Source organism: Oratosquilla oratoria, chromosome 12 (assembly GCF_046742065.1).
Source record: "Oratosquilla oratoria isolate Oo_2021 chromosome 12, ASM4674206v1, whole genome shotgun sequence".
Lineage (NCBI taxonomy): Eukaryota > Metazoa > Arthropoda > Malacostraca > Stomatopoda > Squillidae > Oratosquilla > Oratosquilla oratoria.
In genome coordinates, this window is record NC_134788.1 from 6,750,193 (window position 1) to 6,894,371 (window position 144,179).

Consider the following 144,179-nt stretch of genomic DNA (forward strand, 5'->3'; position numbering starts at 1 on the left):
TCAAGGACGGAAATAGATAAAGAATCAGATGTATCTTGAAGAGCTTTAAAGTCCTTAGAGATAAGCCCCTTTTTATGAGCTCTCAGTCTTCGGAGTCTTTGCAAAACTTCCGAAGCGGACAATGTCTTATCGTGGCTAGCCATAACGACGCCAACCCAACAATTCGTTACAAATACACGAGCAAAATAGTCGTGCCAAAAAACCGTCTTATGGACTAAGCACAACGAAGATAGAAATTAAGTAAAATAATTTTGATTTGAATACTAGCTTAAACCGGATAAAGGCACACCAAAGAAACCACGACAATACAACAATAGAGGGCACCAAGAAAAGAGAACTATTCGGAAATTTCCGAATGTTCACGAGAAAAACAAGGTACCAAAGCCGGCAAAATTTCCCGAAAGTTAACAAGGTCCTCAAACGAGGAAATTAATAAAAACCTAACAAACTCGGTATAAGAACAGGAAACCGGACTTCGTAACCAGACACTATCGTAACCTTGAATAAAAAGAAACACTCTTACATAGCGGCTTACTACACAAAGGGGTAAAGAGTTAAAGTCGAAATCGACTACTAAAGTTAAATTTAAATTTTACGTAAATTCTCAAATTCCGAGATGAAAAAACTAAAGCCGAGAATTCAGATTAGTTAGAAAAAAAGATTATAGTATTATAAGACTGATCGGAATTCTCGGATTTGTTAGAGAAAAAACCTATGCCGTAATTAATTGATCAAAACAGAGAACGTTAGAGAACTTACCTGTTTGAGTTCTCTAACAAATCGTCGGAAATGAATACAAGCTTGAGGCTTCGATGGCTGTAGATCCTTGCCGAGGTTTTATTGTCCTTCTGGTGACAGGGTTAAAGCTTGTCACTGGTACCAGGGTTGAAGCTAGTCTGGCGTTCAGGGACTAAAACTTAGTCTCGTTCGGCTGGAGTTCTAATGAGCCTTCAAAACGGCTTAGAAGCTACGGGACAACTGATACTTCAAGTAAGTTCTCAAGTTCCCGATTTGTTAATCAAATTACAATGCCATTCCCGTAACAACAATTACCACAATGCAGTTCAAAATTACATTTCTCTTACCTAAATGAAAATACAAAAACAAAATTGAGAAGACATTTATTTTACCTTGATCAAAGGATTCTAATACTTAAAACTATATTTGCCCTGGCTTTTTGCTGCCTTCAGAAAATTTGTATCATCTTTGCTGTTTTTAGCGAATTCCAAACAACTATCTTTTATGTTAAAATGTATGAGAAGTTCATTCTTAATTAATTCAACAGAGCTTCAGTTCCCTTCATCTCGCCATTTAGGTGACATTAAACCAAAAACTCTCTCACAATAAGATCATGTTCCAGGAATTGATGGTACAAAAGAAACCATTTTGAAAACATTGATACATTTAAAGTCCGTAGATTTAGAAATAAAATACCACTTTCAGGTTGTTACTTTTGGGTTTATGAAGAGTTCAGAGCTTTTGCTAATGTCGAAGTTTCTTTGAATTAATACTACTTCATCAAAAAGTTCATCCATCTTTAATTTAAGCTTTCCTTCTAGCTTCAAATGTTCTACTACTTCTACAAATTTCTGAAACTTTGGGAAATGAATGGCCTAAGAAGCTTAGGTTTGATAATTTGCCGAATGTTGAATTTCATCGAAATCTATTTTGTTTTTCCAAATATCTGTTAATAACTTGAAATATTGGCACTACTATTACAACTTTTCTCACATAGATTTCACTGTTCTTCTGGATTTTATAACAAATTACGGCTCAATTTTATGAAGAGTCTCATCATCACATTGTTGTATAAATTCGACATATTTGTTTTGGTTCTTCGTGAGTTCAGTTGATAGGCGGAAGTATTGCCTTTCCAAACGTCCAACGGCACCTCCTTTCTTTCTCTATTGCTTTTCTTTTATTTTTTTCTTGGTGGTGATTCTCATATTTAGTAACATAGTTTACGATTTTCTGGTTTTTCCCATAATGAGTGCCCTTTTTTAATGGAAAATCGAGTTATACATAAAATGAGGCTAATTTTACACCCTGGTCTGCGGTCTGCCGCTCTGTGCGTCTGGTATTGTGCAGAATGCAGACTTGACAGAGTCTGCAGTCTTACAAGAAGTAAACGCTTTTGCAATCATCACATCTTGAGAGCGGGAAATTGAACTACCAGTCAAATCATCTAAATATAGGGCAAGGACAAATAGAGCTGAATAAAGGACTGTCCTTTGAAATAAAGGACGGTTGGCAACCCTAATATCAGGACAGTATTAAATTGGTGCAAAGGAAGTAAAGAAAGTGGGATCTGAAAAGGATCTGGGAGTGATCATCACAAAGGGAATCAGGGACATTTTCCCACATCACATTTTTCAACATTGTCATTTTCCCACATACAGAAGGACGCCTTCCCACGTTTTATCAATCTTATAATAATTATTAACCCATTAAACTCCGATGACAAGATTCTTGTCATTTGGTCAAATAAAAAAAAAAATAATAATAAATCATAAAACACCAAAATGTTTGATCAAACATTTTGGTGTTTTATGATTTTTTTTTATTTGACCAAATGACAAGAATCTTGTCATCGGAGTTTAATGGGTTAATGTGCGATAAGGATAATGCTATAACTTTATATTAGAGAATGATAAGCAATACGAATGGCTACAATGTGACTTATGGATATCACAATTCAAAATCAGAAATCAATATATTAAAAGAAAAACATAAATTAATGAAAAATGGAAATGCACATTATTATTGAAATTCCAAGATATCTTTGAAGTTGAATATACATATTATGGTAGGTAGAAACAACTTTGACAACCGTGTAGTTCAATGTAGTTCAGGTATTCCCAAACTTTTCAGCTTATTAACCCCCTAGTAAAGTTTAAGATTTTCTATAGACCCCCAAACTATGAATTCGCGAATTATGTCAGTTTATTATTATTATTGGTGTTGTTATTAATACTAGTAATATAATTATCATTATAGTTATCATCATCATCATCATCATCATCATCATCATCATCATCATCATCATCATCATCATCATCATCATCATCATCATCATCATCATCATCATCATTATTGTCACAAAATCCATGGACAGTGGAAGGAGGAGGTGGAGGTTGTGGGGGCGTGGGAAATACCTACCTTAGGCGAGATGAAGGGGGATGGATAGCTGCAGTGGGAAGCCGAAGTCTAGGAGATTTGCGCCACCGACCATGACCACGCACGCTCCCTTCTCGGCGCGCGTGTACATAAGTCAAAGAGGGGGGTGGGGGGACAACTCATTAAGTAGACCGTCCTAGGCTAATCAAACAGATCATCCTATTGTGAGTTTTAATGCTTAATATTATTTCTACAATCAAACACTGTAACCATGCTACTCAATACTTAGTAGGATATTTTGACATAACCTAATTTCACTTATGTATTTCTAATCCCCTGCGCGATCTATAACATCTAACTAATACTTAACCACTAAGTTGATTTCTCTTAGCGTCTTCTTCTGGATGCGGGAGTGTCTTCAAATAGGCGCGGGTCCGCGTCTGGGGTGGGAAGGCCTTTGTCCTTGAGCTCGGCGGGAGCTGACCGACCTCGTGGGTGGCACCTCCGGGCGGGAATTGAGGTCGGTGATGCTGGCGTCTCTCCGTAATTTTGCCAGTTCCTTTCCGGTCAGGATGTCCCGAAAGGGGCGATTCTGCATCCCTCTTGCTGCGTTACTGCAGACCAGTTAGTTTGGGTAATCACTGAAGGCAACACACTTCGCCGACATGTTCCTGGTCACAGGGCACTGAATGTCGTGGCACTGGTATTCACGAATTCTCCGGGCACTAGTCACTTGTAATATAATTAATCAGCCGTGTCCGATTGACGGTGATTAAACAGTTCGTATTAATAAGTGGAATTCGCAGTGACCACTCTACGAGAGAATGATGCACATTTGGACCTTCCGAGGACACGTGTGTCCCACCTCACTCTCTGTGAACCCAAGCGTAACTGCCGATGGACAGGCACTCAAGGGGTCAACCGCCTGCCCATACGCTGTATGGCTTATACCGTTGCCGATGCTTCTTCGTTTCCAATCACTAGTTTTGAAGATGAAACAGTTCTAATTGTTCTTTGAAGGTAGACACTATTCCCGAGAGTGGAAGATATGATCCTAACTAGTCTAATTAAAACTAGCCTAAACAATAAATGACAAGCGCGCAGGGGGGGGGGGTGAAACCGTTAGAACTAATTCGAACGGTAACTCTTGAATGAAATACACTAATTCTATTCATAAAGTAGCAACTTATAACTGCAAGAAGGAATAGTAAACTTGAGAGGTTGTTGAATCCCACACTTAATATTAAACATTCGTGTCTTTGCTCGCAGGCATATGTAGCCACCTGGAACTAAAGGGAGGAGGGAGGGTTTCCCTGAGTAATTAGAAGTCTCTCTCAAATTCGTTAAGGCACTGTAATTGATTGCCAAATTGGCGCAATAGTTAATGAGGATAAGGAGAAGGAAAAATATCAAGAAGTAGTTGCTAGAGGCCCATTCAACTCCGATGACAAGATTCTTGTCATTTGGTCAAATGAAAGAAAAAATCATTAAACACCAAAATGTTTGATCAAACACCAGAAAAATATGACGTCAGTCCTCGCTTCGTGAGCGAAGCGAGGACTGACGTCATATTTTTCTGGTGTTTGATCAAACATTTTGGTGTTTTATTTTTATTTATTTATTTTTTTTTTTTTACCAAATGACAAGAATCTTGTCATCGGAGTTGAATGGGTTAATGTGGATGAAGAAGAAATAGCTGGGAGTGCTGGCTTGGACAGGATAGGGAAGCCATTCTGGCTCCTGAAACCAGAAGTTGCGTTTACCAATCAGTCCTGTGACGTTGTCCTTGGAGGCGAGAGTCTGTTGAATTGGCCTTACTGACGGATTGTTTGACCTCTTCGTTTCGATTGAGGGCTTCGAGTGCCGGAGGCTCAGTGAGGACAGTTTCTTCCACATGGATGCTGTTGAGTGTAATGGTTTCAATAGGGGGGTGGAGGGTGTGGTCCTGACTCCAGGGGGGCAATTTGCCCCATACTACAGAACCAGCAGGGGTGGCAAAAAATTCGACACCCATGAAACGCATGGCGCGTTTAAAGACTAATGGCATGTGATCACTGCCTAATATAATGCTGACATTAGAAGCTTGGTCTGAAGATGCTTCATTGGCGACAGGTATACTTTGGGATTTGAGGACCTGTACTGTACGTTGGTATCCGGGCATAGAGACGTCTTTACCCACTGAGGGGTGTACTACTGCTTCGATGAGATGTTTCTCAGTGCCCAAGTGCATGTTGAATTCAACGATGTCGAACTTCTGAGGTAGTTCAGTCTTGTTAAAGGAATCAATACGAAAGAGTACGGTTCCCTTTGGTTTGAGGTCAAGTTGGTCCACGACGGAAGGGTGAACAAACGTGCGTTGAGCTCCGCAACTATGAAGATTTGGGAGATACAACTCTTGCTGTTTTCAGTAAGGCGTGCGGTAAAGATGGGCAGAGCGACAGTGCTCTGTACTGCTCGTGGGATGAGGGCCGGGTCGGCGTTCTCAGTTGCGTTGTCAAGAGTTGGCGAAGGTTGTGACTCGTCTTCTGAGGGGACCGAAACAGTGGTTCCAGGATCAAATGGTATTATCTGAGGGCCTCGAGCGTCACTATTAATTTGTGTAGTCCCGAAGATGATCGGTACTGGTTCCGGTTCTCGTGGTAAAGTGTCATCTGGTGCAGTGGAAGTTTGGGCCGAAGGTTGTTAGGTGGGAGCCAAGTGCATTGAAGAGGAGATGCTGGTGGCTTCCGGGGCGTGGCCTACTTGAGGCGTGACACAGGGGCGGTCGTGGTGAGAGCTGGTAGACGTTGATGAAGTAGAAGTAGAGGTACTCTGAGAACTTGGAGTGTCAGTGGCAACTTGCGTATTCTCAACGATGATGTGTACTGGTTCCGATTCTTGAGGTAAAGTGGGATCTGGTGCAGTGGAAGTTTGGATTGAAGGTTGTAAGGTGGGAGCCGAGTGCATTGAAGAGGAGATGTTGGTGGCTTCCGGGGCGTGGCCTACTTGGGGCGTGACACAGTAGCTGTCGTAGTGAGAGCTGGTAGGCGTTGATGAAGTAGAAGTAGATGTACTCTGAGAACTTTGAGCGTCAGTGGCAACTTGCGTATTCTCAACGATGATGTGTACTGGTTCCAGTTCTTGAGGTAAAGTGATATCTGGTGCAGTGGAAGTTTGGGCCGAGGTGGGAGCCGAGTGCATTGAAGAGGAGTAGAGGGAATTGATGGCCGAAAAGGGCTGAAAGGAGACGAAAACTGTGGATCCTTCGTCGGCTAGGCCCTTGTGCGAAAGTATTTGGTAACGGTGGTTTGAGAGCAGACGTGAGAAAAATGAGAAGGAAAATTAGGCCGTGTGTCACAACCCAAAGTTGTGACAATCATCATCATTATCATCATCATCATCATCATCATCATCATCATCATCATCATCATCATCATCATCATCATCATCATCATCATCATCATCATCATCATCATCATCATCATCATCATCATCATCATCATCATCATCATCATCATCATCATCATCATTATTATTACTATTATTATTATTTTATTATTGTTATTATTATCATAATTTTAGTTATCAATAGTGTTATCATCATCATTTTGATCCGATATAAAAGGGATAAATGGCAACATTCAACAAGGCGACGGCGTTCCAATAATGATAGAGACACTTTCACATATACATAAACATAAGTGTTTTAAAATAAATATTTATAATTTACCAATAGCTTTAAGAGTGATATTATATATTCTTTATTATATTACTATAAGTAATATTCAAGCCAATAATATTACACAAGCTCGTCATCTTGATGTTCATTCACGATGTGGTTGTGTGTATGTGAGATTCTCCCTACATACACAGAATGGGGAGGATTTTCGACTCAGAGTGAACTGACATGGTTTTTCTTTAAGTTTAGATATTGGTTGGTTGATTATTTTCACTTTTTCAGTACGGGAAGAGAACAGGGTCATTTCATGCTAACCATTTAATTTTAAAGACTGCCTTTCGACCCCATAGTAATTTACTGACCCCTTTCGACCCCCTAGCAATCTACTGAACCCTTTTTTGACCCCTTGGATGGTTTCATGAACCCCTGGAGGTCGATATCGACCCCCTAACAATCTACTGACCCCCTTTCGAACCCTTGGCTATTTGTCGACCCCTTGGATGGTCTCATCGATCCCTGGGGGTCGATATCGACCACTTTGGGAACCCCTGGTTTAGATAAACACCTAAGCAAGATGCTGCAATGACTGCCATTTATTTTATAATATTTATTCATTTGTTTGTTATTATTTGTCTGTTTATTATTTCCTTGATAATCATGTATTATTATTTATCTATCAATTTATTATTATTTACTATTTACCTGTTTCTTTATTATTTAACTTTACCTACTTATTTACTTATTTTATTTATCATTATTTATATTATTATAATCTTTATTTATTTATATATTCATTTATCATTATTATAATATTTTCGCATCCGACCTAGTTATGGACCAAAAGGTCTCCTGCCGACATGCTCCTCCTTTGTAATCGTTTGTAATATCAATCTATGTATAAAAGATTATATAAATATTTCGGTAATTTATGATAATTTATATACATAAAATTTCCATGTGGGAAACTGTCCTTATATCATACAACACAGCGACTTCAGTTCACATGTATGATTTCATGAGGCCGAAATGAGTCATATTTGAGTGTTGTTGTGTTCTACAAGTCCCAGAGGCTGAATCGCAACGTGGGCTGCGTTAGATTGAAGAAACATCCTCTCACATTCACATTATCGTCGAATACACTTTTTATCGCATCATATCCTGCCCACTCATAATCCACCATGATGTTCTCGGCTTCTAGAAAGTATCTTAGCTCCTGACACTTGTCAACGAGGATCTGTAGTATCTATGTAAGACAGGCGCGGATCCAGGGGGGGGGGCTGAAGCCCCCCCCCAAATTTGTTCCTCCATGAATCATTGAAAAGATGTCGTTTAATCTATTTTAGTACTTTCTGATGTTTTGCCAGGTCCGGGGGGTTAAATATCCTTGTTTGCAGGGCGATTGGTGCAAGAGAAGGTGGTATCATCAGTTTCTGGGGTCTTCGCCATCATGATGGACGAGACGACCGACGTTTCAGGGAAAGAACAGGCCACCATTTGCGTCCGTCACTTCAGCGGAGGTCAGCTAAGGGAGGACTTCCTTGGCTTTGTTCACGCCAAGGATCTGACTGGGGAAGGCCTGGCTCGCCTCCTGCTTAGCACAGTAAAGAGTGTCGGCCTCAACATGGGCAACTGCCGTGGCCTCTGTTTTGATGGTGCCAGTGCCATGATGGGAAAGTTTCGCGGGTGTGCAGCTGTGGTAGTGCGAGAATACCCGCTCGCAAAGACGATTCATTGTTTCAGTCATCGTCTCAACCTCGTCTTGACCAAGGCCTGTGACACCAAGGAGGTAAAGCTCGCTCTCCAGACTCCCAGCGAGGTGTATAACTACATCTATTCCTCAAACATGCGCTCGATGAGGTTTACTGAGCTCGTAAAAGACCACACGTCCACGAAGCGGAAGAAGCTGGTCAGCCTCTGCGCTACTAGATGGGTTGAGCGACACGACTCAGTCATTGTGTTTATGGAATTCCTGCCAGTTATTGCCGTCTTTCTGGAGAACGAGAGCAACTCGGACGCGACGGCGGGAATACTACTAATAGCAATCCGAGAGCCGCGGTTTCTGATTGGTCTCGCCGTCGCTGAGTCTGTGCTAGCTCACACTGTGGAGCTGAGCCGAGCCCTGCAGTCCCCTATGGTCGATCTAGTCTCAGCGTACGCTACGATTGGTGATGTGGTGACGCATCTAAACAAGACCCGGGAAGGTGCACTGACCAGCTTCCAGGACATCTTCAAGAAGGCAGAGGGGCTCCTCCAGGAGATCGGTTCATCACACGGCACCATTCCTGTACCTCGAGTTTGCAAGCGCCAAACGCAGCGAGCGAATTTACCCTTCCAGACAGCTGAGGAGTATTACCGAAGATCTGTATATGTCCCATTCCTCGACCATGTATTGACTGGGCTGCAGACCCGGTTCGGGAATGATACTATTCCTGTTGGCTTCAAGATCAAAAATCTGCTCAGCAGCGCTGACGGAGATGTTGCTGCTGTACTGGAAGCGGCAAAGGTTTATGAGGCTGACATCGAGACCTTGAGCCTTGTGAAGGCGGAAGCAGAGCGCTGGTATTCAACAACAATGAAGTTCGAATCCATTGGAGATGCCCTGGCCCACGCCCAGACCCGAATGTATCCGAACCTGGCCAAGCTCCTCCGAGTTTTGATCACGCTCCCAGTCTCGAACGCAGAGGCCGAGCGTTCATTTTCAACCCTGAAGCGACTGAAGACCTACCTAAGGAATACTATGGGTCAAGATCGCCTCAACGGCCTGGCGCTACTCGGCGTTCACAATGAAATCAATATTGAAATAGACAGTGTAATCAATATATTTGCCCCCCAAAAAACAAGAGGTTGATATTCGTGTGAGATCCCATGAACAATGCTGTGTGTTATTAATGTAATTTAGATACTTTTATTAACAGGTTTAGAAGTTCATACACGTTTTTGTTTGTATTTCTGTTTTTAAAGCTACTTTTATTTTTTATTACTTCCATGAGTCCATGTGCACTTACACTACACACGGATCCTGCAATAATTTCTCTCTATGCGAGAGTACACGCGTGCCAGTGCCTTATCACTGACTAGCACAAGCGTGTAACGATATAAAATTAATATACATTCTATTATATATGTCTAAAATACAGAAAAATCTGAAAAACATTATTAAGTTAAGTATATCTCAGACTTCTGATACATCAGACTACTCAGAGGAAGGAATTCAGGTTAGCCCCCCCCCCCCCAATTTTTTTTTATCCTGGATCCACCACTGATGTAAGAATATACATTGCTTTACCCTTGCTCTCCAACAAACAGTAACCGATGGATATAGACGTATCACTGAACGGCACTCTTTTGACGTAAATCTACTCGAACAGGTCTGGAGCCATGCTGAAAAAAGGATTACAAAGGAGGAGCATGCCGACAGACCTTTTGGTCCATAACTAGGTCGGATGAGGAATATATATATATATATATATATATGTATATATATACATATATATATATATATATATATATATATATACATTTATGTATATGTATATATATGGATATACATACATATATATATATATATATATATACATATATATATATATATATATATATATATATAACAAACAGGTAAATAGTAAATAATAATAAATTGACAGATAACTAATGATAAATGAAAATCAAGCAAATAACAATAAACAATCAGACAAATAATAACAAACAAACAAACATCTTGAAGCTGCTAGTTTCTCCAGAACTGTATTATCATTCTCTGAACAAAATTTTGGTCATCATACAACAATAATCTCTCTGTGCCTTCCTTTGCTGATGTTGCTGCTGCCTACTTTCCATCTATGACAAGCTCATCTAATGTTGCTGGATCTTTTGACATGTTTCGTTTTCTTTCTCGTCTGAATGCTTTCTTACAAACTTCTTCGTCCGGGACGCGTGTTTTGACATTTTCGTCACGTTAGATACAACCCTGGAGATTGTCTGCACATGGTTAGACTCCTATCTCAGCCAGTCACTTCATTTATGCAATGGCCTTGTCTACTTTCACTGCTGAATCATCTGATTACAAGGATTACAAAGGCGGAGCATGCCGACAGGAGACCTTTTGGTCCATAACTAGGTCGGATGCAAAAAAAATATAACAATGATAAACAAATGAAAATAATGATAATATAAGTAACAATAAATAAAATAAATGAATTGGTAAAGTTAAATAATAGATAAATAGGTAGATAGTAAATAATAAATGAACAGATGAATAATAATGAATAATAATCAAGCAAATAGTAATAAACATGCAAATAGCAACAAACAAATAAACAAATAATATAAAATAAATGGCAGGCATTACAGCATCTTGCTTAGGTGTTTATCTAAACGAATCTTAAAGCTTCGAACTGAACTACATTGCACTCCCTCTGCAGGAAGTTTATTCCATTCATTAACTATACGGTTGGCGAAGTTGTTTCTACCCACGTCCAAATTAAATCTATTTCCTGACAGTTTGAGACCATTATTCCTTGTCTGATTCTCATTCAGTGAGAAAATTTTGTCATTTTTGATGTTGTCAATTCCCTTTAAAATCTTACAGAGCTGTATCAAGTCATCTCTGAGTCTGCGCATTTTTAGGGAAAATAGATTCATATGTCGATTTTCGTATGATTTATTTTTGATATGTGAAACCGGTTTCGTTGCTCGCCGTTGAACTTTTTCCAATCTGCCAATGTCTTTAATGAGATTCGGCGACCAAACGGAAACAGCATATTCCAAATGTGGATGAACTAATTAAAATTATTTATATAGCTTGTTAATGATACAACCCTAGAGATTATCTGCACATGGTTACAGACTCCTATCTCAGCCAATCTCTTCATATCTGCTTTAGCCTTGTCTATTTTCACTACTGAATCATCTGATCACAAGGATTATAAGGCAGAGCATGCCGACAGGAGACCTTTTGGTCCATAATTAGGTCGGATGCAATATATATATATATATATATATATATATATATATATATATATATATATATATATACATATATATATACACATATATATATAATATAGTGATAGATAAACAAATAAAAATAATAATATAAATAACAATATATAAAATAAATAAATAGGTAGATAGTAAATGATAATAAATGGACAGATAGATAATAGTAAACAATAATAAAATAAACAATAATAAACAGAAAAATGATAAACAAATGAATAATATAAGATAAATGACAGGCATTACAGCATCTTAGGTGTTTATCTAAACGGATCTTAAAGCTTTGAACCGAACTACATTGCACTGCCTCTGGGTAGATCTCAGTCACCACACACTCTCGACATTTCTCTATACGGTTCTTTACATAAATTGATATAGGCCTACTATGTATTTTACTAAGTATTTTCAAGTTCAGAGATATCTTGGAATTTCAGTAATAATGGCCATTTCCATTTTCATTAACTGATATATATATATACTTTTTTATATATTGATTTCTGATTTTGAGCTGTGATATCCATAAGTCATATAAGTCTAATATAAAGTTATAACATTATCCATATCGCACATTAATAATTATTATGAAATTAATAAAATGTGGGAAGTTGCCCTGCATGTGGGAAAATGACAATGTTGGAAAATGAATGTGTGAAAATGTGATGTGGGAAACTGTCCGTATACTTCACAAAGGATATGTCCCCTGACAAACATATAAAGAAATTTATCGGCGAAACCTATAACTTGCGGATATCAATAAAATCGGCTTTTACTTGGACGAAGAAATGGTAAAGAAAATACTAGTCACACTGATAAGACCGAAATTGGAGTACGCTGCGACACTATGGACACCCAGCACAAAAAAAAAAAAAAAAAAAAAAGTTGGGTGTGTGTATGTGCGTGTAAGGTCACAGCATTACCCATATATCGGTCATATATGAGCTCTGAGATCTCTTTCGGGAGGGAAATGACTGTCGATCACGAGTCCAACCCGTAATCCAAGACCATGGTGGATCACACGCACACACACACACACACACACACACACACACACACACACACACACACACACACACACACACACACACACACACACACACACACACACACACACAATAATGTCATTTAATCATAGTTAGACCCATCCTTGACTATGCGGTACAGCTTTGGTCTCCGTCCTACAGAATGGACATCAATTCACTAGAATCAGTACAGAGAAGAATGACCAAAATGATACAAGGCCTCGGAAATTTGCCTTACGAAGAGAGGCTTAGGCACCTAAACTTACACTCTCTGGAAAGACGCAGAGTGCGGGGTGATCTAATAGAAGTGTTCAAGTGGATCAAAGGCTATAACAAGGGTGATGCAAACAAGGTCATCATAATAAAACAACAGGGCAGGACTCGCAGTAATGGGTATAAACTGGACAAATTTAGATTTAAGAAGGAAATAGGCAAGAATTGGTTTACAAATAGGGTGGTCGATGAATGGAATAAACTTAGTAACCATGTAGTAAGCGCTGAAACTATCAGTTGTTTTAAAAAACGATTAGACAACTTTATGAATGGGGATGACAGGTGGTGATGGATACGGAGCTGCCTAGTGTAGGCCTTATGGTCTTTTGCAGTCTCCTTTATTTCTTATGTTCTTATGTTCTTATGTTCTCACTGCCGTAGGGTGGTGTCTGGCTGTCTCGACAGAGACTGCAGCAAATCCGAGGTGAATACACACACACACACACACACACACACACACACACACACACACACACACACACACACACACACACACATGTGAACGTGTACACATATAAGTACACACGATGATATCTCCCATTCCCGTAAAATAAAACTATATAAATACACACACACACAAAAAAATCTTAAGAATTCGGTGGCGCAATTGGCTGAGAGTCTGACATACAATGGTAAGATATTGGCGGTACCTGGTTCGCATCCTATTCAGGATGATTTTTTTTTTCAGTCTCGCTGTGTTTCGAGTCGTTACTCCAACTCTCGTGGGCGGGGAGTTGGAGATATGTGTGCGTGTAAGTTCATAGATCGGACATACGAGCTCTGAGCTCTCTTTCGGGAGGGAAATAGCTGTCGATCACGAGTCCAATACGTGATCCAAAAGACCAAGATGAATCACACACACATGTGAACATGTACACATATAAGCACACACGACGATATATCCCCTTTTCATAAAACACACACACACACACACACACACACACACACACACACACACACACACACACACACACACACACACACACACACACACACACACACACACACACACACACACACACTATAATTTAATAAGAACAATCAAAGTTGCATTTACATACCTGGATGAAGAAATGGTGAAGGAAATTCTAATCACCCTGATAAGACCAAGATTGGAATATGCAGCAACGATATGATCACCAAGTGCAAAAAATGCATAAAAAAAACTTGAAAGAATACAAAGAGCAATTACAAAATTGGCACCAACACTCTCAAAACTATCATATGAAGAGAGACTAGCAAAACTTGAACTACAGACACTAAAGCAAAGAAGAGAGAGAGGAGATTTGATAGCTATTTACAGAATCATGAAAGGCATAGAAATTACTGATAGAGAGAATCTGATAAAATGGGATGATAGAAATACAAGAGGACATGGAAAGAAAATAAAAAAAAAGACAGCTATAGAAGAGACCTGAAAAAGAACAGGTTTCCTCACAGAGTAATAGACAGTTGGAACAAGTTAGATGAGAAAGTGGTGTGTGCAAAAACAATACATGAATTTAAAAATAGTTTAGATAAAAATGAGATACGAAAACGGGACACACGAGCATAGCTCCCCTTCCCGTAAAATACAACTAGGTAAATACACACACACACTGATAATAGCAATGAGCTAGAGAGAGAGAGATAACAGGGGGGGGGGATATAATAATTCCAGTCTTCCTTAGCGTTTCACAGTTTTCTTCGGTGTTTCACAGAGAGAAAACGGAAACATCCAAATGACGTCAGAAGCTGCGCAGAACTGCTCAAGCGGTCAAACCTGGTATATTTAGATTTTGGTAGAAATGATCCCATCCCGATAAGTGACATCGAGTGTAGTGAGAATTTTGAAGACTTTGTAAGTGTTATCAAAGATTTAGTTAATCTTAGCATTGAAAAAAATACTTTTCCATTCTCTGAGAAAAGAGCGATTGTGCCGATAGTGAAGGGTAGTCTTGATAGCCAATCCTTAAATTCCTACCGGCCCGTCTCAAATCTGACATTCCTGTCAAAAATGATTGAAAATGTTATCCTCGAGCAACTGAACACTCACCTTGAATTAGTACATGCTCTTCCTGAGAGTCAATCCGCCTACCGTGAACTACATTCTACGGAAACAGCGCTGTGTTCGGTAGTAAATGATATGCAAATGTTAATGGATGAAGGAAAATGTGGTGTATTGATTCTACTTGATCTTAGTGCTGCTTTTGATACAGTGGTGCATTCTATATTATTGCAAGACTGTAGGAACATAGGTATAGAGGGGAGGACACTGAGGTACTTCGAAAGTTTCCTTGAGAACAGAACATATCAAGTACAAGTTGGTGAATCGCTTTCAAGCCCAAAGGAACTAGTGAGAGGGGTTCCGCAGGGAAGTGTCCTCGGTCCAATTTTGTTTTGCATATATACTAGAGGGCTCTCTGATCTACTGAATAGACACGGGGTCAGTTTTAAATTATTTGCGGATGATACACAATTCTATATGGCAGTTAACAATGTGCATAGCATAGAGACAGTGCTGAATGACTTAATGTATGACAGAAACTGGATGAAACTCAAACAACTAAAACTTGATGAAAACAAGACAGAGTGCCTGATAGTTGGGAAAGAAATTGATTTGGTAAGGCTAAACATTCCAAGGTTGCACATAAATGGTGTCTCGATGACTGTGGGAGACAATTTAAGAATCTGGGAGTGATCATAGACAGAAATGTAAATCTCGCGAGTCAGGTGCATCATGTGGTTAGAGTGGCTAGTTATCACATGAGAAACATAACCTTTGTAAGGAAATATCTGGATAAAGAAACTGTCAAAATGCTTGTTCATAACTACGTGATAAGTAGGCTTGATTATTGCAACTCGCTGTATTATGGACTGCCTAACCACTTATTGAGGAAATTACAATTAGTTATGAACAGAGCTGCGAGGATGATAGTGGGTTTAAAGAGGCGTGAGAGAATAACTCCCGTACTGATAAGCTTACACTTGTTGCCTATTAAGGCGAGGATAATTTATAAAATATGCACGCTAGTATATCAAGTGATTGAATTTGGAAAACCAGTCTACCTCAAAGGATTGCTTAGTGACTTCAGTACAGCTTCCAACTTGACGTTAAGGCATAATGTTCAATTGAACAGGCCAAATGAGCCAAGATTCAACACCGAAATGGGTTGTAAAGCCTTTGTGAATAATGCTCCAAGGTTATATGATAAATTACCCGAACGCGTAAGGATATCCGAGAACTACATAACTTTCAAGAAGCAACTCAAGGCATATTTGTTCACTGAGCGCTATGACACGTTTTCAGCTGAGCAGAGCGTCATGCAAGACGGAGCTCACAGCTCAGCATCGAATCGTTACATCAAGTATCAAGTAATGAGAGAGGGACATGACTGCTCAGGTTACCGAAGGGAGTGGATGATTTTAACTAAGATTTCTTAGTTTGGGACGAAATCGTAGAACTTACTGGGGGAAAGTGAGTCAGTTCTCTATTCAGATGTGTATATGCCTTGGGAATGACAGCTGCTGGAACCATAAACAAAGTTTAAACCGAACATGCCAAATTAAAGATAATTATAAGAGCATAGCTTCTTTCATGTGTATAATGCTTATGCAATTTGGGTAAATACACATGCATAAAAAGAACAGATCCCATGGAAACTGGAGCTGCCAACCTTTATTATTTTTTCAGCACCACTGGAGAAGTCCTAATGATATTTGCAGTGAAAATATTGTTGGTTGATTAGTATACCCACAATCATGTTCGCAGAGTACTTGCGAGCTTGATTGAATGAATTACTTTATTATTCATTTTGCTGTTCTTTGAATTAAAATAAGGTGACCATATGTTGTATGGGATTTCTTTTACTCTGCACGATGTTGAAATTACTGTATTCGTGATTGTAGTCCTTTATGATATGCTCTTCATGCAGATACTGTATTCATCATTCATGTTACACTCGTAGTTATGGTTTTGCGACATTCGTATATATCTTCACTAACGGCGATATTCACGAAAACAAACGAATTGCACACTCATCAGAATTTTAATGTCGAAACTAAGTATTACACATTTATCATAGCTGTTCAGGTGTGGTTGATAGTTCTAGCCTACATGTATGGGTCTTTACGCAAAAGGGGGTGTTTGTCATGTAATTCACGAATGTCAAATTGGAGAGCCAATAGGAATTGTTGATGGAACGTCATTCTGACCAACCATGAACTCCTCTTCTCCTGCCGTTATACATATGACCAACAATTGAGTATTAGCTATACCTGTGTGGTGTGATGCTAACTGAATTATAATGGTTAATGCCACATTGCTGAAAGGATGGCATCTTAAATAAAGATATGTCGTGGTAAGATAAGGTGTCTCTGAATTGGATCAGCTGTGTTGGTGTAATTTTGAGCTCCATAACTTCTTGAAAAAAGAGAAAGTTGTGTCGTCTGCTTGTTTGTTTAGATATTCGTCATAGTATTATACTAATTCATATTTACGTTTAATAATGTGTCATTAAATAAAATTAAATTGTCATGTGCTATACGTGATATTGTACTTCACAACAAAACAATGACTCAATAGGTTTAGAAGTACAAGTATTCCAGGGCGAAGTTCTGAGTTCTCCAACGTAATACGCTCATGCATTTGTGTGTTTCAGGTGTGATGAGTATTGTTAGTATTGTATACATTATGAAGAAAACTAAAGTGCGCTAATGTCTATGTGAATGATCGCGTCAGATAAAGGTTCAAAGGAAAGGATGTACAAGAAAATTCTTGCAAGAGAGACCTGAGGTGGGTAGTGGGTACCTCAAGGCCATTAATGTTTGTCTTCAAGAAATACAACCGTCAACATGAAAACTAAATCGGAGAACGTAGGAAGAAGTCAAACGCTGTGCTAAATAACAGGACAGTGACATATAAATTTTACCCATGGACTTTGAGCCCAGGACAAGTCCCAAAAAATCCAGCAGTTTTATATAACCTAGAGTGAGGGAGTGTCACAATATTGTTATAATTCTTAGAAACTTACAAGTGATAGTTATTTGATTATTGAAAAATTAATAGTAGAAACATTCTCGGTGGCAGACAACATAGTATCTAAAAAATATGTCCATATATTGTTCACCCAGATGTGGTGTCTGGAATATGTCATGTAAACATTGAGAAGTGGAAAACAGATTGAGGGGGGGGATCAGAATCGGGGAGTAACATAGTGGTTATATGTATCCCTCCTGCCCCCAGATTATATCCTGTAATAGAACTTTCACTTCCCGCATGCATCCGTCATACTTCCCAACCACCTGCTACCCAGAGACAGATGCTGTCACTTGTTTTTCTATATGATTATATTATTTTTAAAGGGGGAAAGGCTTCTTCACCCCTTCTAGTCTTGATGAGGCAATTTCTAACCTAGTCAGGTAAAGTGGTAAATTTTTAGAAGTGCACACCTATGTGATATAGCAATAGAAAAATATTAATTTTGTAAATTGTAATACATCAATGTAATATATGTTATTCTTGGCAGGAATTAATAATAGAAAAGGTTGTTAAAAGCTATAAACAAACAAATGTGGCCACTTTGGTTGCTTGAGATGCCATCTTTGTTTTGGTAGAGGCGGAGGCTGAAGAAATTAAAGTATGGTAAATTTCTCTGTTCTAACGTAACCTATCTAACCTGTATTTAGTAATGCTGTACCTGCAATTCTAGAGGTCATTAGGGTTGTCGTCTCCTACCTCCAAATCTGTCAAAACAAAGATGGCGTCTAAAGGAGTTGAAGTGACTTCGTTGTTTTCTGTATAGGTTTTAGCACTGTTTTCTGATAATGATTTCTGCCAAGAAAAATATTAATTACATTGATGCATTATGATTTACAAAATTGATATTTAATTTTCTAATGCCATACTGCATAGGTGTGCACTTCTAAAAAATAAATGTCGGTAAACCTAATCTAGTCAGGGAATCTTTCCCTTTGATTCTTTAAAATACACAATGTTTTAGCATTTGACATACCCTGTCCTAGCATTTCGTTATTATTCAATAGTAGTAATGCTTCTCATGTAAAAACTGGGTGAAATGCAAGAATGATGGTGCTTTAAACATATGGTAATTCTATAATTGGTTTGTTATTTTTTCTGTGCATTATGTATAAAGCTAGTTAGGCATCTTGAGTAGTATTATCCCTATTTTTATTTAAATCGGGATGGCTCGGAATAAGGTTTGATTGAATAATTTCAGAACTGGAGAGAGCAGTATTTAAATTTTAATGGTGGTCATGCAGAATCAGTATCTCTATTGAAAGAAATGGTAAAATTTTGGAAATTTTAGTCAACAATTGTTAGAATGTAGCCTAATCTACTAGTATTATGTAACATAGTGTGAAATAATGTTTTGTAGTGTGATATATCTTAACCCATTAAACTCCGATGACAAGATTCTTGTCTCATTTGGTCAAATAAAACAAAAAATCATAAAACACCAAAATGTTTGATCAAACACCAGAAAAATATGACGTCAGTCCTCGCTTCGCTCGCGAGCGAAGCGAGGACTGACGTCATGTTTTTCTGGTGTTTGATCAAACATTTTGGTGTTTTATGATTTTTTGTTTTATTTGTACAAATGACAAGAATCTTGTCATCAGAGTTTAATGGGTTAATGTAAGGGAGGAGAATACTAATCACAACAGCACTTGATATTACTCTGTGAATGACAGAAACAAAAGCAAAGTGTTTCTTAACCACAAAGTGTCCCTGCAACTTCTTATGCTGTACATGACATTCAGAACAGCCTGCCTTGTTTTCATACTCTTGCACATCTCGTCACCTTACTTTTACCCATGTTCACTTTCTCCTCTAGCATACCTTTCCAAACTCTCACTAACTGCCTTAGGTCCAGGGAAAAAAATACTTTTTTTTTTCCAGAGCTATTTTTATTTCTTTTTAAATATCACCAGAGCCATTTTTTTTAATTACCAGAGACATTTTTGATACTTCCAGAGCCATGTTTTTGCAGGTTCGATTTCCTTCAAACTATTGGAAGGCTAACTCATTAGTCATTACTCATGTGCATGAAAAATTACTTTTTTTTTTTAACAAATCAGTCTTTAATTTTGGGGGGAGGGGGATGGGTGAAACTGATCGGCAGACACAGCGCCTTTGTTTCCACTGGCAGTGGTTGGGGGTGGAAATGCACGACAAGCCTTGCAATACACCATTAGAGTACCATCACTGCCCTGATCCACTTCAAGCCAATCTAGGTTCCACGAGCGTATAGTAGATTCATGCTTTACTGGTTTTCGTTTTCCTTGGCCCTTGCCCGTAGAGTTTGAATTAGGCTTTGCTGGTCCAGAAGTGGTTTCTGCCGTCAAAACACTCTCCCTCAATTCTGAAAAGACTAAATCTTAGGGCAAACCATCTTCACTCATCTTCACTTGCTTCACTAGAAATTGCTCCATGATGTACGATCATCGAAAGTTTGGCATGGACGTGACGTACAAACGTATACCTAGCTACTGTAAACCTACTTTCAATTACTAACCAAACATTTGATTCTATTTTGTTCTCATAAATACGCGAACGAGGTTATAAATGGGATTTCCCAGTTTCCCTCCTAGGCCTTGAGTGAGTTTGCATATGTACAGTGTGAAAATCCATGTGAACAAGTTGTATAGACATGGTAAAGGAAACATGGACTGGAGGTGAAGCTTTTATTCCTGACGTTTCGTCTAACGACTTTCTCAAAGGAATGAGCATACTAGATACATACAGAGTTTATAAACACGCCTTACGGCTCAAGGGGGTGTGCGAGCGTATAACGCTGTGTTCTGATTGGCCCGCTGAGACAGCCAATCACAAAGCGCTATATTTGCTGAGGATTTGGCCCAGGTGAAGCTCCCAGCCTTATTGATGATATTCTGTATGTATTTAGTATGCTCATTCCTTTGAGAAAGTCGTTAGACAAAACGTCAGGAATAAAAGCTTCACCTCCAGTCCATGTTTCCTTTACCGTGTCTATACAATATGTACAGTGTATGTATGCATGTGGTGATGTGGTATTGGATATGGTGCATTGTACATTTAGTCAGCACATTGATTGGGCAGCTAGCTGCATGCAACCAATGAACTTCCCTGCATACAGGTACCATGCAATTCGCAACTAGTGACATTATGTAGCACGATAGTCGTGTAGAGTCTAGTCAACATGTACTATAGTATACGCGCGCATGTAGCTGATATGAAGCTAGGCGAGGTAAGCCATTGAACTCTAGCAGCTATAACGCCTAAGCATACATACGTACATCAACAAATTAATGTTGATTGATGTGTTGCGTTTATGATATCGATTTATAATGCAATGATTGATCACGGGTAAGTTGTGTTTGCTCTGATCCTTTCATCAATGGTTATGGGATTCAGGGATTGCCAAATGATGGATAATGCATGAAAAACATTGAATCTTGCCGCGGGAGCGATTTTTTTGTGGGGGATCGCTCCCGCTATTGGATTTGCGAGAGCGGCATTGGAACTTTCCTGAGCGAAATCGCTTGTCGCTCCTGTGTATTTTTTTCGCTGCTTAGGCCCTTCTCTTACCTAACCATAAGTGCAGTGCCATCAGCAAACAACAACTGGGTCACCTCCCACTTTCCTCCACTCTCACTAACCATCAGTAATCCTCTACCCATAATTTCTCACATTTACTTTCTATATCACCCCATCCATGTATGCATTGAACAATCATGGTGACATTACACAAGTCTGGCGCAGGCCCGCCTTCACCTCAAAACGCTCACTGTCATCATTTCCAACCCGAACTCAAATTCTGCACTCGCATAAAAACTGGTCAAGGTAAACACCCCAGAAATCTGGTTTCTATTGGGTTTCTATCAGTGCAGAGGCAGACAAGAAACCTCCAAGAAATCTCGCAATCCTTATTGATTGGCACAGAACCCATAGAATTAACAAATATTAAGTATAATTTACTGTGGTGGAATTTTGTTGAATTATTCTGACCAGAAAATATTTTTGAGATGTTTGAAATTATGCAAGTGCATTTTGGGTTCCTCACCTGTTTTGTATACTGGTAAGACTCATTCGAGTGGTGGCAGCAGTTCTATCCCCCACATTATTTAATCTATACATGCATGACTTACCCACGCCAGACACCTCAGAAATACAAATCTCTTCCTACGCAGACGACATAACAATCACATGCACACATCGTAACACAGACAAAGCTGCAGAAATAATCCAGCCTTACCTTGACACACTCAACACATGGTTCATCACAAACAGACTCAAAATAGCTCCAACCAAATCTACAGCAACACTTCTCACCAACTGGACAAAAGAACACAAATACATACCTCATCTCTACATCAACAACACACTAATACCACACACAAACACACCGAAAATTCTTGGTGTAACATACGATACATCCATGTCTTTCAAACAACACCTCACAAACATAAAAAACAAATGCACACCTAGACTTAATGCACTTAAGTCAATCACAGGAACAACATTTGGACAAAACAAAGAAACTAATATAACAATATACAAACAATGCATACGCTCAGTGATGAATTATGCGAGTCCTGCATGGGCTCCTAATCTCAGTGAGACACACCACAACACCCTTCAAATCATACAAAACAAAGCCCTAAAAACAATTACAGGCTGCACAAATACATCACCTACAGACCATTTACACCATGAAACAAAAGTCCTCAAAGTCAAGGACCACCTCGACATGAGAGGCACACAAACACTTGCTGCAGCCACCACAAACACATCACACCCGCTACACTACATAGCGGAACACCCACACACACCAAGAAACATTAAAACTACACCCAAAGACCTTTATTACGCACAGATACTCTCTTCTCTTCCTCCACAACCACCAAATACCAGCCTCCGGAAACATATTCATAATCATATCACTCACCGCTCCATTAACACACTGAAAGACAACACACTGCTGCATGCCAGACCCCCTGATATCCACCCTTCTGAATCCTCTCTCCCACGAAAGGACAGAGTCCACTTGGCCAGACTGCGATGCGGTCACCACCCAGCACTTCTAAGCTACCAGAAGAGGCTGGACGACCGTGTTGTGAACAGCTGCCCAGGATGTAACACTTCACCCCATACCATACAACACATAATGGAAGACTGCATTATACACAATCATGCACGCAAACAACACAACATACACTCTATAAAGGATTTGTGGGAAAACCCAGTTTCGGCTGTGGCCTTCCTTGGGGAGACGGGACTGCTCGGACAGACAGTCTAGGGAACGACAACAACAACAACAACTTATGTGTACCATATTGATGCACTTATAGGCACATTTAGACCTACTTTTGGGCATATGAACTGAATAATTTCAAATATGTGGAAGCAGCTAAATAAAAATAGCACCTGGAAAGAACCAATAGACCTAGGCTACATAAACATGGTAAATATATGACAATATATACGATGTTTGTATATCCATAGTATTACCTCATTATTAATATGATAATCAAATGTGATCACATAGGACTAGATGGAGGAGATAAGCTATTCAACTTAATAACCGGGCCAATTACTGTTAGGCTGAGGCTATAGACACCGTCACTGGTTCTTTAACGGACAGAGGTCTTCTTGGAGACTTGAGTTTGATAAAATGTTAAATGTCTCCATTTGTATACTATGGGGTTGAGCCATCTATCTTATATGATGTATTATGTCGAATGCATGAGTCTTACTTTAGCAGTCGAGGAACCCAAAATGCACTTGTATAACTTTAAACCTCTCAAAAATATTTTCTGGTCAAATATTTCAACAAGATTCCACCACAGTAAATAAGATATATTATTTGTTTATTCTATGGGTTTCTGTGCCAGTTGATAAGGATTAAGAGGTTTCTTGGAGATATCTTGTCTGCCACCGATAGAAGGAGTCTGACTTTACCTGAATTTAGTTTGTAATACTTCATAAAGTCAATAATCAAATCAAATCAAATCAGCTATCCTGAGTCCACTGCTGAACAAAGGCCTCCTTCATAGCATTCCATGAATCACACGACCATGCCAACCTCCACCACGCCACCCATGCAAACTTCTCAATTTCGTCTCTCCATCTCCTATCTGGTCTCCCTCTTCCACGCTTCCTATCTCGAGGCGTCCACTCAGTAACACATTTGCTCCATCGCTCATCAGTCGTTTGCACTAACTTACCTGCCCAATTCCACTTCCTCTCTTTCACCACCTACACAGTATCTTTCACTCTAGTCTGCTCTCTCACCCAACTTGCTCTCTTTTGGTCTCTCAGCGTTATTCCCATAATTGATCTCTCCATTCTCCTCTGTACAGTCCTTAGCTTTGTTTCCATTGCCCTCGTCAGTTTCCAAGTCTCACACCCGTAGATAGTTAACCCATTCAACTCCGATGACAAGATGTCTTGTCATTTGGTCAAATAAAACAAAAAATCATAAAACACCAAAATGTTTGATCAAACACCAGAAAAATATGACGTCAATCCTCGCTTCGCTCGCAGCGAAGCGAGGATTGACGTCATATTTTTCTGGTGTTTGATCAAACATTTTGGTGTTTTATGATTTTTTGTTTTATTTGACCAAATGACAAGACATCTTGTCATCGGAGTTGAATGGGTTAAGTAAATTACGCAAAAATGAGCATATTCCCCATCCTTATGTACACATTAAACAGCCTTACTAGCCAATCTACTGTAATATCTCCTCCCATTGTCATACTCCACATGATACTCATCCAATCCAGGTGTCTTACCAGCTTTCATCACTTTCAGTGCTTTTTATATTATATTTTTCTATAATTCTGTAATTTTCTTTTCCCATGACAGTCATCACTACCAAAATTAGTCTCGCCCTAACCTTTTCCACATTCAGATGTTTTCTGAAACATTCTACCCATCTTCCCTTCACTGCCTTCACTTCCATTAACACATGTCCATTTGCACCCTTTACACTTTCCTCTTTACCTGACTCACCCTTCCTCATTCTCTTCACTTCCTTCCATGACATGATTTTATTCTTTTTAAAATTCTGTTTCAAGTTATCACTCTATTTTAGTCTGCTTTTCTCTTTGCCTCCCTCACCTTACATTTTGTTTCTCCTCCTTCCTCTTGTACATACATACATATACCAAAGGCTTTTTTCCCCCTTACATGGGAGGTAGCCAAAAGACAAGGCATAGAAACCACTCCCACCCATTCCATCCCCTACATAGTCCATTCCCCCTATACCCTCTTCCCTCCCTCTTATCTTGGCACCTGCCCTGGGTGAGAAGCAGTGTTGCTAGACACAGCATATCCACAGCAAGGCCGCTTCATTAATTCGGCGACCCCCCCTCTCCTTCCTCTCATGCAGAAAAGGAGAAGACAGGGAGAAATCCCTTCAGGCTGCATCAATTTATTTCTCATACATACTCCCTCACCCCCCATCCCCCACCCACTCCTCTTGCACCTCTCATATACTTCTCTAGCTATACCTTGTAACCAATCCTCATATGCTCACTTCTTTTCTTCTACCACCATCTGCACCTCTTTGTTCCACTATTCACTGCTCTTCCTTCTATTCTCTCCCATCCTCCTCATCCCACATACCATCTTGCACTCTTATCACTTCCTCCTTGAAACGTATTCTTTTACACCTACTTCCACTTCATCCCTTACGACCTCCTACATTTTTCTCAGCGTCTGGTACTCTTTCTCCTTGTGCTTCTCATTCAACTTGTTAAATCTCAGAATAAGAAAAAAGGGAAATGATTTTGATGTCTGTCTTATAGGACTACCACTTGCATGTCTTTACCATTGATCTCAAAGAAGTATAACTTGGAAACGTTTGATGTAAGAGGAAGCTCATGGGCCTTATGGGATCTCAGAGTGAATATTTAAAGAATGCAGAGGACAAACAGCAGACAAGATGCATGACCTAATGGTACATTCACAAGAAGAAAGGTAGTTTACAGAATTGGAAAAGGTCTAATGTGAAGAAACAACTGTCATATTTTTATGGAAGCATGAAACCACCCAATATTGTAAGTACTAATTAAATGTAATCATTATATTGTTTACAAGTGTGTTGAAAGGTAATGATTTTTTTTATTTTATTAAATAGGTTACTAATGTAAGTTCATGATCTGTGTTTCACACTTCAGTAAGTTGCCTGTAGTAGAGTTATCAAGTTTGGAAAATACCACCTGAAGGGCAGAGTTGAAAAGAAAAACTTCTTTTAGAACAGTAAAGAAGAGTAACTCGTTGGAAAATGGTTTTGATTGCCTTTGGTCACAAACCATAATTTAAGGCAAAGTTTGAGCAATGGAGGTAAAAAGACAGGATCCCTTGAGCATAGCTCTTCACCTGTATCTCACAACTAGGTAAATACAAAGCAGGATTTATTGACACACTTCACCATGCACCTTATAACACATGAAATTTTGTCATTGTGGAAATGCCAGTTACCTTGCACTAGCTTTGATTTTTTTATTTCTTGTGTGTTGTGCCATTTTCATTTGTTGCAGTGATGTTTAACTCGTGCTTAAATAATGTAGATGTAGTAGCACATGAGTAAAATGAAACTTAAACCCACTCTTGGAGAAAAGCTGAGGCACAGAGTAAACTGTATATTTTGACCACTGACTGTGATCCTCTTCAGCAGATACAAATATAGAGTAGGAAACAAGAAGATATATACAGAGGAAGATTACAACAAAAGGGAACTAGGGCATGTGACTTGAGGTTTCCCTAGATCCCTTTTGTTGTAATTTCCCTCTGTATATATCTTCTTGTTACGTACTCTATGTATGTATCTGCTAAAGAGGACCACAGACACTGGTTGAAATATACAGTTTACTCTGAATCTTGGCTTATTTTTCTCCGAGAGTGGTTTAAGTTTTATTTAACTCATACCTTGTTCACCTGTGTCGCACATTGTCCTATAAACCACTTAACTACTTCTGTATGATGATGCCTACATAGGCATCATGAGGCACGAGTGGGTACACAAGGATGCTGGTGTTGGCGTATTGATTATATATATTTTTTTGTAGTTGTACACGAGTTACCACCGGATTCTGTGAACTGGTTTGATCATGTTTTTTGTGTTTACTATTACTCAGAGTAAAAGAGAACGAGTAATACAGCAGTAACTTTATATTTTATAATATGAGTAGTGTTATGAATAGTGCATATGGCAGCTGATGCTGCATGCAAGAATTTGACTTGTACCAAAGTGGTTAGCCACAGCTTCCTCTGCAGTTTGTGCTTGAGTGTATCACATGTACTACCACTGTCTATGGATATCAGACATTTTATTTTAATTTTTGAATTGGAAGCGTTCTGGATATTACTTTTTTTTTTTTTTATGGGAGAGAGTGGGAGATTGTCAGATAATTTTTTGATATAGGGAAATTGAGAATGGAAGAAAATTAGAAAAGAAAGAAAATAGATGGAGGTAGAGAAGTGCTGAGAGTAAACAAATTGAATTAGAAGCATAAAGCAAGGTTTACACGCTACGATAAATTGTAGCAATTTATTGTAATGAAAAGGTTGTTACAATTTGTCATTACGTGTAAACAGGAGATCGTAGCGATTTATCGCTACGATCTCCTGTTTACACGTAATGACAAATTGTAACAACCTTTTCATTACAATAAATCGCTACAATTTATCGTAGCTTGTAAACCTTGCTCAAGGAGAAAGAATATCAGAAACTGAGAGAAGTGTGGGAGGTGGTGAGGGGTAAAAGAGTAGAAGAAGAATGGTTATGTTTCAAGGAGGCAGTGACAAAGTGTGCAAGGATGGGATGTGGGATAAGGAAGATTTGAGGAAACAGAAGAAGAGGCAGTGGTGGAGAAGTTAGCATATGAAGACTGGTTGCAAGGTAGATGTAGGGAAATATATGAGAGATACAAGAAGAAGAGAGAAGTAAAGTGAGTAGGCCCATAGCCAGAACTTATGACTTGGGGGGGAGGGGGGTGAACGTAATAAAAAATGACTAATCTTGCACTTACAGAAACACTAACACAGTAGTGTTGTGACATCACTGCTGAACCATCAGGCATTAACTATGATCATCAGTCAGGACCAACAATGCATTGGACATCATGTGCTGGTGGTGCCAATTTGGAAGATGATAAATTAAGGACATATATATGCAGCAAAGAATATTCTGGAACCCCATTAATTTGCTCCAAACTGTAAACAAACTTGCAGTTTTATTCTGACAGTCAGTGTATACGAAAACAGTTTTATTCTGACAGTCAATGTATACAAAAAATGACTGAAAAGTACAAATGTATGAGCTTGAGAGTTTGGAGGAGCTACTGACATATTAAGGGGCTAAGTCCCCCATAGCCCCCCATGGCTATGGTCCCATAGGTGAGGGAGGCTTAGGGGAGAGTGGATGTAAAATGGGTTATGAGTTTGACAGATAATTAAAAAAGAAAAAGAAAAAGAAATAATATAATAATAATGAAAAAATGTTTTGGAAGAAAGTAAAGAGAGTGAACGGGTGCAAGTCAGATAGAGAATGGAAAGGTAAAGGGTGTAGAAGGACAAATGTTAATGAAATTTAAGGTTGCATGACAAAGATAGGTAGAGTAGTTGTTGTCATTCCCTAAACTGGCCAAGCAGTCCCATCTCCATGAAGAGCGTTACGGCTGGATGGGGTTTTCCCACAAATTTCTTACAGAGCATATGTTGTGTTGTTGGCCTGTGTGATTATGTACAATGCAGTCTTCCATAATGTGTTGTATAGTATGGGATGAAGTGTTACATCCTGGGCAGTTGTCTGCAATGTGGTCATCCAGCCTCTTTTGGTAGCTTCAAAGGGCTGGATGATGGGTGCATCACAGTCTGGCTAGGTGGATTCTGTCCTTTCAGGGAAGAGAGGATTCAGGGGGATGGATATCAGGCCATCTAGCATGCAGCAATGTATTGTCTTTCAGTTTGTTGATGGAGCAGTGAGTGATATAATTTTGGATATGCTTCTGAAGGCTTGTGTCTGGTGATTGTAAAGAAAAAGAGTATTTGTGTGTGATATAGGTATTTGGGTATTGTTTTGATGATTCTTGGCATATGTGGTGTTCTCCTATATATTGTAGTGGGTGTGCTGTGTTTGTGGAGATGGCAGCAAGTGTTTGTGTACCTCCCATGTCAAGGGTGATCCTTGACTTTGAGGACTTTTGTTTCATGGTGTAAATGAAAGAGTTGGGGGCCAACCAGCCTCAAATACCCCTGCCACTGGCTTTCATACAGGTGGCACTGATCCCAGAATAGAGAAGTTTAGAGAATTGTTGAATTGGCAAAGGTGAGGGAGGGTTTGATTGTGGCAATGGGAAGTGCTAAGAAAATGAATGTGATGGGAGAAGAAAGTGACAGGGCTATAGAAGTTGAGGTACAAAATGCATTGAAAGTGACAAAAGTCGGTTAAGTGCCTGGATTGGACGGGTGTCATGTGGAACGTTTGAGGGAGGAACTGTTATAATAGATTGGCTGGTGAGGTTGTTAAATGTGTGCATACAGTACTCAGCAAAAGTTTGGGCTGAGGGACCCATGGTGGAAAAAAAAAATTGTCCGAAAAAGAGTATTGTTGGGGAGGTTCGAATTTTGCCATAAATTTGCCACAGCGTCCCTCTGCTTCGTGCTTCTGGCAATAAACTGATGCTCAGTGCTTGCTTGGGTGCAGTAGTTAAAGGTTGAAGGAGTGTTTTCTCATAACTTTGTCATTATTTCTCCCCCCCCCTTTTTTTTTCATTTTGTGATGCAGTTGTTGTGTTTGTAGCCTTACTATGGGCATGGTGAAGTAATTGTCATCAGTAAATATTGCCAGGTTATTGCTCCAGAAGAGGTAGGGAAGCAAGCTAAGGCAATTGTTCTGCATGCAGGTGAGAATCAGTTAGTTTATTTACAAGGTGGTGGTTGGATTGACTAACACTACATAGAGACACTTCACCAAATACACAAATGTTACTTTCCATAATTTTATGTACCGAAATATGAGGATTATTTATTATTATTATTTTTATAATTATTATTATTATTATTATTATTATTATTATTATTACTATTATTATTATTATTATTTTTTTAGATACCTCTTAACAATGTCGAATGCCTAGATGTTTTATGAGACCTACCATATTGGTTTTTCTGGGTTGGTACAGTATCGCACCTTCCTTTCCACCACCTTGCTTCATAGTGTCTCACAACAAAGCTACTAACATTAGATTGATTAGTAGTTTCCTTAGTTTGCTTCCTTGCCTTTCTTAAGCAAGGTTTACACGCTACGATAAATTGTAGCGATTTATTGTAATGAAAAGGTTGTTACAATTTGTCGTTACGTGTAAACAGGAGATCGTAGCGATTTATCGCTATGATCTCCTGTTTACACGTAATGACATTGTAACAACCTTTTCATTACAATAAATCGCTACAATTTATCGTAGCATGTAAACCTTGCTTAAGAGCAATAATGTGAGCAGTAGTTTCTGAAGATAACTGCCTCACCTTGCCCATAGTAAGGCTACAAACATGAATAAAGCATGAAAAACCTAGGGAAAAATGGTGGAGTCTGGAGTAAGCACTTGCATACACTACTTCAGCCAACAAAGTACTGTCAGTTGCTGGTGGGAAGAAGCAGAGCGGTGCTGTGATGTCATATAGCTCAGTCAAACTTACTGCAAAATTCAAAACATCCAAACATTGTCATTCTTTTTTGTTCCACCTCGGGCCCGTGGCTCAAATGTTTGAATACTTAAGGGACAAATATGATGAAAGTGATATGACAGTGATATGGTTTAATATCACAAACTCCCCCCCAGTCAGGAAGCTAGGGCAGTGCCCCTTACAGGGAACTTTATAGTGTGGAATTTAATGGTTCAACTTTACCAGTGGTTTAACTTTGCCAGTGGCAGGGTTCAAACTACCATCTCCTCTACCTTTGCCACGAGTAATGACACCATAACCCACTCGGCCAGCGTGGTAATTTGAGAGATTAGTCTATTGAGTGTGGTTGGTAATGAATATGGGTTGGTGTTAATTGAGATTCGGCGACCCCCCCCTATCCATTCCCTCATGCAGGAAAGGAGAAGACGGGGAGAAATCCCTTCAGGCTGCGTCAATTTTTTTCTCATACATACTTCCTCACCCCCCATCCCCCTCATGCATCACAGCCTTATCTATACACAACCCTTCTCCATTCACCCCTATCTTCTGTCCTCTCCCGTCCTTCCACTACAGACATTCCTCTCTTTTGTAAAGCCCCTTTCACCCCACCCATCCATCTCATCCTAGGAGGCCCCCTCATATTCACTCCTTCCACCTCCGCCTTCCACACTTCTTTTACTAATCTTTCTTCACTCATTCTTTCCATGTGTCCAGGAGGTGCCAAGATAGGAGGGAGGGAGGAGGGTGGAGGGGAGTGGAATATATGGGAAATGAAATGGGTGGGAGTGATTTCTATGCCTTTTTCTTTTTGGCTACTCCCTGTGTAAGGGGGAAAAAGCCTTTGGTATATGTTATGTATGTATGTTAATTGAAAGGGTTAGGAGAGGAACATAGGGAATAATTGGGGAAAAAGTGTAAATATAGGAAGGATAAGGCAACTATGGCAGAAGTTTTGGGCAAAATATAGGGATGTTTAGGCTTTTATAAATCTGGAGAAGGCTTATGACAGGGTCAATGGGAAAACATTGTGGAAGGTGTTGCAGATATATGGGATAGGGGGATGTTTGTTAAGGGCAATTATATTTTTTACCTGACTGATAGAGCTTGTGTTAGGATAGGAGATGAGAGTAAGTGATATGAGGTGAAGGTGGGGTTGTGTGAGATGTGTTATGTCATCCTGGTTGTTCAACTTGTACATGTATGGGATGGTAAGGAGGTAAATGTGAGGGTGATAGGCAGGGGATTGGAGATGGTTAGTGAGAGTGGAAGGAAATGGGAGGTGAAGGATTGTTGTTTGTTGATGGCACTATGCTTATGGCAGGATCAGAGGAGGGTTAAGGCAGTTGGTGTTGGAGATTGGGATGATATCTGAGAAAAGAATGATGAAAGTAAGTGTGGGTAAAAGTAAGGTGATGTGTGGTACTAAGGAAGAGGGTGGCAGTGAGTTAGAGAGAGGCTGGAAGAAATGAAGAGTTTTAAGGACCATGTAGCATGGAATGGAGGAAAGTGAAGGTGAGGAACCTATGCCAGGAAGATAGCTGCAGCTGAAGGTGTCAGCTTTGCCCTATGGGCTTTTAGGACAGTTGAGGCAGGTGACAGTCACTGCTTGGAGTTGGAGAGGAGTGCAGGATTCGAACCAATAACTAAGTGAATACAAGACCAATACACTTCCAGTTATGTTACCAGTACACTAGTGGAAGAATGGAAGTAAACTGTAGAGTGAGGTCTTGGGAAGAAGTAGATAACCTGATAATGGACATGAAGGGGTGATTGTGCCTACCAACACTGTATTGGGCAGAGACTTGGAATTCAAGGAATGCCAAAAGGAGGAATTTAAATGTGTTAAGAGATGAAGAGCTTAAGAAGTGTGTTTGGGGATATGAAGATAGTGAAAGATAAGGAGGTGAGGCAGGGAGCAGGGGTGGAAAGGGAGCTGGCATGTACGGTTCATGGAAAAACACTGGAATGGTTTGGGTATATAGAAAGTATGAATGAAGAGAAACTAGCCAAAAGAGTGTGGAAGGTAGAGGTGGATGGAGTGAAGTTGAGGGAAAGACCAAAAATCACATGGATGGATAGTAGGAGAGAGGCCAAACGCAGAGTAAGGGATCCAATATATTTGACGTTTTGCCCAGCAGGGCTTCTTCAGAAATAACACAGTTGAGAAACATTTTACTCCTTATATAGCCCGAGCTTGCGGGGAGAAACAAACATAAAAATGGTGTACACACAATTTGCATTGCGCAAATTGTGTGTACACCATTTTTATGTTTGTTTCTCCCCGCAAGCTCGGGCTATATAAGGAGTAAAATGTTTCTCAACTGTGTTATTTCTGAAGAAGCCCTGCTGGGCGAAACGTCAAATATATTGGATCCCATACTCTGCGTTTGGCCTCTCTCCTACAGTGCTGTTGCAGTCGTTGCTGCTTTTACTCATGAATGGATAGGGTGAAAAAAAAGGGCCTTGGGTAAAAGGGGAATGTTTGTTGAGTTAAGAAAGGGAAAGGCAAGGGGTGAGTGCTAGTGCAGAGTGGTTGGTTGTAAATGAATGATAAGTTGACATGGCCTGAAGGAATTACTGGTGAGTGGACAAGGAGGGAGGGTCACTATGTAATGGAAGTGGTGGGGTTAAACCAGTTTCAGCTGTCAAGCTCTACTGTGAAGATGTGTTTTGCTGCATTGCTTTTGACCTGGACAGTGAGTTAGGGAGAGGAATTACCCTTCATTCTCAGGGAGCTAAGATTAAAAGGAAACTAGTGGGTGCAGGATGGGTGAAGGGTGCATGCATTATAGTCAAACCAGCGTAAGGAGTCCTTTGGGGGCGTGGCTTCATTGAATGCAGCAGTGACAAATCTAATCTATTAACTAATGCATTTTGAGTTTTAGAATATAAATATAATTGTATCGATTACTTAAATGTATACAATATACTTTATTTAAATAATATACTAATAATATATTTAAAACATCCTTTTACGTCAGTTCAAAAATAAGCTAGATAAGAATTTGGCAACAGTGCCAGCGCACTGTTGCCACATTCTTATCTAGCTTATTTTTGAACTGACGTAAAAGGATGTTTTAAATGTATTATTAGTATATTATTTAAATAAAGTATATTGTATACATTTAAGTAATCGATACAATTATATTTATATTCTAAAACTCAAAATGCATTAGTTAATAGATTAGATTTGTCACTGCTGCATTCAATTAAGCCACGCCCCCAAAGGACTCCTTATGCTGGTTTGACTATGGCTGGCTACCTCCCTTATAAGGGGGAAGAGGCCTTTTGGTATACAGTCTCATCTAAATGAGTCGTCACTAATTACTCATGTGATGAAAATAATATCACCCTATGTTGAGGGTTGTATTAAGTTTGGTAGGTGTGAGTACTATATGTTAGCAGATGGGGTATCTGTCCTTCTCCCTTATTACATGATATGAACATTCAGTTGGAATTTAGCTGCAGCTGTGAGTACTTACTGTATCAGCCTAGTGAAGATGTGATTTACCATGTATTCGGCCTCATTTTATGTATTTTTCTTATGAAATGGGTAAAAACAAGTTTGCTGAAAAAAACAGCTCGTCATAGAAAAGCATAAATCAAAAATTGGAATGAATAATTACTGATGTTGATGTTTGAATGAAGTGTTTAGCTTTGAATGAAGAAATACAATGGTGGCAATAACAAAGTCTTACTTGAACAAGCAGTTCATGGTTATGTAATCAGAAAAAATAACCTATGACACCTATGTTATTAATAGAATTAGATATTTTCTAGGCTACATGGCTGAGCAGGTTAGGGCATCGTTACTTATGGTGAAGGTCAAGGGGATGGCAGTTCAAACCCTGCCACTGGTGAAGTTGAACCAAGGGCATGGTTCGTGAAATTCCACACTACAAAGTCCTCTGTGTGGGGTGCCGTCCTAGCCTTCCGATAGGGGGGTGGGGGGAGTTTGTGACATTAAACTATATCATCACATGGCCATGAACTGCCTGTTCATGCAGATCCTTGTTACCACCATCTTTGTATTTCTTCACCTACTGCTGAACACTTCATTCACAAACACCAAGAACATCAGCAATTTCCTTTGCACCAACATTTGTTTTATGCAGTGCTATGAGTTGAGCTGTTTTCTTGGATGACGGAAGCTTGTTTTCACCCACTTCAAAAAAGAAAAAATATGTAATATGAAGTCAAGTACACGGTAAATCACACATTTACTTCAGAGCACTGGTATGGCTAAGCATTCACTACATACTACATACACATACATATACATATACCAAAGGCTTTTTCCCCCTTACACGGGGGGTAGCCAAAAAGAAAAACGCATAGAAACCACTCCCACCCATTCCATTTCCTATATATTCCACTCCCCTCCACCCTCCTCCCTCCCTCTTATCTTGGCACCTCCTGGATGACAGGTCATCTCTGGGTCACTGCCCTAGGCCACTACATACTACATTGGATAAATTTTAGCCGAGTGTTATATCACACACTGAGGGGGAAGGGGGTAGATGCCACATCTGCCAACATATAGTAGTCACCTGTACAAATTTAGCACCACCCTCAACAAGGGGTGATATTATTTGTCACGTGAGTAGTTGGTGACTACTTGCTTGGCTGAGACTGTGTGTATGTATGTATGGAAAAAGAGGATTGAAGAGGGATGAATCAGTAGAGAGGAAAAGGTAAAGGGCACAAAAGGACAGATGTTAATGGAAGTAAAGGTGGCAACGTGAAGATGGGTAAATGATTTCAGGGAGTTGTTTAATGTGGAGGTGGTTAGGGATTGACGGGATAAATAGTGATGTTAGTAAGTTTGCGGATGACACTAAAATAGGATGCCTAATTAGGTCAGGAGACGACACAGAGATTCTGCAGGATGATCTTAACAAATTGTTCACATGGTCAGTGAAATGGCAAATGAACTTAAATATCTCTAAGTGTAGCGTGTTAAATATATGGCTACACAACCCTGAAAATAGATACAGCTTAGATAACACACTTTTAGAGAAAACTGAGTGCGAGAGAGATTTGGGAGTTTTAGTGAGTCCGGACCTTAAAACCAGGAAACAGTGCATTAGCACCAGAAATAAAGCTAACAGAGCATTAGGTTTCATTGCTAGGATGGTAATGAATAGAAGTGCAGAGGTAATTATTAAATTCTATCTAGCGATAGTTAGACCCATCCTTGACTATGCGGTACAGTTTTGGTCTCCGTCCTACAGAATGGACATCAATTCACTAGAATCGGTACAGAGAAGAATGACCAAAATGATACATGGACTCAGAAATTTACCTTATGAAAAGAGGCTTAGGCACCTTAACTTACACTCTCAGGAAAGACGTAGAGTGCGGGGTGATCTAATAAAGGTGTTCAAGTGGATCAAAGGCTTTAACAAAGGTGATGTAAACAAGGTCATCATATCAAAACAACAGGGCAGGACTCACAGTAATGGTTATAAACTAGACAAATTTAGGTTTGAAAAGGAAATAGGCAAGAATTGGTTTACTAATAGGGTGGTCGACGAGTGGAATAAACTTAGTAACCATGTAGTAAGCGCTGAAACTATCAGTTGTTTTAAGAAACAATTAGACAACTTTATGGATGGGGATGACAGGTGGTGATGGATACGAAGCTGCCTAGTGTAGGCCTTATGGTCTCTTGCAGTCTCCTTTATTCTTATGTTTTTATGTTCTTATGAGAGTGGGGTTGGAAAGAGCTGGCAAATAGAATTGATAAAAAAAATTCATGGATGGTTTGGATATATGGAAAACTCAAGTGAAAAAAGATGATCAAAAATAGTGTGGAAGGCATAGGTGGATGGAGTGAATTTGAATGGAAGACTGAGAATGGGATGGGTGGATAAAGTCAAGGTGGGGCTTGGGTATGAGGGAAATGTGTGTTGAGCAGGCAAGGGAGAGGATGAGAATGGAGAGTTGGTGTGCATGGATGATAAATTGATGCAGCCCAAAGGAATTTCTTCTTTTCCATTATGTATTTTTGAGTGGATGAAAGGTTAGGGTCACCATGTAATGATATTGTTTGGATTAAACCACCTTTGGCTGTTGGGCCCTGTTGTAGAGTCTTGCTGCATTGCTTTTGACCTATACAGTGGGTAAGGGACAGGGATGGCCCTTTATCCACCAGGAGCTGATACAAAAGGGAAAGCAAATGGGTGTGGGGTGGGGAATGGGTGGGTGCATGGCTTGGCTGGCCACCCTTCTTATTAGGGAAAGTGCCTAATGTTATATATATATATGTTTATACTTCCCACCACCTTTGCTATGACCCCAAGGGCTGAAACTGCAAGGAAACATGGCAAAGCAGGTAATCCTGGCAAAAACAAAGACACACTGGTAAAATGTTTTGTATACATACCCACAAGACCTACAACAGTAAACTCGATATGCTTTTCCACACAGACTGCACAAAATTTTGTATACATATTGACAAGCAAGCCAGTATTGTTTGGTGAGAGAATGAGAGGTTGCTGATAATTAATTAGAAGTAGAGAGAAAAAAAATTTGAATACATACTTTCCTCTCTTTTTTTTTTAGCATATAAATATTTTCATATAGGCCAAACTGTGTATTCCATGGAGCCATTCCTGCAGAAAACATAATCATGTTGCCAAATGTGCAAAGTAAATGTTCATCTAATTGTATGTGCCTTGTTATATTATACAATACTTTAGAGACTTGTGGTTATTGGGTCCCCTTGCATCTTCTTCAACCATCATATCTAGTATTGAAATTGGTTATGGCTTTAACTTGGGTTATATCATCATTTAGGTTAGGGTAATGTGGGGGGAGGGCAAGTTGTACTATTAGTGGAAAAATATTTCTTAAAATTCAGTTTTTGAGGTGAGACACAGCACAATGGGTGCAAAATCAACTACAACTATTTAGCCAAGTGCATTCATCTCAAGGTTTCCCAATTAGGGCACATTTTTTGAGAATTTGAAAATAGGGTAGTGAGGGAGTATGTATGAGAAATAAATCGATGCAGCCTGTCTTCCCCTTTTCTGCATGAAGGGACGGAGAGGGGGGGTTGCCGATTTAATGAAGCGGCCTTGCTGTGGATGTGCTGTCTTGCTACACTGCTTCTGACCCAGGGCAGTGGATGAGATGCAGAGATGACCCGTCATCCAGGAGATGTCAAGATAAGAGGGTGGAGTATGTAGGGGATGGAATGGGTGGGAGTGGTTTCTATGCCTTTGTTTTTTGGCTACCTCCTCTGTAAAGGTAAGCCTTGGTATATGTATGTGTGAAAATAGTTTTTATTTTGTATGGGTACTGGGTGTGGTGCAATATGTATAATTTAATTGACACCTCATACTGCATCTAAAATGTAATTTAATTGAATATTTAAATAGTAAAAAAAATATGGGGGCAACCCATACATCTGATCATTCTGGTACACCAAATTTTGACAAACACTTCTCTTCCATTGTTAATAGGTCCTGTTTGGTAGTTTTTTCCAAAACGGCCCTGTTGCATCACAATTAAAGACCTGTTGTGGGCTTAAGCACTCCTTATCCACAAATTTCTTAAATTTAGGTACAAACTTCTCAACAGTAACTTTGTCTGCACTTGCGGCCTCACTGTGCCTCACAATAGAATGAATTCTAGTTCTCATCTTGGAATTCCCAAACCACCCCTTGCTAATTTTAAAATCTTCACTGGAGTCAGAGGTAGTGTCATAAATAAGGTCTTTACGAAGCTGCCTAGCCTTCACACAAATTATGCCCTCTGACATACAATCACTATGCATCTGCCTTTCGTTTATCCATAACATCAACAATTTTTCCATTTCTTCCACTGCCACAGGTCACTGAACCCATTCAACTCCGATGACAAGATTCTTGTCATTTGGTCAAATAAAACAAAAAATCATTAAACACCAAAATGTTTGATCAAACACCAGAAAAATATGACGTCAGTCCTTGCTTCGCTTGAAGCGAAGCGAGGACTGACGTCATATTTTTCTGGTGTTTGATCAAACAATTTGGTGTTTAATGATTTTTTGTTTTATTTGACCAAATGACAAGAATCTTGTCATCGGAGTTGAATGGGTTAAGTTGCTTTTTCACACCCATCACCACATGAGCTCCCTTAACCTCTTCCATACGGTGCCGCCTACGAAGGCGGCATGAGGAGCAAATGGATACGCGAGGCTGCCATATCGGCGTCTTGATTATATTTATTGTAGTTGTCCCTGCGTAACTGACATACTCTCTAAACTGGCTTCATCACATTTTCTATGGTTATCAAAATTCACGGGTGAAAGAAAGAATGATCGATATAAGCGGTGACTATTTTTTATGATGTGAGTATTATGACGCAACATCGTACGTCTGGCAGCTAATGCTGACCACGATATTTTGGCCCAGAGTGAAGTGGTTAAGGGAGCCAAAACAGAGCCTTGTGGGATGCCATTTTTTACATCTTCCCATTTCAAATTTTTGTCTCTAAGTACCACTCTCATTTCTCTCCCAGTTAAGAAGCCCTTCATCCATTCCAACAGTTGCCTTGAATTCCTCCTATTTTTTCAATTTTGCTTATCAATTTTTTGTGTGGTACCTTGTCAAAAGCTTTCTGCAAATCCAGGAAGGCACAGTCTGCCCATCCATTCTTTCTTGTATTCAATTAGTCTTGAGATGAAGTGTTTAAGAATAGAGTAAAAAATTAGGTGAGATGGAGAGCAGGCAGGTTGGGTTGATTAACCCATTCAACTCCGATGACAAGATTCTTGTCATTTGGTCAAATAAAACAAAAAATCATAAAACAACAAAATGTTTGATCAAACACCAGAAAAATATGACGTCAGTCCTCGCTTTGCTCGCGAGCGAAGCAAGGACTGATTTCATATTTTTCTGGTGTTTGATCAAACATTTTGGTGTTTTATGATTTTTTGTTTTATTTGACCAAATGACAAGAATCTTGTCATCGGAGTTGAATGGGTTGATTGAATAATAATAGAATGAATTGAGTATATGGAATGAACGATTAGAAAAAAAAATGTGGAAGATAGGTAGATGGGGTGAAGTTGAGGGAAATATTGTTGGAATGAGAAATGCTAGAAAAATGACTTTGATGGGAAAAGAAAATGATAGTACTATAGGAAAAGAGTAGATTCGAAGAAGCAGCAGAAAGGAAGGACAGGAAAAATAAAAATAGAGATGATAAATTTCCATAGCACAAGCCGTTTCAGCCAAAAGCATGAACAAATATACACCATGGTACCAATTATGTGGGTCAATTGAAACTTAACCCATTCAACTCCGATGACAAGATGTCTTGTCATTTGGTCAAATAAAACAAAAAATCATAATAAAACAACAAAATGTTTGATGATCAAACAGCACCAGAAAAATATGACGTCGTCAGTCCTCCTCTTCGAGGAGGACTGATGACGTCATATTTTTCTGGTGCTGTTTGATCATCAAACATTTTGTTGTTTTATTATGATTTTTTGTTTTATTTGACCAAATGACAAGACATCTTGTCATCGGAGTTGAATGGGTTAAGTATGTCAGTGTTATATCCAGTGATGTGTCAATGCTTTATCTTGCAAATGATAGTAATTGTTTCTTATTTATTTTTTGGCAGATGCCTAACAGTTTTATTCGGGGTAGTAAAATCCCCTTTTTTGATGGTCAAAACCTAATTCAGTTAGCGAAAAGATGATGGTAATAATTTTTGTTGTACATATCCTCTGGCTGTTGCGAGGTGATCTTGGTAAGTTAAAGGGAACCACTTTTTATTTGGCCTTGAAATGGTGGAGACTTGTACTGCCTTCCACCATTTATTCATCTTAGATTTTTTTTTTTTTTTTCCAAAAGCTTTAATAAAGTCACCTAGTGGCAACCATAGTATATATAAGTTATGGATAGGAGTGAAAAGGTTAATCAAAATAAGTTTCACCCTCTTATTGTTCAGGGATTTTCTTTTGGCCAAATAGTATTGGAAGCTAGAACATGTATCTATATACCAAAAAGCTTCTTCCCCTCACAAGGAAGGTAGCCAGCAGCCAAGGCATGATGGATCAACCTTCCACTCCACATCCTCCCAACACTTGTTGTAGTTGTTGTTGTTCTTCTTCTTATTCTACTTCTTCTTCCTGTTCATGTAATGGAGATGGGAGAAGAATTTTGCCACTGTGTTTCCCATGCAAGTCAGTAAAGGGGACCAATTGGGATGGGGTGATGGGACTAGGGATCCTACCCTGTAACATTATCCTATGAAAAATGAAGGAAGCAAGAAGTCATGCATATTTTGAATAAACTATTGAGAGTTGGGATTTTTTTTTTTTTTCTCATTTATTTTTTTACTGCTGCCATATGATGAGATGACACCTACGTAGGAGTCATGGGGTACGAGTGGGTATACAAGGATGCTGGTTTACAAAGGCAGAGCATGCAGACAGGAGACCTTTTGGTTCATATCTAGGTCGGATGCGAAAAAAATAATAATGATAAATTGATAAATAAAAAACTATAATGTAAATAATAAAATACACAAATAAATGCCTAGGTATAGTTAAATAATAAACGAACAGGTAAATAGTAAATAATAATAAATTGACAGATAACTAATAATAAATGAGAATCAAGCAAATAATAGTTGTAGCTGAGTGACCCCCGAATTCTGTGAATTGCCTTGATTATGTTTTCTGTGTTTATTATTATGCAGTGAAAGAGAATGAGTGATACAGCAGTGAGTTTATATTTCATAACGTGAGTATCATGATGCATCTGATGCTGCACGCGAGAATTTGACTCGTATTAAAGAGGTTAATATTTTCTCTCTTGCCATATGGGTTTATTCAAACCCCCATCGTGTTAAAAACCAATATTTTTTTTATGATATATGAATCCTAATTTTGTTGAATACTGTTATCCTCTAGTTTCATGAATCTTATCTTTTTTTATTTCAGATATGTGGAGTAGGAACTGAGACTTGCCAGGAAGAAAGAATGTGATCACTACTCATCATATCTTTACTAGAATTTTCTTTGAATCTCACAGTCAATCTCAAAATATTTCTTTTTATTCATACTGGTAGTTCTCATTACTTTGTCATGTACCATAAAACCTCAGGTAGTTTTAATATCATTAGATTTGAACTTTATGTAGTTTTATTCGTAGCATATCATTCAAAGCAGAGTCACATTGAGAATTGCAGTGATAGCAAAGGTGCAGCAATTTGTCTCAACCAGGGGTCATATAGATGAAAAACACTTGAACTTATCTTCTCGGCCTTGTATAGTGTTTTTAAAGAACTAATGCAGAACTGAGTTTGTCTTCCAATTTTATGGGTTTCCAGTTTTGTTTTTCTACAAGTCATCTTTCTCTGAGGCTTCAGGGATAAATTTACCATTAAGTTTTATGACAATAAGTTTGGGGTTGTAATCTCAATCACATATTGATATTCATAGATTGAAAGTTAATGTAAACCATAATAAAAAAAAATAAAACAAAACAAGGTAATAATAGTTTGCTTCTGGCATAACATTTTTTATTAATTTTTTATACAAGATCCAGGTGTTGTGCCAGATTTTATGCATAATAAAAGAATGAATATTTTGTTGTTGCACATTTAAAATGTAGAATTTTATATCTCAAAATAGTGATTGGTAATTTTTTAGAATTTATTTCAAATGTAGATATCTGATTGGAAAAAAAAATTGAAGAGATTGTTTTATATATTCAAAGCCATTTAGAATACTTACGATGCTCATTTTAATTGTAGGTAAAATTTAGTTGCAATGAAATGGCAGTGATGTATAGGTCTCAACTTTAGGGTAAACATGAAAGTACAGGATAAAGAATTTGAACTTACAAGCAAGTTTAAAGCTGTCACATTTAAAAAGTATTACTTTTGTCACTGCATACCCAGCAGTTACTCTCTTGGTGCATTTAGTTCACTTTATTCATATCATCACACATCCTTTCTTCATCTCTTCTGCCAAAACATATTTGATAATCCACATGAGCTCATCAAAGTGGAATGAAAACTTGGGCAAAGCCAAAAATGCCCTAGATCATGCATACTCCAAGTCCAAGAGCAGCAGTAGTGCTGCCTTGTGTGACAGCAGTTGCAGCAGCAGTCAGGATGAAGCTTCTTCAGAGATTTGCATTCCTGCTTGCCATGCCCTGCATAACTGTAGGCAGAAGCCATTTGAAAGTATATCTAATGTAACATACAGTGAGTGTGTACAGGGTGAGTTGAAGTATTTATAAAACGTTTATACCAACACTTGGGGTAACTTTGACTGGTGGTGTAAAGTTTACCCCATCAATAATTTTTAAAAGAAAACACTTAGATGCCAAAAATGTTGTGCTCAACTTTACACCACCAGTCAAAATTACACTGCATGATGGTATTTGGGTAAACATGAAATAGTTATGAGAAACTCTTTTATGATAGTTTTGCATAGCATAGGAATTTGTTATATATATGCTCAATGTACCATATTTGCTGGCCTATGGGATGCATCCAGATTTTAACATGGAATATTTAGAGAGGGAGAAAAAAATGCACATATCACAAAATATATATATATATATATATAACCTTGTTTTTATGTAACATTTGTATTAACCATGAAGAAGCATGTATTAGCACAAATTATACTACTGATATGTATGTATGTATGCGCAAGTAACCACTAGGAAAAGTAAACTAACGAAGCAGAGCGCTTTCGTATAATTACATCTTCAGTGCAGATACAAAGAAGGAATTATATGTATACATATATGTATATATATGTATATGTAGATATATATGTATATATATGTATATGTATATATATGTATATATATATATATATATATATGAGAGACTGGGTGGAGGAAGAATAAGCGAAGATGGGCTGGAACTTTTTATTGCTTATACGTTTCGACTGACTCGGTCTTCTTCAGAAAGTTGTCTACAAACAGTTGGACCACATATTTATACATCCGAGTATACAGTCTCTCATCTGTCTAAACCATTCAACATATATATATATATATATATATATATATATATATATATATATATATATATATATATATATATATATATATATATATATATATATGTATGTATATATTTCTAATAGAAATAAGATAAGGTTGTTACTTTTTTTTTTTTTTCATAATTCATGGTGGTGCTCAAAGTACTGTTCTGCTGCCTTCTGCCATGCTTATTTGCATACTCAATGACACTAAGCTTGAATGCAATCTTACAACAGCGTCTACATTGGTTCTGAGCCATGAGTTTTTACATTAGAATCTATGTAAGATCACGCAGTTCCATTAAGTTTTTGGCTCAGTTTCATAACTGTGACATCGCAATGATTGACTTCAGAGGAAGCTAGATTGTTTTAGCTTATTTTCTGGAGGTTCCTGGCATCTATTGTTGTTGGCTTATTTTTATGAGTAAAGTGAAAGTTTTATATGTTTTACACTTAAATTTGGTTAACTGTTGAGTGTTGAACAGAAGATATGTGTATTTATCATGGAACAAATCACTTGTAACAGTGAAATCTTTCAAAGAATCATCTTGTGGGGATTGATCTGAGGACTAACATATTTTACCTAGTTGTATCTTACGGGAAGGGGAACTATGCTTGTGTTGTCCCATCTCTGTATCTTGCAGTATCTAAATTGTTCTTAAATTTGTGTATGGTTTTTGCACACACTCTAATTTCATCCAGTTTGTTCCATACATCAGCCACTCTGTGGGGAAAGCTGTTCTTTATCAAGTCTCTTCTGTAATTGTCCTTTTTGTGTTTCTTTCCATGCCCTCTTGTATTTCTCGTATCCTAATTTAGTAAGTCTTGTCTATCAAGGACCTCCATGCCTCTCATGATTCCATAGATGCTCAACAATTCTCCTCTTTCTCTTCTTTGTTCCAGAGTCAGTAACTCTAGTTTTGACAGTCTCTCTTCGTATGACAGTTCTGAAAGTGTTGGAACCATCTTTGTAGTTGCTCTTTGGGTTCTTTCAATTTTCCTTATGTTCTTTTTGGTACTGGGTGACCATAGTGTTGCTGTGTTCTCCAGTCTTGGTCTTATCAGTGTCACTAGTATTTTCTTCATCATTTCTTCATTCAAGTAAGTAAAAGCCACTTTTATTGACCTCAGCAAGTTGTAGGTTTCTCAAACAATTTTGTTTATCTGTTTATCAGGGGATATGTCCTTTGTGATGATTACTCCCAGGTCTTTTTCAAATCCCACTTTCTTTATATCCTTTCTTCACAGAGCATCCCAGTACAAAAACATTGTGATCATGGGAGATTTTAATTATAGAAACATTGACTGGGAAACTTTAATAGGAGATCAGGAAATGAACAAATTCCTAGATGTGGTGCAGGATAATTTCCTAAAACAAGTGATTACTGATCCTACGAGGGGAGAAAATACTTTGGACTTTTAGCTAATAATGAGCACCTAATGAATTTAATAAACTGTTTTAGGTGAAAAGAATTTGCTTATTTTGTTTGAAAAAGTGGGAGGTGAGCCAGCTGTTGTTTGCGGACGACACTGCGCTTGTGGCAGGAACGGAGGAGGGATTGAGGAAGTTGGTGACAGAGTTTGGGAGAGTATGTGATAGAAGAAAGCTAAAGATAAATGTGGGTAAAAGTAAGGTGATATGTACAAGGGGTTAAAGTGGCAGTAGACTGGAAGTGTGCATTAAGGGAGAGCAACTGGAGGAAGTGGATAGTTTTAGATACTTGGGGGCAAATGTGGCAAGAAAAGGTGGAGGTAGAATGTAGATTGAGAGAAGGGAGTCAATGCCTTGGTGGATTAAAGAGTGTAATGAGGAATAGACATTTGGGAATGGATGCTAAGAGGAGACTGTATGAAGGAGTGATTGTGCCAAGAGCACTGTATGGGGCAGAAACATGGAACATAAGAGAGGAAGAGAGAAGGAGTTTGAATGTGTTTGAGATGAGGTGTCTGAGAAGTATGATGGGGGTTACTAGGCTAGATAGAGTGAGAAATGAGGAGGTGAGGAGGAGAACAGGGGTGGAAAGGGAGTTGGGAGATAGGGTTGATGAAAGAGTATTAGGATGGTTTGGACACATGGAAAGAATGAATGCAGAAAGACTAGTAAAAGAGGTATGGAAGGCAGATGTGGAGGGAGTGAACATGAGGGAGCATCCTAGGATGAGGTGGATGGATGGGGTGAAGGGGGCTTTGGGGAAGACGGGAATGTCTGTTGAGGAAGGACAGGAGAGGACAGAAGACAGGGGTGAATGGAGAATGGTTGTATATGGATGATGTTGCGATGCATGAGATGGAATGGGCGGGGGGATGGGGAGTGAGGTAGTATGTGTGAGCAAAATTTGACGCAGCCCAAAGGGATTTCTCTCCGTCTTCTCCTTTTATGCAATGAGGGGACGGAAAGGGGGGGTTGCCGATTTAATGAAGTGGCCTTGCTGTGGATGTGCTGTGTGTTGCGACACTGCCTCTGACCCAGGGCAGTGGACAGGGTGCAGGGACGAGCCGTCATCCAGGAGGTGATAAGATAAGATGGAGGTTGGAGAGGTGTGGAGTGTATTTAGGGATGGAATGGGTGGGAATGATTTTATGCCTTTTCGTTTTTGGCTACCTCCTTGAAAGGGGGAAAAAGCCTTGGTATATGTATGTATGTATGTTTGAAAATGTATATAGATATATATAGTATGAGTCTTCTCTCAGAATATTGGGTTAATGTTCATAAGGTAGTAAAGAATTTAAAGTTTCAGCTAGAGTGTGTGATTTATTTATTTATTTATTTATTTTTTTTTTATATCAATATAGATAGAAAATATTGAACCAAATTTGCACATAGAAGGCCATATCCAGTGGATGGTTGATTTAAGTATGATTTATGAATGACATGGTGATTAAGGTATGATTGGGAGAGGTAACATGTAATTTACATTTTTTGTTTAATTACATTGATGTTTGTGTATATTGAAGATGACATCATAAAATTTTGAAGCAGTCACATTCATAAGATATATTGGGACCAATGACAGGTACCTGCTTGTGGTGGTTGTAGACAATAGACAGCATAGTTCCCCATTTATAAAACTTGCTTACCCTTGTACCTTTAAAAGGAGGTGCAGACAATCTATCTCAGGAATGCGCCCAAAGATATCTCTTTACAAGTCTTGACTGTATTTCTTGCACCCTTTTACATGTGGATAAGTGACAATTGGCAATTGCTCTTCTCCATCTATTTCAGCCATTGACATGAAAATAGTTCTTTACAACTCTGACAACAATCCAAAGCTTCTTCAGGCCCGTACATACTGGGCCTCGCGCAGCACCAACACATTACCTAACATGTTGTTTTTCAGGCTTTTGCAACATGCCACGCAACTCATGATGGTTCTAATTTCATGTAGCGGGGCAGTGTCCATCTTGACATAGAGGGAGAAGGTACATCACATGCTAAGCTCTCCAGGATGATACCTATTTCCGATGCTTATCTGATCCTACTCCACCAGAGCACTCTGTAAAACTGACAATTTTTCTTACCTGATACATAATATCTGCACATTAACAAAGCTTATTAAATGTTTTTAGATTTATTACAGCAGCATTCTTGCCTTTGGAACATGAAGTGCAAGGAGTGCAGTGGAAGGACTTAAGAATATAAACAAATTAGAATAAGTAAACTGAAATAAGAAGTGCAAGTTTGGAAGTAATTAAAGTAGAAATGTCTCACATTATGAACTGTGAACTGGACAATGGGGACACTAAAGGGGATAGATTGCATTGAAAGAAGAGATTTCCTGATTAAAGATAGGAGGGCTTTAAGAGGTCATGGAAGTAAATTAAGAAAGACCACATGTCAAAAGGATGTGAAGAAATACAGTTTTCCATATAGATGTATAAATATGTGGAATAGCTTAGAAGGTGATATAGCCCAAGCTCAAACAATACATAAGTTCAAATCTAAATATGATAATTGGAAATCAAAGATATAGATTAAGTTGGAACTGTACATGAATTTGAGTCTAGGTATGTTAGAAAATTAGAGAATAGAAGACAGGACCCAATGAGCATTGCTCCTTTCCTGTATGCTACTATTAGGTAAATACAAATCTTTCCCTTGACAATGTTCAGAGGTGACTGAAGTCCTGCAGCATTTCAGGTAGTCATACACAGTGGGGACACTTGACACTGTGTTGAACACTGCCAACTGCCTCATGGAGCGAGTGCTGCATGAGGATCAGTGTGTACTAGGCTTTCCTAGAGATATCCATGCAAGGGATCAAGGATAACTGGCAGCCACTGGGGCTTCAGGTTTTTCCATTTAAACTTGAGGCAACAAATGTTATCATTATTAGAAAAAAAAAAAAAAAAAAAGATTATTGTCCTTGCTCCTGGGAGGAGGCAGGATGGGTGGGCATTTTTAATATTGTTGAAATATGTGGATGAAACATGCAAACTCATCAACTAGAACTTTGACAAATGATTGCCTGCATGACTCCTGTAGCAAATTGTCAAACTTTCCATCAGAATTCTGTGTAGAATTTAAAAAGAGACCTGGCGTTGGCAATGCTCAGTCCATACCAGGACTTTTAGTGGGTAGAATTGCCATCGTGTACTAAGCTAGTTACAATTAAAGCCTCAAAAATGCCATAAACAAAACAATCCAGCACTTTCACAGACTCAGCCAATTGTGCTGTGCTGAATGGTACCGAGGTGCATTTGGCCACATTCAGAAGGCTCAAAGCTCAAGAGGCCCGAAATTTGAAATTGAAATAAAGGCTTGTGTTGTTTGGCATTTTTGAGAAAAAAAAAAAAAAATTGGGCTGTTTTCTCAGATTGGGCAGGGACAATAACCAATATTTTTTTTTTTTTTTTTTTTTTTTTTTTTTTTTTTTTTTTTTTTTTTTTTTTTTTTTTTTTTTTTTTTTTAGTATTATTATGCTCATGAAATGTTTAACTGTAGTATGTCATCTTTTTTTTTTTTCTTCTTGTCAGCCACGATGTTAGTGTCAAACCATGGAGACACTTTACTTTGTCATGGAGGAGCAACAGCAGCAAATGGCAGTGGTGGCAATAACAATGGCATGGACGGCATCTACCTACGGTTTGGTCGTGTTTGCAGACTGAGGTTTTGGAAAGTGATTCTCATCGCTCTGGTAGTGTTGGTAATGGCACAACTAAGTTTCAACTTCCTCTTCTACAAGAATTATGATTCTATCGTCTATATCAACATGACTTCACCTGAACCACTCATATCATTGGATTCAAAGGTTAATAGAACCTGGCTGTATATTATGTATTAGTTGAGAAGGGTAATACAGACATTCCTCAACTTACGAATGAGTCATGTTCCAAATGGCCAATTGTAACTCAAAATATTAGTAAATCATGATTCAGCATGAATTTAAAAGTACTCAAATCTACATGCATAAGTACGATATAAAGACAATACATGTTTTCTTATCCCAAAACACAATAAATGATACATAAAACAAAAATTAATTGTACTATAGGAAGGGGGCAAAAGTAGCCACATGGGGGTAAAACTGACATTTGTCAATGTTACATACCTAATTATGTTTGTCAACAGAATAATGGGAGGAATTATACAAATCCATGGTACCTGAATAGAATCATGAGTGACAGTGATGTCGATCAAATAATTACGACTGTTGTCCCTGGATCCTGGATTCAAACCAGGCTAATCTACTGAGGAACTAAGTCGACTGCAAACTGCCGTCCATACTTATTTTTACCGAGAACCAGGCCAACTTGTAGCTAGTGGTTAAGCTGGTATGTTTCCTTGATGGCAGGGCAATGGCATTGTGATTTCATGAGCCCGGTTCGAATCCGGAGACATACATACATACATATACCAAGGCTTTTCCCCCTTACAAGGGAGGTAGCCAAAAAGGAAAAGGCATAAAATCATTCCCACCCATTCCATCCCTGAATACACTCCACACCCCTCCACCCTCCCTCTTATCTTAGCACCTCCCTACTTCAAATAATTCTGACTGTTGTCTCCGGATTCAAAAGTAAATGAATCTGGAGACGACAGTCAGAATTATTTGAAGCCCATGGTAGTTGGTGGTTTTATTTTCCTGTCCATCTAAATTAGGTATGTAACAAAGCCAATAGCCAGTTTTACCCCAATGTGGCTACTTTTGCCCCTTCCTATGGTAATACTAATGCTGTAATATTTCTTAGCATTGAAACTGGTAAAGTAGGCTTGAGGCTTCATTCGTATGTCTGAAAGTTCGTAAGTAGAGGAGCATTTGTATCATATTTACAGGCCTAAAAGACAAACTTGCCAAGTCATTGTTTTTAAAGGTTATTAAAAAGCTTCTATATTTAATCATACACTTAATGAACATTATTTTAGAATGGTTTTGCAGGGAACAATGGAAATGGTAACTTGTAATTGAAATTTCTTTTAGAATTTCCTTTGCCTTTTTGGATACATTCCTCAGATGGATTAAAGTTATTGCAACTGTTACAGTATATGATACAAGAAATGTGTGAACATATGCTTTATGTACTTGCTGGGAATGAAGGTAAATGTTTTTAATTAACATTTTCAATAAATCCACTAGTTATCCCTTGATGGCGATACCTAATCTGTTAGTATTAACCTAATTGTATTTACCTAGTTGTATCTTATAGGAAGGGAAGCTATGCTTGTGGTGTCCTGTCCCTGTATCTTGCAGTGTGTAAATTGCTCTTAAATTCGTTTATGTTTTTTTTTGCACACTTGTTTTGTCTAGTATGTCTGAAGGATGTGAAGAAACACATTTTCCATATAGGTACATAAATACTTGGAATAGCTCAGAAGGTTATATAGCCAAAGCTGGAAATATACCAGAACTCAAATCTAGATATGATAATTGGAAAATATGGATATAAATCAAGTTGGAACTGCACATGAAATTAGAGCTAGGTGTGATAAATTCGAGTGTAGGAGGCAGGAATGATTGTTGCTCCTTTCATGTATACTACTATTATGTAAAATACAATTAAGTTAGATATACCCAGATAACTAAACAAGCTCTTCAAGAAAGACTACCAAACTCAGTACATACATATATACCAATGGCTTTTTTCTCCTTACAATGGAGGTAGCCAAAAACAAGGGCATAAAATCCACTCCCACCCATTCCCACATACTCCACTCCCATTCACATCCCTCCCTCCCTCTTATCTTGGCTCTTCATGGCTGATGAGTCATCCCTGCATTTTGCCCACTGCCCTGGGTTAGAAGCAGTGTAGCAAGACACAACATATCTACAGCAAGGCCGATTCATTTAATTGGCGACCCCTGCTCTTCTCTGTCCCCTCATTCAGAAAAAGAGAAGACACAATTCTGTTCAGGCTGTGTCAAAATATTCACACATAATCCCCCACCATCATATTCAGAGAAGTGGTACAGGACAGTATTAAGAGTGGGGAAATAGCATAACGGAGGGACAGTGGTAGTATAATAAAGTACCATAATTTCTCTATGAATAGAGATTTCCTCTAACAAAGATAACATTATGTGTGTCTCTGGTCTGTAGGGGCTCCCTATATAGACCCTAAAGTATCAGCTGCATGCTACTGAGCAGCTTTTAACCCCACAATACCATGCAACCAATACCCCAAACTCAGTACTTCAACAATAACCCCCAGATATGAACCCCACACCTGACAAGGACCACCATCCAGCTTTAAGAAAGTACCAACACAGAATAGGCCTGACCACAGTATCAAACTGTCCCAGATGCAACCACCACACTGAAGACACAAACACCTTATACTGTAGTGCCCCACGTTGACAAACCCTAGACAACAACATGGACTTTGGGAAACTTTAGAAATTTTTTCAAGATGTGAGTTGGGAAAGATTCTGCAGTGAAGAGACCACAAGTGGAAGAGAAATAGACAATTTTGATGGAAATTTATAATGAAGGAGTGGGGAAATACGTACCAAGACAGAAACAGGAAAAGGTATATATCAAGTGCTGGTTTAACAGAAGGTGCAGTGAGGCAAAATATAAAAGAGATAAAACTTGGAAAATATGTAAAAAGATATAAATCATGGAAAGTGGCAAATATATATCAAAGGAATGAATATGTAAAAGTGCACAGAGAGGAAAAAAGAAACTATGAAAAAGACATAATAAAAGAATGTAAAGACCAACCTAAGCTATTCTATAGATATGTGAATGGTAAACTCAAAAACAAACAGGACATGGTGAAACAATGCCATGGAAATATAGAATACACAGGAGATTTAGAAATGGCTGAAGTCATGAACAATCACTTGAAGCCATTTTTCACTAGATAAAATGTACAGCATTGGGATGAAGAGCATGAAGTGGGATCCCCCCCTCCATGAGGGAAATAACAAAAACACCAAAAGAAATAATGGATCATGTAACGAACCATAATGTCAGGAAATCACATAGCCCAGACAGAATTGCAAATTAGATACTAAAAGAATGTAAAGAACTAATAGACAAAATATATAATAAATTGCTCACTCAAAGAAGGAAAAATACCAGAGGACTGGAAAAAGGCCAATATTGTACCAATATATAAACAAGGAAACAAGGAAGACCCAACAAATGACAGACCAGTTTACCTTACCAGCACTGTTGCCAAAATTTGTGAAAAAGTTATTAAAAACAGATGGATAAAACATCTGGAAGAAAACCATATACTAAACCTGAGATAATTTGGATTTAAACAGGGAAGATCATGTGCCACAAATTTGATATGTTTCTACTCAAGACTAATAGATATAATACAAGAAAGGGATAGATGGGCTGATTGTGCTTTCCTACACCTACAAAAAGCCTTCAAAGTACCACATAAAAATAATTGAGAAAACTGGAAACCATAGGAGGGATACAAGGTAAACTACTGAACTGGATGGAGAATTTCTTGCATGGAAGGAAAATGAGTGTAGTGCTCAGAGAAAAGAGTTCTACTTGTGAAGAGGTGATTAGTGGAGTTCCACAGGGATCAGTATTGGCTCCAGTAATGTTTGCTATTTATGTGAATGACATGGATGAAGATGTGGAATGTTACATGAGCTTCTTTGCAGTTGGTGCAAAATTGCTCAGGAAAGTGAATACTAAAACGGATTGTTAATCGCTGCAGAGATCTGAGCAAGGTTTGGAAATGGAGTCAGAAGTGGGAAGTGGACTTCAACATCAAGAAATATAGCATAATGGAATTTGTAAAAAGTAAAAAAAGAATATCAGGACAATATAAAATTGGTACAAAGGGAGTAACGAAAGTGGGATCTGAAAAAGAACTGGGAGTGATCATCATAAATGACATGTCTCCTGATAAACAGATAAACAGAATTGTTGGAGAATCCTACAACTTGCTAAGATCAATAGAGGTGGCTTTTACCTACTTAGACAAAGAAATGTTGAAGAAAATACTAGTCACACTGATAAGGCCAAGACTGAGTATGCTGTGACACTGTGGTCACCCAGTACCAAAAAGAATATAAAGAAAATTGAAGGAATCCAGAGAGCAACTACAAAGATAGCCCCAACACTTTCAAAACTGTCATACGAGGAGAGATTGTCAAAACTGAAATTACGGACTCTGGAACAAAGAAGAGAAAGAAGGGACTTGCTATAATGATCTATAAAATCATGAAAGGCATGGAAGTCCTTGATAGAGAAGACTTACTAAATTGGGATAAGAGAATTACAAGGGGACATGAAAAGAAACTCAAAATGGACAGTTATAGAAGAGACCTTGAAAAAAAAAGCTTTCCACACACAATGATGGATCTCTGGAACGAACTAGACAAAACAAAAGTGTGTGTAAAAACCATACACAAATTTAAGAGCAAACTAGACACTGCAAGATACAAAGATGGGACACCATGAGTGTAGCTTCCCTTCCCATAAGATACAACTAGTTAAATACAAGTAGGTAAATACAATATTTCTTTCCTAAATGATTTATGGTCCCATTGGCTGTTGCCAGTTTCCTGGGGGCAGTGGGTCTTCTGCAAGAGAGACCAGGGCAGTGGAATGAGCAATTGATTGGAAACCAAATAGTGGGAGTGTAATTGAATGTGGTTCTTAGGAATTATTTATAGATAGTAATTAGGGCTATGTCCAAAGTCCATGCTTGCAATTTCTTTGGTAGGTTTATTTTCATGTCAATTTGTATTGTCTGATCTTTCACATGTGCGTAAGTTCATACAGTACTACCTCTCATTAACGGACGTTAATTAGCTGTATTTGCGGTGTTGTCGCTGTGTTTTTGGTGCTGTTGTTTAGTGCGTGCAATCACCATGCCAACCAAAAACCACTCCAAATCAACGGATTATTCACATCAACAGACACCGTTACCCCCCTTTTAGTCCGTTAATGAGAGGTAGTACTGTATTAGTATTTAAAATGAGGTATACAATTTTAGAGTTCTTTTCCAGTAGGAGAATTTGGCCATTTGATTTTACTGTATGTTTTTTTTTTTTATTTAGTTTATGATTGTATAGCATGAATAATTTTACTGATGATATCTGTTGTTAGGCTTTACTTGTTATTTCTGAGACATTATTTTAGTTTGTCTAAGTAAGCTTGGGTATTGTTAGCTGCTATTTTGTAGTTGCTATCCTGGACTATTTTTGTTAAGTCATCTGTGTAGGTGAGTGCTTTGATGTTATGTTTTGGATCTGGTGATTCATTCATAGCTTATTGTACCAAATGGGTAGCCAGTCGAGTGTTCTATGGTTGATATTGACTAGGTCGATGTTCACTAGATCAGGTGAAAATGGACATAGTCAGTTTCTTGTACAGCTTCTCCTTATTCACAGGATTCGGTTTGAGTCCTCGTCCAGGTTGTCACCAGTTCTGGTAACTCTGGATCTTGCTCAATTTGGTGTGGACTACTTGCGTCTTGGCAGTAGTGCCCCCATCTGTGAGCTCTTCATTGGGTTCTTGCATTAGTGATGGGAGATCCTTTGTCAAGAGGTTGAACAGCATAGGCAAGAGTGTTGTTCTTTCAGGGACTCCCCTGTGGATTTTTTTTGTCCCAGAATTTTGGTTATATTGGGTTAGCCTGCACTATTTATATGCTATAAAGAGGAAGCTCGCTGGCTGAGCGGGTTAGGGTGTCATTACTTGCAGCGAAGGCTGAAGGGATGACGGTTTGAATCCTGCCACTGGCGAAGTTGAACCAAGGGCATGGTTCATTAACCCATTAAACTCCGATGACAAGATTCTTGTCATTTTGTCATATAAAAAAAAAAAATCATAAAACACCAAAATGTTTGATCAAACACCAGAAAAAATATGACGTCAGTCCTCGCTTCGCGCGAAGCGAGGACTGACGTCATATTTTGGTTATATTGGTTACCCTGCACTATTTATATGCTATAAAGAGGAAGCTCGCTGGCTGAGTGGGTTAGGGTGTCGTTACTTGCAGCAAAGGCTGAAGGGATGACGGTTTGAATCCTGCCACTGGCGAAGTTGAACCAAGGGCATGGTTCATTAAATTCCATGCTACACAGCCTTCTATGAGGGGCACTGTCCTAGCCCTCTGATGGGAGGAATTTGTGATGTTAAACCATATCATATCATAAAGTTAATTAGCCATTTCTTGTTATTGTGAATATCTGACTTTATGATGGTTTATGTCTGGGAACTTTATGCCCTGTTTATGTCTGTAGGTGCCATAGCCATTCTGTTGGAGTATTTTTGTTTCATCCCTACAACACTTTGTTCGGGAAGTTGGGAGTTGGCTAGCTTATTTTTCTTTCTGGTACCAAAAATTTTCATTAGCATGAATATGGTGGATATTAGTGAGATTGATCTGTAGGATGCAGGGTTTTCAGGCGATTTGGCTTTGATATGTGAAATGTGTGGCCTCTGTTCCTGATGGAATTTTAATATACAACCAGGAGGGTTTTGAAGATACCAATTGGGATATAAATTAGGTTTTAATTGGTCTGTAGTGCTTTAGATACATGCAAAATATTATTTGGTCATTAAGCACAGGCCCTTTTCTTCTTCTTCTTCTCTCTCTTTTTTTTTCCAGGGAAAAATTTGGATTTCCATCAACATCCAAGTTGATGGTGATCTTTGGCTTGTTATAGTGACGGAGTACTATCCTCTAGAGCAGCATTTCTCAACCTTTTCCAACCATAGCACCCCCTATTGTCATGTCTAAACAGTCCAACACCCCTATCTTGTTATTAGAAAGATAAAAGAAAGTGAAGTGTACCGCTTGATGATTTATTTTCTTGATTCCTTAGAACTGAAACAAATTGACTGTATTGTTTGTAGAAGAAATAAGAACACCATAGAAAAATAAAATAGCATGAAAAAAGTCAAATATGCACAACTAGGTAATCAGTGATACATATGTCAATGTGATTTTTGTGTGCATCACTTCCCAGCACCCACTATAATTGATTGATATTCAGCACCCCAGGTTAGGAAATGCTGCTCTAGAGGTTGCACTTCCTGATGGATTTTATGGAGGGTTTTGAAGATGAGTAACAGGAAGACCATTCTCTCTAACATTCATATTACAGGACCACCACTGACAAGTATCTGTTGGTAAACTCCTAATTTACTGATACTTCTATTGTATTTTGCATCTGGCTTGTAAACTAAGAAATTTAGATTTTGCATTGGTAGATATTTGGAAAATTTATTTTCTGGTTTCTGTCCCAGGTTGGTTGGATGCATTCAAAAATTTTATGGCCAGAGCATCATAAACCCAAGGCCCCAATCACACCTCTATATCCGCCTCGCAAAAGTAAGAGTCCTCAAGGAGATGGAAACCTTTCCAATTCGACCTGGAGTAGAAGTACAAACAATTCGTTGAATTCAACCTCAGTGTCTCGGAGACCTTATGCAAATAGTAACACTTCCAGGGAGAACGGTACGTCAGCCAGCAGATTGGCAAATGTGAAAGAAAAAAGTGATGTTAATGTGACAGAAAGTAATGACACAGTAGACACTGATGCCAGGACTAGAAATGTGACTAAAGCATTGCATCACACTCAACGGAACAATAGCACCAAGAACTATGTGGTTTATAATGAACATAAGAATTTAAGTAGAAATGATATCTCAGGAGGACCTACCAGCAACAGTACAGATAAGGTGCTCCATAGTAGAGAGAAGCCATTGTGTCCGCCTGTTCCTCCCAAGCTAGGTGAGTGGTGATTTATATGAATAATTATTAAAGTAGTGCAATTTGTCATACTTTTTCTTTTTGTTAGGGTGTAATAATTATGGCCCTATACTGTTCTGTTCAACTAGTCGGCTGTATTATCAAAATTTTTATACACATGTCTTGCATGATTGACAGAATGGTTGAGGTACTTTGAGAAATATAATGTGTAAGGGTGTATTTCAGAAGATTGTGTACATCAGACTAGCTCTGCTGTATAGAATTTTTATTGTTATTATTTTGTTTTCTATCTTTTCATAATCTCAACATCAAATTATGATCATTGCTTCAAGTTTCAGTGACTGTCAGTAGTCCTCAAGCCCTCTTATAAATCTCTTTAGATGTCTGTTTTGTTAATGTAGGTGAGGAGACTGGTTCTAAGCATTCTATATGTGAAAAGATGGAGGAAATACAATTGGAGCTCTTAAGCGGCCCATACACAATTAATTATATTGCGCAATTTCATTGTCAATACTCTGAATTGACAATTAAATTGACCGTGTATGGGAGATATATCGCCCATACACGGTCAATTTAATTGTCAATTCAGAGTATTGACAATGAAATTGCGCAATATAATTGATCATGTATGGGCCGCTTTAGAGATATTAGGCCTGACCGGAGGCTGAGTGTCAGCCCCCAGCACCTTTAGGTGCAATTGAGGGTGTTGGGTTTTGAAGATGGGCAGCAGGGAGATGAATCTGATGTTGATCTTGCAAGACCAATACTCACAGGTACCTGTCATTAGTCCCAGCATTAGTAATTGGTATAAGATACAATTTAGAGGACTTAGTTAAAAGTAATAGATAATGTTTTTTTTTTAGCCATATTTGAGACAATATATGCATACATATGCGTAAGTAACCACTAGGAAAAGTAAACTAACGATGCAGAGTGCTTTCATATAATTACATCTGCTGCTACAAAGAAGGAATAATAAAATGAAGAAACAAGGTACAGTACTGAAGATGTAATTATATGAAAGCGCTCTGCTTCGTTAGTCTACTTTTCCTAGTGGTTACTTACATATTTGTGAACACACGTGCCTAGTGTTTTTTATTGAATGCATACATATGTGCATTAAAAAGGAACTTTCCTCTTATAAGGAGGATGGCTGAATCAGCACATAGCTGCTTCACACCCATTGGAAAAACCATTTGTTCACCCTATCATCTTAACTCATCAGGGAAGGAAGTCCCTACTTATCTTCCCCCACAGTGGCAATGTAGCTAGACACAGTACCTCCACAGCAAGGCCCAGTAGCTGAAGCCAGTTTTCCTTCACTGCTTCATTACATAGCAACCCCTGTCTCATCCAATCAAGAAATAAGTAGAACAGACAAGAAGAAATCCCTTCAAGTTGCATCATTTCCACATCCATTTACAACCTGTCTCTACTTGCACATATTTTTTGTCCTCTCCATTCCCTACTTTATACTTACCTCTCACCTTTGAAACTTAGATTTAACCTCCAACTCACCTCCATCCCCACTCCTTGTACTTCTCATCACCTAACTTTTGCCCACATGTATTTTCAGCTTCTACTCCATTGTACAAACCACTTCAGTCTGTCCTCTGACTCGGCTACAAGTATAGTCTCATCCACAAACAACTGGCTTGCCTCCCTCATCCTTCCACTGTCATTCATTAGCTCCAAAGCCCTGCCTAACGCCCTTGCATTTACTTTTTGCATCATCCCATGTTGAACAAACATGGTGACATTACACAATCCTGGCACAGCCCAACCTTTACCCCAAACCACATGGGGCTGTACAGGTAAACGTCGTTTTACGATGGCCGCGACTTACGATTGTTCGACTTTACGATGACGACGACGACGACGACGATATGATAATTTAACCCCTTCCATACGGTGCCGCACTCGTAGGCGTCATGAGGAGCAAGTGGATTCGCGATGCTGCCATATCGGCGTCTTGATTATATTTATTGTAGTCGCCCCTGTGTTTTTACATTCTCTCAAATGTGCCCTAAATCCCATTCTCTGTGGTTTTCAAAATTCGCGGGTGAAAGAGAGAACGATCGATATAAGCGGTGACTATATTTTATGATGCGAGTATTATTACGTCACGTCGTACGGCTGGCATTGGCTGCTGCCCGCGAGATTTAAGTTCCGTACTGAAAATACATATTATAGTGTTTGAATATGGTAAAAAGGATAAAAATAATTAAATAAACTACTGTACATGTTTAATAGGCTATATTCAGTATCTCTGGTGGTTAATATACAGGTAGGCTAGGTACAGTGACCACGGAACAGAGTGGGGATCGACTTACGATTAGATCGTCTTACGATGGCTCTATCGAAACCTAATGCCATCGTAAGTCGACGTTTACCTGTACTTTTAGATGGAAATGAGGGGGTTTATGGGTTTTGAAAATGGGCAGCAGGAGAGGGATTCTCCCTGCAAACAGGTACATCCTCATTGGTCCCTGGACATGTGGCAAGTGGTTGAATATGCGAGATGGAAAGAGAACTAGATGTTGATTGCAAATGAAACTGCTCTTGTTGCCTATTCAGAAAAGAGACTGAAGGTGTTGGTAAATGAGTTTGGGAACATATGTAAGTGTAGAGACATTGGGACAAATTACAGGAAAGGTGGAGGGGGAAACACGGGTCTTTATCTGAATATCAAGTTTATTCCCGACTGGTTTCGCTTACAATAGCTTCTTCAGAAGCTATTGTAAGCGAAACCGGTCAGAAATAAGCTCGATATTCAGATAAAGACCCGTGTTTTCCCCTCCACCTTTCCCATAATAAGATATGTAAGACAAGAAAGTTACAAGTTAATTTGGAAGATGATGAGAAAAATGTCATGAGAAATGTATACTTTGGGATGAATACAAAGAGAAGGTTGTGTGAAATAAATGTACCTTCAACATTGCATGGAGCAAAGACTTCTGATATAAGGGAGGCGGGGAGGAATAGACTGAATGTGTTTGAGATGAAATGTCTGAGAAATATGATAAGTGTTATAAAAGTGGGTGGAGTGAGAAATGTGGAGGTGAGGCAGAGAACGTGGGTGGGAAGGGCAACATTAGATAGAAGAAAGAAAGAAAGCTGAGGTGGTTTGGACTTTTGGGAAGAATGAATTAAGATAAGCTATCAAAGAGAGATTGGAAATTGTAGGTGGATGAAGTGAGTTAAAAAGACTGAAAATGGGGTGGATAAAATGAGTTGAGAAGACCAAAAATGAGGTGGATGAATGGGATGAAAGGGGCTTTGGATGCACATGGAATGCTTGTTGAACAAGGAAAATAATAATTGTTGTCTTGAATTTCATTGACTGGAAGCCCATGGCCTGACAATGGCTGACAACAGTTCTTATGCCTATCTATAGATCTCTTAGGGAAGAAACTTTGGATTGCTGTCTGGATTGTATGAATGCAAGACTGTTTCTATGTCATTTGGTTATAGTTGTAGGAATAGGGAAGAATGATTGGTTGTCAGTTCTCTATGTGAAACGTGTGTCTTTGTCTTTGGTTCTTACAGAAGGGGTAATAAAAGGGATATTGTCCTGCATAATATTTCACTATTGAGGTTCTCTCAATAAAGATCAATGAAGCTTTTAAATTAGTCATATGTGAAGTAGAATTTAACAGGAAGATGTAATTGTCTGTAATGCAATATCTTGTGTGTTTGTCCATGTATAGGTATCGACTGAACGACACTGTCATTAACTGCACAGTGCTTGCATTGTTGGTGTCCGTGATGCCGGATGTGTACTGTCCTATCTGCATCCCATTAAAAGGTGTTGGAAATGCAGTCAACTAATCGTGTGTGTGGTCTTAACCCATCAAACTCCGATGACAAGATTCTTGTCATCGGAGTTTAGTTCGTTAAGGAATGATGTAGCCTGAATGGATGGTGTCATCTGCTTCATTAATGAAGAAGTGAATGTAAATGAGCATTAACTGTCAAGCCCTGCTGGTGAAGGTGTGCTTTGGTTCATAAATTTAGACCAAAACAGTGTGATGGGAGGTGCAGGGTGTCCCATTATCTCTGATGTTCTGAGATGGGATGGCTGTCAAGTAGGATTTACTTGAGCATGATGTGGGTATGCTTTGACATGGTCATCCCACTTATGATAGGGAAAGGACCTTTGGTATATGAGCAACCTTGAGAGTTTGTGGCAGTTCAACATTAATGATCCACTGCAGGACCAATATATCCCCTTGAGGAACAGTACAGCCTCTGTACCTTATCATAGTTGCTTATTCTGGCATGGTGTGGTTGTGTGTATGGTGAGTAATGAATATGAAGTTTTGGTATGTTGGAATGGATGTAGTTTTGAATGAAATCTGAAATCAGTGTATCAGCTCAACCATACTGATTAAGTGCTAGTGTATATATGCGACTCTGATCTACTGCATTAGCTCCAATCAATCTTTCTCTAACCTTGCTTCAGTTACTTCTTCCTTTACACTGGGGACCCAGCACTCCTCATAGCAGCTCAACAACACTGCCACCTGGTGTCCATTCACTGAACCACACAAAAATCCAATATGGCTGCCTGCAGCAAAATGACAACAAATGAACACTCTAACATACTTCACCTCTGATGTCTGCCATTGTGGAGAGGGGTTAGAAAGCACTTTGCACTTACTGCAGATTGAACCTGAACCTTCCTTGTTCAGAGGCAGGAATGCTACCCACTGCTCCATGTTTGTTACAAAATGTTAGATACTTCAAGAACCAAATGTTCAATTGTTAAGAAGCAAGTACCCTGAGATAATCAGCTTCCCATATGACATGAAAATTTTCACACTAGTTGTGAGGATTAGTTGCTGTAATCAAGCAACTTGTTATCCTTGTCAGAATAGGTGATATTTTTAACCCTGTTTGCTGGAATACTCTTTTAAATGGCCTTGTTTAACATGAGATCACTAAGCTTCTTGTTTATGAGCTGGGTGGGGATGTCATGTAAGGGTATGAGGAGTATAGTACTTGGGTTGAATTTGGCATAGGACCAAGCCTGCTTTACCCTTCGAGTTGGACCTCAGTGTAGTTGTCAGTTGCATAGTCAGACTTGATTGTAAAGTTGCATCAATTGTAGTTAAGAGGAAAAAGAAGTGTTTATGCATCCCTAGATGTTCTGCCTGGTTCCTGATGTTTGGTAATCTGGTCATTCATTACAGAGCCAGAAACAAGCCCTGGATCCTATGCACTGCTTTGTATCACAGTGAAGGAATCCTTATATAATATGAGCATAAAATCTTGGAAATTTGCTGTTTCCCCATCTCCCAGTAGAATTTCACTTTTTTTTTTTTTTTCTCTCTCTTTTTTTTCTTCTGGTGAAGTAGTAGAAGTTCTCAGACAACCACTTCTGGGTTTTCTTGGAGGTGTGACACAGAGCTGAGTCCTGCTGCCACATGTATGGTCTTCCCGCAGCCATCCTCTCCACCCAGCGCTTGACAACAATGGACAGCAACTCGATATAGCCATCTGAAATGAGTCCGAGTCCCTCTTCAAAAATGTGGGGCGGCATGACACGGCTTTTGCTGGAAACACACCCAAAGATCATCACAGTTTGAGGGAACTTTATCTTCATGAAGCACGGGACCTCGTATGGACTGTAGGCTAGCCACCTGTTGTTCTGCACGTTGTGCAACTGGTCATGGCAGAAGTTCTCGTCCGAGAAGAACCAGAGCATCCCTGGCTCAACTGGGTGTTTGACCTTGTTGAGGAGTTTCTTGGGTTTCGTAAGGCAGTTCTCTTGGGCCTTGGCGGTGAGTAGTTGGCCCTTGCGCCTCTTGTATGAGGAGTAGCGAAGATTCTCATTCAGCACTTTTTATAGTTGCCACTCCGACGCTCATCTCTCACGCCAAGGTCCACATTGGCTTGCCTGGGTCTTACCACACCTTTTTCTTTTTCTTTTTTGCAGCTTTTCAATAAATTTCATTGTGTGGACAGAGAACACCTATGATCCTTCCTGCTAGTCACTGCTTCCACATCTCCATTGCAATTCTCCAGCTCACATCTTACATCCTTCACAGTATTCAAGGAACGCTAAGCTGCAGCTAAGATTTCCGAATTTTTTAATCCTGCGCAAATCATCATGATGCAGGTCACTCTCTTCCAATATTCCAGTGCTTTCCAGTTGTCCATGCTCTCTAGCTCTCACACCCACCAATAGTACACAGAATCAGCTATCCATTGCACTTTACTGCTATTAAATCCTTCAAATGGTTCTGAAATGACAGAAGATAAAAAATGATCAAATTTATCCTGAACACCCTGTATGTGTATATGTATATATATATATATATATATATATATATATATATATATATATGTGTGTGTATATATATATATATATATATATATATATATATATACATACATATATATACATACACACATATACTGTATATACCAAAGGCTTTTTTCTCCTTACAAGGAAGGTAACCAAAAAACAAAGTCATAAAATCCACTCCCACCTATTTGATCCCCACATACTCCACTCCTGTCCACCCCCTTCCCTCCCTCTTATCTTGACTTCTCCTGAATGATGGGTCATTCCTGAATCTCGCCCACTGCTCTGGATCAGAAGCTGTGCTGCAAGACACATGAAGACCACTTCATTAAATTGGTGACCCCCCTCTCTCTGTCCCCTCATGCAGAAATGGAAAAGGCAGGGAGAAATCCCTTAGGGCTGCATAAATTTATTTTTCACACGTATTCCGTCACCCCTCATCCCCCACCCACTCCCCATCATGCATCACAGCATCATCCATACGCAACCATTCTCCATTCACCCCTATCTTCTGTCCTCTACCGTCCTTCCTTAACAGACATTCCCCTCTTTCCCAATGCCCCTTTTACCCCATCCATCCATCACATACTTGGTCACTCCCTCATGTTCACTCCTTCCACCTCTGCCTTCCACACCTCTTTTACTAATCTTTCTAAACTCATTCTTTCCATGTATCCAAACCATCCCAATATTCTTTCATCAACCCTATCTCCCAACTCCCTTTCCACCCATATATATATATATATATATATATATATATATATATATATATATGTATTTACCTAGTTGTATTTACCTAGTTGTATTTTGCGGGAAGGGGAGCTATGCTCGTGTTGTCCCGCCTTTGTATCTTGCAGTGTCTAGTTTGTTTTTAAACTCATGAATGGTTTTTGCGCATACTATTTCATTGTCCAGTTTGTTCCAAGTGTCCAAAACTCTATGAGGAAAACTGTTTTTCTTCAGTTCTCTTCTATAGCTATGTTTTTTTATTTTCTTTCCATGTCCTCTTGTGTTTCTTTTGTCCCAGTTAAGTAAGTTCTCACTATCGAGTACCTCTGTGCCTTTCATGATTCTGTAGATGGTCAATAGGTCACCTCTCTCTCTTCTTTGCTCCAGTGTCGGTAACTCCAGTTTAGCCAATCTCTCTTCGTATGATAGGTTTGCAAGTGCAGGTGCCATTTTTGTAGCTGCTCTTTGGATTCTTTCTATTTTCTTTATATTCTTTTTGGTACTGGGGGACCACAATGTCGCTGCATACTCTAATCTAGGCCTTATCAATGTAACCAATATTTTTTTCATCATGTCTTCGTCCAAGTATGTAAACGCCACTTTTATTGATCTTAGCAAGTTGTAAGTCTCCCCGACAATTTTGTTAATCTGTATATCATAGGACAAGTCGTTCGTGATAATTACTCCCAAATCTTTTTCGGATCCTACTTTCTTTACTTCTTTGGTTCCAATTGTATATTTTCCTGATATTCTGTTTTTGCTTTTTCCAAACTCCATTATGCTACACTTAGTATTAAAGTCCACTTCCCATTTCTGACTCCAGTTCCATACCCTATTTAGGTCTTCTTGCAGTGCTTCACAGTCCTCATCAGTTTCTATTTTCCTTAGCAGTTTGGCGTCATCGGCAAAGAAGCTCATGTAGCAGTTCACGTCCTCATCCATGTCATTCATATAGATAGCAAACATTATTGGTGCCAGCACAGATCCTTGCGGTACTCCACTGATCACCTCTTTCCAGTCTGAATATTTTTCTCTGAGCACTACTCTCATCTTTCTACCAGTCAGAAAGTCCTCTATCCATTTTAGTAGGTTTCCCTGTATTCCTCCTATGTGTTCCAGTTTTTTTAGTAGTTTTCTGTGTGGTACTTTGTCAAAGGCTTTTTGCAAGTCTAGGAATGCACAATCAGCCCATCCATTTCTTTCTTGCACTATGTCTATTAGTCTTGAGTAAAAGCATATTAAGTTTGTGGAGCATGATCTTCCTTGTCTGAATCCGAATTGTCTTGGGTTTAATATGTCATTGTCTTCCAGATGTTTTACCCATCTATTCTTGATTATTTTCTCACAAATTTTGGCAATGGTGCTTGTTAGTGATACTGGCCTATAGTTGGTGGGTTCTTCTTTGTTTCCTCCTTTGTGTATTGGTACAATGTTAGCGTTTTTCCAGTCCTCGGGTATCTTTCCTTCTTTGAGTGAGCTGTTTATTAAGATGTGTATTTTGTCTGTTAGTTCTTCTTTGCACTCCTTTAGAATCCAATTTGCAATACCATCCGGGCCATGTGATTTTCTGACATCCAGCCTTGATAAATGTTCTGATATTTCCTTTAGTGATGCTGTAAACTCATTCATGAGGGGAGATTTCTTGTTTTTGTCTATGTCACAATTTGGTATTTTCTCTCTGGTGAAAACAGATTTAAAGTGATTGTTCATGACTTCGGCCATCTCTAAATCTTCTGTGTATTCTATGTTTCCTTGGCATAGTTTCACCAATTCCTGTTTGTTTTTAAGTTTACCATTCACATACCGATAGAATAGTTTGGGTTGCTCTTTGCATTTGTCTATAATATCCTTCTCATGGTTCCTTTTCTCCTCTCTTCTCACATTAACATACTCATTTCTATAGTTAACATAAATTTGCCATTTGCTTTGTTTTTTGTCTTTTCTCCACTTTTTCCAAGCTTTGTCCCTTCTGTCTTTTGCCTCACTGCATCTTTTGTTGAACCAACATTTAATGTACTCTCTCTCTCGCTTTTGTCTTGGTACATGCCTGTTTACCCCTTCATTGTAGTTTTCCATCAATATATTCCATTTCTCTTCCACTGCTGTTTCTTCCCTGTAAAATATTTCCCAGTTTGCATTCCGGAAGAATGTCTTTAGTTTTGTAAAGTCTGTTTTGTTGTACCTCAGTCTTCCTTTCCTATGCTTTTCGTTCCTCTCTATGTCTATTTCTTCCTTTAGTATAGTTTCGATGAGTACATGGTCACTCTTTCCAATTGGTGTCTCATACTGGACTTTATGCACTATTTCAGGCTCTGTTGTAAATATTAGATCTAGTTTCGATGGCTCTTCATTATTTCTGTACCTTGTGTTTTTCATGGACCCATTGGGTCATTGTGTACTCCATGGTCATATCTAGCAGTACATTGCCCCACGAGTCATCTCCTCCTTGCACTGTCATGCTGTCCCAACAAATTTCTTTGCAATTGAAGTCCCCCATAACTACCAGATTACCCTTACCCATTAGTATCTCATTGAGTGATTTTCTTGTGTCATCTAGCATTTTTTTATGTTCAATTTCTTTCCAAGCGCTTGTTTTTGGAGGCACATAAGTCACCACAAACTTTCTACTTTTCATATTCTTGCCTTCGACTTTTATCATGATCAATTCAGCATTACCTTTGCCCTCTGCAATTTTTGTCACCTTTAGGTCTTTCTTGGCCAAGAACATGATTCCCCCTCCCTGCTTCTTGTCCCTGTTTTTTATCCAGTAGTTGTATAAACCTTGTCCGATAACAGTGGATGGTATTTCACCTCTTAGTTTAGTCTCTACAATTCCCATTATGTCTGGATTTGCTTCTAACAGATAATCATTGAGTTCGTTCAGTCCCGAAATTAGTCCGTCAATGTTGGTATAGGCCACTTTTAATTTTCTTCCTTCTCCCTGGTTTCTTCTTCCCTTGTTTTGTTCGTTTTGAAGCGCCATTGTCTTAATCTCAAGTCTATTACTCTCCACTGGAATTCTTTGCAATCTGTGTGTGTGTGTGTGTGTGTGTGTGTGTGTGTGTGTGTGTATTTACCTAGTTGTATTTACCTAGTTGTATTTTACGGGAAGGGGAGCTATGCTCGTGGGGTCCCGTCTTCATATCTCATTTTATCTAAACTATTTTTAAATTCATGTATTGTTTTTGCACACACCACTTTCTCATCTAACTTGTTCCAACTGTCTATTGCTCTGTGAGGAAAGCTGTTCTTTTTAAAATCTCTTCTATAGCTGTCTTTTTTTATTTTCTTTCCGTGTCCTCTTGTATTTCTGTCATCCCATTTTATCAGATTCTCTCTATCAGTAATTTCTATGCCTTTCATGATTCTGTAAATAGCTATCAAATCTCCTCTCTCTCTTCTTTGCTCTAGTGTCTGTAGTTTAAGTTTTTGTAGTCTCTCTTCATATGATAGTTTTGAGAGTGTTGGTGCCAGTTTTGTAATTGCTCTTTGTATTCTTTCAAGTTTTTTTATACATTTTTTTGTACTTGGTGACCATATCGTTGCTGCATATTCCAATCTTGGTCTTATCAGGGTGATTAGGATTTTCCTCACCATTTCTTCATCCAGGTATGTAAATGCCACTTTGATTGTTCTTATTAAATTATAAGTTTCTCCAAAAATCTTATTTATATGTTTCTCAGGTGACATATTATTCATAACAATGACTCCCAGGTCCTTCTCATTTTCTACTTTTTTTATTCCTTCTTTTCCCAAATTGTATGATCCTGTTATTCTGCTTTTGCTTTTTCCAAATTCCATTATACTACACTTTTTTGTATTGAACTCCATCTCCCACTTCCTACTCCATTCTTGTACTTTATTTAGATCTCTCTGTAGTGATTCACAATCTTCTTCAGTTTTCACTCTTTTCAGTAATTTTGCATCATCTGCAAAGAAGCTCATATAGCTTTCAATTCCTTCATCCATATCATTAATATATATAGCAAACATTATTGGGGCCAGAACTGTTCCCTGCGGGACACCGCTTATTACTTCATTCCATTTTGAGTGCTGATCTCTTATCACTACTCTCATTTTTCTTTCTTGCAAAAAGTCTTCCATCCAATTTAGCAATTTACCTTGTATTCCTCCTTCATATTCTAATTTCTTAAGCAACTTCTTATGTGGTACTTTGTCAAAAGCTTTTTTTAGGTCTAGAAATGCACAATCAGCCCATCCATCTCTTTCTTGTATTATATCTATTAGCCTTGAATAGAAACATATTAAATTGGTGACGCATGATCGTCCTTGTCTGAATCCAAATTGCCTTGGATTTAGTACGTTGTTTTTTTCCAAGTATTTTACCCATCTACTTTTGATAATTCTTTCACATATTTTTGCTATTGTACTTGTTAGAGAGACTGGTCTATAGTTGGTAGGTTCTTCTTTATTTCCTCCTTTATATATAGGTACTATATTTGCTTTTTTCCAATCTTCTGGAACTTTTCCTTCTTTTAAGGAACTGCTTATTATGCTATGTATTTTGTCTGCCAGTTCATTCCTGCATTCTTTCAGAATCCAGTTTGCTATTTCATCTGGCCCATGCGATTTTCTGACATCAAAATTACCCAAGTGTGTCAATATTTCATTCTTTGTTACTTCTATTTCTTCCATAGGGGGGACTTTTTCCTTCCACTCAATCTCTTCAGGTTGTATATTTTCCCTTGTAAACACTGATTTAAAATGTTTGTTCATAATTTCTGCCATTTCCATTTCCTCAGTGTATTCAACTCCTCCTTGTCTTAATTTCTCTAAGTCTTGTTTGTTTTTCAGTTTATTGTTTACAAATCTGTAGAATAGTTTTGGTTGATCTTTACACTTTTCTATAACATCTTTTTCATATTTTCTTTTTTCCTCTCTGCACTTTTGTACATATTCATTTCTATAACCAGTATATATTTTCCATTTTTCAGGTCTGTCTTTTTTCCATCTGTTCCAGGCTTTGTCTCTTTTGTCCTTTAACTCCCTACAACTTTTGTTGTACCAGCATTTTACATATTCTTTTTCTTGTTTTTGTCTTGGGACATACTTTTCCACTCCTTTTTTGTAAATTTTTGTCAAAATATTCCATTTCTCTTCCACTGTTGTCTCTTCTTTGTATATTTCTTCCCAGTTTTCTTGTTGGAAGAATTCTCTTATTTTATCAAAGTTTGTTTTTTCATACATCATTCTTCCTTTTCTATATTGTTCATTTCTTTTCATATATTTTTCTTCATTAAGTTCCAGTTCAATCAATATGTGGTCACTTTTACCTATTGGTGTTTTATATTCAATCTTGTCCACTATTCTAGGTTCAGATGTAATTATTAAGTCTAGCCTCGATGGTTCTTCTTCATTTCTATACCTAGTGTTCTCTTGTATCCATTGTGTCATTGAATGGTCAGTAATCATCTCAAGTAGAGCATTTCCCCATGAGTCATCACCACTCTTTACTGTCATTTCTTCCCAGCAGATTTCTTTGCAATTAAAGTCGCCCATCATAACTATTCTTCCTCCGTCTTCCATTATTTTAGTTAATGCTATCTTTGTGTCCTCTAACATACTTTTATGTTCATTCTCCTCCCATGAGGCTGTTTTCGGAGGCACATAATTGATCACAAATTTTCTGCTCTTCTTATCTCGGTCTTCCACTTCTATCATAATCATCTCTACTGTATTCTTTCCATATATGACACCTTTCACGTTTATATCCTTCTTAGTCAGGAACATAACTCCACCCCCTTGTTTTTTCTCTCTGTTTCTAATCCAATAATTGTATGTATCATGTCCTACACTGTTGGGTGGTAGTGGGCCTTTTAATTTTGTTTCTACAATTCCCATTATGTCCGGTTCTTTTTCTTTCAAATAATCATTCAGTTCATTCAATCCTGTTATCAATCCATCTATATTTGTGTAAGACACTCTTAGTTTTCTGCCACTTCCATTGTATTCTCTGTTTCCCTTATGTTTTTCTTTAGTATGTCGAACTGCTTTATTTTCATGTTCACTACTCTCCAATAGAATCTCTCTTTCTCTGACTCCGTTCTTTCCTCGTTTTTTGCCTTAGCTTCAATTCTTTTCTGCTTTTCTGCCTCTCTTTCCTCCTTATTCATTTCTCTTTTTATCCATACCTTTTTATATTGATCATTTGTTGCTAGTTTCCCTGTCTTGGATAGAATTTTCTCTGCTGTTGTTTGTGACCTGAATTTAATCTTAATTGGTCTGGTCTTATCTGTACTATATTTTCCGAGTCTGAATTTTTCCTCAATTTCCTTTATAATTTCTGGTTCATCTTCCTGGACTAATTTTAATAAACTGCTTACTCTTTCATTTTCCTCCTTGATTCTTGCAGTTCTATCTGGGTTATGCTTCTCTTCCATTCCTAATATAATTATACATTTCTTTTTGTCAGCTAATTCTCTTACTATATTCTCCTTCTGTCTCATCACTTTAATAACTGAGTCTTCATTATGTTCTTTCAATTGCTGTTTGACTATGTCAGTGAATGAAACCTTATTCCCTTCTTGAGTTATTCTCCAATTTTTAGCTTCTGTAGCTAGTTTCTCTCTGTTTTCATTACTATTCTTCTTCAATTTCTCATTCTCCTCTTTTACATTTCCTAACTGTCTTTTTAGGTCCTCTATTTCTTCAGTTAAGTTTCTGTTAGCCTTCTCTAGTTGTTCCAACCTTTCAATTCTTTGAAAAATGGAGTCTACGTTACCTAACTTACGCTCCAAGTCCTCGATCACCTTATCAACTCTCTCCTCTAGTCTTATCAGTCGGGGGGGGGGGGGGGGTTGTGTCCCCCCCACCCTCTTTAAATCCCTGGAACATATTCTCGTCACTTTCTTCTGTATTGCTCCTCTCTATACTTCTAATCTTTACATTTTTATTAGACATTTGATCCTCGCTAAGTCTTTTGTTTACCTTCCGCTTGTCTGGCTGGTCAAAGTCTACTCCCTCCTCATTTCCTTCCATTTCCCTCAGTAATCCCTCCCCTTTTCCTCTTTCCCTACGTTCCCACTACTCCACGAGCAATTTCCCCCCCACCCTGCAAAAACACTAGGCACTTCTCTTTGCGTTGGGATCCACAGACTTCACTTTTCTTCAGAACGTCTTCTAAGCCGTCCATTCGTTGAAGTGTGTGTGTGTGTGTGTGTGTGTGTGTGACTGAGTTTCCAAATGGATTGTTTATGACTTGAAGGGAGGATAAACACAAGTCTTCCAAGTTCCAAGGTTGTTATTCAAAGAAAAACATTACACAAAAATATAAAATACAAGCTTTAGGTTGATTTGTACAACCATCTTCAGGTAAGTAAAAATAGACATACAGATCACTATTTGAATATAGATATATGAAGATACTAGGAGAGGTAGGTTGAAGCTGGATGTCATGTCCTGGGGAGTGAGTGCTTCATCCCACCTTTCCTACTATTTTCATATACTGTATCAATATTTAGATACTGGTCTTTATGTTCATTTTTACTAACCTGTAGATTGTTGGATAAGTCAACCAAAAGCTTGTATTTTATATTTTTGTTTAGTGTTCTAAAAGATAAATGTTCTAAAAGCTAAAGATAAATGTGGGTAAAAGTAAGGTGATGAGATGTACAAGGGGTGAAAGTGGCAGTAGACTGGAAGTGAACATTAAGGGAGAGCGACTGGAGGAAGTGGATAGTTTTAGATACTTGGGTGCAAGTGTAGCAGGAAAAGGTGGAGTGAAGGTGGAGGTAGAATGTAGATTGAGAGAAGCGAGTAAATGCCTTGGTGGTTTAACCCCTTCCATACGGTGCCGCACACGTAGGCGTCATGGGGAGCGAGTGTATTCGCGAGGCTGCCATATCGGCGTCTTGATTATATTTATTGTAGTCGCCCCTCCATAATGACATTCTTTCTAATTCTTTTGTAATTGCATTTTCTATGGTTATCAAAATTCACGGGTGAAGAGAGAACGATCGATATAAGCGGTGACTATATTTTATGATGCGAGTATTATTACGACACGTCGTACGGCTGGCATTGGCTGCTGCCACCGAGATCTAAGTTCATGACGCGTACGTGTGCGGCACCGTATGGAAGGGGTTAAAGAGTGTAATGAGGAATAGACATTTGGGAATGGATGCTAAGAGGAGACTGTATGAAGGAGTGATTGTGCCAACAGCACTGTATGGGGCAGAAACGTGGAACATAAGAGAAGAAGAGAGAAGGAGTTTGAATGTGTTTGAGATGAGGTGTCTGAGAAGTATGGTGGGGGTTACTAGGCTGGATAGAGTGAGAAATGAGGAGGTGAGGAGGAGAACAGGGGTGAAAAAGGATTTGGGAGATAGGGTTTATGAAAGAATATTAGGATGGTTTGGACACATGGAAAGAATGAGTGAAGAAAGACTAGTAAAAGAGGTATGGAAGGCAGATGTGGAGGGAGTGAACATGAGGGGACGTCCTAGGATGAGGTGGATGGATGGGGTGAAGGGGGCTTTGGGGAAGAGGGGAATGTCTGTTGAGGAAGGAAGGGAGAGGACGGAAGACAGAGGTGAATGGAGAATGGTTGTATATGGATGATGTTGTGACTGCATGAGGAGGAATGGGCGGGGGGTTGGGGGTGGGGTAGTATGTGTGAGTAAATTTTGACGCAGCCCGAAGGGATTTCTCCCCGTCCTCGCCTTATATGCAAAGGGGGACGGAGAGGGGGGGTCGCCGATTAAATGAAGCGGCCTTGCTGTGGATGTGCTGTGTCTTGCGACACTGCTTCTGACCCAGGGCGGTGGGCAGGGTGCAGGGATGACCCGTCATCCAGGAGGTGCTCAGATGAGAGGAAGGGTGGGAGGGGTGTGGAGTGTATTTAGGGATGAAATGGGTGGGAGTGTTTTTATGCCTTTCCCTTTTTGGCTACCTCCCTTGGAAGGGGGAAAAAGCTTTGGTATATGTATGTATGTTTAGTGTTCTATCAAATAACACCTTGGAACTAGGGAGCCTTGTGTTTAACCTCCCTTCAAGTTATATACAATCCATTTGGAAAATTGCGAAAATCACTAAGATAGTGGATACAGAATTAGTTCTGGTCTTCAATCAAACGTGTCTACATGAGAATTTACTGCCCATTTATACCTATACCTATATATATATATATATATATATATATATATATATATATATATACATGTAATATGTGTATATATGTATGTATGCATGTATAACCCTGTGATAGGGGAGAAAGAACACTGGCAATGACTTTTCCCACTTGAACCATAAAAGGCAACAAAAATGGGACATGGATAGTACTAGGCATCCTACTCTCTGTAATCCCAAAGGGGACATTACTGAGAAGAGGAAGGGCATAGAGGGTCTGGGAGGAGTTTTCCAACCAGAACCCTAAAGTTTGGTTCTTTTAATGTGTGTGGATGTGGTACAGCTGAGAGTAAAATGAAAGAGATAGGCAATGTGTTTATGAGAAGAAAGATGGATGTGTTTGCGTTAAATGAAACCAAGTTGAAAGGTAGGGGCAATTTAGAGTTCAGTAGTGTAGTTGGGAGGGTGTCAAGAGTGAAGAGAAGACGAGGGAGAGAAAGGGTGGCTAAATTAGTAAGTGAAGAGATAGGTAAACATGTGGTGGAGTGGAAGGAGTTTTCTTCAAGGTTAATGTGGATGAAGGTGAAACTGGGAAGGGAAATATGGGTCTTTGTAAATGCATATGGGCCTGGTAGTGAGAAGAGTGCAGAGGAAAGGAAAGCTTTTTGGATAGATTTAAATGAGTGCATAGAGGGTTTAGGGAGAAATGTCAATGTAGTGGTATTGGAAGACCTTAATGCTAGGGTAGGAAATGAACCAATTGACGGAGTGGTTGGGAAGTTTGGAGATCCAAGAAAAAAATCATAGTGGAGATTTGATGGTGGAGATGTGTCTAGAGAGTTGATGATAGCAAATACAATGTTTAGGAAGACAGTCAAACATAAGTATGCATGAGAGAGGGTGGTAGATGGAAGAGTGGTAGATAGGGCTTTAATGGACTATATAGTGGTAACCAGGAGAAGAGTAGGAAGAGTTTTGGACGTACATGTTCTGAGGGGAGAGAGTGGGGGAATATCAGATGGTTTTTTGGTGGAAGGTAAGATGAAAGTGAAGGATAGATGGAGAAAGAGGAAAAGGACAGAAGATAGGGAGGTGCTTAGAGTAAACTGCTTAACCCTTTCCATATGATGACGTCTACATAGGCATCATGAAGCTTGAGTGGGGTATGAGGATGCTGGTGTTGGTGTCTTGATTATAAAAGTTTTGTAGTTGTAGAGAGTGACCCCCAAATTCTGTGAACTGGCTTGATCTTGTTTTCTGTGTTTATTATTACTCACTGAAAGAGAATGAGTAATACAGTAGTGACTTTATGTTTTATAATGTGAGTAGTGTGATGCATCAATTATCGTACCTCAGGCATCCAATGCTGCGTGCAAGAACTTGACTTGTATTGAAGAGGTTAAGTGAGAAAGAAAAGGAGAAAGAGTACAAGAAGAAGCTGAGAGAGGAGTGAAGGATAGAGTAGAACTAGGAGTGGAGGAGGAATGGGGATATTTTAAGGAGGGAGTTACAAGGGGTGCAAAGTTGGTGTGTGGAAGGAGGATGGGAGGAAATAGAAGGAAGGGTAGCGAGTGGTGGGATGAGGAAGCAATGAAGGTTGTAGAAAAGAAGCAAGCATTCACAGATTGGTTACAAAATAGGATGTGAGAACCATATGAGAGGTATAAACAAAAGAGAAGAGAAGTAAAGCATAAGATAAAGGAGGCAAAGAGGAGAGTGGATGTGAAATGAGGTAAGAGTATGACAGAAAATTTTGAAAGTAATAAAAAGGTGTTTTGGAAGGAAATTAAGAGAGGAAGAGGAGGCAAATCAAGTAGAGAAGAAAAGATAAAAGGTGGGAGATAGAAAGATGATAATGGAAGCAACAGCAGTAAGAGGAAGATGGGCAGAGTATTTTAGGGAGTTGCTAAATGTGAAGGAGAATAGGGAGGGAAATGTAGTTGCAGTGGGAAGCACTAAGAAAATGACAGTGATGAATAAGGAAAAAGGAGGAGAAATAAGCAAAGATGAGGTGAAAGCAGTTATCAAAATGATAAGAGCAGGTAAGGCACCTGGGTTGGATGGGTGTCATGCATACATACATACATACATACATATACCAAGGCTTTTTCCCCCTTCCAAGGGAGGTAGCCAAAAAGGGAAAGGCATAAAAACACTCCCACCCATTTCATCCCTAAATACACTCCACACCCCTCCCACCCTCCCTCTCATCTGAGCACCTCCTGGATGACGGGTCATCCCTGCACCCTGCCCACAGCCCTGGGTCAGAAGCAGTGTCACAAGACACAGCACATCCCCAGCAAGGCCGCTTCATTTAATCGGCGACCCCCCCTCTCCGTCCCCCCTTGCATGCATGGGTGTCATGCAGTGTCTAAAAAAGGGAACAGTGATGGTGGACTGGCTGGTGAGGTTGTTAAATGTTTGTCTAAAAGAGGGTAGAGTGCTGGAGGAGTGCCTGTATAGTTACACTTTACAAGGGAGTGTAGTAATTTCAGAGGAAATAATTTGTTGAGTGTAGTTGGGACTTATGGGAGAGGGAGGAACAGAGGGAGTAATTGGTGATGGGTTTAGAACAGGTAGGGGTTGCATAGATTAGATTTTTGTGGTAAAGCAGATATGTGAGAAAGCTTTAGGAAAAGGTAAGGATGTTTGCATGAGGGGACAGAGGGGGGGTTGCCGATTTAATGAAGCAGCCATGCTCTGGATGTGCTGTGTCTTGTGGCATTGCTTCTGACCCAGGGCACTGGACAAGATGCAGGGATGACCCATCATCCAGGAGGTGCCTAGATAAGAGGGAGGGAAGAGGGTAGAGGGAGTGGAGTATGTTTATTTATTTATATTAACCTAAGTTACTTAATTGTAGTAAACTGGAAAGTAGCAATTCTCATTGGATCCCATTGCCTGCTCTTCCAAATTATCATACCTAGCCTTAGATTCATGTACATTTCCAACATAATCCATTACCTTTAGTCTTTCCTTTGTGTACCAACCCAATTCTCCTGCACCAAAACAGACACTATTGAGAGTTTTACATTGTCTTTTGAAAGTAGTCTTAACTCCCTAAATATCTCTGACAACAGCCTAGATGTGCAGATAGACAGCATAGTCATGGGTTATTGATTTCAACTGGAATAACCCTTTTAAGAAGTTTTCATATTGGTGTATCATTGGTGCTTGGCTGTGTGCATGTTGATTCAGCAATGCTGTCTTTAGGCACTCAAAGAAGCAAGGGTATACATGACACAGATATTTTTGTAGTGTTCTTACACAAAATACTGCATCATATTCACACTACACCATCTGGATGCCACAAGCTTTGTAAACAGTGATTTTCACAAAGTAATACAAATATTTTTCCATCTCAGCCCAAGTGTGCCAGTATAAAGGTTAATTATGGTGATTTGTTACTACAAAGTAAAACTAAATAATCTTTACATGACAAGTTAGATACATTATTTTAGGTTATGTACAGTATATACTGTATGAAAAATGAAAGCTTAACTGAAAGTAGCACTAAGAACATACCAATCCACCTTTACCCAGCTACTAAAACTGTGATAATAGTGAACATATCATAAAACTGAAAATTAAGTTCCAATATAGGTCTAATAAGAGAAAAAAGTTTTTCATATATTGTTTAGTCAGTATTGTTTCTCTGAATTCAGAAAAAAAAATTCTGCAGGTTAAAGAAATAGAAATTTAAACTGTTTGTGTCTGCCGGTACAAGAATGTAGTTTTATGTAACTTGAATTACATAATTATCAGTGATGTTGATAACCTCATCATTGCATCAGCCCCTATCCAACACCCTGTCTTCCTCATTAATGTATCTTCTGTCTTATTTTGTTTTTATTTTCCTTTTTGTAATAATTATTCCCTATGTAATTTCTTTGTTATTCACTCATCACTTCTGGTTTTATTTTCCTAAGCTTGTCTGATAAATTTAATGAAAATTAAAAAAAAACAATATCTCATATCATTTGTTTTGCACATGCTTTAAAAAAAGGCCATTTAGTATTATTGTAAGAGAATCTACCCCTATCATTTAGCTCCCCATGCATGTTCTGTGTGTGAATAACATTATTGTTGCTGGGCAGTTATTGTAAGCTTTCTTCTGTCTTTCTCTCTTGAGTTCTGTATGTTATTACATACATATACCAAAGGCTTTTTTCCCCCGTACACAGGAGGTAGCCAAAAGACAAAGGCATAGAATCCACTCCCACCCATTCCATCCCCTACATACTCCACTCCCCTCTTCCCTCCCTCTTATCTTGGCACCTCCTAGATGATGGGTTATCCCTGCATCTTGTCCACTTCCCTGGGTCAGAAGCAGTGTTGCAAGACACAGCAAAGCCACTTCATTGATTCAATGACTCCCCCTCTCCATCCCCTCATGCACAGAAGGAGAGACGGGGAGAAATCCCTTAGGGCTGCATCAATTTATTTCTCATACATACTCACTAGCCCCCCATCCCCCACCCACTCCCCCTCATGCATATATGTTATTACTATATTATTATTCTCTGTCCTTTTTCTCCTTTTCTTCCCAATTGTGTATTTTCCTCAGTTCTTTCATTTTCATAATTCCTAAATTTTATATTGAATATAATGGTCTCTGAAGGTAATGGTAAGTCATTCTTATCTAACTCTTCATCTAAGTAGGTCATCCAAAGGAATCTTTGTGAATGATGAGACACCTTCATGGTTTACTAATTTGAATCTTTAATCTGGTTTTGCATTTCCAAGTTACTCTAAAAGATTAAACTTTTTCACACGGGAAGTGGAAATAGTTCCAACTAACAGAGTAAGAATTATTACTGTACTAACAATTTGGAGAGTCGAGGCTGAATCTATTGAAGAAATTATTGGTCTCACTGGGTTCTTTGGATTGTGTCTTGGTTAAACTGTACATACAAGGTAAAGGAGGGCCAATTGTACCTGTCTGTGGATCACCATTCACTGATTTGACTATCGTTAGATTTATACAGTACTACCTCTCATTAACGGATGTTAATTAGCTGCGTTTGCAGTGTTTTCGGTGTTTTTGGTGCTGTTGTTTAGTGCTGTGCAATCATTATGCCACCCAAAAACCACTCCAAATCAACGGATTATTCACATCAACGGACACCGTTACCCCCCCTTTTAGTCCGTTAATGAGAGGTAGTACTGTATATTCACAGGTTTGTTCTTATACATGTACTGTTGCTTTAGGAACACTTGCATTCATAGCAAGCTTATGCTGTCTGACTTCATCTTAAAGATAGACTGCACCTTCGTCCCTCACCCCGTCCCTCTTCACAAACGCATTTTATACATATGTCTATTTTTCTTTTCATTCTTTATGAAGTGGGAGCACTGAAGATTGTACGCCAGGTTCCTACATTAGAGGAACAGGAGAAGTCTCATCCAGAATTAGAATTAGGCGGCAGATTCCGGCCTCATCATTGCCGTGCTCGTCATCGTGTAGCTGTCATCGTACCATTTAGGGATCGTGCATCCCACTTGGCACTTTTCACATATCATCTGCATCCTATGCTTGAACGCCAACAGATTGATTATGCCATCTACATCATTGAACAAGCAGGTAAATTTGATTTTGTCTAAGGAAGGTGATTGTTTTTTTAACCTAAGTAATACTGTCTCCACACTTAAGTAAGGACAAGCTATTTCAGCATTCCTTTTTAGATGAGAAATAGGTTATGTATCTTTGCAAGTACCTATGAGTGAAAAATGATGTGTATATATAGTTTAGAGTTTGTGTAGGGTACAGAGCACCTTTTTTTGATGTCCTCTTTAAAATACTTATGATGCCTTACTCTTAAAATTTATAATAGAATAGCATGTCATTATAACTCATGTCCCCATATCCAGAGATCATAACTTTGTGATTTTTTTCTTTCTTTTCTTTTCTTTTCTTTTCTCAACAGAATACAATTGCCTGATGAGAGTGAAAGTAAAATAAAGTTATCATTATTATTTTGATTAGTGAAAAGGTTGACATAGAGGTCTTTATAGATTTGTACATATTTCAGGAGACAGGTGCCTCAAGTTATTGTTAGAAATTAGGTAGTAGAGTTTACCCAGTTGTATTATAAGGGAAGGGAGCTATGCTCGTTGTGACCCATCTTTGTATCTTCAGCATCAAGTTTGTTCTTAAATTCTTGCATGGTTTTTGCATTTACTATTGTTTTGTTCAATTTGTTCCAGATGTCCACCACCACTGTGTGGGAAACTTTTTTTTTTCAGATATCTTCTATAACTATCCTTTTTGAGTTTCTTTTCATGTCCTCTTGTTTTTCTTTTATCCTACTTTAATAAATCTTCTCTGTCTTCATATGTACTGAACAATACACAATTTAAACATTAATAGTCACTGCAAAAAAGACTCGGACCTACCTGGTAAAATGGTATGGAACCGAGGTACGTATGTTATTTGCGATAAGTAGGCTATACAGTCGGTTGCTGTCACTGGCGACATCTGTCATCTTTCTCAGCAAGTCTGTGGACCACATGGCGGACTGCTTGGCCACTCAGTGTTGTTTGAGAGGCTGAGGGGGGATGCTGTAGAGGTTTGCTACTGACCATTGTGTCCAGGATTTTGGAGCTACAGCTTTTCTGGCCTATGATTTGCCTCCAGTGCTTTAAACATGGTTCACAAATATTTATCCCAAGAGGAGAAAGCTAGGATTTTGGCCTGGAGACAGGAAAAAGTGCCAATTAAAGAGATCGTCAAGCGTTCTGGCTGGGCCAAGTCTACAATGATGGCGTTGCTGGCGGTAGCTCGCAGCAGCTCGCGGCCTCCCACCCGACGTTTGTCCTGAGCACAAACCCATCCCTGGATGCCCTCGAAAGACTTCAAAGGCAACTGACAACCTTCAAAAAAGGGAAGTAAGGAAAAATCCAAGGGTTACTGCTGCACAACTAAAGGAAAGTCACCCGAAACTTCTAGAAAATGTCTCAGTAAGGACAGTAATGCACCGCCTGCAGAAGGACCTGAAGCTCCCTAGCCGTACCGCTGCCCGCAAGCCTTTACTCACCGACCGCATGCGGAAGGCTAGGCTGGCATTTGCAAAGCAGTATGCTAAGTGGACGAAAGAAGAGTGGTCTAAGGTCATGTGGTCTGATGAAAGCACATTTCAACTCATCCCAAGCCAGCACGTGAAGGTCAGACGCCCGTCAACAGCAAGCCGGTATGATGCGGCCTACACATCCCCTACTGTGAAGCACTGTGAATCTGTCATGGTTTGGGCATGTTTTAGTGGTGCATTCGGTCGAGGAGGGCTGTATTTCCTGCCAAAGAATATGATGATGAATAGTGACCGGTATATTAGTGTGTTAAATGACCATCTCCTTCAGTGTTACAATATTCATGCCAGCAACATTTTCATGCATCAGTGCTCCGTGTCACAAAGCAAGGAAGGTGACCAACTGGCTCTCTGAAAAGAATATTCAAGTCTTGCAGTGGCCAGGAAATAGTCCTGATCTCAATCTGATTGAGAACTGTTGGCATGTAATTGAAAAACTAACTTGCAGAAAACAAACAGTCATCCTTGCCTAAGCTCATTGATACAATTAAGAAAGTGTGGTGCGTAAAAGCAGCAATGACTGCAACAGCACTGTAGGAGAGAGGCCAAATGCAGAGTATGGGATCCAATATATTTTACTTTTCGCCCAGCAGGGCTTCTTCAGATATAACAGTTGAGAAACATTTTACTCCTTATATAGCCCGAGCTCGCGGGGAGAAGCAAACATAAAAAGGGTGTACACACAATTTGCGCAAATTGCTTGTTACTTGGTTATTAAAATTGTTAAACATAGATTCAATGCAGGCCATAATTCTGACTGGAATAATTCCAAGATTTTAAAATATGAAAACCATACAATTAAACGTAGATGTTTTGAATCTGCGTTTATATCCCTCACTGATAATATAAATCAAAACAGTGGAATTTTTGTAATAGATAAACATACATACATACATATACCAAGGCTTTTTCCCCCTTTCAAGGGAGGTAGCCAAAAAGGGAAAGGCATAAAATCACTCCCACCCATTTCATCCCTTAATACACTCCACACCCCTCCCACCCTCCCTCTCATCTGAGCACCTCCTGGATGACGGGTCATCCCTGCACCTTGCCCACCGCCCTGGGTCAGAAGCAGTGTCGCAAGACACAGCACATCCACAAGGCCGCTTCATTTAATCGGCGACCCCCCCTCTCCGTCCCCCCTTGCATATAAGGGGAGGACGGGGAGAAATCCCTTCGGGCTGCGTCAAAATTTGCTCACACATACTACCTCCCCCCCCCCCCGCCCATTCCTCCATATGCAATCACAACGTCATCCATATACAACCATTCTCCACCCGTCTGGGTTATTGGCTGCTTGTTATTGTGGCAAAGTAGCATGCAGTCGATACTTTAGGGTCTATATGGGGCGCCCCTACGGACCAGAGCCACACATCATTTTGTCTATGATAGAAGAAAACTCTGTTCATAGAGAAATGATGACACTTTTATACTACGACTGTCCCTCCGTTATGCTGTCCCCCAACCCCTTGTTGCTGTCCTGTACCATTTCTCTGAGTATTCTCTTTCTGTGATGGGGGAATTCCCTGTGGTGGGGGAAAAGAACACTGCCACCAAGAATTCCCACTTGGATCGTAAGAGGCGAGAAGAAAGGGACGGGGATTGGGATTAGGCATCCTTCTCCCTGTAGCCCCATGGGGCATATCTCCTAAAAATAAAAATAAATAAACCATTGGCAATTTTAATAACCAAGTAACAAGCAATTTGTGCAAATTGTGTGTACACCCTTTTTATGTTTGTTTCTCCCCGCGAGCTCGGGCTATATAAGGAGTTAAATGTTTCTCAACTGTGTTATTATTTATGAAGAAGCCCTGTTGGGCGAAATGTCAAATATATTGGATCCCATACTCTGCATTTGGCCTCTCTCCTAAAGTGTGGTGCACTGAAATGGGAGAGGATTACTTTCGCAAATTGAGTGACATACATACATACACATACATATACCAAGGCTTTTCCCTCCTTACAAGGGAGGTAGCCAAAAAGGCATAAAATCATTCCCACCCATTCCATCCCTGAATACACTCCTCACCCCTCCATCCTCCCTCTCATCTTAGTGACAGCATGCCAAAATGACTACAAGACGTTATCAAGAACAAGGGGAACATGACTAAATATTAAAAGAAAGTGTCTATATACATTATGCCCATTTTTATTGTTATCTATGCACGTGACTGCTAATTTTGTTTATAGTCGGGGTAGGTCCAAATCTTTTTTGCGGTGACTGTAGCTTACATATACCAAAGGCTTTTTCCCCCCTTACACAGGAGATAGCTAGACCAATGCAAAATGGCTGTCTGTGTTGTGGACGCTATCATGTCATAGCCATGATAGCGTGAATGAATGCGGTGGCATGGACTTGAAAACTGTCGAAGTTTTCGCAATTTTCTTGTTATAACTAGGCCTGTGCACTGTCGCCGTCGGCAGGCTAGCTACGAAACGTGTCAAAATAGTACGTCATTGCCTGAGGCATTTTTGCACTGAAGCCACACATAAGGCGCACCACCCAATTTTGGCCAATTTTAAGGATTTTGTCTGCGCCTTATGGTCCGAAAAATACGCGATGGTGATCCTAGGGGAGGGCCTGGGAGGGCCATGGCCATGGCCCTCCCACTTTCATAGTCCTAGAATCGTCACTGCATCCACCCCTTTTAAGTTACTAGAAGAGGCTGGATGACCACATTACAGATAAATGTCCAGGATGCAACACTTCACCCCATACTATACAACACATAGAAAACTGCATTGTACACAATCATGCACGCCAACAGCACAATATACACTATAAAGGATTTTTAGGAAAAACCCCATTCCAGCCGTAGCATTCCTCAGGGAGAAGGAACTGCTCAGCCAGCCTAAGGAATGACAACAACAACAACAATGGCCCTTCTAAGTTACTAGAAGAGGCTGGATGACCACATCACAGATAAATGTCCAGGATGTAACACTTCACCCCATACTATACAACATGTTATAGAAAACTGCATTGTATACAGTCATGCACGCCAACAGCACAATATATGCTATAAGGGATTCTTGGGAAAACCACATTCCAACCATAGCATTCCTCAGAGAGACGGGGCTGCTCAGCCAGTCTAAGGAATGACAACAACAACAACAGCCCTTCTAAGTTACTAGAAGAGGCTGGATGACCACATCACAGATAAATGTCCAGGATGTAACACTTCACCCCATATTATACAACATGTTATAGAAAACTGCATTGTACACAGTCATGCACGCCAACAACACAATATACGCTATAAGGGATTTTTGGGAAAACCACGTTCCAGCCGTAGCATTCCACAGGGAGACGGGACTACTCAGACAGTCTAGGGAATGACAACAACAACAACAACCAAACAGTCTTTGATAAAAATTCCTAGGACTTGTATTTTTTTTTTTCTCCTTGTTCTGTCTTTCCCACTGTATTAATTTTTACCTGCTATCATTACTCTCCCCTATAAGGGAAAAAGCCTTTGGTATGTGTATGTGTGTGTCATTACTCTTATCCCACCTTCTCCCTCTGATCTGTTCCCTCCTAAAGGTACTCCTGCAGTAACATTAAATGAGTTGAATCAGTGTATTGAGAATTATATTAAAGAATTAATACTAAGAGACATCAATGTGTATAAAAAAAATTCTCTCATTTCTCTCTCTCTTTTTTTTTTTTTTTTCTCTCCTATTAAAGGGAGTGGAAGGTTCAACCGTGCCATGCTCCTGAATGTGGGAGCATTGGAGGCTCTCAAACAATACCAGTATGACTGTTTCATCTTTCATGATGTTGACTTGTTGCCAGAGGATGATCGCAACTTGTACACATGTCCTGAACAGCCTCGTCACATGTCCATAGCTATTGATGTTATGGGCTATAAGTATGTTCTTTTTGGTATTTTAGGTATTGTAGTTTGCTTGCTTTATTAGCAAATAGTAGTTTTAAGCTTGCATGTATTTGTATGTTGGTTATTATTTTGTAAAAATTGTAGTTTGCTTACCATAATATATATCTGTAAGAGGAACACATCAAAAGGATTGGAACAATTCTATGCAAAAGTATTTGACCCTCTCACACCCAACACTTGCAGCTCCATTGTCCATCTTGCAGGATCACCACAACTGGGTACCCTTCATTGGTCCCTACAGTAGTTTATTCATAAAAAATCATATTAACCCATAAATGGCAGGGATTCATTGTAGATTTTTTTCTGGTGACCATCAGGTGAATTTACTTTGTTTAGGAAAATCTGCTATCAAAGGATTGTTGTCTACGTTCAGATAGTGGGGGGTCCTTACATATTTTGTATGGCTGCTGCCAAGCAGTTTTACATACATTAATAGCCAGCAGCTTGGAGTAAAAAATCCATCCTTGAATCATAGGCCCTGATACTTTCAGATTTGTCAGAATCAACTCCCAGCACCCCTATAATATATCTATACAAAAAAGCATACACTCAGATCTCAAAACAACTATGACAAGACAGACTTAAGAATTCCATTTTAAATCAAACACCCCTAGACATAACCTAAAAGAGAAAGCACTTCCATGTTACCCAAGAGCTATATTTGCTCATATTCTATTGGATCACTATTAACCCATTCAACTCCGATGACAAGATGTCTTGTCATTTGGTCAAATAAAACAAAAAATCATAAAACACCAAAATGTTTGATCAAACACCAGAAAAATATGACGTCAATCCTCGCTTCGCTCGCAGCGAAGCGAGGACTGACGTCATATTTTTCTGGTGTTTGATCAAACATTTTGGTGTTTTATGATTTTTTGTTTTATTTGACCAAATGACAAGACATCTTGTCATCGGAGTTGAATGGGTTAATGTATGTAAAACTGCTTGGCAGCAGCCATACAAAATATGTAAGGACCCCCCACTATCTGAACGTAGACAACAATCCTTTGATAGCAGATTTTCCTAAACAAAGTAAATTCACCTGATGGTCACCAGAAAAAAATCTACAATGAATCCCTGCCATTTATGGGTTAATATGATTTTTTTATGAATAAACTACTGTAGGGACCAATGAAGGGTACCCAGTTGTGGTGATCCTGCAAGATGGACAATGGAGCTGCCCATTTTCAAAACTCATCTGCCCCCTTAACCCATTAAACTCTGATGACAAGATTCTTGTCATCGGAGTTTAATGGGTTAAGGAATCTTCACACCATATAAGAACTATTATTTACATTGTTATACAACAGGTATCACCATTTATTTTTGCACAGGTTGCCATACAATGATATATTCGGTGGAGTGAGTGCCATGACCACAGAACAGCTACAGACCGTCAACGGTTTCAGCAACAAGTTCTGGGGTTGGGGTGGAGAGGATGATGACATGTCAAACCGCATCAAGTTCCATGGCTTCTTCATCTCCCGTTACCCTGCAAACATAGCTAGATATGTTATGTTGTCACACAAGAAGAATGAACCTAATCCCAAAAGGTATATATAGATATTAACTATTGGGTTATGTCAAAATATTTTTTTTTCGTAATGTATTTTGATTACTTAAAGAGTTCTTCCCCTTTACAAGGGAGGTAGCCAGCCAAGGCCATCCAAAACTCATCTTACTCCCATCCATCATATATTTGTTTCCCTTCCAACTCAGCTCCTTGTAGATGAAGGGTCATCCCTGTCTCCCACTCACTACTTGGGTCAGAAGTAATGGAGCAAAACACAGCACATCCACAACAGGGCTCCATGGCATCATGTACATAGCAACTCTTTCTCCTTGTCCTTTCACGCAAAAATGGAAAAGATAGGAGAAATCCCTTTGGATTGTGTCAATTTATAGTCCGTTCACAACAGTTGTCCATTCTCACCTATCTCTTGCCCTCTCCCTTCCCTGCTCAACAGATGTTCCCCCTTTACTCAAAGCCACTCTAACTCCATCCACCTCTGCCTTCCATACTCTTTTTGCTAGTTTTCCTCATTCTTTCCATGTCTCTAAATCAACTTGGAATTCTTTCATCAGCCATGTCTGCCAACTCTCTTTTCACCCTTGCTCTCTTCATCACCTACAAAGGATTACAAAGGCAAAGCATGCCGACAGGAGACCTTTTGATCCATATCTAGGTCGGATGCAAAAAAAAAAAAAAAAATCATATTAATAATAAATTAAAACTATAACAATGTAAATAACAATTAAAATACATAAATAAATGCATTGGTATAGTTGAATAACAAACAAACAGGTAAATAGTAATTGATAATAAATTGACATATAACTAATAATAAATAAAAATCAGACAGACAAATGATAACAAAACAAAAACAAATAATATAACATAAATTATAATAATTACAGCATCTTACTTAGGTATTTATCTAAATGATTCTTAAAGCTTCGAACTGAACTACATTGCACTACCTGTGCAGGAAGTTTATTCCATTCATTAACTACACGGTTGGCAAAGTTGTTTCTACCTACTTCCAAATTGAATCTATTTCCGGACAGTTTGAGACCATTGTTTCTTGTCTGATTCTCATTCAATGTGAAAATTTGGTCACTTTTGATGTTGTCAATTCCCTTTAAAATCTTAAAGACCTGTATCAAGTCACCTCTGAGTCTACGCTTTTTTAGGGAAAACAGATTCATGTGCTTAAGTCGATTTTTGTATGATTTATTTTTGATATTTGGAATCAGTTTTGTGGCTCGCCGTTGTACTTTTTCCAGTCTGTCAATGTCTTTAATGAGATTCGGTGACCATACGGAAACAGCATATTCCAAATGTGGACGAACTAACGATTTATATAGCTTGTTAATGAGTGATGGACTTTTGAAATCAAAAGATCGCGCAATCAATCCCAGAATCTTATTTGCTTTCTCAGAGGCTGAAATACACTGCTTGGATGATTTGAGGTCGTTACTGATAATTACGCCGAGATCTTTTTCACTATCCACTTTTGTTAACGAATTTCTTTCTTTATCCATCCTTATAATCCCCACCATACTTCTGAAACATTTAATTTCAAATGCATTTAGGTTTCTCATTTCTACTTTCCTTAACCCATTAAACTCCGATGACAAGATTCTTGTCATTTGGTCAAATAAAACAAAAAATCATAAAACACCAAAATGTTTGATCAAACACCAGAAAAATATGACGTCAGCGAGGGCTGACGTCATATTTTTCTGGTGTTTGATCAAACATTTTGGTGTTTTATGATTTTTTGTTTTATTTGACCAAATGACAAGAATCTTGTCATCGGAGTTTAATGGGTTAAATTCCAAGTCTCTGCACCACACTGTGTTATGGGCACAAATCACCCCTTCATATAGTCTTCTCTTTGCATCCATTCCCAAATACCATTTTCTCATAACATTTTTCATTCTCCCAAAAGAGTTACATGCTTCCTTCTCTCTACAGTTCACCTCCACTCTAACTTCTCCATTCCCTGCTACATGTGACCCAAATTACTTAAAACCTCTCACACTATCACAATGCTTGTCAAATGTTGTATTTATCTAATTGCAGTACACAGGAAAGGAGCAATGCTTGTTGGGTCCCATCTCCTATTCTCTAATTTTCTAACATACCTAGACTCAAATTCATGTACAGTTCCAACTTAATCCATATGCATCAATACAGAAAACTATTTCTGCACATCCTTTTGACATGTGGTCTTAATGTGATTTTGAAAACCTGCAGGACAACTTTGCTTACAGTAATCTAGACTTCACTAAGGAGAATTCAACAATGTGTCTAATATTTGTATAGGTTTAACTTCTTAAAGTTTGTCATCCAGCTTCTCAACATATGATAGAAAGGTAATATGACATTTAGAGATTCGAAAAATAATAGATTGTAAACGAAGTCTTTTCTACTGTGCTGTGTCTTGCAACACTGCTTCTGACCCAAGGCAGTGGACAGGATGCAGGGATGACCTGTCATCCAGGAGGTGCCAAGATAGGAGGGTGGAGGGGAGTGGAATATATGGGCTTTGAATTGTGTGCCACCTCTAGCCACTCTCCTTTAAAACTTACTTCCAACTCACTGCAACATGCATTTGGTGGAATTACTCTTGGCACAATCATGCCAATTTTAAACTGCTAGAAAATTATTGTTATCATTTCCCCCCCCCCTTTTTTCTGGTTGCTTGAGAGTTCATGTGGTTTGAATATTAGTTAATTGATACTGTATTTTGTGTATATGTATATCTGTGTATATATATATTTATATATGTACATATATATATATATATATATATATATATATATATATATATATTTGCACATATATATATATTTGCACATATGGTCGGGGGTTGCCGAATTTATGAAGCGGCCTTGCTGTGGATGTGCTGTGTCTTGCAACACTGCTTCTGACCCAAGGCAGTGGACAGGATGCAGGGATGACCTGTCATCCAGGAGGTGCCAAGATAGGAGGGTGGAGGGGAGTGGAATATATGGGAAATGAAATGGGTGGGAGTGATATCTATGCCTTTTTCTTTTTGGCTACCCCCCATGTAAGGGGGAAAAAGCCTTTGGTATATGTATGTATATATATATATATACACACACACACACACACACACACACACACACACACACACACTTTCAACGAACGGACGGCTTGACGAACGCTCTGAAGAAAAGTGCAGATTGTGGATACCAACGCAAAGAGAAGTGCCTTTTTGTGTTTGCAGGGGGGGGGAAATTGCTCGTGAGGCAGTAGGTAAGTAGGAAAAGAGGAGAAGGGGAGGGATTGCTGGGGAAATGGAAGGAAATGAGGATGTGGAGGACTTGGCCCAGGCAGACGGGCGTAAGGTCAACATGAAACGACCACCGGATGACGAAATGGCAAATAAAAATGTAAAGATTAGAAGTATAGAGAGGAGAAATACAGTAGAAAGTGACGAGAATATGTTCCAGGGATTTAAAGAGGGTGGGGGGGACACAACCCCCCCCCGACTGATAAGACTAGAGGAGAGAGTTGATAAGGTGATCGAGGACTTGGAACGTAAGTTAGGTAAGGTAGACTCCATCTTCCAGAGAATTGAAAGATTGGAACAACTAGAGAAGGCTAACAGAAACTTAACTGAAGAAGTAGAGGACCTAAAAAGACAGTTAGGAAATGTAAAGGAGGAGAATGAGAAATTGAAGAAGAATAGTAATGAAAACAGTGAGAAAATAGCTACAGAAGCTAAAAATTGGAGAATAACTCAAGAAGGGAATAAGGTTTCATTCACTGACATAGTCAAACAGCAATTGAAAGAACATAATGAAGACTCAGTTATTAAAGTGATGAGACAGAAGGAGAATATAGTAAGAGAATTAGCTGACAAAAAGAAATGTATAATTATATTAGGAATGGAAGAGAAACATAACCCAGATAGAACCGCAAGAATCAAGGAGGAAAATGAAAGGGTAAGCAGTTTATTAAAATTAGTCCAGGAAGATGAACCAGAAATTATAAAGGAAATTGAGGAAAAATTCAGACTCGGAAAATATAGTACAGATAAGACCAGACCAATTAAGATTAAATTCAGGTCACAAACAACGGCAGAGAAAATTCTATCCAAGACAGGGAAACTAGCAACAAATGATCAATATAAAAAGGTATGGATAAAAAGAGAAATGAATAAGGAGGAAAGAGAGGCAGAAAAGCAGAAAAGAATTGAAGCTAAGGCAAAAAACGAGGAAAGAACGGAGTCAGAGAAAGAGAGATTCTATTGGAGAGTAGTGAACATGAAAATAAAGCAGTTCGACATACTAAAGAAAAACATAAGGGAAACAGAGAACACAATGGAAGTGGCAGAAAACTAAGAGTGTCTTACACAAATATAGATGGATTGATAACAGGATTGAATGAACTGAATGATTATTTGAAAGAAAAAGAACCGGACATAATGGGAATTGTAGAAACAAAATTAAAAGGCCCACTACCACCCAACAGTGTAGGACATGATACATACAATTATTGGATTAGAAACAGAGAGAAAAAACAAGGGGGTGGAGTTATGTTCCTGACAAAAAAGGATATAAACGTGAAAGGTGTCATATATGGAAAGAATACAGTAGAGATGATTATGATAGAAGTGGAAGACCGAGATAAGAAGAGCAGAAAATTTGTGATCAATTATGTGCCTCCGAAAACAGCCTCATGGGAGGAGAGTGAACATAAAAGTATGTTAGAGGACACAAAGATAGCATTAACTAAAATAATGGAAGACGGAGGAAGAATAGTTATGATGGGCGACTTTAATTGCAAAGAAATCTGCTGGGAAGAAATGACAGTAAAGAGTGGTGATGACTCATGGGGAAATGCTCTACTTGAGATGATTACTGACCATTCAATGACACAATGGATACAAGAGAACACTAGGTATAGAAATGAAGAAGAACCATCGAGGCTAGACTTAATAATTACATCTGAACCTAGAATAGTGGACAAGATTGAATATAAAACACCAATAGGTAAAAGTGACCACATATTGATTGAACTGGAACTTAATGAAGAAAAATATATGAAAAGAAATGAACAATATAGAAAAGGAAGAATGATGTATGAAAAAACAAACTTTGATAAAATAAGAGAATTCTTCCAACAAGAAAACTGGGAAGAAATATACAAAGAAGAAACATCAGTGGAAGAGAAATGGAATATTTTGACAAAAATTTACAAAGAAGGAGTGGAAAAGTATGTCCCAAGACAAAAACAAGAAAAAGAATATGTAAAATGCTGGTACAAACAAAAGTTGTAGGGAGTTAAAAGACAAAAGAGACAAAGCCTGGACCGGATGGAAAAAAGACAGAAGACCTGAAAAATGGAAAATATATACTGGTTATAGAAATGAATATGTACAAAAGTGCAGAGAGGAAAAAAGAAAATATGAAAAAGATGTTATAGAAAAGTGTAAAGATCAACCAAAACTATTCTACAGATTTGTAAACAATAAACTGAAAAACAAACAAGACTTGGAGAAATTAAGACAAGGAGGAGTTGAATACACTGAGGAAATGGAAATGGCAGAAATTATGAACAAGCATTTTAAATCAGTGTTTACAAGGGAAAATATACAACCTGAAGAGATTGAGTGGAAGGAAAAAGTCCCCCCTATGGAAGAAATAGAAGTAACGAAGAATGAAATATTGACACACTTGGGTAATTTTGATGTCAGAAAATCGCATGGGCCAGATGAAATAGCAAACTGGATTCTGAAAGAATGTAGGAATGAACTGGCAGACAAAATACATAGCATAATAAGCAGTTCCTTAAAAGAAGGAAAAGTTCCAGAAGATTGGAAAAAAGCAAATATAGTACCTATATATAAAGGAGGAAATAAAGAAGAACCTACCAACTATAGACCAGTCTCTCTAACAAGTACAATAGCAAAAATATGTGAAAGAATTATCAAAAGTAGATGGGTAAAATACTTGGAAAAAAACAACGTACTAAATCCAAGGCAATTTGGATTCAGACAAGGACGATCATGCGTCACCAATTTAATATGTTTCTATTCAAGGCTAATAGATATAATACAAGAAAGAGATGGATGGGCTGATTGTGCATTTCTAGACCTAAAAAAAGCTTTTGACAAAGTACCACATAAGAAGTTGCTTAAGAAATTAGAATATGAAGGAGGAATACAAGGTAAATTGCTAAATTGGATGGAAGACTTTTTGCAAGAAAGAAAAATGCGAGTAGTGATAAGAGATCAGCACTCAAAATGGAATGAAGTAATAAGCAGTGTCCCGCAGGGAACAGTTCTGGCCCCAATAATGTTTGCTATATATATTAATGATATGGATGAAGGAATTGAAAGCTATATGAGCTTCTTTGCAGATGATGCAAAATTACTGAAAAGAGTGAAAACTGAAGAAGATTGTGAATCACTACAGAGAGATCTAAATAAAGTACAAGAATGGAGTAGGAAGTGGGAGATGGAGTTCAATACAAAAAAGTGTAGTATAATGGAATTTGGAAAAAGCAAAAACAGAATAACAGGATCATATAATTTGGGAGAAGAAGGAATAAAAAGAGTAGAAAATGAGAGGGACCTGGGAGTCATTGTTATGAATAATATGTCACCTGAGAAACATATAAATAAGATTTTTGGAGAAACTTATAATTTAATAAGAACAATCAAAGTGGCATTTACATACCTGGATGAAGAAATGGTGAGGAAAATCCTAGTCACCCTGATAAGACCAAGATTGGAATATGCAGCAACGATATGGTCACCAAGTACAAAAAAATGTATAAAAAAACTTGAAAGAATACAAAGAGCAATTACTAAACTGGCACCAACACTCTCAAAACTATCATATGAAGAGAGACTACAAAAACTTAAACTACAGACACTAGAGCAAAGAAGAGAGAGAGGAGATTTGATAGCTATTTACAGAATCATGAAAGGCATAGAAATTACTGATAGAGAGAATCTGATAAAATGGGATGACAGAAATACAAGAGGACACGGAAAGAAAATAAAAAAAGACAACTATAGAAGAGATTTGAAAAAGAACAGCTTTCCTCACAGAGCAATAGACAGTTGGAACAAGTTAGATGAGAAAGTGGTGTGTGCAAAAACAATACATGAATTTAAAAATAGTTTAGATAAAATGAGATATGAAGACGGGACCTCACGAGCATAGCTCCCCTTCCCGTAAAATACAACTAGGTAAATACAACTAGGTAAATACACACACACACACACACAGGGACAAGAAACAGGGAGGGGGAATCATGTTCTTGGCCAAGAAAGACCTAAAGGTGACAAAAATTGCAGAGGGCAAAGGTAATGCTGAAGTGATCATGATAAAAGTCGAAGGCAAGAATATGAAAAGTAGAAAGTTTGTGGTGACTTATGTGCCTCCAAAAACAAGCGCTTGGAAAGAAATTGAACATACAAAAATGCTAGATGACACAAGAAAATCACTCAATGAGATACTAATGGGTAAGGGTAATCTGGTAGTTATGGGGGACTTCAATTGCAAAGAAATTTGTTGGGACAGCATGACAGTGCAAGGAGGAGATGACTCGTGGGGCAATGTACTGCTAGATATGACCATGGAGTACACAATGACCCAATGGGTCCGTGAAAACACAAGGTACAGAAATAATGAAGAGCCATCGAAACTAGATCTAATATTTACAACAGAGCCTGAAATAGTGCATAAAGTCCAGTATGAGACACCAATTGGAAAGAGTGACCATGTACTCATCGAAACTATACTAAAGGAAGAAATAGACATAGAGAGGAACGAAAAGCATAGGAAAGGAAGACTGAGGTACAACAAAACAGACTTTACAAAACTAAAGACATTCTTCCGGAATGCAAACTGGGAAATATTTTACAGGGAAGAAACAGCAGTGGAAGAGAAATGGAATATATTGATGGAAAACTACAATGAAGGGGTAAACAGGCATGTACCAAGACAAAAGCGAGAGAGAGAGTACATTAAATGTTGGTTCAACAAAAGATGCAGTGAGGCAAAAGACAGAAGGGACAAAGCTTGGAAAAAGTGGAGAAAAGACAAAAAACAAAGCAAATGGCAAATTTATGTTAACTATAGAAATGAGTATGTTAATGTGAGAAGAGAGGAGAAAAGGAACCATGAGAAGGATATTATAGACAAATGCAAAGAGCAACCCAAACTATTCTATCGGTATGTGAATGGTAAACTTAAAAACAAACAGGAATTGGTGAAACTATGCCAAGGAAACATAGAATACACAGAAGATTTAGAGGTGGCCGAAGTCATGAACAATCACTTTAAATCTGTTTTCACCAGAGAGAAAATACCAAATTGTGACATAGACAAAAACAAGAAATCTCCCCTCATGAATGAGTTTACAGCATCACTAAAGGAAATATCAGAACATTTATCAAGGCTGGATGTCAGAAAATCACATGGCCCGGACGGTATTGCAAATTGGATTCTAAAGGAGTGCAAAGAAGAACTAACAGACAAAATACACATCTTAATAAACAGCTCACTCAAAGAAGGAAAGATACCCGAGGACTGGAAAAACGCTAACATTGTACCAATACACAAAGGAGGAAACAAAGAAGAACCCACCAACTATAGGCCAGTATCACTAACAAGCACCATTGCCAAAATTTGTGAGAAAATAATCAAGAATAGATGGGTAAAACATCTGGAAGACAATGACATATTAAACCCAAGACAATTCGGATTCAGACAAGGAAGATCATGCTCCACAAACTTAATATGCTTTTACTCAAGACTAATAGACATAGTGCAAGAAAGAAATGGATGGGCTGATTGTGCATTCCTAGACTTGCAAAAAGCCTTTGACAAAGTACCACACAGAAAACTACTAAAAAAAACTGGAACACATAGGAGGAATACAGGGAAACCTACTAAAATGGATAGAGGACTTTCTGACTGGTAGAAAGATGAGAGTAGTGCTCAGAGAAAAATATTCAGACTGGAAAGAGGTGATCAGTGGAGTACCGCAAGGATCTGTGCTGGCACCAATAATGTTTGCTATCTATATGAATGACATGGATGAGGACGTGAACTGCTACATGAGCTTCTTTGCCGATGACGCCAAACTGCTAAGGAAAATAGAAACTGATGAGGACTGTGAAGCACTGCAAAAAGACCTAAATAGGGTATGGAACTGGAGTCAGAAATGGGAAGTGGACTTTAATACTAAGAAGTGTAGCATAATGGAGTTTGGAAAAAGCAAAAACAGAATATCAGGAAAATATACAATTGGAACCAAAGAAGTAAAGAAAGTAGGATCCGAAAAAGATTTGGGAGTAATTATCACGAACGACTTGTCCTATGATATACAGATTAACAAAATTGTCGGGGAGACTTACAACTTGCTAAGATCAATAAAAGTGGCGTTTACATACTTGGACGAAGACATGATGAAAAAAATATTGGTTACATTGATAAGGCCTAGATTAGAGTATGCAGCGACATTGTGGTCCCCCAGTACCAAAAAGAATATAAAGAAAATAGAAAGAATCCAAAGAGCAGCTACAAAAATGGCACCTGCACTTGCAAACCTATCATACGAAGAGAGATTGGCTAAACTGGAGTTACCGACACTGGAGCAAAGAAGAGAGAGAGGTGACCTATTGACCATCTACAGAATCATGAAAGGCACAGAGGTACTCGATAGTGAGAACTTACTTAACTGGGACAAAAGAAACACAAGAGGACATGGAAAGAAAATAAAAAAACATAGCTATAGAAGAGAACTGAAGAAAAACAGTTTTCCTCATAGAGTTTTGGACACTTGGAACAAACTGGACAATGAAATAGTATGCGCAAAAACCATTCATGAGTTTAAAAACAAACTAGACACTGCAAGATACAAAGGCGGGACAACACGAGCATAGCTCCCCTTCCCGCAAAATACAACTAGGTAAATACAACTAGGTAAATACACACACACACACACACACACACACACACACACACACACACACACACACACACACAGACACACACAGACACACACAGACACACACACACACACACAAAAAGAGTGATCAAAAACAGATGGGTTAAATACCTGGAAGAAAAATGTATACTGAACCCAAATCAATTTGATTTAGACAAGGGAGATCCTGTACAACAAATCTGATTTGCTTTTACTCAAGATTAGCAGACATGATACAAGAAAGAGATGGATGGGCAGACTGTGCTTTTCTGGACCTGCAAAAGGCATTTGATAAGGTACCTCATAGGAAACTAATAAATAAGATAGAGTCAAAAGGTGGCATCAGAGAAACATTATTGGAATGGATGAAAGACTTCCTGATTGGGAGGAAAATGAGAGTTGTAATTAGAGAAAATTTCTCCAACTGGGAAGAAGTAAAAAGCGGTGTCCCGCAAGGATCTACTGGCCCCGATCATGTTCGCTGTATACATTAATGACATGAATGAAGGCGTGGAGTGCTATATAAATTTTTTTGCAGATGATGCAAAATTACTTAAGAAGGTAAAAACGGAAGAGGACTGCAACTCATTGCAACAAGATCTGGACACAATATGGAATTGGACTCAAAAGTGGGAAGTAAAATTAGATATTAAGAAATTCAGTATAATGGAATTTGGAAAGAGTAGAAACAGGATATCAAAAGATTACAGAATTGAGGAAGAAAAAAAAAACTATGAAAAAGATCTTGGAGTGATGATTGGAAAGGACATGAAACCAGATAAGCATATAAATAAGATGTTTGGAGAAACCTACAACTTATTGAGAGCAATCAAAGTGGCATTTACTTATATGGACGAAGAAATGATAAGGAAAATACTAACTACACTAATAAGACCAAAACTTGAGTACGCAGCATCACTTTGGACACCCAGTACCAAAAAGAATATTAAGAAACTAGAAAGATTACAAAGAGCGACAACCAAACTAGAACCGACACTCGCCGAACTAACATATGAGCAAAGACTATCCAAATTGAACCTACCAACACTGGAACAAAGAGAAAGAGGAGATTTGCTAACTATCTACAGAATAATGAAAGGAATGGAAGTTTTAGACAGGAACGACCTATTAGTGTGGGAAAACGGTAAAACAAGAGGACACGGAAAAAAATTGAAAAAGGATAGTTATAGAAAAAACTTGAAAAGGAACAGTTTCCCACACAGAGCAATAAATACATGGAACAAATTAGACAACAAAACAGTATGTGCTAACACTATACAAGATTTTAAGATAAAACTTGATGCAGAGAGATACAAAGACGGGTCACCACAAGCCTAGCTCCCTTCCCGTATATTACAACTAGGTAAATACACACACTCACACACACACACACAGAAGGGTCAGTGCTGGCTCCAATCATGTTTGCCATATACCGGTACATAAATGACATGGACAAAGGAGTTGAATGTTATATGAATTTCTTCGCAGATGACACAAAAATATTAAAGTATCAACAGAAGAGGACTGTGACTCATTACAATCAGATCTGGACAAAATCTGGAAATGGACTCAAAAGTGGGAAGTGAACTTCAATATAAAAAAGTGTAGCATAATGGAGTTTGGAAAAAGCAGAAACAGAATTTCACAAAATTACAAAATTTGTGAAAAAGAAATAAAAAAAGTGCACTCGGAATGGGACCTTGGAGTGATAATCAGCAAAGACATGACACTGGATAGACATATAAACAAAATAGTCGGTGAAACCTACAACCTACTAAGGTAAATGAAAGTGGCATTTGAATACTTGGATGAAGAAGTGATAAAAAATATATTAGTCACTTTGATTAGACCAAAACTGGAATATGCAGCAACACTATGGACACCCAGTACTAAAAAGAATATAAGGAAACTAGAAAGAATACAGAGAACAACAACAAAGTTGGCACCAGCTCTTTCCAAATAAACATATGAACAAAGATTATTGAAATTAGAACTACCAACACTAGAGCAAAGAAGAGAAAGAGGTAATCTGCTGACTATATTTAGAATCATGAAAGGAATGGAAATCCTTGACAGAAAAGATTTACTAAAAAATGACAATGGATAAACAAGAGGTCATGAAAAGAAACTCAAAAAGGACATCTGCAGAAGAGATCAGAAAAAGAATAGCTTCCCACACAGAGTGCTGGATATATGGAATAACTTAGATAAAGAAATACTATTCAAGATTTAAAAAAAAAAATTGATGCTGAAAGATACAGACGGGTCACCATGAGCATAGCTCTCTTCCCATATGATACACCTAGGTAAATACATGGACCATTGACTGGAAAGGACATCTCGAACGAGCTCTGGAGAATAGTGCTTTTTCGCTAAGTTGGAGGGAAACGACCACCTATTTGGTATTTGTGTGGGAAGGGGAGAGCTTGAGAGTGCCCGAAATGAGTTAATAAAGTGAATTTAAGGAGTGACAAAGAAGCAAAAATGGAGGATAGTCAAAACAGAAATATAGCGAAGCAACCAAAAGAAGACTAGATATGAACAAGGTTGAATTGCCGTTAGGTGTGGAAGGCAGAGGTAGAAGGAGTGAACGTGAGGGGGCGACCAAGGACGAGATGGATGGATGGGGTAAAAGGGGCATTGGGAAAGAGGGGAATGCCTGTTTAGGAAGGAAGGGAGAAGACAGAAGATTGGGGTGAATGGAGAATGGTTGTGTATGATGCTGTGATGTATGAAAGGGAGTGGGTGGGGGATGGAGGATGAGGGAATATGTGTGAAAAAATAATTTGGCACAGCCCAAAGGGATTTCTACCCCTCTTCTCCTTTTCTGAATGAGGGGACAGAGAGAGGAGGGTCGCCGATTTAATGAAGCAGTCATGCTATAGGTGTGCTGTGTCTTGCAACACTGCTTCTGACTCAGGGTAGGGTAGTGGGCGAGATGCAAAGATGACCTGTCATCCAGAAGGACCCAAGATTAGAGGGATGGAGTGGGGTGAATGGGAGTGGAGTATGTGGGGATGAAATGGCTGGGAGTGGATGCCCTTGGTTTTTGGCTACCTCCCTTGTTAGGTGGAAAGAGCCTTTTGTATGTGTATGTATATATGTATTTGCCTAATTGTAGTATACAGGAAAGGAACAATGCTTTTTGGGTTACATGTCGTATTCTATAATTATCTAACATACCTAAACTCAAATTCATGTACAGTTCCATCTTAATCTTTATCCTTGATTTCCAATTATCATATTTCAATTTTAACATGTATTGTTTGAGCAATACTTGAGTGTGTGTGTGTACATTTATTAATTTTTTGTATGTTGCAAGAGTAACATACAGTAATATTGAAGTTGGGGAGAAATCTCTTCAGGTTGCATCAAAATATTATTCAAACTCAAGTACACAGCAGCACTCTGGACACCCAGTACCAAAAAGAACATTAAAAAACTAGAAAGGTTAAAAGAGCAACAACCAAACTAGCACCAACTCTTTCCAAACTAACGTATGAGCAAAGACTGTCCAAATTAGAACTACCAACTTTGGAACAGAGAATAGAAAGAGGTGACCTGCTGACTGACTACAGAATAATGAAAGGAATGGAAGTTTTAGGTAGGGATGACTTATTAACATGGGACAATAGTAAAAGGAGAGGACATGAAAAGAAGCTAAAAAATGATAGTTATAGAAGAAATTTAAAAAAGAACAGCTTCCCACACAGAGCGATAGATACATGGAATAAATTAGACAATGAAACAGTGTGTTCAAACACTATACAAGATTTTAAGAAAAAACTTGATGCTGAGAGATACAAAGACGGGTCACCACGAGCATAGCTCCCTTCCCGTATGATACAACTACGTAAATACACAACCACTCCCTAACCCCCACTATCCCCCTTCCATGTATCAATGGGTGGGAGTCGAATTATGGCTTTTGACTTTGGCTACCTCCCTTGTAAGGGGGGAAAAGCCCTTAGTATATGTACATATGTATGTATTGTTTGGCAATGTGCTAAACCTTGGTTCGATCCTGGGGGCGACAGTTGGAAAAATGTTTTGAGTGACATGCATCGTTACTTGGAATTCACTTGAGGTGTGCATGTATGTTTCAACAGAGAGTGTTATAGAGGTGGCCAATGAAACACTGAATAAATTAATAATTGTACAGCACTACATAGACAATACATGCTCTCACTTTGGAGACAAGACCAAGACTGACACCAAGCTTACTTAGTGTGGGAAAACATAAACAAATCATCTTGGTTCTCCTACAAAAAGGTGCAAATAAATATACTATGACAATAATAAAATCAATATACAATAATACATACATACATATACCAAAGGCCTTTTCCCCCTTGCAAGGGAGGTAGCCAAAAAGAAAAAGGCATAAAAACCATTCCCACCCATTCCATCCCTAATACATGTATTAGGGATATACAATAATAAATGTACAATACTACAAGTACGTATGTATAATATTCAAGGAATGTTTAATGCTACCATTACAAGAGTAGACCTTTTGTTATGCAAACAATGTCTGTTCTTAGTTATATTCTATGTTTTATGATGAGTGATTATTACATATTTCTAATCATGCTGTTATTTATTTTTCAGATATGCATATTTGTATGAAGGGAAGAAGAGGTTCAAATCTGATGGCCTGAATAGTGTCAAATATCATGTTCTAGATATTCAATTTCGTCGTCTATATACGTGGGTCTACGTTGACCTTCTGCCATCTTAGGACCTGGCTTACTCTTCACATCGTTGCCATCATTGTAATATTGTCAGCCAATATCAAACGTATGGAATCTCATATGAATATCTCACACATTGATCACATATCTACATATATTGAGATGTATCTACATGCATGTTAAATTTACCCGCATACTTGGTGTCTCGTTTTGATCACATCCTTTCATATAGTATTTTTATATGGTGTACAGTCTGAAGCACAGATATATTATGATTGTGCCATCACAAATTTTTTTTTAATTTGGTGTCAAGCCTGTAGTAGCAATGTGATGTACCTTTATGCAGTTTTGATGTGCCATTCTGTCTATGATGATGGGTGGGTTCTTATGCAAGGCTAGTCTATGGTAGCCTTTTAGACATTACCCTTTGCTGCCCAAGTGTTCCTCTAGGCTGAAAAAAATCATCTGGCAAGAAACAAGCATTGTATATATGTTTGATGTGTAAAGGTGTTCACAGTGGCAACACGGAGTATTGCGTATAGTGACTCAGCCTTCAGAAAGGCTAAGATATCCCCTCCCCAACTTTCCATAGAAACCTGTGGGGAGGTAGTTCTTCCCTTGACTGGGCCCAAGAACATGACATGTTTTTCATGGGTCTTTACTATAGGACTTGCTTCCTTTCTGGCCGTTGTAGTATTCCTTGAAAGGGTACATTTGTACAACAGATTAATCCATAAAAGCCGAAGACCTGATTACGAGTTTGTTCAGGTTCACATTAGATGATTTTTATTTGCATACAGCAAGCCTCTCACCTTCCAGTGGGTGTTATTATCATTAACAAATTATTGTGCTACTTCTACTTTCATGATTCCCTTCAAGATTATGCCTAATGATTTTGCTTTGACTTGTGCTAGGCAGTTGAATTCAGTTTAAACATTTTATCCCTCAGTGAGTTAAAAGCCGTTTCAACATGCCATATCCCAGTTTTCTATTTTGTAATTTTCTTCTGGGTAGTCCAATAATTTGATTTGGTTTAGAGAAGCTTCATATCCTCAAATTATTATCTCGCTAAAGCCAAAGATCCACTTTAAAGGGCCCTACACACGCTCAGACTTTTACTCAGACTTGTCTGCACAACCCATGTATGCGCAGACAAGTCTGAGTAAAAGTCTGAGCGTGTGTAGGGCCCTTAATGCTCTTGTTTTAGATCATGGCAGATGATTTAATTCAGCTTGGAGGGTTCTCATTTTTATGAAAGTAGCAGTTGCTGACAAGACTAACGAGTTAAACACCATATGAGGACAGAGCCTTTATTTGCTTTTAAACTCATGAATGGTTTTTGCGCACACTATTTCCTTGTCCAGTTTGTTCCAAGTGTCCACCACTCTATGTGGAAAACTGTTTTTCTTCAGATCTCTTCTGTAGCTATGTTTTTTATTTTCTTTCCATGTCCTCTTGTGCTTCTGTCCCAGTTTAACAAGTCCTCTCTATCAAGTATTTCTGTGCCTTTCATGATTCTGTAGATGGTCAGTAGGTCACCTCTCTTCTTTGCTCCAGAGTCAGTAAATCTAGTTTAGCCAATCTCTCCTCATATTATATGATGTTTTGCTTGTTGCAGCTTTTTCAAGTACTCAAAAAGTCAAACAAATAAAGGCTCCGTCCTCATATTGTGTTTAACTCGTCAGGGTTCTTAAAAAGGTAAAGTAAGTTTTGATAAATTTCAAGCCCTTATCTTCCCATTTTGAGTAAGATTTTAAGTAAGATTTTAATTATAGAATTTTTTAGCTAGAAATTTTATTCCAGTATATACATGTGTTCACATGATTTTATTTTCAGAAAATCATATGGATATGTCAACTGAATATGATACTTATGAAAAGGAAATTAGAATGACTAGGTAGAAATATGATCTGAATAGAAAATAGAATGACTGCATAAAAGAGGTGTGAAATATAAACAATTGTTCATGTGAGAAATTCGCTAGTGACAGCGACATTAATCTGATCATTTTTATGACAGTCACATGCAGGATTCGAACCCACTGCTTTTGGCCACCCGTAAGATTACCTTCACAAAGCCTTTACCCACTTGACTATAGCCTCTGTGGTCGAATGGGTAAAGGCACTGTGAAGGTACAGTAATCTTATGGGTGGCCGAAAGCAATGGGTTCGAATCCTGCATATGATTTTCATAAAAATTATCAAATTGTTCATGTGTTGTGAAACGCTGTGAGGGGCTTCCAGGTTTATGTAAAAGTAATAGATATACTACTTTAACACTGACAGAAGACGATAGGGAGACTTAGTATATGAATCGCACATATTATCAAAATTAATTAACATTAGATTCCCTGGCACTATTCCCACACCATCTTTATGAAGGTAATACAGTCAAAACACGTAGTGCTTTGTGAAGATCTTTTATAATTGATTACAAAAGAAATTCGTATACTGCGGAGGGGGATGACTGGCACTTCTCTGTCGTAGTCGTTTATCAAGGTTCTGTTTTGGGCACCAGAATCAAAGGACCTTGGTTCTGATTTTTATTTTTTGTTTATTTATTTTTTTATCTATTTATTTATTTCTTTATTTTATTATCATTTTATTTTTATATATTTATTTTATTTATTTTTTATTATTATTTTTTTTTTCCTCCTTATTTACCTAATTGTGATATACAAGAAAGGAGCTATACTCATGGGATCTTGTCTCTTATTTCTCAATCTGTCACACATAGCTTTAATTGAAAGTACCAGTCATTGTGTATGGCAACTACTTTTCTACAGCATATATACCACCTATGTGGAAAAAAAATATTTAGAATAAGGTCAACACTAGATATGTTTTAATGAAACAAAAAGGCCATTGAAAATTTCTCTCCCTCTCCCTCTCTTTCTCTCCCCTCTCTTTCTCTCCCCTCTCTTTCTCTCCCCTTTCTCTCCCCCCTCTCTCTTCACCTCTCTCCCCCTCTCTCTCCCTCTCCCCCCTCTCTTTCTCTCCCCCTCTCTCTCTCCCCCCCTCTCTTTCTCTCCCCTCTCTTTCTCCTCTCTCCCCTCTCTCTCTCCCTCTCTCACCCCTCTCTCTCCCCCCTCTCTCTCTCTCCCTTCTCTCTCTTTCCTCTCTCTCTCCCCTCTCTCTCCTCTCTCTCCTCTCTTTCTTCCCTCTCTCTCTCCCCCCTCTATCTCCCCTCTCTCTCTCTCATTCTCTCTCTCTAATTGGGATTAAAAGCAATACCTTTATAGGTTCATCGTCTCTTTACACACCTCCACTGCAGCATGATCAGTTGGTACAGGTCAATATATTCCTTTATCGGAAATGGTTAGAACTTATTTAGTTTTCAGATTTTTTTATATGTTGGAATGATTGTTTACATGCTTAGTGGAACAACTTGAGGATGGGACTATTAAGCATGATGTATTCATTCCAATGTTGAAGAGTTCAGGCTATTGATCGATGTTCTCTCAAGTTCTGCTAAGTGGAAAACCCACACCCTGACAATGGCTGGGAATGATCCTCAGAACCTGAGAAGAAATGTTGGACTGCTGTCTATGTTGTATCACTGGGATTGTTTCTAGGGGTGTACCAATTAATTCGCATTGGCAAGAATTGGGATTTTTTTAGAATTGGCATTGCCAAGAATTGCCGATGCTGATTCTTCCAAAAATGCCTATTCTCACTGATGCCAATTCAGCAAAAAAGTGCCAAATTTTGACAATGCTGATTTATCTGCACCACCCTAATTGTTTCTATGTCGCTGGCTGAGAGTGGTAGAAAGAGGAGAGCACTTGCTGGTTGTCAGTTCCCTATGTGTTAAAAAGTGTAATGAATACAGTTGAAGTTAATAGGGGGAGGTCTTGGGTCTTGTCTGGAGACGGAGTGTCAGCCTCTCAGGACTGCACTTCCCATTAGAGGTGAGGGGGGTTGATATGTTTTGAAAATTTGGCAACTTTTGCTATTCATTTTCCAGAACCAACACAGGCAGGTACCTGTCATTGGTATCTCATGGTGTCAACTTATGATCAAAGACCTGGGTGTTAGTATATATGATGTAATTCATGAGAAAATATTTTATAATAGTTTTCTTCTCATGTTTTGCCAAAAAGAAGAGAACTGGGAGAATTACACCAGATCCTTAGATAAAAATCAAACAAATCTGATGTACAATGAAAATAATATGTAAATATTTGTACCTATTGTAATTGACTTCAAATTCGAGAACGTTAGAGAACTTACCTGGTTGAGTTCTCTAACTATCGTCGGAACTGAAAGTGTATTTTTGAGGCTTTGATCTAACTGTAGAATTCCCTTGCCGAGGTTTATTTGTTGTGTCTGGTACCAGAGCTGAAGCTTGTCTGATGTTCAGTTAACTAAACGTAGTCTCGTTCGGCTGGGATTCTTACGAGCTCGTAAAACAGCTTCGAAACCACGGGACAACTAATACTTTAAGTAAGTTCTCAAAGTTCCCGATTTGTTAATCAAAATTACAACATAGGCTTAATAAATAATAAAGAGGGAGGGGAGGTTAATGATATATTAATTAAAATTATGATAGTGTGGTACAAAGTTACAGGAAAGGTTCCCGATTCGAAAATTAAACAAGCTTTCGGGAAATTGCCGTAGCTCAAGGTAAACGATGCAATTCCTGTAACAACAATCACCACATACCAAAAGCCCTTTTTCCCCCTTTATAAGGGAGGTGGTCAGCCAAGGTGTGCACCCTCCCTGCACCTATCCCACACCCGTCCAACACTTGTTTGTTATTACTTTTGTCTTAGCTCTTTATGGTTGAAGGGCCATCCTTGTTCCTTACCCACTGGCTTCATCAAAATAATATTAACAAATAGATTATTTTTAATTAATCTTCCACCCTTACATGAAAACGGAACAGCACGACAAAATACCATCACCATAGCAGCAATCCAATATCATAAACAAGTAATAGTCCAAAGCAGATTTCATATCTATAGTACTTGAAAAAAAGATGCATAAAGTAAAGCTGCTTCACCCTTCACCAGCAAAAGACTCTGAAAAGCTAACAAAAGGGTAAAAAATATCAGAGGTTGAAAGACCAAACAAAATATTGAACTACCACCACCTGAAACACCCGGGCCCAGTAATAGTGAAAGCTCTGGTATATATATTCAGCCTTCCCAGGTCACACAGTAACATCTCAACAATCTGGAAAAGATTGTATATAATCCCCATCCTGAAATCAAACAAATTGCCAAGTAACCCAGTATTGTATCAAATATGACGTCAGTTCTCGCTTCGCGAAGCGAGGACTGACGTCAAATTTTTCTGGTGTTTGATCAAACATTTTGGTGTTTTATGATTTTTTGTTTTATTTGACCAAATGACAAGAATCTTGTCATCGGAGTTTAATGGGTTAAATCAGTACACATGGAAGACCTCACTGTGAAGGTAAATAAAAAACTCGTTGCAATAAGCAGTTGTAGGCACAATATTTGAACAGCAGGAAACAGCTCTAGTAGGTGTATAGAAATACCTAATAAAAACAACCTTTAACTGCATCCACAGCATGGTTTAAATCAAGAAAATAAACACAGCTTACAATGTAAGATAAAGCTCTAAGAATTCCAGACTTCATTAAAACAGTGCTAATGGGACATCAACACTCAAAAATCAAAATCTTCCCAATAGAGCAGCACAAGAGAATGATTGGTACTCAGTTATATGCAGTTGCAGCTCATTGGTGGTATGAAATGGGGAGACTGCAAACATACAATGTAGTGTCAATGTGCACAACATTCCAGGAAGGTACAGCTATTGTATCACTAGAAAACACAGTGTGAAGAATGTTGTTCATGTTCATTTATGTTTGTAGTCAACATGAGCAACCACTGTGTGTCAGAGCCCTTACAACCACCTACATTGCACATACATCACACAAATTGAGCTCACCATATGGAAAAAGGAGTATTCTCTTCAAATAAAATAAACATTTACAACCTATCCCCAACATCCTACAATATGTCCATATAAAGGCACATACCCAAGTCACTTAACAAGCATTCATTATTAGAACAAGTTTCACAAGCCACCAAACTATCCCAGAAATCAACTCCCAAGACAGGCAACATACAAGCATATCTCTGTTCACTCTAGAACAGTACCAGCGTAGAATCAGCCTAGTAACAGATGCCAAATGCCCAGGATGCATCCACCACACAGAAAACATAGAACTCCTAGAGATAGCTGAAATTATGAACGAACATTTCAAGTCTGTATTCACAAATGAAAATGCACACAACTGAGATGAAGAAAAGGGAGAAAGATCACCCCCAATGAAAGAAATAATTGTGGCACAGAAATAAATAAGGGACCAAATAATAAACCTTGATGTCAGAAAATCACATGGCCCAGATGGAATTGCAAACTGGATACTAAAAGAATGTATAGATGAACTAATGGACAAAATATATAAGATAATAGATTGCTCACTCAAAGAAGGAAAGGTACCACAAGACTGGAAAAATGCCAATATAGGGTCAGTATATAAAAGGAGAGGTAAGGAAGACCCAACGAATTATAGACCAGTCTCCCTTACAAGCACAATAGCTAAAATATGTGAAAAAGTTATCAAAAATAGATGGACTAAACATTGGGAAGAAAACAATATACTTAATCCAAAACAATTTGGTTCTAGACAAGGAAGATCATGTGCCACAAACTTGATTTGTTTTTATTCAAGGTTGATATAATGCAAGAAAGGGATGGATAGGCAGATTGTGGATTTACAAAAGGCATTTGATAAAGTACCACACAAAAAACTATTAAGACAACTCAAAACAACAGGAGGTGTACATGGAAAATTATTTAAATAGATGGAAGATTTCTTGCATGAGAGAAAAATGACCTGGGGAGAAATTATAAGTGGAGTCCTACAAGGTTCAGTATTACCTCCAATAATATTTGCTATATATATATATAAATGACATGGATGAAGGTATAGAATGTTATATGAACTTCTTTGCAGATGGCACAAAACTAAGAAAGTAGGTACAGAGGAAGACTGAATCACTACAGAAAGACCTGGATAAAGTCTGGGAATGGAATCAAATGTGGGAAGTGAACTTCAACATCAAGAAATGAAGTATAATGGAGTTTGGAAAAAGTAAAAATAGAATATCAGGGCAATATATGATTGGTACAAAGGAAGGTAAAAAAGTTAGCTCGGAAAGGGATGTAGGAGTAATAAGCAAAGGCATGTCACCAGACAAGCATACAGTTCTGTCAACAGAATCACCCATGTATATATATATATATGAAAGAAGCCCTGATAACTTGTGAGAAATGACGTACTTCAGTACAACACAGATAAGCTCAAATTTTCTCCTTAGAAGCATCTATGGCAGGGTTCAAGGATTATTGCTGGCTGTTTGTGGTGCTGTGGATTTTTAATTAAATTTGGAGCAACAATTATTACTCTATACAGAATTAGAAGCATGTGATAATATTGGGCATACAGAAAGAATTGGCGCACCATATTTTAGGTACACATAACCTGTGGAACCAATGATGGTTACCAGCAAGTGGTGGTTATGCAAAAGAATATGATTGATTCAGTTTAATTTTGCAAACTCCCCCTGTCAGGAGGCTAGGATGGTGCCCCTTACAGAAGACTTTGCAGTGTGGAATTTAATTGATCATGCCCTTGGTCCAACTTGCTGGTGGCAGCAGGGTTCAAACTGTCATCACCTTGACCTCTGCTGCAAGGAGCACTGCTCCAACCCATTTTGCCAGCAAGCATCCAAAATGAATATCAAAATAAATAATCTCCCTGCCAGTCATCTTAAAAACCCATTAGCATCCTGACCTCTATTGGAAGGTGCATTAAACCCAAGACCTCAATCAACTTAAACTGTATTTTCCCAATGTCTTGACACAAGAAACCTGGCAACTGGTGACAGCTCCCCTCCTGCTATAATAAGCCAGCGGTATAGAAATAGTTCCATACATTCTCTCGTCTCATAGAAGGCAGACAGATTCTTCTCTGGAAGAAAATCAAGAAACTAGCAGTGCGGGAACAAATATCTAGTGTAATGAAAATGGGGCTTCTAGATGTGTGGAATGTGAAATTTGAAATAAAAGTAAAAATTTAAATTGGAACTGGAAACGTAGGTGGTAGTTGAGAGTTGAAATTTAGATATAGGTGGTGACTTAAGGAAACATTGAACTAGAGCTGAAATTTATAACAAGAATATTAAGTGAAATTTAAGATGTAGACCAAGAACAAGGAGAACAAATATGAACAAGTTGTAGGGAATACTTGTGGATGACATGAATGTAGGCAAGGATAACCATGATTATTGTCAAATAATAACCCAGAGATTATTGATAACAGACAGTTTAGGAAAGTACATAAAAAATGAAGGCCAGAAATGTGAATTTTGGCAACTTAAAAAGTGCAAATGATGAGTTAAAGATTGAGAACTTTAAATCAGGTAATAAATTGAAAAAAAAAATACATGGTTAGAGTAACTGAAGAAAATTTAAAAAGGAATTACTCGAGAACAAAGGTGAGAAAAGGTATATAAAGAGGAAAAAGTTACATTGAATAGAGATTTTGGAGCAATAAAAGAACAAGGAAATGTAAGAAGTAACAATGGTATTAAAGAGTAAACTCTCACAGGATATTTAGGTAATAAAAATGTTCCATTGTTGCAGAATGGAATGAAGAACACATTCCAGCCAGAATGAGAAAACAAAATTAAAAGCAAAGCTTGTGCAAGTAATTTTGGGTGCTGATGTTAATATACATGAAACTAAAGAGGTATCTCAGAATGACCGACCAGTATCCTTGACCAGTGTAGTAGTCAAAACATGTTAAAAAATGATAGATGCCTTGGGAAGTAACCAGTTAATTTTTCAGGAAAGACGGGTCCTTTGTGACAAATCTAATTAGCCTCTATTTGAGAGAAGCTGATGTGGTCCACAAAAGATGTGTGCCCTGTGTGTATTTGATCAGGAGAAGGTGTTTGATTACCACAATAAGACTAATGTAGAAATTGGATTAAGGATTTCCTGGAAGCCTCATGAGAACAGTAGCGAAGGATGATATACCAGATTGGAAAGAAGCAACTAGTGTTTTGGTAACTACAGACAAATTCTGGAGAATAAAGATTTCGACTAAAATATGAAAATTCCTGTGGAAATGTGACAACTGCCAACAACTACCATCAACTCCAATGATATTGTTTTTAGTTAATGTTGGCATAAATAGATTATTTGTGTCATAGTTTATTGTTTCCATAACAAGACACCATGAACTGCCTTGCAGCTTGAGTTATTGGTCAAATCACAGCATCCAGGGCACATCGGAAATCTTAATTAATATTTCTGTATTGACATGGCCACATGCTTTCAAACTTGCAGATATGATAAAAGTTGTATATATTAAAAAAAAAAAAAAAAAAAACATGATGGGAGATAACTGTAGTAACAGAACTGCCTCATAGCTCAGATTTTTTTTGGTAAGATTAAAATGTACTCACAAAAGACAATGTATTTAGTCCTAGTCATACTCCTACTACTCAACATTCAAGATAGCTTCATCCTCAGACTTCCATTAGTTCATTATCTACAACAAACAAAAACAAACATGGTGTCTCAAAGCTCTTGTTGAGCCAGGGCCCCAACATGGCTAAGTGCCGCCCTGAGGCGAGTTGAAAAGTGCCCCCCCCCCCCACACACACACATACCACCACTGCCACCACCTTCTACATCTGATGGTCACTAGCACGATTCACATGTAGGCCTAACATTCATCCACAAAACAATGTTTATACACACATCATTCATACACACAACTCGTGATAAATAAATGATGCATTAAAGGTACATTAGGGGGAATTTGCTTTACCTTCTTTTCACCAAAAGCACTGCCCCCCCCCCAAAAAGAGAAAGAAAAAAAAAAGTGCCGCCCCAGGATACAATAAAACATAGCATAAATGATATATTTATGCCAATATTAACTAAAAACAATGAATATCATCAAAGTTGACACAAGTTGGTGGTAATTAACCCATTCAACTCCGATGACAAGATGTCTTGTCATTTGGTCAAATAAAACAAAAAATCATAATAAAACAACAAAATGTTTGATGATCAAACAGCACCAGAAAAATATGACGACATCAGTCCTCCTCGAGGAGGACTGATGACGTCATATTTTTCTGGTGCTGTTTGATCATCAAACATTTTGTTGTTTTATTATGATTTTTTGTTTTATTTGACCAAATGACAAGACATCTTGTCATCGGAGTTTAATGGGTTAATGGGCCAGTAGTCCCCTCTTTAGTCAATAGTTTCAGAGTCCCTCTGTGTGTATATATATATATAAATTGAAAATTGTATATGCCCCAAATTAGAATATGTAGTAGTGGTGTTTTCTCCACACAAAAAAGAAAGAAATATAAAAGAATACGAAGGGCAGCAATCAGACTACCTGACAAAACAGGAAGGATTAGAGGAACTTGGATTGCCCATGCTTGAAGAAAGAAGTGACATCGTTGATATCTTTAGAACTGTGAAGAATACGGAAAAAATTAACATAAAGGATGTATTAATATGGGATGAAAGAATATAAAGATGTAACAGAAATTTAAGATATCACATTGGTTGAAAGGTATTAAGTATACATTTTTCTGTATAGATAAGCTAACATGTGGAATAGAGAAGAAATAATCCAGGAGGACAACATCCAAGTTTGATAAATGGAGACACAAAAATGGGACCCTTCAATCAATTGATACATTGCCCCCAGATCTCTCTTACAGGATACCAACAGCTCTCAGCCAGCAGCTACCAGATTGGCCCATAAGTCACTTAAAGAAGAAATATTGTGCTCTTGTCTGGGTAAGCCTAGCGTGGGGCATTGTAGGCTGTGTTCAATGTCTTCTGTATAGTTATTGCATCTTTGGCAGTTCATTTCTGTGGCCAGGCCTAATACTGTCTAATTAGTGCTGGGAGGTGACCTGAACACAGTTATGCTAGTGTAGGAAGAGTTTAAAGGAGTAGGGAGTTTGGTAATTAGTTTCGAGGTGCTTATTTTGTGATTTAAGTGTGAATGTGTTTTTCTATGTGTCTTGTGTATTTACCTAATTGTAGTTTACAGGAAAGAAGCAATGCTCATTGGGTCCTGTCTCCTGTTCTCTACTTTTTCAATATATCTAGACTCAAATTCATGTATGGTTCCAGCTTAATCTATATCTTTGATTTTCAAATATATTTATTGTGTGCTGCAAGCGCTAGGTTGTTGTTGACGTTTGGGTAGTGTGTATATATTTATATATACATCAAATAATTTTCAACGGTTGTCCTGGGGTGCAAACTAAGGTATCACTCAATGCCAAACTAAAAGTCTTACCAACTGAGCCGTGGGAGCTACACAAGATCTCCAATTTAGAGTTGAACTAACTCTCAAAGATTCTAGTCCTTGATAGAGAGGACTTACTAAAGTGGGATAAGAGAAATACAAAGGGACATGAAAAGAAACTCAAAAAGGATATTTATAGAAGAGACATGAAAAAAAACCCACAGTTTTCCACACAGAGTGGTGGATATCTGGAACAAACTGGATAAAACAGTAGTGTGTGCAAAATCCATACATGAATTTAAGAGCAAACTAGACACTGCGAGATACAAAGATGGACACCATGAGCATAGCTCCCCTTCCCATAAGATACAACTAGGTAAATACACCCACACACACAAACTGGACAAAATAATAGTGAATGCAAAAACCATACACAAATTTAAGAATAATTTAGATACTGCGAGATATAGAGACACCTCAAGCATAGCTCCCTTTTCCGTAAAATACAACTAGATAAACTAGGTAAATATGCACACACACACTCAGCCTGGCAGATAAATCATATAAGGAAAGACTAAAAGTACTGGGTCTACCAACTTTGAAAGGTTGAAGAGAAAGAGGTGACATAATTACAGTGTTCAGGTCACTAAAGGGGATAGGTTACATTGATATAAGAGATCTGATTAAAGATGGGAGGGCTTTAAAAGGTCATGAAGTAAATTAAAGAATATGTTGAAAGAATGTGAAGAAATACTGTTTTCCATATGTATAGATATATGGAATAGCTTAGAAGGTGATATAGCCCAAGCTCAAACAATACATGAGTTCAAATCTAAATATGATAATAATTGGAAATCAAAGGTATACCGTAGATTAAGTTGGAACCGTACATGATTTTGAGTCTACGTATGTTAGAAAATAGGAGACAGGATCTAACAAACATTTCTCCTTTTCTGTATACTACAATTAGGTAAATAATATTAGGTAAATGCACATATATATATATGTATTTCCATTTGGTTGTGCTTTTGTAATGAAATAGGTGGCTAGGATTGAGGGCTCTTGATTAGAACCGTATACCTATCATTTTCATGTGGTGTTCTTTGGGGAGGATTTCAGTTTCTGTGTGTAGATGTTCTGTTGGGTGGTTTTGGTGCCTCTGTTATTGTTTTCAATCCTTTATTTTGTACATTTTGTAGTGTGTAATTTTTTTTCCAAATGTTGGAAGCCATCCTATGGAGGTGTAAGTGTGGATCTCAAGAATTGTTTATAGGCTGATTTTAGGAGACCAAACCATGTGTTTGCTACTGATCATAGAATGTATGTTTTCTTGTTGATTTTCTTTTCAGGTCCATTATGGCAGAAGGACCTGTATTAGAGGTGAGGTCCAACCATGGATGGATTTGGCCTTTCAAATTTACTGTTGAATGTTTCTTTGATTCATGGTTATCTGAAGTGAACAAAGTTACTGATGATTTTTGAAGGGAAGTCTCTACTCCAATTTTTCTAAGCAGCTGTTATTTTGTCCAGTTATGTTTGGAAATTCTAAGCAGTTCTTTTGCTGTGCAGTAAGATCGTTTTCATAGGTGAGCACTTAGGTGTTATGCTCTATATCTGGTGTGGGGAGATTGTCTCATCTCACATGCTGCCACTGTTTCTTCACTCCTGGGGTAGTATATTCAATCTAATCTCTTTATCAGATTTTTACATGTAGACTTGGCAGATATTTGATGATCAGGATGCCATTGAGTCATAATTGCCTGGCCAGGAGTTCACTCTCTCAACATACATGTTCAACTGCCCTCCCGACTGACAGTTTACCAATGTTCTTTCATCAACATATGAACATCAGATATACACGGTGTATTTAAGTGGCATTACAGTGATTAACAACCAAAAATGTGGACTAACTTTTGTACTCTATTAATATTTTTTTAGTATGTATTCTTTATGTAATGAATTATCCATCGCTCCACATTAATTTACATATATTCTGTATTTTGTTTAAAACCCATTAAACTCTGATGACAAGATTCTTGTCATTTGGTCAAATAAAACAAAAAATCATAAAACACCAAAATGTTTGATCAAACACCAGAAAAATATGACGTCAGTCCTCGCCTCGCGAACTGATGTCATATTTTTCTGGTGTTTGATCAAACATTTTGGTGTTTTATGATTTTTTGTTTTATTTGACCAAATGACAACAATCTTGTCATCGGAGTTTAATGGGTTAAGCAGTCACCATATTATCTAGTTACTAAGATTGGCAGAATAATGCAGGTGAGAGTATTGCTCCATGTGGGCATCCATTGCACAGTCCTTTGGTTATTTTGGGTTACCTTACACTGCCAGCTAAGAAGTTCGCTAACCACCTCTTGTCATAGTTGTTAGTGTCTAATTCTATGATTTTTTTTTTAGTATGTGTGTTGAAGGAGCTTTATCAAATGCTTTATTCATATTTGTTGCCATCATAATTTTTTTTTTTTTTTCTTTCTTTCTTTCTTGTGGTGATTTTTTTGTTAACTCCCTCCCCATGTGTTGAATAAGGTTTAAGAGAAGTGTGCTGATGGAGTGGCATGCCTTGAATCTGTGTTGTTATGAGGTGATTAGATTATTATTTTTTTCTGCCGCATCAGTCCATCAGCTTGGATATTAATGAGATTGGTCAGTGAGATGCTGAATTTTCTGGTGATTTGTTTGGTTTTAATGCAGAGATTATACATGTTCTTTTTTAGATTGCAGGAACTTTGTTTTAGAACTTGAAGTGGTTGAAAGTATCAGTCAAGGGTTTTATTGAATTCAGCCGGAGGTGTTTTAGATGTATGTTTGAGGTCTTACATGGGCCTTCTTACAGTAAGGTAAATGCACTGAAACAACATAGACAACAGTCCTACATTTCTTTGCAGAAATCTGTGAGAGGGGCCAGTGGCCACTGCTACCCGCTATGGGGCTGCAGGTTTCCCATTGATGTAACTCAGAAACAATTATTATTAGAAATGAATGATGTGTCAAATGTATATATTGCATACTCATGAAAATGTAGTTGATTTCATTGAAGTTTAATTTTCTATAAAGGGCTATACTTTTAGTCTGTACTGGCATATATAGTAACTACATGGAACTTTTTTTTTTCTTTAACATTTAATAAATTGCAGTTACACAATACTTTTGGATGTTGTTTCCTGCACTGGAAAAATTATTGATATGTCATTTAGTTTCTTAAGATTTTCTGAAAGATTGTGATAGTGTCAAAAAACATTAGAGCTATCCTCAAGAACTCAGATTTCTTTCTCTTTGACCAAGAGTTGATAAGCTTGAGGTGCTCTTATGTTCTCAAATAGATAAATACTGATTTATAGTTATAGTCAATTTATATATATATGTGCAGTATGTATTGTAATCACCTATATGCTGTATGAAAAGAAATAATGCTCATCATTTTACTTCATGGGTCCGTGAACTGCCTGTAGTATTACAAAAGTACTAGTTGTCATAAATAACCCTCAAGAACTCAAATTTCTATCCCTGACCAAGAGTTGACAAGCTTGAGGTAGTTTTATGTTCTCACATGGATAAATACTTGAGTTATAGTTGTCAAATTCATTGTATACATGCAGTGTGTATTGTATTCACCTGTATGAAAAGAGGTGATACCAATATTTTTACCTTGAGTCACTGAACTGCCTATAATGTTTAAGTAAATTATTATGATTACTTCACAGAGGAATAGGAGAGGATCAGAGGGAGTAATTGGTGAGGAACAGTGTGGGTTTAGGATAGGTAGGGCTTGCGTGGATCAGATTTTTGTGGTAAGGCAGATATGTGAGAAAGCTTTAGGAAAAGGTAATTATTTTTTTTGGGCCTTTATGGATTTGGAAAAGGCTTATGATAGGGTAGAGAGGAAGGCATTGTGGGAAGTATTGCAGATATATGGGATAGGAGGAAAGCTTTTAAGAGCATAGTAGAGCCTGTGTTAGAATCAGAAATGGAGAGAGTGAGTGGTTTGAGGTAAAGGTGGGACTTTGCCAGGGACGTGTTATGTTACCTTGGCTGTTCAATTTATACATGGATAGGGTGGTGCGAGAGGGGAATGCAAGGGTAATGGGTTGGGGATTGGAGATGGTTAAAGCAGGATCAGAGGTGGGAATGAGGAAGTTACAGTAGTAACAGAGTTTGGAAGGTGTATAAAAAGAGGAAGTTGAAGATAAACGTGGTTAAAAGTAAGGTGATGAGATGTATGAGGGGAGAAAGTGGCAGCATACTGGAAGTGAGTATTAAGGGAGAGAGACTGGAGGAAGTGGATAGTTTTAGATACTTGGGTGCAAATGTGGCAGGAAAGTTAGTGGTGTGAGGTAGAATGTTGATTGAGAGACACAAGTAAATGCCTTGGTGGATTAAAAAGTGTCATGAGAAATAGACATTTGGGAATGGATGCTAAGAGGAAATTGTATGAAGGAGTGATTGTGCCAACAGCAACGTATGGGGCAGAAACATGGAACATAAGAGGGAGAGAGGAGGAGTTTGAATGTGTTTGAGATGAGGTGCCTGAGAATTATGATAGGGGTTACTAGGCTGGATAGAGTGAGAAACAAGGAAGTGAGGAGGAGAATGGGGGTGGAAAGGGAGTTGGGAGATAGGGTTGATGAAAGAGTATTGGGATGGTTTGGACACATGGAAAGAATGAGTGAAGAAAGACTAGTAAAAGAGGTATGGAAGGCAGATGTGGAAGGAGTGAACATGAGGGGGCAACCAAGGATGAGATGGATGGATGGGGTAAAAGGGGCATTGGGAAAAAGGGTAATGTCTGTTGAGGAAGGATATGAGAAGACAGATGATAGGGGTGAATGGAGATGCTGTGTAGATGATGCTATGATGCATGAAAGGGAGTGGGTGGGGAATGGGGGTGAGGGAGTATGTGTGAAAAATAAATTGATGCAGCCGGAAGGGATTTCTCCCTGTCTTCTCCATTTCTACATGAGGGGATGGAGAGGGGGGGTGTCACTGATTAAATGAAGCGGCCTTGCTGTGGATGTGCTGTGTCTTGTGACACTGCTTCTAACCCAGGGCAGTGGGCAAGATGCAGGGATGACCTGTCATCCAGGAGCCAAGATAAGGAGGAGGGAAGGGGATGGATGGGAGTGGAGTATATGGGGATGGAATGGGTGGGAGTGGATTTATGCCTTTGTTTTTTTTTGGCTACCTCCCATGTAAAGGGGAAAAGGCCTTTGGTATGTGTATGTATGTATGTTATTATTGTATATAGGAACATTGTATAAGATATTAACTAGTGCCTGAAAAACATCCCTCTGATTTATTATAGATTTCCACCTTTCAGCAGTTTCAGAATCTTCAGATCATGGTATTTTTTTCAGCATTATTAATAAAGAGGTAGTTCTGGTCAAAGTGCATAGTGGAAGGCTGTTATATCAGTGTACATATGAATTATTGTAGATGAAACTACAGCTAATTATTTTAAGATGTTGACATAGTATGTTTCAATATTTTAATAGTTTAATGAGTTTGTTACTGGCAAGAAGATTTATATTTGTCTTTAGAATTTCTAAGATGTAAGGGAAAATAAAGGATAATTGACCAGCCAGCACAACTATGGTGTTGAGTTTGTTGAAATTGTGGCACAGTAGACCCAGTATGAATATGGTATCTGATGACAAACGGACAAAATTTAATCATATTATACCAAATGACCAGGAAAAAAATGTCTTGTTTGACATGACAGGAAAGCTACTGGGAGTTAGAATTTTTAGATATTTTTATATAAAAATTGTACAAAAGGGATTACTGAAGCTTCTTGTGCTGTGTAAGATATATTGAGTGAGTAATAGCATTCCCTTATACTATAAAATGCTTTATAGTGAAAGAGAATATGAAAGAGTTTATTATCTGTTTTCAGTGTGTAAATAGCAAACTCATTGTTTATACAAATTGTGATTATCCCCAGGAATATGTTATTCAATACAGCAGGATTGGTCATATCCTGAACCCATGCAACAGCCTAAAACCATAACCAAAATCATCATGTGTTGATGCCTTGAGGTGAAGAATCTCTTGAAAATGTATGAACATATGTATTTGTTTAATCTACTCTTGCTTCAATATAAAATTTATTTGAATAATTACCTCTTTTTTTTCCATGCAACTTTTTATACCAAGGTTATTTATTACCTTATGGGAAAACTCCAGTTCACCATTTATATGTAATGAAAACATCTAATTGGTCATGTTGGGATAGTGTGGGGTGGGGGTGGGAGGTAGAAGTATCAGATCTTTGTCTCTGGAAGAAGGCTTACTACTGCCTCATTACTTCCTCATGGTTCCTCGTAGGATAAAACTCCAATGCAGAAAATGTGAAGTAACAGTCAAGAGTGCTGGTATATTTAGTCCTGTCAAAATATTCCTCCAACTATGTAACAATAACCTCATTCTTCCTGTTACAGAAATCCTCTGGCAATGGGGCACGATGATGGGAGGCAAATGTTGTTGATCAAGGGAAGTCATAACCCACATGGTTGGTGGTGCAGGTTCAGTGGTCACCCTGTATTATGCTATACTTGAACTAGGAAGACCACACAATTGGCAGTAACCTAGTGTTACTAAGCAGCCTTCTTAACCCATTCAACTCCGATGACAAGATGTCTTGTCATTTGGTCAAATAAAACAAAAAATCATAAAACACCAAAATGTTTGATCAAACACCAGAAAAATATGACGTCAATCCTCGCTTCGCTGCGAGCGAAGCGAGGATTGACGTCATATTTTTCTGGTGTTTGATCAAACATTTTGGTGTTTTATGATTTTTTGTTTTATTTGACCAAATGACAAGACATCTTGTCATCGGAGTTGAATGGGTTAAAGCTCTGCTCTGTTTACCCTGACTTTACTTGAAAAGTTACCCTAAAAATAGCACTTCTCATTTTCATCTGGTTGGGGAACAAATGATAAAGATATAACAAAAACAAGGAAAGAGAAGAAGCCCTTCCAAGTACAATAAAGTCTTTCTGCTGCACCACTACCCAACTGTGAAACTTCCCCATTTACAGAACAATGACTACCCCCTCCCCCCTTGTGGCTTAGGAAAATGGAGAAAGAAAAGAAGCAGTAAAACAAAGAAAGCTAGAAATGACTGTACAAGAATCCACAGGGAAGAGGAAAGGAATTTTGAAACAGATGCTGCAGATAATTGCAAAGATGAACCAAAACTTTTACAGGTTTATCAATGGTAAACTGAGACATGAAAAAACAAAACAAGCTAATAGTGGTTGGTGAGGTTTTTGAAGAGAATTCAGCATAGTGCGAAATAATGCATGGAAATTTCCAATCTGTCTTTACAAAGGGGAACAGTATTTTAGGGGAAAGTAAGGTGAGCAAAAATTTAGGTTTAGAAACTATGAGTGTAGAAATGAGAGAACTACTTGATCTTTTGGGATCATTGGGTGTGAGAAAAGCTTCAGCACTAAACCGGCTCTCAAACTGGATATTTAAAAAACATAGAGATCAAGTAGCAGGCAAGATTCTATTGTATGTTTACTTAAAGAAGGAATAGTGCCACAGGATTGAAAAAAAAAAAAATAATAATAATGTATTAATTCACAAAGATGGAAGTAGGGAAGCATTACCAAACTGCACACCAGTATAATTGACCAGAACATGAAGCAAGGTATGATAGCTTGGAAAGCAAGAGACAGGATTTTATGAACATTGTTCCTTCCTGGTATACTACAGTTAGGTAAATGCACCCAGAATTATTTTACTGTGGCAACTCTTTGATGATTGGTAACCTGCCCACCCGCAATAAGGGGAGCAATTGCAGCCACCAACTCAATGGAATGGCCATTGAGCTACAGCCACTGACCACTACCCTAATCCTAGTAAGTGGTATTGTACTCCTGGACTTGTCCCAATTAAATGGTTTCCATCTTAATTCATACTGAGATGAAGGAGAGCCAGACTTGGATTACTCAAGGTTCTTGGTCCTAAAAACTATTGCACATTTCCTTTAAAATAGGCTTCATCTCTTGGCATGCCCCCAAACAAACGGATCCCTAATAGTGGAACTTGAATCAAGAACCCAGTTTGACAGAACCCTGTCCCTCTCAACCCTTGCTGGTACTCCAGTGTGAAAGGAACCACATGCAACATTTAACAACATGTGGGTGGTTAATATCCTCTGACTATAGGATAACACAGAAAAGGAACTCTCAGAACAAGTAGCAATATTATTCTACCATGTAAGAAAAACACTAATGATGAAAAGATCCTAACCCACACACTAATATTGACTTTTGCTTAATCCTAACTCTGAACTAATGTCACTGTTTCAATTACCAATGTTGCCATCTAGTAGACGTGTGTGCACTGTTCAATGAAGGGGTAAACAGGTATGTACCAAGACAAAAGCGAGAGAGAGAGTACATCAAATGTTGGTTCAACAAAAGATGCAGTGATGCAAAAGACAGAAGGGACAAAGCTTGGAAAAGGTGGAGAAAAGATAAAAAACCTAGTAAATGGCAAATTTATATAAACTATAGAAATATGTTAATGTGAGAAGAGAGGAGAAAAGGAATCATGAAAAGGATATTATAGATAAATGCAAAGATCAACCCAAACTACTCTATTGATATGTGAATGGTAAACTTAAAAACAAACAGGAAATGGTGAAACTACGCCAAGGAAATATAGAATACACAGAAGAATTAGAAATGGCCGAAGTCATGAACAATCACTTTAAATCCGTCTTCACCAGAGTGAAAATACAAAATTGGGATGAAGATAATAACAAGCAATCTCCCCACATGAGTGAGTTACAAAAAGAAATATCAGAACACCTAAAAAAAACTTGACGTCAGAAAATCACATGGCCCGGATGGTATTGCAAATTTGATTCTAAAGGAATGCAAAGAAGAACTAACAGACAAAATATACAACATAATAAATGGCTCACTCAAAGAAGGAAAGATACCTAAAGACTGGAAAAATGCTAACATTGTACCAATATATAAAGGAGGAAACAAGGAAGAACCCACCAACTATAGGCCAGTATCATTAACAAACACTATAGCCAAAATTTGTGAGAAAATCATCAAGAATAGATGGGTAAAACATCTGGAAGATAACAACATAATAAACCCAAGACAATTTGGGTTCAGACAAGGAAGATCATGCACCACAAACTTATGCTTCTACTCAAGACTAATAGACATAGTGCAAGAAAGACTTGCAAAAAGCTTTTGACAAAGTACCACAAAGAAAATTACTAAAAAAAAAAACTGGAACACATAGGATGAATATAAGGGAACCTACTAAAATGGATGGAGGACTTCCTGACTGGTAGAAAGATGAGAGTAGTGCTCAGAGAAAAATATTCAGATTGGAAAGAGGTGATCAGTGGAGTACCGCAAGTATCTGTATTGGCACCAATAAGGTTTGCTATTTATGTGAATGACATGGACGAGGATGTGAAATGTTACATGAGCTTCTTTGTAGACAATGCCAAACTGTAAAGGAAAGTAGAAACTGATAAGGACTGTGAAGCACTGCATGAAGACCTGAATAAGGTATGGAATAGGAGTCAGACATGGGAAGTGGACTTTAATACTAAGAAGTGTAGCATAATGGAGTTTGGAAAAATCAAAAACAGAATATCAGGAAAATATACAATTGGAACCAAGGAGGTAAAGAAGGCAGGATCCGAAAAAGATTTGGGGGTAATTATCACAAACGACTTGTTCTATGATAAACAGATCAACAAAATTGTTGGGGAGGCTTACAACTTGCTAAGATCAATAAAAGTGGCATTTGCATACTTGGACAAAGACATAATAGAAAAAATATTGGTTACATTGATAAGGCCTAGACTAGAGTATGCAGTGACATTGTGGTCACCCAGTACCAAAAAGAATATAAAGAAAATAGAAAGAATCCAGAGAGCAGCAACAAAAATGGCACCTGCACTTGCAAACCTATCATATGAGGAGAGATTGGCTAAACTGGAGTTACCGATGCTGGAGCAAAGAAGAGAGAGAGGTGACCTACTGACCATCTACAGAATCATGAAAGGCAGAGATACTCGATAGAGAGGACTTACTAAACTGGGACAAGAGAAACACAAGAGGACATGGAAAGAAAATAAAGAAATGTAGCTACAGAAGAGAACTGAAGAAAAACAGTTTTCCACATAGAGTAATGGACACTTGGAACAAACTGGATAATGAAATAGTATGTGCAAAAACCATTCATGAGTTTAAAAGTAAACTAGACACTGCAAGATACAAAGGCGGGACACCACGAGCTTAGCTCCCCTTCCTGCAAAATACAACTAGGTAAATACAACACACAGTTTACCCTTGAGACACAAAATATAAAAGCTTCAGAAAGTCTAAATCAATGTGATACCCATGATGACTGAACAAAGAACCACTTACACAGAGGCACCTGTCCATCACCCTCTTCCCCCTCCAACATTTCCACCCAAGCAGCCTTACCAAAGAAGCCACAAACACAGTCTAGGAGGTTATTGCACAGCCTCCCACTACCACAAATCCTCCTCATCCCAATGCACAGCCTACCACTACCACAAATCCTCCACATCCCAATGCACAGCCTGCCCTGACTCACTCTAGTTCACCACATCCTCCCGCTATAAACCAACCCCTTCCTCCCACTCACTTCACCACCCTTGGGGGTAGTGGTGAAGTTTTCTCTACCTATTATGAATATCATTTCAAGGTCTATAAACCCTCTGTGCCTCGTCCCTCATTCCCTGCCTAAAAAGAGGGAAGTAAGATATAAGCAGAATTCATAGCACTATTAAAGGAAACCAATTGCTGCCTTGCTGTCTCCTTATGGTGCCACTGGGTTCAACTCCTATCTGGAAGTTGATGTTGAGACTGAGGGAGCAGATGAGACTGACCGTACATTCAGTCATTGCCAAATTTTTCTCCCTCTGGGGTGTTGACTGCATGGTAACTTACAGCTAATACACTTTAGGTACTGATTTATGCACTCCACACACCATCCGTGTTAGAGTTTGAAATATCTTCTCATAAAAGAACTTAGATCAAGTTAGAAGTGCATGAATTTGAGGCTAGTTATGATAAATTGGAGAGTAGGAGACAAAACCCAATGAGTGTTGCTTCTTTCTTGTGTACCACAATTAGGTAAATACCTCTTCCTGACCCCCCCCCCCCTGTGGTGGAGGGGAAATGATTCTGTCACCATGTTCTCATGCATGCCATAAAAGGCAACTAAATAGGACAGAGAGGGGACCAGGGATCCTCCATTTTGTATTACTTCTTTCTTGTGTACCACAATTAGGTAAATACCTCTTCCTGACCCCCCTCTGTGGTGGAGGGGAAATGATTCTGTCACCATGTTCTCATGCATGCCATAAAAGGCAACTGAATAGGACAGAGAGGGGACCAGGGATCTTCCATTTTGTGTTGCTTCTTTTTTGTGTACCACAATTAGGTAAATACCTCTTCCTGACCCCCCTGTGGTGGAGGGGAAATGATTCTGTCACCATGTTCTCGTGCATGCCATAAAAGGCAACTAATTAGGACAGAGAGGGAACCAGGGATCCTCCATTTTGTATTTTTCTACTACAAATTGTCAAGGCATAAGAGAATTGGGGAGAAGAACTCTAACAAGAACCCTGGTATTTGGGTCATTAAATGTGCATGAATGTGGTACAGATGAAGTCAAAAAGAAGAGATTGATGGTTTGTGAAGAGGGAGATGGATGTGTTAGAACTGAGTGAAACTAAGTTGAAGCGAAAGAGTGAGTTTAAGTTGGGGAGTGTGTTGCGGAGGGTGTTAAGAGTGGCGAGTAGGCAAGGTAGGGAAAGAGTGGCACTGCTGGTAAGTGATGAGATAGGAGAGTGAATGGCTGAGTGAAGGGAAGTGTCTTCAAGGATAATGTGGGAAAAAGTGAAATTGAAATGGAAGATATGTTTTTTGTGAGTGGTTATGATCTCAGTAGCAAGAAGAGTGAAGGAGAGAGATTTTATGGACGTTTAAATGAGTATACAGTACTACCTCTCATTAACGGATGTTAATTAGCTGTGTTTGCGGTGTTTTTGCTGTGTTTTCGTTGTTTTTGGTGCTGCTGTTTAGTGCGTGCATAGAAAGTTTAGGGAGGAATGTAAATGTTGTGGTGTTGGGGGATATTAACCCATTAAACTCCGATGACAAGATCCTTGTCATTTGGTCAAATAAAACAAAAAATCATAAAACACCAAAATGTTTGATCAAAACCAGAAAAACATGACGTCAGTCCTCGCTTCGCGGGAAGCGAGGACTGACGTCATATTTTTCTGGTTTTGATCAAACATTTTGGTGTTTTATGATTTTTTGTTTTATTTGACCAAATGACAAGAATCTTGTCATCGGAGTTTAATGGGTTAATGCTAAATGAACTGATAAATGGAGTAGTAAGGAGGTTTGGAGTATCAGGTAAAAACTATAGTGGGAAAGGTGGTGGAGAGGAGGAAGGTTGAGAAGGCATTCATGGACTCTATAGTGCCTAAGGGAGGACTGGAAGTTCTAAATATTAATGTTTTCATGGGATGGAGGAGGGATTTGTCAGCCAAGATAAAAGGGTGTTGGGTAGGTGAAGGGCAGATGCATGCCTTGGCTGGCAATTTCTCACAATCACCTCCTGTGTCTAGATATACAGTATCCCCACAAATAGCAATAATAGTACCTGAGATCATAAATGAAACGGTCAAAACCCATGTGGACTTGTTGTCCACATTGGGTTTGAAGGCATGGAGACAAACGAAGTTTTGGTTTGTTCTCTTTAATCTCTCTGTGACTAGACTGATCTACATCTCAAATAAGTACATACATACATATACCAAGGCTTTTTCCCCCTTCCAAGGGAGGTAGCCAAAAAGGGAAAGGCATAAAAACACTCCCACCCATTTCATCCCTAAATACACTCCACACCCCTCCCACCCTCCCTCTCATCTGAGCACCTCCTGGATGACGGGTCATCCCTGCACCCTGCCCACCGCCCTGGGTCAGAAGCAGTGTCGCAAGACACAGTACATCCACAGCAAGGCCGCTTCATTTAATCGGCGACCCCCCCTCTCCGTCCCCCTTTGCATATAAGGCGAGGACGGGGAGAAATCCCTTCGGGCTGCGTCAAAATTTACTCACACATACTACCCCCCCCCACCTCCTCATGCAGTCACAACATCATCCATATACAACCATTCTCCACTCACCTCTGTCTTCCGTCCTCTCCCTTCCTTCCTCAACAGACATTCCCCTCTTCCCCAAAGCCCCCTTCACCCCATCCATCCACCTCATCCTAGGACGTCCCCTCATGTTCACTCCCTCCACATCTTTTACTAGTCTTTCTTCACTCATTCTTTCCATGTGTCCAAACCATCCTAATATTCTTTCATCAACCCTATCTCCCAGCTCCTTTTTCACCCCTGTTCTCCTCCTCACCTCCTCATTTCTCACTCTATCTAGCCTAGTAACCCCCACCATACTTCTCAGACACCTCATCTCAAACACATTCAAACTCCTCTCTTCTTCTCTTATGTTCCACGTTTCTGCCCCATACAGTGCTGTTGGCACAATCACTCCTTCATACAGTCTCCTCTTCGCATCCATTCCCAAATGTCTATTCCTCATTACACTCTTTAAACCACCAAGGCATTTACTCGCTTCTCTCAATCTACATTCTACCTCCACCTTCACTCCACCTTTTCCTGCTACACTTGCACCCAAGTATCTAAAACTATCCACTTCCTCCAGTCGCTCTCCCTTAATATTCACTTCCAGTCTACTGCCACTTTCACCCCTTGTACATCTCATCACCTTACTTTTACCCACATTTATCTTTAGCTTTCTTCTATCAAATAAGTACACGAGGAAAACACTGGTGCCAATGGTACAATTTTACATACAATATTCAAATCATGGCTGTTGCCAAAGGTTATATACAATTCTCTATTATCTACTGCTTAATTTACTTCTACAATGTACAATATGCTTACTGAGTATGGACACTCAGTATTCATACAGTTTTTTATATATAAGCAATGGTGAACATAGTAATAATGATATTGGTTATATGACAACCTGCAGTTGGCAATGGAGAACACAGGTGTCATTTTGCGCTCAGCCAAACTGACCACAGGTGAGGTACGACACAACAGGGGGTCTCGTGGGTGTTTCTGGAAATGCCATGATCCGATGTTCTATAGCTAAAATGTGTGAGCATGTGCACGCTGAATGTTTCATTCAATCATCTTGCAACACCCCTATCATCTGCCCACACCTTCCTACAAGGGACAGGACTTTTACTCAAACTATACTTAGACCCACACTGGTGCTACTATAGCGTAAGGTCTACCACACTATAGCGTGATGTCTACCTCCCGTTAGCCCTATAGCGTGATGTCTACCTCCCGTTAGCCCTATAGCGTGATGTCTACCTCCCGTTAGCATTATAGCGTGAGGTCTACCATTTCCATACATTTATTTTAGCGATAAACACATATTTTGTACATATCCTAGACATGACTTAGATAATTTGATTTCTAATTGCATTCCTATTAAAGGGAAAAATGTAAAAGGAAACATGTTATCATGTATTTCCATACATTTATTCTAGCGATACACACTTCGTACATCTTCTAAGAATGACACAAATAGGTTAGGTCAGGTCACGATTTTGATGTATTTGGGCAGGACACGTTTGATGGATAGGTGAGGTGAGCGTCCCGGAGGAACGCGAATCACGAGGTAGACCTCAGGCTGCACCTGGGTACTAACCCATTAAACTCCGATGACAAGATGTCTTGTCATTTGGTCAAACAAAACAAAAAATCATAAAACACCAAAATGTTTGATCAAACACCAGAAAAATATGACGTCAGTCCTCGCTTCGCGAGCGAAGCGAGGACTGACGTCATATTTTTCTGGTGTTTGATCAAACATTTTGGTGTTTTATGATTTTTTGTTTTATTCGACCAAATGACAAGACATCTTGTCATCGGAGTTTAATGGGATAAGGCGACATATGGCGGTAGACCTCACGCTATAGTAGCACCCCTACACTAATAGCTTAGCAGTGAAATTTAGGATTTCTAGATTTTCTGTGAATTAATTTTGATCAAATTGTTCCCAGTTTGCACAATATGGTAAGACCATTGTTGTGTTTTCATTATTCTGTGTCATCTCCTTTTTAAGTTCTATATCACATTCGACAGTTTTTGGGTGAACCACACTAATAGCTTTCGAATGAAAATATCCTATTTTTTTCTTATGGGGGAAAATTAAGGATAATGATACCTTGAGTATATTCAACAGAAAACCATAATGATATAAGATTTAATGAAATAATGAATCATTTGGCCACATGAGCGCCATTTCGATGGATAAGTAAAAAAAAAAAAGAAAAAAAAAAAACTACTGGTCATGGAGTCAATTTCCAAAGAGTAGCAGGCTGGACTGCTGTTGTAGCTTTGATGGTCGCCCATAAGACATCTTTCGATATAAATTGGTGTCCATCGGTATAAACATCTTGTTTAATGATGAACCAAAGATTTTCGATAGGGATGAGATTATGGGCATCCGCAGGAGGGGGGAGCATTTGTCTCCCCTCCCTGGAATTTATAGAAAATAGAAGAAAAAAATGCAAGGAAAATACAAAATTATTAAAAGATTAAATGAAAACTACAAAATGAGTAAAATGCCATGTACATTTATCAACTGTTTATTACCGTAATTTGAAGTATCTTGACATAACCTTACCTTCAACCATATATGCATAATATCTTTAATTTTGCCCCTGCCTACAAAAATTCCTGCAGACACCCCCTGGATGGGATCTGGAGAGGCTGACAGCCACCCTGTCAACTTTTAACCTTGTTTGGAGAGACACTATAGGGATGCTTGGGTTGCCCTAGCAGAATGGGAGGGAGTACTGTCATGCATGAATACTCGAGTCCTTAGAAGTGACAATAATATGTCATCTAACCAGGTGTCCAAGACCTCCTTCAGGAGATTTGCAATAGGCGGCTACAGTCTAACTCTTTCAAGCACTCTCAATTGACCAATAAGTCTGGCCCCGGCCATTGACGCCAGCACACAACATGACTCCTCCACCCTCATGTTGAGGTCGTAAACATGGGTCCGTTAGATCCCTCAAGGGTCGGCCTGATCTCGTCAGTGAACAGAACACGACTCATGTCCAACGTCATTTATTTCTGGGCCCAATGAAACCTCAAATTCCTGTGACGGGACGTAAAGGAGGCACTTTCAGGGGAGTTCACACGGAAGCCATGGTCCCGAAGATGCGATTTCTTGCAGTTTTCGGTACACGAGGAAATCCAGAGGCTGTAAAAATGGCTTTGCTTGTTTGTCTGGGTTTCCCACGTAACTTGCAGCTAATATAACCCCTGGCTGTCACAGTCTTGGAGGTCCCACAATGCACTGTTTCTTTCTTGAATAATGGGACGTTGAAAAGTCCTCAAAGATGAAGAAATGTCTGCCATCAAAGAAAATACTAATAGTACCTCTCCTCATGTCATTACAGAAAAATTAGGTCTGCATGCGGTTAGACGATTCTTGAAAGAATCGTCTAATCGCATGCAGAAAAATATGACGTCAGTCCTCGCTTCGCTCGGGACTGACGTCATATTTTTCTGCATGCGATTAGACGATTCTTTCAAGAATCGTCTAACCGCATGCAGACCTAATTTTTCTGTAATGACATGAGGAGAGGTACTATTAGTATTTTCTTTGATGGCAGACATTTCTTCATCTTTGAGGACTTTTCAACGTCCCATTATTCATAGAGAGGAGAGACGCTATTGAGCGTGGTTCACCGCAAAACTGTCGAATCTGGCATAAAAAACGAAGGATGTGACACACTTATGAAAACAAATTAACTGGAAAAAATTTGATCAAAAACAATTCATTCACACATACAAATAAAAGGAAAATAAGAGGACGTGAAAAAAAAATGAAAAGGATAGTTACAGAAGAGATCTAAAAAGAAAAGAAAAATAGCTTCCCACATAGTGATAGATATCTGGAACAAATTGAATAAGGAAACTGAGTGCAAAAAACTATACAAGAATTTAAGATCAAACTGGATGCTGAAAGATACAAAAAGCGGGACACTGCGAGTATAGCACTCTTCCCGTAAAATATTACTAGGTAAGTACACACAATGGCGCGGTGGTTAGAGTTCCCGTCTGCCACTTCCGCGGTCCGTGTTCAAAATCCGCCCAGGGCTGAAATAATTTCAGTATCGCTGCACTACGAGTCGTTACTCCAACTCGTGGGTGGGGAGTTTGGTGTGTGTTTGTGCGTGTAAGGTCACAACATAGAGCGGTCATATATGAGCTCTGAGCTCTCAGGAGGGAAATAGCTGTCGATCACGAGTCCAACACGTGATCCAAGAAAATGGTGAATCAGACACACAGACACACACACACACACACACACACACACACACACACACACACACACACACACACACACACACAATGAAATAGTATGCGCAAAAACCATTCATGAGTTTAAAAACAAACTAGACACTGCAAGATACAAAGGCGGGACAACACGAGCATAGCTCCCCTTCCCGCAAAATACAACTAGGTAAATACAACTAGGTAAATACACACACACACACACACACACACACACACACACACTTCAACGAATGGACGGCTTAGAAGACGTTCTGAAGAAAATTGAAGTTTTGTGGATCCCAACGCAAAGAGAAGTGCCTATTGTATTTACAGGGTGGGGGGGAAATTGCTCGTGGGGTAGTAGGAAAGTAGGGAAAGAGGAAAAGGGGAGGGATTACTGAGGGAAATGGAAGGAAATGAAGAAGGAGTAGACTTGGCCCAGGCAGACAGGCGAAAGGTAAACAAACGGCCCCCCGACGACGATGAAATGTCTAATAAAAATGTAAAGATTAGAAGTATAGATAAGAGCAATACAGTAGAAGGCGATGAGAATATTTTCCAGGGATTTAAAGAGGGGGGGGGGGGGGGACACAACCCCCCCCCCCCCCCCCCCCCGACTGACAAGACTAGAAGAGAAGGTCGATAAGATGATCGAGGACTTGGAGCGTAGGTTCGGTCATGTTAACAATATTATACGGAGAGTTGAAAAATTGGAAGAACTAGAGAAGGCGAACAAAAACTTAACTAAGGAAATTGAAGAATTAAAAAAACAGTTAAAAGAAGTAAAAGATGAGAATAAAGTCTTAAAGGAGAATAATAAGGAGAACAAGGAGGGTTGGAAAAAAATTCAAGAAAATAGCAAAGTTGCATTCACTGACATAATCAGACAGCAAATGAATGAACAAACTGAAAACTCAGTTATTAAAGTGATAAGACAGAAGGAGAATATAGTAAGAGACTTAGCAGACAAAAAGAAATGTATAATTATATTAGGAATGGAAGAGAAACATAACCCAGATAGAACCACAAGAATCAAAGAGGAAAATGAAAAAGTAAGAAATTTACTAGAATTAGTACAGGAAGATGAACCAGAAATAATGAAACAAATCGAAGAGAAATTCAGGCTCGGGAAATATAGTACAGACAAGACCAGACCAATTAAGATTAAATTCAGGTCACAAACTACGGCTGAGAATATCTTATCCAAAACAGGGAAACTAGCAACAAGTGAACAATATAAAAAGGTATGGATAAAAAGGGAAATGAATAAAGAGGAAAGAGAGGAAGAAAAACAGAAAAGACTTGAAGCAAAGGAAAAAAAACGAGAACAGAACGGAGTCAGAAAAAGAGAGATTCTATTGGAGAGTAGTGAATATGAAACTAAAGAAAGTCGACATACAAGAGAAAAACAAAAGGGAAACAGAGAACACAATGGAAGTGGCAGAAAACTAAGAGTGTCTTACACAAATATAGATGGATTAATAACAGGATTGAATGAGCTGAATGATTATTTGAAAGAAAAAGAACCAGACATAATGGGAATTGTAGAAACAAAATTAAAAGGTCCACTACCACCCAACAGTGTAGGACATGATGCATATAATTATTGGATTAGAAACAGAGTGAAAAAGGAAGGGGGTGGAGTTATGTTCCTGACTAAGAAGGATATAAACGTGAAGGGTGTCACATATGGAAAGAATACAGTAGAGATGATAATGATGGAAGTAGAAGACAGAGATAAGAAGAACAGAAAGTTTGTGATAAATTATGTGCCCCCGAAAACAGCCTCATGGGAAGAGAGTGAACATAAAAGTATGTTAGAGGACACAAAGATAACATTAAACAAGATAATGGAAGATGGAGGAAAAATAGTTATGATGGGCGACTTTAATTGCAAAGAAATCTGCTGGGAAGAAATGACAGTAAAGGGTGGAGACGGCTCATGGGGAAACGCTCTACTTGAGATGGTTACTGACCATACAATGACACAATGGATACAGGAGAACACTAGGTATAGAAATGAAGAAGAGCCATCGAGACTAGACCTAGTAATTACATCCGAACCTAGAATAGTGGACAAAATTGAATATAAAACACCAATAAGTAAAAGTGACCACATATTGATTGAACTGGAACTTAACGAAGAAAAATATATGAAAAGAAATGAACAATATAGAAAAGGAAGAATGATGTATGAAAAAACAAACTTTGATAAAATAAGAGAATTCTTTCAAAAGGAAAACTGGGAAGAAATATACAAAGAAGAAACAACAGTAGAAGAGAAATGGAATATTTTGACAAAAATTTACAAAAAAGGAGTGGAAAAGTATGTCCCAAGACAAAAACTATGAAAAAGATTTTGTAAAGTGCTGGTACAACAAAAGTTGTAGGTAGTTAAAAGACAAAAGAGATAAAGCTTGGACCAGATGGAAAAAAGACAAAAGACCTGAAAAATGGAAAATATATACCTGTTATAGAAATGAATATGTACAAGTGTGCAGAGAGGAAAAGAGAAAATATGAAAAAGATGTCATAGAAAAATGTAAAGATCAACCAAAACTATTCTACAGATTTGTAAACAATAAACTGAAAAACAAACAAGACATGGAGAAATTAAGACAGGAGGGAGTTGAATACACTGAGGAAATGGAAATGGCGGAAATTATGAACAAACATTTTAAATCAGTGTTTACAAGGGAGAACATACAACCTGAAGAGAACGAATGGAAAGAGAAAGTCCCCCCTATGGAAGAAATAGAAGTAACAAAAAATGAAATATTAACACACTTGAGTAATCTTGATGTCAGAAAATCGCATGGACCAGATGAAATAGCAAACTGGATACTGAAAGAATGCAGGAATGAACTGGCAGACAAAATACATAGCATACTAATTAGTTCCTTGAAAGAAGGAAAAGTTCAAGAAGATTGGAAAAAAGCAAATATAGTACCTATATATAAAGGAGGAAATAAAGAAGAACCTACCAACTATAGACCAGTCTCTCTAACAAGTACAATAGCAAAAATTTGTGAAAGAATTATCAAAAGTAGATGGGTAAAATATTTAGAAAAAAACAAAGTGTTAAATCCAAGGCAATTTGGATTCAGACAAGGACGATCATGCGTCACCAATTTAATATGTTTCTATTCAAGACTAATAGATATAATACAAGAAAGAGATGGATGGGCGGACTGTGCATTTTTAGATCTAAAGAAAGCTTTTGACAAAGTACCACATAAGAAGTTGCTTAAGAAATTAGAAACTGAAGGAGGAATACAGGGCAAACTACTAAATTGGATGGAGGACTTTTTGCAAGAAAGAAAAATGAGAGTAGTGATAAGAAACCAGCACTCAAAATGGGATGAAGTAATAAGCGGTGTTCCGCAGGGAACAGTTCTGGCCCCAATAATGTTTGCTATATATATTAATTATATGGATGAAGGAATTGAAAGCTATATGAGCTTCTTTGCAGATGATGCAAAACTACTGAAAAGAGTGAAAACTGAAGAAGATTGTGAATCACTACAGAGAGATCTAAATAAAGTACAAGAATGGAGTAGGAAGTGGGAGATGGAGTTCAATACAAAAAAGTGTAGTATAATGGAATTTGGAAAAAGCAAAAACAGAATAACAGGAGCATATAAATTGGGAGAAGAAGGAATAAAAAAAGTAGAAAATGAGAAGGACCTGGGAGTTATTGTTATGAATAATATGTCACCTGAGAAACATATAAATAAGATTTTTGGAGAAACTTATAATCTAATAAGAACAATCAAAGTTGCATTTACATACCTGGATGAAGAAATGGTGAAGAAAATCCTAATCACCCTGATAAGACCAAGATTGGAATATGCAGCAACGATATGGTCACCAAGCGCAAAAAAATGTATAAAAAACTTGAAAGAATACAAAGAGCAATTACAAAATTGGCACCAACACTCTCAAAACTATCATATGAAGAGAGACTAGAAAAACTTGAACTACAGACACTAGAGCAAAGAAGAGAGAGAGGAGATTTGATAGCTATTTACAGAATCATGAAAGGCATAGAAATTACTGATAGAGAGAATCTGATAAAATGGGATGACAGAAATACAAGAGGACACGGAAAGAAAATAAAAAAAGACAGCTATAGAAGAGATTTGAAAAAGAACAGCTTTCCACACAGAGTAATAGACAGTTGGAACAAGTTAGATGAGAAAGTGGTGTGTGCAAAAACAATACATGAATTTAAAAATTGTTTAGATAAAATGAGAAATGAAGACGGGACCCCACGAGCATAGCTCCCCTTCCCGTAATATACAACTAGGTAAATACAACTAGGTAAATACACACACACACACTTCAACGAACGGACGGCTTAGAAGACGTTCTGAAGAAAATTGAAGTTTTGTGGATCCCAACGCAAAGAGAAGTGCCTATTGTATTTACAGGGTGGGGGGAAATTGCTCGTGGGGTAGTAGGAAAGTAGGGAAAGAGGAAAAGGGGAGGGATTACTGAGGGAAATGGAAGGAAATGAAGAAGGAGTAGACTTGGCCCAGGCAGACAGGCGAAAGGTAAACAAACGGCCCCCCGACGACGATGAAATGTCTAATAAAAATGTAAAGATTAGAAGTATAGATAAGAGCAATACAGTAGAAAGTGATGAGAATATTTTCCAGGGATTTAAAGAGGGTGGGGGGGGGACACAAACCCCCCCCCCCCCCACAGACAAGAAGAGAAGAGAAGGTCGATAAGAAGATAGAGGACTAGGAGCGTAGGTTCGGGCCTGTTAACAATATTATACGGAGAGTTGAAAAATTGGAAGAACTAGAGAAGGCGAACAAAAACTTAACTAAGGAAATTGAAGAATTAAGAAAACAGTTAAAAGAAGTAAAAGATGAGAATAAAGTCTTAAAGGAGAATAATAAGGAGAACAAGGAGGGTTGGAAAAAAATTCAAGAAAATAGCAAAGTTGCATTCACTGACATAATCAGACAGCAAATGAATGAACAAACTGAAAACTCAGTTATTAAAGTGATAAGACAGAAGGAGAATATAGTAAGAGACTTAGCAGACAAAAAGAAATGTATAATTATATTAGGAATGGAAGAGAAACATAACCCAGATAGAACCACAAGAATCAAAGAGGAAAATGAAAAAGTAAGAAATTTACTAGAATTAGTTCAGGAAGATGAACCAGAAATAATGAAACAAATCGAAGAGAAATTCAGGCTCGGGAAATATAGTACAGACAAGACCAGACCAATTAAGATTAAATTCAGGTCACAAACTACGGCTGAGAATATCTTATCCAAAACAGGGAAACTAGCAACAAGTGAACAATATAAAAAGGTATGGATAAAAAGGGAAATGAATAAAGAGGAAAGAGAGGAAGAAAAACAGAAAAGACTTGAAGCAAAGGAAAAAAACGAGAACAGAACGGAGTCAGAAAAAGAGAGATTCTATTGGAGAGTAGTGAATATGAAACTAAAGAAAGTCGACATACAAGAGAAAAACAAAAGGGAAACAGAGAACACAATGGAAGTGGCAGAAAACTAAGAGTGTCTTACACAAATATAGATGGATTAATAACAGGATTGAATGAGCTGAATGATTATTTGAAAGAAAAAGAACCAGACATAATGGGAATTGTAGAAACAAAATTAAAAGGTCCACTACCACCCAACAGTGTAGGACATGATGCATATAATTATTGGATTAGAAACAGAGTGAAAAAGGAAGGGGGTGGAGTTATGTTCCTGACTAAGAAGGATATAAACGTGAAGTGTGTCACATATGGAAAGAATACAGTAGAGATGATAATGATGGAAGTAGAAGACAGAGATAAGAAGAACAGAAAGTTTGTGATAAATTATGTGCCCCGAAAACAGCCTCATGGGAAGAGTGTGAACATAAAAGTATGTTAGAGGACATAAAGATAACATTAAACAAGATAATGGAAGAGGGAGGAAAAATAGTTATGATGGGCGACTTTAATTGCAAAGAAATCTGCTGGGAAGAAATGACAGTAAAGGGTGGAGACGGCTCATGGGGTAACGCTCTACTTGAGATGATTACTGACCATACAATGATACAATGGATACAGGAGAACACTAGGTATAGAAATGAAGAAGAGCCATCGAAACTAGACCTAATAATTACATCTGAACCTAGAATAGTGGACAAAATTGAATATAAAACACCAATAAGTAAAAGTGACCACATATTGATTGAACTGGAACTTAATGAAGAAAAATATATGAAAATAAATTAACAATATAGAAAAGGAAGAATGATGTATGAAAAAACAAACTTTGATAAGATAAGAGAATTCTTTCAAAAGGAAAACTGGGAAGATATATACAAAGAAGAAACAACAGTAGAAGAGAAATGGAACATTTTGACAAAAATTTACAAAAAAGGAGTGGAAAAGTATGTCCCAAGACAAAAACAAGAAAAAGAATATGTAAAATGCTGGTACAACAAAAGCTGTAGGGAGTTAAAAGACAAAAGAGACAAAGCCTGGACCAGATGGAAAAAAGACAGAAGACCTGAAAAATGGAAAATATATACCTGTTATAGAAATGAATATGTACAAATGTGCAGAGAGGAAAAGAGAAAATGTGAAAAAGATATCATAGAAAAGTGTAAAGATCAACCAAAACTATTCTACAGATTTGTAAACAATAAACTGAAAAACAAACAAGACTTGGAGAAATTAAGACAGGAGGGAGTTGAATACACTGAGGAAATGGAAATGGCGGAAATTATGAACAAACATTTTAAATCAGTGTTTACAAGGGAGAACATACAACCTGAAGAGAACGAATGGAAGAAATAGAAGTAACAAAAAATGAAATATTAACACACTTGAGTAATCTTGATGTCAGAAAATCGCATGGACCAGATGAAATAGCAAACTGGATACTGAAAGAATGCAGGAATGAACTGGCAGACAAAATACATAGCATACTAAATAGTTCCTTGAAAGAAGGAAAAGTTCCAGAAGATTGGAAAAAAGCAAATATAGTACCTATATATAAAGGAGGAAATAAAGAAGAACCTACCAACTATAGACCAGTCTCTCTAACAAGTACAATAGCAAAAATTTGTGAAAGAATTATCAAAAGTAGATGGGTAAAATATTTAGAAAAAAACAAAGTGTTAAATCCAAGGCAATTTGGATTCAGACAAGGACGATCATGCGTCACCAATTTAATATGTTTCTATTCAAGACTAATAGATATAATACAAGAAAGAGATGGATGGGCGGACTGTGCATTTTTAGATCTAAAGAAAGCTTTTGACAAAGTACCACATAAGAAGTTGCTTAAGAAATTAGAAACTGAAGGAGGAATACAGGGCAAACTACTAAATTGGATGGAGGACTTTTTGCAAGAAAGAAAAATGAGAGTAGTGATAAGAAACCAGCACTCAAAATGGGATGAAGTAATAAGCGGTGTTCCGCAGGGAACAGTTCTGGCCCCAATAATGTTTGCTATATATATTAATGATATGGATGAAGGAATTGAAAGCTATATGAGCTTCTTTGCAGATGATGCAAAACTACTGAAAAGAGTGAAAACTGAAGAAGATTGTGAATCACTACAGAGAGATCTAAATAAAGTACAAGAATGGAGTAGGAAGTGGGAGATGGAGTTCAATACAAAAAAGTGTAGTATAATGGAATTTGGAAAAAGCAAAAACAGAATAACAGGAGCATATAAATTGGGAGAAGAAGGAATAAAAAAGTAGAAAATGAGAAGGACCTGGGAGTTATTGTTATGAATAATATGTCACCTGAGAAACATATAAATAAGATTTTTGGAGAAACTTATAATCTAATAAGAACAATCAAAGTTGCATTTACATACCTGGATGAAGAAATGGTGAAGAAAATCCTAATCACCCTGATAAGACCAAGATTGGAATATGCAGCAACGATATGGTCACCAAGTACAAAAATATGTATAAAAAAACTTGAAAGAATACAAAGAGCAATTACAAAATTGGCACCAACACTCTCAAAACTATCATATGAAGAGAGACTAGAAAAACTTGAACTACAGACACTAGAGCAAAGAAGAGAGAGAGAGGAGATTTGATAGCTATTTACAGAATCATGAAAGGCATAGAAATTACTGATAGAGAGAATCTGATAAAATGGGATGACAGAAATACAAGAGGACACGGAAAGAAAATTAAAAAAGACAGCTATAGAAGAGATTTGAAAAAGAACAGCTTTCCTCACAGAATAATAGACAGTTGGAACAAGTTAGATGAGAAAGTGGTGTGTGCAAAAAACAATACATGAATTTAAATAGTTTAGATAAAATGAGATATGAAGACGGGACCCCACGAGCATAGCTCCCCTTCCCGTAAAATACAACTAGGTAAATACAACTAGGTAAATACACACACACACACACACACACACACACACACACAATAAATAAATAGAATCACTGCCAAGCTGTTAGCGTGGATCTAAGTGTATATCAAATAATAAAAATCCCCTAATATCTTCCATGACCAAGAAATATCATGTCTCAAAAAACGCCCACCTATAATAATTAACAGAACATGAAGAAACTCGTCATCGGCCAGATATTGTTTAGGGATAAAGCATTGGTGAATTGTTTGCAATTATAACAACAATAATTTAAATATCCATCATCCCTTGACATCTCGAAAGTATTTCTTTACAAAGGATTACAAAGGCGGAGCATGCCGACAGGAGACTTTTTGGTCCATAACTAGGATGCGAAAAAATTACAATAATGATAAATAAATAGAACAATAATATAAGTAATAATAAAATAAATAGGTAAAGTTAAATGATAAACAGGTAAATAGTAAATAATAAATGGAAAGATAAGTAATAATAATAATCAAATAATTAATAAACAGACTAATAAACAAAATAAATGGCAGGCATTACAGCACCGTGCGTGTTTATCTAAGTGAATCTTTAAGTTTCGAACTGAACTACATTGCACTGCCTCTGCAGGAAGTTTATTCCATTCATTAAATACACGGTTGGTGAAGTTGTTTCTACCCACTTCCAAACTAAATCCATTTCCTGACAGTTTGAGACCATTATTTCTTGTATCTTTTGATATTAATTCCCTTTAGAATCTTGAAGACCTGGATCAATTAAGTCACCTCTTAGTCTACACTTTTTTTTTTTTTTTTTTTTTTTTTAGGAAAAATAGATTCATATATGTTTTAGTCGATTTTCGCATGATTTATTTTTTATATTTGGAATCAGTTTTGTGGCTCGCCGTTGTACCTTTTCCAATGTGTCAATGTCTTTAATGAGACTCGATGACCATACGGAAACAGCATATTCCAAATGTAGACGAACTAACGATTTATATAACTTGTTAATAAGAGATGGACTATTGAAGTCAAAAGATCGTTACTGATAATTACGCCGAGATCCTTTTCATTATCCACTTTTGTTAACGAATTTACAAATAACTTATAATCGTACTTGTTATTTTAACCTATGTGCATGACCTTGCATTTTATTTGTGTTAAATTTCATTAGCCACATTTCAGACCATTGCTGTAGTTTATCTAAATCTTCTTGAATATCTAATTGGTTTCAATGATAATTTTCCATTCCATACAGTTTTGTATCATCAACAAATTTGGAGACAATAAATTTCAGTCTGTGGTCTATATCGTTTATACAGTATATACTATAGATAGAATAGAAGTGGTCCAAGAACGGAACCCCGAGGAACTCGCAACATTTTTCCATTTAGAAGTTTTGCCATTTAGAACAACTCTCTGTTTTCGATCGTTTAACCAGTTACAAGTCCAGCTTAATAGGCTACCACTTATTCCGCGTGAAGCTAACTTAGTAAGTAGTCTTTAATTCGAGATGACTGTGCTGTATAATTCGAGTAAATTAACCCATTCAACTCCGATGACAAGATGTCTTGTCATTTGGTCAAATAAAACAAAAAATCATAAAACACCAAAATGTTTGATCAAACACCAGAAAAATATGACGTCAATCCTCGCTTCGCTCGCAGCGAAGCGAGGATTGACGTCATATTTTTCTGGTGTTTGATCAAACATTTTGGTGTTTTATGATTTTTTGTTTTATTTGACCAAATGACAAGACATCTTGTCATCGGAGTTGAATGGGTTAATGACATAAGAATGTTTCCGTCTGAATCCATACTGGTTATCATTTATCAAACAGTTACTTTCTAAATGTGTTCGATAGCATATCTGATGATAGTTTCCATCATTTTTCCTACGATTGAAATCAAGCTTATAGGCTTGTAGTTATTTGGTTTCTTTTTGTCAATTTTTTATGGGAGTAACGTTAGCTAGCTTCCATTCTCTTGGTACATCTCCAGATATGATGGATCTCTTGAAAATAATATCTAATAGAACAACAATTTTATTTTTAATTTCCTTTGAGATTCTTGGATGCCAACCTGGTGTTCTATTAACTTTGAGTTTCTCTATACATGAAGAGCTCCTCCACCACTCCAGTTTTTTACACTGCCTAGTGTAGGCCTTATGGTCTCTTGCAGTCTCCTTCATTCATATGTTCCTATGGACTACTACAGAAGATTAAAGTGGCGTTCCATTATAAGGACGAAGAAATGATGAAAAAACTCATCGAAACCCTGATACGTCCAAGACTGGAATATGCATCAGTAGTATGATCCTCACACAGAGTGGAGGTTATAACCTCCACTCTGTGTGAGGATCATACTACTGTGGTGAGTTATAGGTTTGTTAGAAAATTAGAGAATAGGAGACGGGACCCAATGAGCGTTGCTCCTTTCCTGTATAGTACAATAAGGTAAATACAATCTCTTCGTGTGAGTTTACACATTCGTGGCGCTGTGGTGAGTTAGAGGTTTTCATCATGAACCATCGATCGATAAAAACCATCATGAAAACCACATACGACAACGCTATGATTGGGAGATGCGTGGCGTTGTCGTTGTCGAAGTCGTGAACCCACTTCGCTGCTCTCTTCAAGGGTTTGGCGGATGTCGGCACTAAGCCCGTCTATTCGACTGACAATGTCCTAGGGACCATATTTACACGCAGCGTTATTTCTTATTGAAAGTTAATCTGAAAAAAATATTGATGATTTTAACTTCTCCTTTCAACTGACCTTAACTTCCTCCTTTAACAATTCTATGGGTTCATGTTCTCGGCGCTGTATCATTCCCAAGGATAAAAGCGATAACGTTTGCCGTCAAAAGACAGACTCCGTGGGTACGACAAGTCTGTGCGACCCCGCAAGATCGCGAAGCAGACGTTACTACAGTAGGTCAGGGGCGTCCGCAGGAATTTTTGTAGGGAGAAGGCAAAATTAAAGATATTATACATATACGTTTAACGGTACAGGGTAATACCAAGATACTCACATAGACATATATTTACATTATTTACGAGTTAAATTTTGACTGTTATCAATCATAAACTAACATAATTTAAAATTCAACGAATTTATACGTAACAACCGGCGAAGTTTCAAACGCACGATATATATATATATATATATATATATATATATTTTTTTTTTTTTGGGGGGGGACCCTAAGATGGCTAAGGGCTACAAGAATGATTGCCACTTCTTGCCGAGTTAGGCAAACAGAACAAATAAATAAATAGATAGATAAATTAATTAAATAATAATTATAATAAAATCAAAATATTATTGAATAAATAAATCGAAAATAAAAATAGATAAACAGAATGAATAAAATAAAAGATAGATGAATAAGATAAACAAATATACATATATATATATATATATATTATATATATATATATATATATATATATATATATATATGATGGCTTAGAATTAAAGTACATTGTGGTTAATATATATATATATATATATATAAATATATATATATATATATATATATACATATATATATATATATTTGAGAAATTCGCTAGTGAACAGCAACATCAATCAGACAATCTCCTTGACAGTAGCGCACCGGTTTCGCTCTATGCATAGAGCTAAACCGGTCATGTATAATCTCTGTAACTCGGAACTAGACCCGTGACTTCTTTTTCCACCTTCCTCAACTTGTCATAATGGACCAACATATGTAGGTATATATATGTACCTATATATATATATATATATACATATATATATATATATATATATATATATATATATTTGATGGCTTAGAATTAAAGTGCATTGTGGTTGTTTTATATATATATATATATATATATATATATATATATATATATATACATTATATGTAGTATATATATGCATATATATATATATATAATATATATATATATACATTATATGTAGTATATATATATGCATATATATATATAATATATATGTATGTATATATATATATATATATATATACATTATATGTAGTATATATATGCATATATATACTACATATATATATATACATATATATATATATATATATATATATATATATATAAGAATATATCACAAAAACTCTTGATTCACAAAATCTGAGATAAAACCACTTGGAAAATAAAATGAACCGTGACCGAACGTTTTCGTCTATTTAAGACATTTTCAAGTTTTTGAAGATGTCTTAAATAGACGAAAACCTTCGGTCACCTTTAATTTTACCTTCCAAGTGGTTTTATTACACATGCAGATATATGTATATATATATATATATATATATATATATATATATATATATATGCATATAGATATACATATATATGTATATACATATATATATATATATATATATATATATATATGCATATATATAATATGTGTGTGTGTTGGATACTGTCATATTTCTATAAATTTGGGAGCCCACTGTTGAGGTTTGTCTAGGAACCTTGGATAGAGGCGTTAGTGAAGTGACAGCGACAGCATAATGAAATCCTCCTTCTTCAAGTGGATATATATTAAATTAATGTTGATTTTGCCCGCCAGTTGATTTTTTCGTGAGTACTGAATTGGAAATCCTCCCTGGCTTCGAGGTCCTCTCATTTGTGGTCTCAAGTACACTGTAAGTCTCTCATTTCCACTGTCATTTTATTTGATACTTTCCTAGGCCTTCTTTCTTCCCGAGCTAGCTTTACTTTGTAAAGGCCGATTATTTTTCATTTCATTTGAATAATTCATCCTACATTTCTCCTTGTAACTAAGAGATTCATTTTTATTTACTCATTTCTTTACTCTATTTTCATTTGCGTATCTGTTCATTTTATTTGTTCCTTTTTTGTCTCAATTCGCCAATTATAAATCTATAAAACAGTATCGGTTCTTCATACCTGCATCGAACTTTAAGAAAGGACTGCAATTGGAGGAGTAGAGGGCGGTGGGGACCAGCTCCGCACTCGAACCAACTGGTCGAGATGACCACGAAAGTGAGAGTTGATGCTGGATTTTCCCTTTCCTTTTACTTGGGCGGTGAGCACCTGGCTCTGTTGTTTCCACCGACGAGACTGAACTTATTCAACACGGTGACGTGCATTACTTTTTTTTTCTTTGTCAGAAGAATGTATGATGAGAATGATGGATGAATTTGTGACAAAGAAATGTCGTCATCAATCGAAAGCATCGCCAACTTTCGTCACATGATCACTTCTTCATCTGACTAATCTCGTCTGGTCTTGGAAAAAAATAGATAATCTAAGAAGTACGTCACGATGTTGACGGTGCTGAGCTGAGGAAATCGTGCATACGTTGTGTAGACTCGTAACTGGGAAGTGCAAGGAATGGCCGGCACCTACGCAATTACCACAGCAACAGACCAACGAAAGCTGCACAATGCGGCAATATATCATGACGCAAATGATAACCCAATAAATGACACAGCGCTTTTAAAAATATTTCTAAGTCCAGTGGCCAATTTCACGATTTCGTTCTGGCTAGCTATAAGCCTTATCGGTTTCAAATATATATATTGGTTATACCGTAAACACTGAAATCCCAGTAGCCACTTGTACCTTTGTTCTGCTCTCTATGCAGACGACAACAAACGTTCCACGGTTGCCAGAGAGGACACATTTTAATATTCAATCATGCCGACGTTATTCTCGCCAAAGCTCAAGGAACGTAGCGGTCCTCTAAGATGAATGACATCGATTGATATCTACTAGAAAAGTCCTCAAGTGTATCGAACTGGATTCGAATGGGTGGCTTACAGCCATTGGTACAATCGATAGCTGGACAGCCTTTTGGTCATCCGAGATAATTTCACATCCTATCCACATCCAGAGGCTTATTTGAGCTAAATAAGATGGCCTGGCTGTATATCACTTTTTAAGAGAGGTCACATTTGCATGGATGATATTCTTGATGCTCTTGCAATCCTTGTAGGTGAACGATGTATAGGGCTTGTAAGATACCTTGATTCCACAGTGAGATCGATCGGGTTCACCTACTTGTTGTTCACAACGAGAGGGAGGACCTAAACAACACCTCTAGACCCACCTCGGACATCAATTCGATGTAGATATACAGTTGTTAGTAACATCGTCATCGTCTCCGGATTTTCAATGCGTGGCCGTCCTGGTGGTTACTAGGATCACTCGCTTCAAACCACCACGGGCATTCTTGAAGCACACCTTACCTAATACAATCCGGAGGACTCTGATATATGCCACTCTCCACCTAGTCCCCATCCCCACCATAAGCAAATCTGTCCACAGTGTACCAAACAAGGATTGTCCCGAAGTCAAACAATGAGTCAAACAGCTCTTCTTAGTTCTTCGTTGGTCACACTGCTAATGACGTCAACAAAGCAGCGTTGTTGCCAATCACTCGACAGAAACCAGGATGAACTTAATTACAGCCGCCTTCACTATATCCATTAATCTCAGTCCTACAGAATCATCGTTTTAGGAGTTTAGGTTCATATCCTTCTTACAACAACAACTATAAGAGTTCTGCTGGTCTTGCATTCTTTCGATTGTAAGTTTGCATTCCTCTCCCCTGATTCTCAGCGTTGTCTGCCCCAACTATTCTATTCAACAGTATCCGCCCCAACGTTCCCATCTCCCAGATGACGGTTTCGACCGCAGTGACGCGACTCCTAGCGTAGGCTCTTCACCTAAAATCTCAAAGAAGATGCTCTTTCCAGTTAATAGATTTTCAACCTCGAAGATCCATAGAGAACATATCAGCTCCTTTGCAGCATTTCCCAACAACTTGCACCAAAAAATTCCATGGAGTCACAAAAA

General features: G+C 38.2%; 1 protein-coding gene across 10 annotated transcripts; it reads left to right on the plus strand.

Annotated features, from left to right (window-relative positions):
• The first annotated feature begins 17,086 nt into the window (after positions 1-17,086).
• On the plus strand, positions 17,087-103,240 carry LOC143030932 (beta-1,4-galactosyltransferase 1-like). 10 transcript variants are annotated; one of them, XM_076194203.1, is made up of 11 exons: positions 17,242-17,405; positions 17,706-17,839; positions 25,861-26,112; positions 26,233-26,451; positions 41,691-42,976; positions 48,729-49,003; positions 56,426-56,912; positions 78,368-78,604; positions 83,794-83,977; positions 85,342-85,560; positions 100,104-103,238. In XM_076194203.1, the coding sequence occupies exons 5-11, from the start codon at positions 42,745-42,747 to the stop codon at positions 100,231-100,233; spliced, it is 1,764 nt and encodes a 587-aa protein (XP_076050318.1). In that variant the 5' UTR covers positions 17,242-17,405; positions 17,706-17,839; positions 25,861-26,112; positions 26,233-26,451; positions 41,691-42,744; the 3' UTR covers positions 100,234-103,238. The 10 variants fall into 10 exon arrangements, with proteins under 10 accessions (XP_076050326.1, XP_076050319.1, XP_076050318.1 ...); XM_076194206.1 differs by lacking the exons at positions 25,861-26,112; positions 26,233-26,451; XM_076194213.1 differs by lacking the exons at positions 17,242-17,405; positions 17,706-17,839 and having other exon boundaries at positions 24,706-26,112; positions 48,729-48,898; positions 100,104-103,240.
• Positions 103,241-144,179: the final 40,939 nt, after the last annotated feature.

Coding starts and splice junctions, on each gene's coding strand:
- LOC143030932 (XM_076194211.1), top strand. CDS start 42,745: ATGAGCTCATCAAAGTGGAATGAAAACTTGGGCAAAGCCAAAAATGCC. Junction 56,913..78,367: donor GCCTGTTCCTCCCAAGCTAG/GTGAGTGGTGAT, acceptor TTCTTTATGAAG/TGGGAGCACTGAAGATTGTA. Junction 78,605..83,793: donor CTACATCATTGAACAAGCAG/GTAAATTTGATT, acceptor CTCCTATTAAAG/GGAGTGGAAGGTTCAACCGT.